General features: G+C 49.6%; 5 protein-coding genes across 5 annotated transcripts; 4 read left to right on the forward strand and 1 right to left on the reverse strand.

Annotated features, from left to right (window-relative positions):
- The first annotated feature begins 244 nt into the window (after positions 1 to 244).
- AADACL4 (arylacetamide deacetylase like 4) lies at positions 245 to 10,512 on the forward strand. The gene is made up of 4 exons (XM_026519806.4): positions 245 to 536; positions 2,740 to 2,956; positions 6,157 to 6,220; positions 9,439 to 10,512. The coding sequence occupies exons 1-4, from the start codon at positions 378 to 380 to the stop codon at positions 10,211 to 10,213; spliced, it is 1,215 nt and encodes a 404-aa protein (XP_026375591.2). The 5' UTR covers positions 245 to 377; the 3' UTR covers positions 10,214 to 10,512.
- A 10,821-nt stretch (positions 10,513 to 21,333) lies between these two features.
- On the forward strand, positions 21,334 to 28,800 carry AADACL3 (arylacetamide deacetylase like 3). The gene is made up of 4 exons (XM_026520180.3): positions 21,334 to 21,480; positions 24,399 to 24,615; positions 26,118 to 26,181; positions 28,026 to 28,800. Exons 1-4 carry the CDS (start codon positions 21,472 to 21,474, stop codon positions 28,798 to 28,800), a joined length of 1,065 nt encoding a protein of 354 aa, XP_026375965.3. The 5' UTR covers positions 21,334 to 21,471.
- A 12,913-nt stretch (positions 28,801 to 41,713) lies between these two features.
- On the forward strand, positions 41,714 to 51,287 carry CFAP107 (cilia and flagella associated protein 107). The gene is made up of 3 exons (XM_057305412.1): positions 41,714 to 41,836; positions 46,349 to 46,462; positions 48,387 to 51,287. The coding sequence occupies exons 1-3, from the start codon at positions 41,723 to 41,725 to the stop codon at positions 48,666 to 48,668; spliced, it is 510 nt and encodes a 169-aa protein (XP_057161395.1). The 5' UTR covers positions 41,714 to 41,722; the 3' UTR covers positions 48,669 to 51,287.
- A 1,257-nt stretch (positions 51,288 to 52,544) lies between these two features.
- LOC125283086 (putative PRAME family member 26) lies at positions 52,545 to 59,746 on the forward strand. Its single transcript, XM_048222061.1, has 5 exons — positions 52,545 to 52,569; positions 54,755 to 54,891; positions 56,565 to 56,588; positions 58,120 to 58,235; positions 59,224 to 59,746. Exons 1-5 carry the CDS (start codon positions 52,545 to 52,547, stop codon positions 59,744 to 59,746), a joined length of 825 nt encoding a protein of 274 aa, XP_048078018.1.
- Positions 59,747 to 91,968: 32,222 nt separating this feature from the next.
- Positions 91,969 to 123,680, reverse strand: LRRC38 (leucine rich repeat containing 38). Its single transcript, XM_026519804.4, has 2 exons — positions 123,032 to 123,680; positions 91,969 to 94,124 (listed from the first exon to the last, which is right to left on the reverse strand). The coding sequence occupies exons 1-2, from the start codon at positions 123,678 to 123,680 to the stop codon at positions 93,871 to 93,873; spliced, it is 903 nt and encodes a 300-aa protein (XP_026375589.2). The 3' UTR covers positions 91,969 to 93,870.
- Between the last annotated feature and the right edge of the window lie 18,090 nt (positions 123,681 to 141,770).

Raw genomic sequence — 141,770 nt, forward strand, 5'->3', positions numbered from 1 at the left:
TGGCTGTGTGCCTCCTATTCCACAATTGAAAAATCAGGTCACAAAGGTCTGAGGCCTCTCCCTTGGGTGCCCAGGTGCCAGGTGCTGTCTGAGCCTGCAGCTGTGCCAAGGCTTTAGGAGACCCATCTACCAAGACACCTCCTGATGGGCAGGACTGGCTTTCTTGGTGCCTGCATTCTTCAGAGGAGTGAGTAGTCCTTCCAGCTGCCATTGGCTCTGCTGGATTTATGTATGAGAAGCCAGGTCAGGGCACTGAGTCATGGCTAAGCCCCAACACAGTGGGAACCAGGAGACAGCTGGAATAAGCAGTCCAGGGTCTCCCAACACAAGTTCCTGAGCTGATTCCTCAGAGCAGCAGCTCCTCAAAACGCCGGAACATGCTCATCCTGGGGCTGGTGCTACTGTCCAGCTTCTCTGTGGGAGTCTTCGTCTGGGCTGTGCTTCAGCACTTCCTCACCGCCGATGTCCCCTCCGCTTTGCAACATCCCACCAAGTTCCGGTTTCTGCACTGCATTTTCCTGTACGTGCTCACTTTGGTGAGTTTGCTCTCAGCCTCTGTCACGGGCTGGGGTCCCTTCCTCTCTCCCTGTACCTTACCCCTCCTTTCCTCACCAGACTCCCCCGAGGCAGCCTTTGCTGCACTGTCTTTTGCGTCTGTGGTTCCACTTCCCTCCCTCTTCCCTTCCCTTCCTCACTCCCACCCCCACTTTTCCTCCTTCAAACATCAAATACTTTTGAATGCCAATCACTGGGCTGCTTTCTGAGGATTCTAAAAGGATTTCAGACCCGGTCCCTTCCTTCAATGGGCTTTCAGCCTGACAGGGAATGAACTGGCTTCACCCACAGCATCTTTGACCCTTGGCGCACTTACTTGCCTGTAGGTCTTCTCCCCTGCATAGACTGTAGGCACCTTGAAGGCAGGGACTGCCTTATCCACCTTCGCAAGCCCGGCCCCAAGCACAGACCTGCCACCCAGAAGGTGCTTTCTATTTGCTGATCAAGACATAAGGGAACTCACCCAGCCTGTCGGAGTGGCCGTGCTGGCCTGGCTCTGAGTAGGGACCGGCATTGTGGAGAGGCCAGCATATGCCCAGACCTGCAGCAGATTGGGAAACAAAGGTTTGGCATGTGGCAGGAGGCAGGCAACTGGATTTAATCCCAATATCTTAAGGCGGGGTGATAGCAGCCAAACAGTTCACGCCACTTACCTGGGGGGGGGGAGGGGCAACCGTGGAAAAAGGAGGATAGAGACCTCAGCAAGAAGCCCAGGCTGCAGCCAGCCTGCCAGTGTGTGCATCCCAGCTCTGGCCATGCGATCTCGGGCCATGTACTGAACCTCTCTCTGTGTCTGTTTCCTTACCTGTGAAAGGGAAACAATAGTGTCCATCTCATCAGGTTGGTGAAAGAATGAGATGACGTGATTAGGGCTCAATAGGTTTGGTAAAGAAGTAAAATACGTTTCTGTGCTGCTGGAATGTTCCACTGTGGATACGGATGACTCTCAGAGATAGAACAAGTCTAGTTTATAATTACAGAAATGCTGCTAGCTCAAGGAGACAGGCCGAGGGTGCAAAACTCTCATGTCTCTTATTTATCAGGGCCATGCTCCTCACCGGAGGTCAGCCTGCCTCAAACCAGCGGCCGCTTTCTCATGGGACTAAGGCTAGTCTGAGACCCAGAAAAGGCCAGACCTTTCTAACCTTCAGTGTTTTCTCCTCGAGAGTAGCTCACAGGCCCAAGTGCCTGCTGATGACCGCTGCGCTGGGGCGCTCGCAGGAGGCTCGGAGCCGGACCTTACAAGTAACACAGCCAGCTATTTTCCCAGCAAGATGGGCTTATTCAGGAAGAGCAGAGGAATTGCAATTGGGGACAGCAAGTTATGGCAAACCACAGACAAGTCCAGCGATCAGAGGAGGGAAACCCTTCTTTATCGAGAAGTGGGGGGAGTGGGAGGGCTGCTTTGAATTAAAGTCCATTGGAGGAAAGCTGGAGGCCAGAGTTGGAATCGCTTCTCATTGGCTGAGTTGTGGTATCTTCTTATTGGCTGAGCTTGTTGCTAGGCCAGGAGAAGTTCTTCCTGCCTCCTGTCAGGCTTCTTCTTGGGAAGTTGAGCTACGTCTTCCCATTGGTCTGCAATTGAGAAAGAGCTGTACCTCCCGAGGGCTCCCCCTGCTGGCGTCCCACTCCATCTTCCCAGAGGTTTCCCTGTCCAGTTTCACAGATACGGAGACACTTGGGAGGTCCCATCCTGGTCCCTTCAGCACTGGCTGGGTGCCCCCAGGACACACTGCCCATCCCGGGGTGCTGCTGATGAAGATGATGATGTCCAAGTGGTTACGGTTCACTCGGTTCTGGAAGACAAACAGATACAGGAGGGATAAGAAATTTGAAGAGGAGGAGGAAAAACCTAAAAAGATTTTATGACCCAGAAATCAGGTGCCTTCTTTTGGTGTCAGACAACCCTTGGTCTGAACCCCAAGTTTCCCATTTGTTAGCTTTGTGGCCTCCATTGTCTTTGAGCCTCCATTTTTTTCCTGTGATAAATGAGGATAGCAAGAGATACTTTTTATAGGGTTGATGAGAAGATTAAATGGGAAATGCAGCCCTGGGTCCACATGAACAAGGCAGATGAAAGACTGCAAAAACATCCTAGCAATTATCGGTGACAGGTGTCATCTACAGTCCAGATGGGTCCTGACCTCTCCTAATGTTTCCCTTTCTTTCTCTTACCTCCAACAGGCAGAAATATTTGAGAAGCTGGGAATTTGCTCCATGCTCAGATTCCTCCAGTTATTGGAAGGCAGTGTGAGAATAAAGAAGGATGCTAGACTGATGGTAACGGACCTGTATTTTGGGACCATACCTGTGAGGCTGTTCCAGCCCAAAGCAGCATCCTCTGGCCCCCGGCGAGGCATCCTCTTCTTCCCCGGAGGAAGCGGGTTTGTGGGGAGCCTGGGTAAGGACTTCATCTACGTGCACAAATTTGCCCACCCTTCCATGAGAACCTTTTTGTAGTGACTCAAAGGAATCAATGGTTGGAGATTTTTATAGGGAGCCCAGACGAAAGGCTTTGGGCTCATGTCAGCAGATGGTGTGCAAATCTACATAGGAGATGGTAATTTTCTGTACTGTAATAGTCTTGGTCAAGGTGAGGCTAGTGCTGTGTCTCAATAGGGCTTTCATGGATGGTCCTGGAGGGTTGATTCCTCTCTTCCCTCACCACTCACAGGCAGCACTGGCTGGTCCTAGCTGCTCCCCACCCACACTACCTCCCAAACCCATGCATTTCTCCCGGGCTTTGAACCCCACCATGATCCAAGACCCCATCTTCTCTTGCCTACCCCCTTGACACTTCTGCTTCTCCTGTCGCCCCTCATTCCATTCTCCACCCGGCAGCCAGAAAGACCTTTAAAAAAATACAAGCCAGAGCTTGTCGGTCCTGTGCTAAACCTTTCTTGTGGCTCTCCAGTGCCCTTCGATGGAACCAAGCCATTGAACCCTGATAGCTTGGAAGCCCCTGCCCACCTTTCCGACCTGGTTCCCTGGGTCTCCCTCCTCCCAAAGCAGTTCCCTGCGCTGCAGCCACACCACGCACATGACTGCGTTCCAGACACTCCCGGCTCCTCCCCACTCTGAATCCTCTGCACTTGCTGTCCGGGGCACCTCAAAAGCTGTCTCGCCCCTCCTGACTTTGCATCGCTGGTGGGCCCTTGTTTGTTCTTCTAGTCTGACCTCCAATGCCCCTCCCCGGAGAGGCCTCCCTGAACATCTTACCTAAGGAACCGTCCCTTAGAGTTCTATGCCCCTGTCTCCATCCCTGACCTCATCCCTTTACATTTTCTTCATGGCACTTGTCACCATCTGAATTTGCCTTGTTCCTTCGTGTGTTTTCTTATGGTCTGTCTTCCCCAACTAAAAATGGAAACTCCACGAGGGCCAGGAAGACTTGTGTTTTATTTTCTGCCTCATCCCCAGTGCCTTGCCTGTGCTTTTCCATTTTCGAATGACTCTATGAGTGCATGAATCCGGATGGGTGGATAATTGGCTGAAAGGATGTGTTCAGGAATGAACACACAAGTGGATGGACAGATGGTTGGACGCGTTGCCCGCCCGGCCCTGGAATTGGGGTGTACCGCCACCTGGTGGTGGAAATAACCACAGCCTCATTTGCTGCCACAATGCTCTCCTTTTTCAGAAGTTAGCAATGGTGATCTCCCACCTGAGGGCCCCAAGATCGTTCTTCCCTTTCAGAGGCCCCCAGGAGGAGCACCCCGTTAGTTGGCTAGGACTGTTAGCCTTCCTCTTTGGGCCATGGTATTATTTACAAAAGTAAAGCCAGGACTCATTCAGCAAATATTCCCTGAGTGTCTACCTTGTGCCAGACCTTCTTCCAGGTACAGAGCACTGAGCGGAGAACAAGGAGGGTCTTCATGGAGCCTACTCAAATGAGGAGGAGGCTGGGCAGTGAAAGAGCAAACAAACAAGTAGGGTAATTTCACAGAGTGAGAGCCTGAGGGGGTGGAATAGGTAGAGAAGGATTCAGATGCATCCTTAGTTTTTCAAGAACAAGCCTCTCCAAAAAGGTGGAATTTGAGCCCAGGCCCAACCAACGGATGAGGAGGAACCAGTCCTATAGAGGCTGGGAAACAGCATTCGAAGCCTCTGGGGGTGGGGGAGGCAAAGGGGGTGCCGGGGGCTCCATCTTGAAAGGGGCACCAAGAAACATAGTCTAATATTTTTATGCATTATTTTTGAAAACTCGATAATAATGCAAAAAAAATCTATGATGGACAAAATATCAAGGTTTATCTAATGGCAGGATCGACAGGGCGGGGGAATTGGACAAAGGCAAAGTAGGCTCTTGTCTACTTGAGATTTTCATACGAGGGTGTTCATCAACTTGTGGTATTTACTTGGGGATTCCTTCAAGTAGTATTTATCTTGGTTGCTGAGTGTCCGGGGCCCATGGCAAGTGCCTCCCTTGCCTCCGCGGGGTCCCAGCCCTGTTAAGTCTAAGCCGAAGGGAGCGCAAACGTGGAGCTCGGGAACAGGAGCTTGAAGGAAAGAATGAATGTCCCGGGGGGGGGGGGGCAGAGCAGGGAAGCAGGGAGATGGCGTGCGAAGGGCCAGCAGCGGCTTCCACCCTCTCTGTGCTTTGAACCCCCCTCCCCGGGGATGCTTTAGAGTCGTCCCCACACCCAGGTCCTGCCCAGGCCGCTGTCTGGTTCAGGGGTGGGGCCGAGGCATCAGCATTTTTAAAAAGCTCCCAGACGATGCTGATTGGCAAGCAGGGCTGAGGCTGCCGTAGGAGCTGCCCACTCCCCACTCCGTTTGGACCCCTCCTCCATCACCTCCCTCAATGAAGTCAATGAAGCCTGCACCCCCCCCGCCACCCGTCACTTCTCCAGGTCATATCAGTCATTCCCAACCTCCCCGGATGCTGGCATTGTCTGGCGTGACCTGGGAAGTCCTGCTGCCCGTGCCCCCCCCCCCCAGAGACACTGGTTCAGTTGGTTTGGGGGCTCCTTCTGGGCATCGGGACTTGCAAAAACTCCCTGGTACTTCCACGCACAGCCAGGGTTGACAACCACTGAATTACAGATTTGTTTGGTACAAATGCTGTGTCTGGCACTGTGCCAGGATGGCCAAATACTGTTGAGAAGGGTCTTGTCCTCTGACAACCTCAGAGGTACCACTCAGCTAATAGAAATGGCCCATCCAACCCTTGCTTATTTCTTAATAATATATGTCTGTATGCATGCGTATGTAATTACCATTAATATTCTAGGGCAGGCATGCCTCCCTTCCCCGGTCTTGGTTTTGTAGGTTTCCAATCACCAAGCCTTTCTTGGTCCTCAGCCTCCCCCCTCACTTTTGTAAAAAGGAACGTTGTTGCTGGTGAGCCCCGAGATGCAGCCAAGCCCCGACGGCATTTTGGTTGCGCCCAGGCAGAGCCGGCCAGAGTCACTGCGGAGGAGGCAAGAACAGGAACAGGAGACTGTCACACCCAAAGCTGGTGCTGCTGGCGGTCTGGCCCTGGAGGCCAGGGGAGGAGGGCAGGCAGCAGGGCTGGGCCCTGGGGGGGGGGGGGAGTGCGGCGACATCCCTAGAGACCACTCAGGGTGACTGCTGCTGTGACCGGCTCTACTCTTGCAGACTCCTACCACAACCTGTGCAGTTTTTTGGTCCTGGAGACGGACTCCGTGCTGCTGTCGGTGGGGTGAGTTGCTGGAGAAAGTCAGTGGGTGTTGCATAGGTGGGGGAAGGCAGGAATGAGCACATGGCTGGTTTGGAGAAGAGAGAGAGAGGCCCTGAGCCCCAGGAGGCACTCTTGCACATGCACATAAGGACCCGGGCACTGCACTGTTCAAAAGGACAAAAACCCAGAAACGACCCAAAGGCCCATCAGCGCGGAGTGCGTGAATAAACTGTGGCAAGAAACAAGTGTGGGTGAGGATGTGGAGAAAAAAGAATGCTTCCGCGCTGTTGGTGGGAATGCATATTTGTGGAAGACAGCGGGGAAGTTCCTCCAAAAATTAAAAATAGATCTAACCCATGGTCTAGTAATCGTGTTCCTGGGTCTTTACCCAAGAAACAGGGAAACTCTCATTTGAAAGGATACATGTGCCCTGTGTTCATTGCAGTGTGAGTTACAAGAGCCAAATTATGGAAGCAGCCCAAGTGTCCATCAATAGAGGAGTGGATGAAGATGTGGTAGATATACAACGGAATATTATTCAGCCATAAAAAGGAATGAAATCTTTTTTTTATTTTCTATTTTTTTAACTAGTGATTCATCACTTACATATAATACCCAGTGCTCTTCACAAGAAGTGCCCTCCTTAACGCCCGTCCCCCACCTAGCCCGTCCCCCACCCACCTCCCTCCAGCAACCCTGTTTCTTCTCTATCACTGAGTCTCTTACGGTTTGCCTACCTCTCTCTAAAAAGAATGAAATCTTGCCGTTTGCAACAACATGGATGGAGCTAGAGAGTAATGCTAAACGATATAAGCCAGTCAGAGAAAGATAAATACCATATGATTTCAATCATACATGGAATTTCAGAAGCAAAACAAATGAACAAAGGAAAAAAAGACAGACCAAAAAACAGACTCTTTTTTCCTTTTTAAAAAAAGTTATTATTTATTTATTTATTATGTTTTAAAAAGATTTTATTTATTTGACAGAGAGAGACAGCGAGAGAGGGAACACAAGCAGGGGGAGTGGGAGAGGAAGAAGCAGGCTTCCCGCTGAGCAGGGAGCCCAATGCGGAACTTGATCCCAGGACCCTGGGATCATGACCTGAGCCGAAGGCAGACGCTTAACGGCTAAGCCACCCAGGTGCCCCTAAAAAAGTTATTATTTAAATTCCAATTAGTTAACATATGGCATAATATTAGTTTCAGGTGTACAATATAGTGATTCAACACTTCCATACATCACCCAGTGCTCATCACGACCTTAGTCCCCATCCCCTATTTCCCCCATACCCCCACCCACCTCCCCTCTGGTGACCATCAGCTTGTTCTCTGTAATGAAGAGTCTGTTTCTTGGTTTGCCTCTCTCTTTTCTTCCCCTCTGCTCCTTTGTTTGGTTTCTTGAATTCTACGTAGGGGTGCCTCTGTGTGACTTACAGCAACTCACCAAGCCTCTCTGGTCTTCTTGATGAGATCGAGGAAGGCAGCATCTTTCTGGTACTCGACATACTTCCTGACTGGCTCAGCATTGTGTCTGAAATCCCACTGAGAGAGTTTCTGTCAGACTCTCCATCTGAGAAGGCCTTCGTGGTAATGAGAATACTCCTTGAACACGTAAAAGTGTTAACGAACACCTGCATGAATACCTTGCAGGAAATTGCTTACGATATTGTTATTCTGGAGAGTTGAAAAGACCCAGGGGGTGCCGGAGTGGCTCAATGTTAAGTGCCCGACTCTTGATTTTGGCTCAGGTCATGATCTTAGGGTTGTGAGATCGAACCCCATGTCAGGCTCCATGCTGAGTGTGGAACCTGCTTAAGATTCTCTCTCCTTCTTCATCTACCTCTCCCATCATTGCTCTCATGCTCTCTCTTTCTCTCTCTCAAAAAAAAAAAAGGGAAGGAAGGAAGGAAAGAAGGAAGAAAAGAAGAAAGAAAGAAAGAAAGAAAGAAAGAAAGAAAGAGGAAAGAAAGAAAGAAAGAAAGAAAGAAAGAAAGAAAGAAAGAAAAAAAGAAAGAAAGACAGACAAGACATAGGGTGTGGACCAGACTGAGCACATGAGCAACTTACAGGTATAAAACACAGTCGTGTTAACTGTAATCACCATGTTGTAGGTTATTTTTTTAAAGATTTTATTTATTTATTTGACAGAGAGAGCAAGAGACCACAAGCAGGGGGCACAGTAGAGGCAGAGGGAGAAGCAGGCTGTCTGCTGAGCAGGGAGCCCGATGCGGGACTCGATCCCAGGACCCTGGGATCATGACCTGAGCAAAGGCAGATGCTTCACCGACTGAGCCCCCCAGGCGCCCCGCCAGGTCGTAGGTTAGATCCTCAGGACTTGTTATTCTTATAACTGGAAGTTTGTACTTTTGATCAACATCTCCCTCCCCTCCCCCTGCCCCAGCCCCTGTTAACCACCATTCTGAGTTGTGTCTTTTGAGAGTCCACAGATAAGTGAGATCATACGGTATTTGTCTTTCTCTGCTGGACTCACTTCACTTAATGTAATGTCCTCAAGGTCCATCCATGTTGCCCCAAATGGCAGGATTTCCTCCCTTCTCGTGGCTGAATAATATTTTACTATAATTTACACATCTAGAAGTTCATTTTCAAGTCCTTTCTTTTTGTCCTTGAATTCCCATGAAGAGGCACACTTTGGGGGCTTACTCAGAGCAGCCCTCAGTGTCTGTTCCCTGCCTGCCTACCTTTCCTACACCTTCACCCTCATGGCTCCTCCCAACCTGCTCCCTCCTTCCTCAAACCCCCAAGAGAAGGCAGCTCCTTAAGTCACTGGGTAAGAACAAACCTTGGCCATTAGACTTTTGATAAAAAAAAAAAATTCTTCCTGAAAGAAACTTCTCCTTTATTTGGAGAAGCCCTTTCTCTCCAGACAGCCAGCGGGACAGACAGTAACTTCCTTCGCCTTTCCTGGCATTCCTGGTTGTCCTGTTTCTACTTCAAACAGCTTTCGAGTTGCATAATCTTGGTGTAGGGTCTGCATTTCTGGGCAGCAGACAGAGCCTAGGGCCGGAGTCAGGAATCCCTGCCTGGAAGACCAAGGAGAGGCTCTTCACGTCCTCATCTGCAAAAAAAAAGGGGGGGATAAAAATCCTTACCTCACAGGACCATTCTGGGGACTTAGTCAGAGACAGGATTGCAAGGAGGAGTCGAGGACACAGTTAAATCGTTCCCAAACAGCTGGCCACACTGCTATGCTTTTGTTCCCTGCTTGCTCCTCAGGTACCGCAAGCTTCCCGATCACCATTATCCCAGCATTTTCCAAGACTGCCTGAACGCCTCCATTCACTTCCTGAAGTCCCTGAAAACCTTCGGGGTGGACCCCGCCCGGGTTGTGATCTGTGGAGACAGCATTGGGGGAGGGTATGTGGCCTGTGTCACCCAGGCCCTGGTGGGCAGATCAGATCTTCCCCAGATCAGGGCCCAGGTCCTGATTTACGCAGTGACTCAGCTCATCAATTTCCAGTTACCTTCCTACTGGCAGAACCGAAACGTCCCGTTCCTCTCCCAGGAGTTCATGATGATGTGTATGTTCAAATATATGGTTATCGACGTTCACTGGTGGGATGCCATCTTGAACGGGGCTTTCATACCCCCGGAAGTCTGGAAGAAGTACCGGAAGTGGCTTAGCCCTGACAACATACCCAGGAGATTCAGGAAAGCAGGCTACCAACCTCTGTTTCCCGGCCCTTTTAATGAGGCCGCCTACCTGGAAAACAAACACCTTTTGGATGTAGCCAATGCCCCTCTGCTAAGGGATGATGAGACCATCGCGCAGCTTCCTGCAGCCTTCCTGGTGAGCTGTGAGCACGACATCCTCCGCGATGACACCTTGCTCTATATGAAGCGCTTGGAGGACCAGGGGGTCCCTGTGACGTGGTATCACGTGGAAGATGGCTTTCATGGGTCCTTGATGTTTTTTGATAAGAAGCTTTTCTTTTTCCCATGCTCCCTGAAAATTATAAACTCCGTCATCAGTTATATAAAGAGCATATAGTAACCCTGGGGTGCTGCGTCCTTTGGTGAATTCTATTTTGCTGATTAAGAAGACGCTAAGTCAATGCTCGGCCCATGCGAGAAGGATAAGGGAGCTTAGAACAGTCTTGCTTAGTATCTAAAAAAATCCAAAATATGGGGCACCTGGGTGGCGCAGTCATTCAGCGTCTGCCTTTGGCTCAGGGCGTGAGCCTGGCGTTATGGGATCGAGCCCCACGTCGGGCTCCTCCGCTGGGAGCCTGCTTCTTCCTCTCCCACTCCCCCTGCTTGTGTTCCCTCTCTCGCTGGCTGTCTCTCTCTCTGTCAAATAAATAAATAAAATCTTAAAAAAAAAAAAAAAAAAAAGAAAATCCAAAATGTCTCTCTTTCTTTCTGGCACCAACAACGGTTAACCCTGGATCTAGCAACACTTGCCAACTTTCTCATTCAGGTGAAACAGATCTCAAAGGGAGGGGGGAAAATCTTTAAAAATTTCTCACAGCCTTAACACACAATGTCTGAACAGAGTAAATGCCAACAATTGGTCATACTGTCCCCGGTGAATCTATACTCAGGAGGCGAAGCACGGCTTGGAGCCATATTGCCTGTTGGAGGAGGGGCTCCTACTTGTCCTTGGGGTCAGAGGTCACCAGCCAAATTCCCACAGACTGGTTCCAGATCAGTCTCCAGCTGGAGAAATGCTGTTGCAGTAGAACTCTTGCCTCAAGTCAGCTACCCATCGGCTGGACGAAAGGCAGATTTTAGGGGAGGTGATTGGAAAAGGAGATGGGGAAGAGGGAAGAGGGAGGCCATGTGGGAGAGTGTGGGCTCTGGGGGGCTGGGTGGATGTTGTTTGGGCTCAAGTCTTTAATCTGAATTCCAAAATCAGATCCCGGCCTACCAAGAGGCAGGCTCTCAGGGCCAAGGCTGTCTTGGGAGCCTCTGGATGCCATCTGGCATATGCAAACTGCATTCTTGAAGCCGGACACCTTACTATACACTCTTTCTTTGGTGAGCTTATGTATCATTCCCACTTTTACAAAGAACCTTGCCCTAGAGGTGCTGGCCAGCTTGGTTGGTAGAGTGTGTGACTCTTGATCTCCAGGTTGTGAGTTCGAGCCCCATGTTGGGTATAGAGATTATTTTTTAAAAATAAAATATTAAAAAAAAAGAACGTTGTCCTTGCTTAGCCCATACCACTTTCTCTGCTCACAGGGAAAGGGAAGAGAGTCTTGATACCGCATGCCAGCACTGTCCGCATAAGTTTTTACATGGGCCCATGTTTGCTAGATACATCAGTAATAACACTGAGCCTCACCACTGTCTATACCCACCCAAGTGCTGGAGTTGGAGGTTTTCCCTTTTCTTCCACCATAACCTCTTTTGGTACCAAGGACCTCACCTATGATCAATGGAGGAGGGAGTCTTACAGGTGTCTTGGATCATAGAGGAAGGGAGGGAAAACTGAATGTGAAGAAATCAGAGAGGGAGACAAACCATGAGAAACTCTTGACTCTGGGAAACAAGCTGAGGGTTGCTGGAGGGGAGGGAGGTAGGTGGGGGGACGGAATAACTGGGTGATGGGCATTAAGGAGGGCACGTGATGTAATGAGTACTGGATGTTATACGCAAATGATGAATCATTGAGCATTATATCAGAAACTAATGATGTACTGTATGTTGGCTAGTTGACTTAAAAAAAAAAAGGAAATATACAGCCTGGGGCCCCTTGCAGACCTACTGAATCAGAATCTGCATGTTTAACCAGATTCCCAGGTGATTCATGTGCCCATGACAGTTTGAGCCAAATCACCCTGGGGGAAAGAGAAAGACACTGAAGCCAGCCAGACCTGGGTGAATTCTGACCCTGCAGATTCACGGTCCAACTTTGAGCAAGTTTTTTATCTGCTACCAGCTTTGGTTTTCTTATCTCTAAAAGGGGAAAATAACACTTTTCTCAGATCAGTCTTTTTTATTGTGGTAAAAGACACACAACATGAAACGTCACCGTTTTAAATTGTGCAATTCAGCAGCATTCAGTGTATTTGCAACATTGGGTAACGATCACTACTGTTTAGTTCCAGAACATTTTCATCACCACCCAAAGGATACCCTGTACCTTAAGGCACATTTCCATTCTGTTCCCCCTCCAGTCATTGGTAACTGCTAATTTTCTTTCTGTCTCTAGGAACTTGCCCTCTCTGGTTATTTCATACGAATGGAAGCATCCAATACATAGCCTTGTATTCTGGCTTTTTTCAACTTGGTCTTTTTGAAAAAAAAAATGTTACTGAAAGAGAATAAATCTAGAAAAAAGTGCACAAATTATAAATATACAGCTCGATGAGTTTTCACACCAACTACATTCAGGTAACCATTACCCAGACCAAAAAACAGCATTTCGGTGTCCCAGAAGCCTCTCCCCTGCCCTTGTCCTGTCACCATGACATAGACTGGATTCATTTTTCCTGCTTTTGAACTTCATAAAATGGAATCGTAACTGTTCTCTCTCATGTCTGGCTCCTGTTGCTCAGCACTGGTGGGATTCATCTACGTTGTTGCACGTCCTCGTAGCTTGTTCACCGTATTTGCGCTCTAGTTCCCCATCGTGTGAACAGATGGTCATGTATTCATCCCTCCTCTTGATGGGATGGATCGTTTCCAGTTTTCATCTATCATGAATGGTGCCGCCATAACCATTTCTGTCCATGTCTTTTAGCACACATGTTCAACTTCTGTTGGCTCCATTCCTCGGAGTAGAACCGCTGGCTCAGAGGGTACGCATGTGCTCAGAATTAGTGGACGCTTCCCAACAGTCTTTCAGAGCAGTTGTGCCGAGTTATCAGTGGTGTATAATACGGATGCTCCGTATTGCCACCCACACTTCTTGATATCCAGTTGTACTTGAGCACATTAGAAGCGGACCATTGAAGAGCTCTCATCTGTTCTGGATTTATACGGCTATTCTGCGATATGAAATAGCACAGACAGCCCAGTAATCGTGTTTCCCAATATGACTTTGCTTTATTGCCTTTTAAACCCAGAATCGACTATTAGGATCTGAACCTGTCAAGCTACTAACCAGCTTGTGGCTACATGGGGAGGGGAGTGTATCTACCTGGTATCTAGTGGGAAAACCTCCTTCCTCTGAGCACATGAAATCAAATAGTCCCTCATCTTTGGGAAACACCAAAAGTTTATTTTGCAGTTCAAGTATTTTCAACAGAACTATCTATTGTACCTTCAAACAGAGGCTCATTGGCTAGCAGTCAAGGAGTCATGAGCTTGACTGGGGAAAGAAATATTGTTATTTTCATGAACCTCTCATTGAAATTTAGTTTTCTTTTTTTTTTGTTGTTTTGTTTTGTTTTTTGTTTTTTTCTGGCAGAAATGTGGACCACAAGCCACAGTAATATTGCTTGTACAGGGGTCTTAATCACCAATAGAAATCACAAATATTTTCATGTATTTCCATTGTGGCAAATACTACAAAACATCTTGTATGTTCATCGTTATTTTGAAATGTGGCATTCCTAGATCTGCCACTAGATCGTGCTATTTACTGTTTTTTTTTAAGCACTTATATTTCTATATCAGAAATTGAAAAACCATCTCAACAACTCCATTTTACTATAATTAATTTTCTTGGTAAAACTTGGTCTGTTTTGCAGTTAATTAAAAACATTGTTTTTACCCCAAAAAAAGTACTAAAAATATTCTGAAAAGAGGTCTGCAGCACAAAAAGATGAAGAATCCCCGCTTTCAACTGACAATCAGCCACCAGCCATGAGTGATCAGGAAGGAGAGGAACATTCCAAAGGGTTCTAAGTGTGTCTGCAGGGTCACTTCGCCGGTCTGCCATTCTGTCTAACATTGAGCCCATCGTGACCTTAAAACGGATTATTAACAAAGCTATTGTGAAGATTCGGCCAGGATTACTTACTTCAGAGTCTGGAAAGTTGACTCAGCCTTTAGCAGCTCAAAGCTTGTTCACCTGTCCTTGAGGCAGGAGGGGCTCCTGAAACAGACGAGGCCCGTTCTTTTCCCAGGGGGCTTCCTCAGCCAGGAAGGCTCTCCCCAGATCGCTGCTTGGGGAGCGCGCACCCTGAACACTTATGAAGGAATGAATGCACTTCCTGACGCTGCAAACAAGAATTACACATAGAGACGCATTTCTCCAAGTCCGGCGCCATGTTGGTGCCACGTGGAGCGGAAGTCGGCGCTGCGGGCGTCGGGTCCGAGTTCAAGTTCACGTGCAGTCCGCTGTCTGGGGCGGGGGCCCTTCCACCTGGCTCCCTGCACCAACGTGCCTGAGTGGGGCCCCTTAGATCTGCCTGCATCGGAGAAAGAGACCCCAAGGGTCAGGCGGCCTGATACGGCTTTTGCAGCCTCCGTGTGCAGCCGGCCCTCCTGCCCCTGCAGACCCTCAGGTCGGCCTCCCCCCAACGGTGTCCTTCAAAACCCTTGGCCAGGGACTCAGTTCGGCTCCAGGGACTTCCACCTGAGAGTTTCAGCCCAGGAATGTGATTTCAGGAAACAACGTTCAGCTCATTTCCCCTTCAAATGTGCACCACCTCCCCGTCCCCCCAGCCCCTCCACCCTCACTGCTTTCCCCTCTACCCTTTGCAGCTCACATGGGTTTTCCTAAGGGATTAGTAGCCCTTCCACGACGTGAGAGGTGGGGAAACTGACAAAGCCATCCTCGGTGTCCATTTTTGGAGCAAGTTCTGAAGGCAGAAACTGTACTAAGCAAGATGATTCTTGTCATTTTTTCAGACCTTCCCCTTTTATTCACTTGGAAGCTGGAAAACAAAGCTAGAGATTCCCGACGGGTCTTTTCACAGAGGATTTGTGACCCCGTACAGCGAGAGCATGTGCAGTGAAGGCAAAGTGAAATGGACGCAGCAGCGGGCACGGGTCGGAAGTTGGAAGAAGAGGAGAAAAACATGTCCCCTAGAAGGGCCAACAACGTGTCACACTCGAGGCAGGTAATTGTTTTTTATTAAGATATAATGGACATACATGGGGCGCCTGGGTGGCACAGCGGTTAAGCGTCTGCCTTCGGCTCAGGGCGTGATCCTGGCGTTATGGGATCGAGCCCCACATCAGGCTCCTCCGCTGGGAGCCTGCTTCTTCCTCTCCCACTCCCCCTGCTTGTGTTCCCTCTCTCGCTGGCTGTCTCTCTGTCAAATAAATAAATAAAAAATCTTTAAAAAAAAAGATATAATGGACATACAAACATTGCATTAGATTTAGGTGTACGACATAATGATTTGGCGTACGTATGCATAGATACCGCAAAATGATCACCCCAAAAAGTTTAGTCAATACCCGTCACCACACATAGTTCTATTTCCTTTTCTTGTGACGAGAATCTAGCAACTAGTCTCTTAGCAACTTTCAATGTGCGGTGTTGTTCACCAGAGTCCTCGTGGCATGTGACATCCCTCAGAGTTCATCCCTTACTTATCTTGTAACTGGAAGTTTGGGTCCCTTTTGACGCCTTCACCCATTTTGCCTGCCCCGCATTCCCCACTTCTGGCAAACACCAAGCAAATAATTCTTAGAGAAATTCTTGAGTAAGGAGAGAAGTCTACTAAGTCTTTTTAGATGGTGTCCTGAAAAGAAGAGTTTTAAGTGGGAGTTCTATCGGTGACAGTAACTGGTAGACCAAAAAGTTTTTGCAGACACATTGATTGCATTTGCAAAAGCAAATCTCACATGCTTATTTCTCAAAGCCAAGGGGGGCTTGTAGGGGTCTGCTGCCCCTTCAGGACTCCCCCCAGAGACGCTAATATCCGAATCCCCAGCACCTGCAAGTATATTACCTTCTGTGGCAAAAGGGACTTGGCTCGTGTGATTAAGGATTTTGAGGTGGGGAGATTATCCTGGATTATCCAAGTGGGCCCAATGTCATCCTAAGGGTCCATTTAAGAGGGAAACAGGAGAGGTCAGCATCAGCAAAGGAGGTGGGATGACAGAAGCAGAGGTCAGAGTGATGCCAGGAAGGGACCCTGGGCCAAGGAGCATAAGCACCTCTAGAAGCTGGGAAAGGGAAGGAGACGGGTAGGAGCCTCTAAGAGGAACTCAGCCTTGCCGACACCTTGACTTTAGACCTTCTGCCTCCAGAACCGTATGAGAATAAATTGGTATTGTTTTAAGCCCTAAATTGGTAATAATTTGTTACAGCAGCAGTGGGACACAAATACATTGTTCCTCCCTTCCTTCCTCCACCTGCTCTGCGCCCTGGGAAGCATAGAGCCCGCCAATAGTATCCTTTGCCCTTGGCTTTCTCAAAGGGTCTGGGCAGGGGAGCACCTCCACATGAGAGCCTAGGGAGGAAGAAGAGTGACAGAGGAGTCAGCTCTGTCCCTGTGGGATTGCCACGTGTAAGCTGTGAGCCTCAGCTCAGCTGACAGGGAGCCCTCTCCAGGCAGCCTTGTTCCGAGGGGAGGGAGAACGGAGCCTGATGTTACCAGCTGTGCTATCCTATGGGGGTCTTTGCAAGTTATCCTAATATGAGGGTCTAGTCCATTCAGGCTGCTGTAACAATATTATCACAGACTGGGGGACGTATAGACAAGAGAAATTTATCTCTCACGGTTCTGAAGGCTGGGAAGTCCAGATCAAGGTGCCGGCAGATTCTGTGTGAGAACGCACTTCCCAGTTCCTAGACGGCTGTCTTTTCTCTGTGTCCTTATATGGCAGCAGGGGCAAGGGAACTCTCTGAGGTCTCTTGTAAGGGCACTAATTCCATTCATGTGGACCACACCCTCATGACCTAATCACCTCCCAAAGGACCTCCCTCCAAATACCATCACACTGGGGATTGGATTCAACATATGAATTCCAGGTGGACACAAACCTTCAGTCTATAACATGCATATGCCATCTGTTTTCTGCTGGGACCCTGACTGATAATTACCTTTCTTTCTGATAAAGCCGATTCTCAGAGCATGTGGCTTAAGTATGTGGGCAAGTGTGCTGCGTGATATTAGGAACCCGGTCCCAGGCAGCACTAAACATACACACGTGTGTCTCTGGCGATCCCTGGCTAGAGACCAGAATGCCCCCTCCCAGCAGGCAGATGTCATAGCAAGCTGAGCATGTCTAAGTCCTTCTCTTAGGATCTCCATTCACAAAAGCCACTTTCCTCCCCTTGGAGGAGTGAGTGTAGAAGTAGAGGGAACACCGAGTATTATTCTTCTAGAGATCGCTTTACCCAGGGGAAAGGTGCACCCAAATACTTTCTAGCTTCTGTCTTTGGGCAAGTAGGATTCAAGGCAGGAAACATCAAGTCGTAAAAGAATACCATTCAATGTCGATAAAGGTGCTGTTATGGGTTGAATTATGTCCCTCTAAATTCATTTGCTGTGAGTTTTTAATTTTTTAGAACATTTAAAATTTTTAGGTAATCCTTACACCCAACATGGGGCTCAAACTCACAACCCTGAGATTAAGAGTCCCATGCTCTGCTGCTGAGCCAGCTGTGTGCCCCCTAAATTCCTATGCTGAACCTCACCCCCAGGACCTCAGAATGTGACCTTATTTAGAAATAAGGCCTTTGCAGAGATCATTGAAATGAGGTCATCAGAGTGGACCCCGATCCAAGACACCTAGAGTCCTTACCAAAAAGGAAAGCTCAGGCCACAGAGACATGAGTGGAGGGAAGACGATGTGGAGACAGCCATCCACAGGCCAAGGAGAGGGGCCCGGAACAGACCCTTCCCGCACAGCCCACAGAACAAACCAGCTCTGCAGATGCCTTGGACTTCCAGCCCCCAGAACTGGGAGACTATAAACTTCAGTTGGCTAAGCCCCCCAGCCTGGGGTCCTTGGTTAGGGCAGTCCCAGCAAACGGATACAGGCGACTTGCAACGTAAAGGGATAGTGCTGTGCCAAATAGCATCACAGCAAAACATACAAAGGAAAAGACTGCTGGCAGTTCCCTAATGTGTGCACAGGAGCACCGACACGGCAAGGGGACGTAACAGGGATACCTGACCTTGGGCTGGGACTCCTCGGCAGTCCGTGGTCGGTCTTCAAGGGGGTCTGAACATCACCATCACACTAGTGTTTATTCCATGGGCCAGATGCTGGCACTCGGCACCCTCCTTGCCGTTCTAATCTCTCTCCTGTGTCCGGGGCCAGATACAGGACAGTGGCATTTCCTAGGCTCTCTTGCCCACGGTGCTCCCGTTGGCCCAGGAGAATGGGTTCTGTGAGCTTTGGAAGGCAGCTAGGAGAGAAATCATTCTTCTCGGGCGGCCGCTGAACATGGGCTCATGAACCCCAGCAGACGGAAGGCTCCACGTTTTGCCCACGCTTCCAGGTGTCCTCTGGAGGGACAGTGGACGTTCCAGTTCCAGAGATCAGCCAGCAGCAGTGGTTTCCTGTGACACTGGCAGGTCCCTTTTCCCTGCAAGCCTGCCCTCCCTCGCTCTGGCTCCCTCCACCCTGCCAACAGTTTTCAAATTCCCTGTAGTAAATCTCCTCTTGCTTGGGGGACAAAAGGCTGCAAGGCCGAAAGATCCCGTGAATTCACCAAACTCCATTTCGTTTTCATCCTCTGCAGGTGGAAGGTTTGTTTGCCTTCCCCAGGGTCCCGTGCATTTAGGCGGAGCCATGTGAATGAGTTCTGGCCAATGGGGTGTATTTCCCGGGCTGGCCCAGGGGTTCCTCCACAAGCATAATGTTCGTCAGGCTCCTGGCAAGGGTCAGAGAATCGTGGAGGTCCTAGGGGCTGGCAGAGCAGCAGATGGAAAGAAACACGGATCCCATAATCACCAAGTGGAGTGGGTGTTCGCCACACATGCAGATGTCTGTGTTGGGAGGGGGAAATATGTCTTTCTTCCCGCAAAATCTGAGATACAGGGGTCATTTGTTAGAGCAGCTGGCATTACTTATCCTAATCTATCCAGGAAATAAAAAATGGTTCAGTGTTTATACGTACGCATTCCCTCATTCTCCCCGTGATTTTGCACGATTTCCAGGTGAAGTGTTTGTAAACCTCAATGGTAACAGACTCCAATCCCTCTCCTCGTAATCGGTCGATCTGTGTTTTCATTTTTTGGGTGAAATTCAGATATTTATATTTTGACAAAGAAATTCTTTATTTTCATTTTTTTAAAAAAAGATTTTATTTATTTATTTGACAGAGACAGCCAGCGAGAGAGGGAACACAAGCAGGGGGAGTGGGAGAGGAAGAAGCAGGCTCCTAGCGGAGGAGCCTGATGTGGGACTCCATCCCAGAACGCTGGGATCATGCCCTGAGCCCAAGGCAGACGCTTCACGACTGCGCCACCCAGGAGCCCCAAAATTCTTTATTTTCAAAATCATTGTTGTCTGGTTTCACGAACCGTAGAAAGCATTTTTTGAAGCATGACGTGAGAATGGATGAGAGATCTCACTGCATAAAAATGAGAAACATCAATGCAGAAAAGCAGCATTAACAAAGTTAAAAGGCAAATAGGAAAAAAATCCTTAAAATATTTTCAAAAATGTTTTATTGAAGTATAATTGACATACAGTGTCCTGTTAGCTCCAGGGGCATAACTCAGTGACTCAGCAATTCTACACATGACTCAGTGCTCGCCACGGTAAGTGTTGCCCCTATCTGTCCCAATGTGATCACTGCAAGTACCTTTTAAGTCAACGCAACAAGACAGACAAAAATAGCAAAATAGATAAAGGGTATCAACACACAAAATAAATGCGCGTGAGTCCGTAAAGGAAAAAACCCAAATAGCCACTGAAATATGAAACAATGTTCTACTTCATTGGGTTCAAAGAGATGCACCCTGAAACTACACGGAGAAGCGGTTATTGTCATCCCAATCTTACGGTCTTGGAAGCCGAGGCTCAGCGAGTGTAAGTTACTCGTTCGCGATGAGAATGCTGGCTTGGGCAGAGCCCGGCTCCAAATGCAAGTCTTACTAACGCAGGGTGTCCATCGTGGGCCCTCCTGACCTGCTGGACCAGATACCTTCTCATGTGGGGGCTGTGTGTGCGTTGCCGGGCTTTGAGCAACATCGCTGACCTACTCAGGAGATACCAGTCCCAGCCCCCACCCCCCGGGTTGTGACAACCACAGATGTCTCTGGACATTGCCAGATGTCTCCCGGAGGGTAGAATCGCCCTGTTGAGAACCACTGCTCTGGCACCACCGTGGGGGAAGGGGGAGAGAGGGCAGGCATGAACATTCTTACCATGGACGTGAGACTTTGTCATTAGGGATGATGTTGAACACTGACATCAGTCGCTGACCTAACCTGAAAAGGCAGGTAAGTTCCCTGTTTCCTGCTTTACGATGAGAAGGACGAAGCTTGTTTATTCGTTCCTTCATTCAGCAGCCATTTGCTGAGCACCTACGAAGTACCAGACCCTGATCTAGCCTCTGAGGATAAAGCAAGGAGCAAAACAAAAATTCCTGTGCTTACAGAGGTGACATGTCACAGACTATAAAGGAGTAAGTGAAGTGTGTGGTATTTTGGGTGATAATAAAGACCAGGAAGACAAAGTAAGTAAGTGGGGGTGGGGGGAAGGGCATAGGGATGCTGGTGGGGCTTATACTTTAAAATAAGGTGGCCAAGCACAGCCTCACTCAGAAGGTGACATTTGAACAGAGACCTGCAGTAGGGGAGGGGTTGAGCTCAGCCACTGTCTGGGGAAACAGGGTTGCACAGAGACTTGCAAGTGCAAATGCCCTGGGGCCTCCTTGGCAGACTAAGGAATAACAAGTGTGGCCAGAGTGGAATTGGGGGGGTGGTGGTGTCCCCAAGCACCGTTGGAGGGAATGGTGTTTCTGATGCCCATGGTGACATCTCCAGGGCTATTTCTAGTAGCAGTGCCCTAAAATATAAGCTGGAACTTCAGAGCCCTCACTTCTAGCTGACTCAGGCTGCGTGAGCCTCTTTCTCCACTGCATGGGCGCTGTCCTCAAACTGCCACCTCACCTGAGTCTGTGACTCACCTGGCGTGGCCAATGCTGTGGAGATGGGGAGGTGGGGAGGGCAGGGTGTGATGTATAAGTGGAGGAGTGTGGTTGGCTCCAAACCTTGTCCTAGTGGCCTGCACTGAGCACAGCCTCCTCTCAGTCTCTTCTCTGTTGAACACAGCACCATGGTAGCCCCGCTCCTTCTTCTCCTCCAGGCAGCCTGCGTGTTCTCTGTGGGGGTTGGGCTGTGGGTCATTGGCAGCCACTTCTTCACTGTGGACATCCCTGCGGCCATCGGCCACCCAGTGAAACTGCGGGTCCTGCATTGCCTTTTCCAGCTGTTGATGACTTGGGTGAGTTGGTGTGTTTTATTTGTCCCCTCCTCCTGAGGAAGAAGGAGGGAGTTGGGAAAACACACATCAGAAGACTCTAGTTGCATTTGTGCTACCGTCATGGCCGTAGAGGCTGACAGTATATTATTCTCAAATTGGAGTGATCCCTGTTGGGTAACGTATTAGCCAAGAGGTTTGCAACCTCTTCATGGTGCTGCTCACGCTGAGCTGGGCTCGGAGCCACGAGATGAAAAAACAATTTACTTCCTCCAAAAAAGCCCTGCACTAGTCCCCCTCCCCTGCCTCCAGACTGACTTACTTCCCAGCACACGGAGTGATGCTGTGAGGTGGGGAATGAGTTTTTCTGAATCTGGAGCGCCCATTACTACCTGCCAGCTAGCTAGAACCAGCCAGCAATGAAGAGACACATGGCCGATTAGTAAATTAGTACTGATGAGCAAAACTACAGAATGTGACTTTAGAGAGAGAGATGTGTTTTTTGTTACTTTGGAGAGATGGACAACTATGTAGTATCGTCAGATTCTGCTCATTGTTCCTGGTGTGCGAATTTAATAAAACTGATATAAATGGATCATGGGGAGACTTGTGTCCAAGTTGCCCATGGGGATTGGTGGTGCTTTTCCAGAGGGCTGATAAATGGAACACAGAGAAGGAGTGTTAAGTCTCTTACATAACGGAAAGTGATCACAAACACCTGTTCTCATGAGGGATCCATCCTGGAGAAGAACCCACAGGCTGAAGGTTTCCTACCTTCAGGGCCAGCTTTTGCAAAACCCGATGATACGTCCTGTGCTTTTCCTGTGGTTTGCCCTTGACTCTCATAGTTGGGTAGTCCGGGTTCCCAAATATGGTGACTCCGTTTCCTCATCTGCACAAGAGGGGGAAATAACAGTCTAGACTTCGTAGCATGGGCTCTAAGGAGGTAAGCCATCCCGAGCACAGCTTGCAATGCTTGGGGCAGAAGAAACCCTCAATAAGTATTCGTCTTACTGCTATTTGTGATTTGGTTTTTTCTACGAAGATGGGTCATGTGACTACTATATGTTACCCACCAGTCCCAGCTCTGGGATCAATGATGGACGAGAGAAAGGACGTCCCAGAGAGAGTCTGCCTTCTGGATGGTCATGCTGTCCCGGCAGTATGGGGAGACAGAAACAAGCCAACCCACTGGAAGTAAATTGATTTACACAGCGGCAGGTGCTATGAAGAAAGTAGAACAGGGCAGGAGGGTATGGTGGGGCTTCTGAATCTGGGGTTCCCTGAATCCACAACAGCAACAGAAGGCAAGGAGTCCCTGAATATGGGGGGAGGTAGAAATCACTCCATTTTCGCTTGTGTCCAAAGGAAAAGTGGTATTCCCTTCCATTAGGGACAGAAGTGACAAACCACAGTCGTGACAGCAGGACCTGAGACTTTGTCACCAAGACTATTATCAGAGCAGATGACATTTCTCGCAGATGTTGTGAGAAACTGTGTGTGTGCCTCGTTTCTCTGAAGTTGTAATAGTGTTAAATAGGCCACTAGGTCTTGCTATTCTGTGTGCTAATAAGGAAGCACGAGCATTACTTTTATTTTATGTGTTGGAAACATTCAGCCTCAAGGTCCATAGGCATCACTGAAAGCCTAAATGGCCTTGGCGTAGAGCCACTAGGAAGAGGGTGCCCGGGGAGAGCCTGCTTTGTTTACTTTAATTGCTTATTATGCAGACTTCCAGACATAGGAGACAGAATACCATAAAGACGCCCTGTGTTCCCACCCCCCAGCACTGAGTGCTGACTCCTGGCCAATCTTATTTCCCCTGTGATCCCGCTTTCCCCCCTTCTCATTTCCTAGGAAGCAGATCTTGGGTACCATATTTTATCCAAAAAGTTTCAGTAGGTATCTCTAAAAGACAAGAACCCCTCACCTTTTATTTATTTTTATTTTTATTTATTTTTTTACTTTGTATCTTTTTAAAAATTTAAGTTCAATTAATGAACATATAGTGTATTATTGATTTTAGAGGTAGAAGTCCATGATTCATCAGTCTTATACCCAGCGCTCATTACATCACATGCCTTCCTTAACGTCCATCCCTCAGTTACCCCATCCCCCCACCGCCCTCCCCTCCAGCAACCCTCAGTTCATTCCCTATGATTAAGAGTCTCTTATGGTTTGTCTCCCTCTCTGATTACATCTTGTTTTATTTTCCTCTCTCTTCCCCTATGATCCTCTGTTTTGTTTCTCAAATTCCACATATGAGTGAAATCATAGATAATTGTCTTTCTCTTTTGGAGTTATTTCACTTAGCATAATACCCTCTAGTTCCATCCACATGGTTGTAAATGGCAAGATTTCATTTTTGATGGTTGAGTAATATTCCATTGTATATATAGACCACATCTTCTTTATCCATTCATCTGTTGATGGACATCTGGGCTCTTTCCATAGTTTGGCTCTTGTGGACACTGCTGCTATAAATTTTGGGGTGCAGGTGCCTCTTCGGATCACTACATTTGCATCTTTACCCCCCACCTTTTAAAAAACATAACCACAATGCAGTTATCAGGTCCTAATAGCAGCTAATGCTTGGAATGGCCACGTTGGCTAGGCTGGTCCAGGAGGGCATCTTTGGGAAGAGGGGTCATGTCCAGGCCACAGTGGGGGGTGTTCTGGGTTAGAGGAACCCTTGCGGGGTGGCCAGAAGCCTGGTTTATGGGGCTGGGGGCCAGGTGTCTGAGGAGAGAAGAGGAGAGGGGCAGTGTGGGCCGGGGTGGGGTGCATCTACCGCAGGGGTCATGGGGGAACACAGGGTGGAGCAGGGCCGTGGTCCAGTCTGCCCGCCAGCCACTCCCCTGGGGGGCATGGGCGGTGGCGGGACTCCAGTGTGGCTCACACTGAAAACCTTCCCGCCTCATTTCCTCTTCTCTCATCAACAGGGCATGATTTTTGAGAAACTGGGAATCTGCTCGATGCCCCAGTTTGTCCGTTTCATGCATGATCTGGTGCCACTCAAGGAGGACCCGGATGTTGTGGTCACAGATCTCCGCTACGGGACTATCCCTGTGAAGCTGTACCAGCCCAAGGTGTCCTCCTGCACCCCCAGGCTCGGCATTGTGTTCTACCACGGTGGCGGCATGCTCTTAGGGAGCCTGAGTAAGAGTCCTTCCCTCAGACCCCCGCCTGTCGTGGGACAGCGTCCGAGCAGAGCTGGGTGGGCGCCTGCCTTCCAGCGAGAGGTGACCCTCCCATCACCTTCCTGGATCAGTCTATACGCCGCTACAGGCCAGGGCACGATCAGAGGGTTAGCAGGTCCCAGAGCAGGCTGGTGGCAAAGATATGGAATGTTTGGACCTCTATCTGGAAGTGAGGTGACCTATATACGGAAAAAAAAAAAAATATATATATATATATATATATATATATATATATATGTATATATATTCATATATATATTTACCTATGTGTGCTATCGATGTATATATATGGATATACAAGGAATTCACACCACATAAAATTAATCACTCTTTTTTAAGATCTTATTTATTTATCTGGCAGAGAGAGAGACAGAGAGCACAAGCAGGGGGAGAGGCAGAAGCAGAGGGAGAAGCAGACTCCTCGCTGAGCAGGGAGGCCATCGCGGGGCTCGATCCCAGGACCCCAAGATCATGACCTGAGCAGAAGGCAGACGCCCAACCGACTGAGGCACCCAGGAGCCCCAAATTAACCACCTTAAACTGTACAATTCTGTGGCATTTACTAACTCCCCGTGTTCAACAACTACCACCTCCGTTTAGTTGGAAATCAGGATTTTTTTAAAAGTTAAAAAAACAAAAACAAAACCAGAAACACACCCTTTTGTTTCATGCCAGATATTGCCTGAGACAAATTCCGGTACAGACAGGAGAACCGAAAATTTGAGGAGAGTTAATGAGAGAAAAATCTCAAAATTGAGACGATTTTATTATCTTACCTCCCCCACACTGGTGCCTCATGAATTTGAGGGGAAAAACACTTTTATTTGGTTTCAGCCCTGCCTTCTGAGCTGTGGAATGCCAGAGGCCCACGGCAGTAGCCTCGGGAAAATAAGGGATTTCGTGCAGCCGTGGTTTTGGCTCGGTCGGCATAATGAATGGCATTAACAGTCAATGGATATTATATAATATTATTAATATTTACACGGCAGGCACTGTAGCGACCCTTTACGTGTGTGATCTCATTAACCCCCATACATTCCTGTTGTTCTCATCGTGCCCATTTTACAGGTGCGGCAGTCAAGCCTCAGGGAGGGGAAGACATTTGCCCTGGGCTACCTCAGCTGGAGCGAAAAGGAGGCAAAGTCAGGATGTGAACTCTGGTCTGAATCCAGAGCTCACACCCCAAACCACTGTGCCCTATGGCCAAACAGCATCTCAGATATTTTGAATTAATTGCAGAGTCCATGGGGGGAGGGGACTCTTAGACGAAGATGTTCAGACACGACCTCCAAGGAGAAATTCTAGAAAGTGTTGCACAGCCGGAAGAAAGTCTGCAAAACGTCATTAGGATCAAGCCCAGTTCTCTGTCCATGGTGGTTGACAGAGAGAAAGGGCAGCCCATGGCTGTCAAAGGAAGCCACTAACCATCCTAGTGAGTGTTAAAACCCTTTTATTTTCTAGGAACCCACAACGCCATATGCTGTCATCTGTCCAAGAAGAGTGACTCGGTGGTTCTAGCAGTTGGGTGAGTACAAGAAAGAGGAGGTGGTGCTGGGTAATGGGGTGGGAGGCAGCACTGGGGGCAGGAGGGGAGATGAAGGGCCACCAGGACACGGGGACACTGGGGCAGGGGATGGGCTCTGAGCAGCTGTGAGGGGAGGAAAGGAGAGATAGAGAGAGAGGCAGAGAACGACACTCCTTCCCGTGGGTGGCCCTCGGGCCCCCTGTCATCTGGAAGCTGTGTGGGGAGAGGTCTCTGTTAGGGAGAGCAGGTTCAGAGCTTTATGCACCTGAGCCCTGCTGGGTGGAACATACTTCACTGAGCAGAATAGCCCTCATGTGCCAGATACTCAGCACCTCCTTCCATGAAATGCCACGGTGCCCTGCGTGGTAAACTGGACAAGCTCGAACATTGCCACAGCATTCCCAAGCACTTCCGAGAGGGGGGTCCACTCTGGTGAGATCTGCCCCAGGAAGCGAGAAGAATAAAAAGCCACTCTCTTCTAACTGATCTTCAGAGTCGCCCTCCCAGTTTGGAACCTCAAGGAGGGGTTAGAGGACGTGGGGCAGGAGAGACCTGGCGTGGCCCCTCCCTGAGCCTCCACATCAGGCGAACTGAATACACATGACCAACTGTCCCTGTGGTGGTGTGGCCTCATCCTCCCGCCCCTGCCATCTGACACTGCGTCCCACAGGAGCAGGGTGCTTCCTCCTGATTAATCTTTCCTGCAGCTTTGTTTCAATGCCCGTGTCAGAGATATACCAATTGCCGGGGTCTTAGCGGGAATGCCATTTCCCAGCTTCCTTGTGGCACAACTGGTTGAGTAAGAGTGAAAAATACAAAAATTGGTCCTGGATGAGGGAGAGGGACCCAGAGAAACCAACCACTCACTTTATAATTCTCAGCTCCAAAACCATTTCTGCAGTAGGGAAATCTTAATCCAAGCATTAACCACGAATACTCCCCTCAGCTCTGGTCGTACTGAACCAAGATGTTGTCGGTATAATATACCAGCAAATCTCTGCAAGAAAATTATTTTATGAATCCAAGGTAGACAAGGTTTTAGAGTTGAAACATTGCTGTCCCAGCATGAACTCAGGGTAGCTTAAAAATAGGAGACAGCAGAATGGAAATGGTTGGCAAAAGTTTGTTGATTCCATATATGCATTTAATTTGAAATGGTAACATTTCTCACAACACCCAGATTTTTGGAATCTCTTGAAAAATGGGGAGGTCTAGCATGCCGGGCTGGTATGCCTGCGTGGCAGGAACCTAAGCATGGAGCTCAGGCCCTCGCCTGCTCGCCTGGCTCACCGGCAGGGCAGTGATGGTCCAGAGTGGACATGGCTGTACTGGAGGAGCCCCGCATGTTCACTGCTGTCCCCGGGCCATATTTACATCTATAAGATCCTCGCACAAAACCTGGGAGCGTGGCAGGATTCAGTAGAATTGAAACCCAGGCAAATCTGGAGTTGCTCATCAAGGAATCATAAGAAGAGGGGACAAGTGTGAGTCAAGGACGCAGCAGCAGGGGTTTCAGAAAGATGGGGTTTGTGTTGGTAATTGCTAAATTGTTGAGGACTAGGTGAATGATGGGGCTCTTGTGGTCATAGCCTGTCCCCCGAAGGGGCATTGACACAGAGGGAATAGCAGCCACCACTCACTGAACCTACACGCCAGGCATGGTGGGCTTCGCGTCTACACTTCCCTTAAGCCTCATACCTTAACTTCACCTGCTCAGGCTTCAGAAAGAGAAGTTAATGGAAGAAATTTGGCCTAAAGGGTGCTAGACACAGGTATTTTTGGCTTTGCTAGTGTGAACACCCAGTGTTGCTGGGTGTGAACTGTGTTCCTTGATTCCTCTTTAGATACCGCAAGTTGCCCCAGCATAAATTCCCGGTGGCGCTAAGGGACTGCATTGCAGCCACCATCCACTTCCTGAAGTCGCTGAATAAGTACGGGGTGGATCCAGATCGGGTCGTGGTCTGTGGAGACAGTGTGGGAGGGGGAGTGGCAGCGGTCATTTGTCAGAGATATTTGAGCTGTCCAGATCTCCCCAAGATCCGTGCTCAGATCCTGATCTATGCCAGTCTCCAAGGTGTGGATTTTCAGCTCCCCTCCTATCAGCAGAACAAGAATGTCCCACTGGCCAGTCGAGACTTCATCTTCCACTGTTGGAGTACTGTCCTGGACATCAATCCCTCCTGGAAAAGCACCATCATGAAAGGCGCCCATTTGCCTGCTGAATTCTGGGAAAAGTATAGAAAGTGGTTGGGTGCAGAAAACATCCCAGAGAGGTTTAAGAAGAGACCCTACGAGCCGAAGAACTCTGAGCCCCTGAATGAGTCTGCCTATCTGGAGACAAGCCTTGCTCTGGATTCAATAAACTCACCCCTGATTGCAGAAGATGAAGTCGTGTCTCAGCTCCCCGAAACTTTCATTGTGAGCTGTGAGTATGACCTTCTCCGGGACGATTCACTGTTGTACAAGAAGCGGTTGGAGGACCTGGGAGTCCCGGTGACTTGGCACCACATGGAGGATGGTTTCCATGGGGTGCTTAGCACCTTAGATATGGGCTGTTTGCACTTTCCCTGCTCCATGAGGATTCTGGATGCCATGGTTCATTTTCTAAAGGGGTTGTGACCATCTTTCCTTCCTGGTAGAGCTACGAGAGTATGCACGGCACCGCCATCTGGTTCCCCAATCGGGCTCTCTCTTGTGATGTAGGTGATGCTGAGTGGGGCTAGGGAGGGTGTTGAGGTTGCCTTGTCCTTCTTGCTTCAGGTTCTAGAACTGCAGAATGAATGTTTATGATGTCTGAAGGGAGAGCAGTACGAGAGATAGGTTTGGGGGGAGGGTGGCGCTGTGCTCATATTCACCACTGGGGAAATTTGAGCTGACGATCTGCAGTGGTCATCTGAGAGTGAATGGTCATGCAGGTGCTGCCTCTGGCTTCCCGGAGGGAGAGTTCAGGCTGGTCTAGGCTGTGGGTAGCAGGAGTGTCCACTTGGCTGACCTTGGAATGAAACAGGGACACATCACGTGTAATCCCATGGGCTTTCTTCAATCTAGCTTGGAGAACGGGGCTCTGATGTTCTAGACTGCTGGGTGGAGGTGGAGAAACTGCTGTCATTCTCCTCCTCTGGGTACACAGTGACATTTTCCCTGCTGTTCCTCTGCCTCTGAACTCAGAGTTTCAACTTTCTAGGCTGGAAGAGTTAGAACAGAATGGCTAAGTTTTCTGTAGTGGCTGGCCCCTAGTGGCGATGAAGACACCTGATGGGGGGAATTCGGGAGCTTTTGGAGTCAAAGGGGCCGAAAGGACTGAAGATGTGTTAGCAAAACCTTTTTCTGTTTTAAGACACAGAACCAGCTCAGATTGGCCTAAATCAGAGAAAGAATGTATTGGTAGCTATGAATTCCAAGGATAAATCAGGTATCGTTTGATCCAGGAGCTCAAACAATGCCACTAGCTGCATTCTCTTCTTTCCTCCATTCTGTGATCTGCTGCACAGACTGCCCCTTCATCTCTGCATATGGTGGCCCTGAGCAGCTCCACACTCACATTCTCAAGAGTCATGTGCCTCATTCTCAGCCAGCCCAGCAGAAACCACATTGTAACTCAATGGGTCCATTGGGTTTCTGAGTAGTATGTCCATATGCCACAACCTAGGGGATGTAATGTTTTGACCAACCATTTCCCATGCCAGCCTTGGAGTGGAGGATGGAGTCAGTTCCACCAGGTGCTTGGACTGAGCATGAGAGAGGGAGGGAGTACTTTCCTCACATCAAAGCTTACTTTTCTGCAGTAGACATTGATGCTTACTCTGCCAGGTGGACATCAATGCTTATGCTACTACAGAAGCTAAATGAACCCTGAATCAGAGTACTTGGAAGTGGCAAGAGATGTTAAGGACCACTAGGCAAGTTGACCACCTGTCCCTGAGGAATAAACATTCCCATGAAAGGGCAGGCCCAGGTTCCCAGGCTGGCCCTACCTGGTCTTCAGGAGGCTCTGCTCCTGGTTGGCTAACGGCTTTTATAGGCCAAGATCCAAGTCTACTGCACAGAGGCCCCCAGGCATGTCCTTAACTTGCTTTCAGTTGAATGTTCGTGCTGAAACATGGGGCAGAAAGGAATCCCATTTGGTGGCTTCTGGATCCATTCACAGCAGAAGACCAGCAGGTGTCTTTGTTGGAGAGATAGGAACCACTCACTGGAAGCACCTCAGCTGTTGGACAATCCTGGGATCTGAGGAGCATGGTCTCTTCTAGAATAGGCCTCTGAGTTGAGTCTAGAGTAGGCTCCTGTCCTGGAGTATGGTCTTCATTGTTTCACCCTGTCTCTGGACATAGGTAGAAGGACTGGGCTGACCTTGTGGGAACTTGGGTGGTTAGCTTTTCTACTGTGGGGTGGCGAGAAGTGTGGGAGCCACCGGAAGACCACGCCCAGAGGAGAGGAGTTGGTTGCATTTTCGGGGCTGGAAGAGCCTCTGGATTTAAATTTCCATCTCCCTGTGATAAGAAAACAGCTCTTTTTTTTTTTTAAGATTTTATTTATTTATTTGACAGAGAGACAGCCAGCCAGAGAGGGAACACAAGCGGGGGAGTGGGAGAGGAAGAAGGCAGGCTCCCAGCGGAGGATCCTGATGTGGGGCTCGATCCCTTAACGCCGGGATCACGCCCTGAGCCAAAGGCAGACGCTTAACGACTGTGCTACCCAGGCGCCCCAGAAAACAGCTCTTTTGAGTTGCTGCCAGGCATTTTACAGCATGACAACCCTGCTCACACCCTCAGTCTGGACAGGTAGTTAAGAACCTCAAGCTTAGGATTCTTGCCATAAGTTCCCACTTTACTTTTCTCAGGGCACCCTATAAATAACCATTTGGGGGTCAAGCCCACAAGAAGTGAGTGACCTCTGCCCCAACCACCTTATCGGTAGCAGGTACTTGCTACCCTGCTCTCTCTCCTGCTCGTTTGAGACCTGAGACAGAGGACTGCCCTTCCCTCAGCTTATTGCACCCCACCAACCCCATTTCTGGGATCTGTAAGCAATAAATCTTGTGAGTTTATTACCTTTGTGTGAGCGTATTGAAATTGCACCTTCAATCAAAATGACCCCGGGTTTCCACTTCTCCAGGGTGGGAGCTGGGATGCTGATGGAGCCACTTGCCAATCCCACGTGGGTGCCTCGTGTCTCCTCATTCAGCAGGTCATGATCTGAATATTTTTAATTTAATACACCAGCTATGCGCCCCCCAACACACTCATGTTTGTTCCTCACATGAATTCTACAAAGTAGGTATTCTTAAACCCATTTTACAGATGAGGAAACAGAGGCCTAGAGTCATTAATAACAATGCTCACTTCCTATCTCTTTCCAGTTAGGATCAAGGCCATGTGGTTGGCCAGGTGCTACGCAATGAACCCCTGCTCCATCTGACAACACCCCCTTTCTGCCATATCCCATGGCCCTTTAGCTCTTTTCTTTCCATCATTCAGAATTAAAATAAAATACATGATTGAGCCACATGACCTTATTTGAGTCATTTGCTGTCCACCTAGGTGTCAGCTACTGTTTGATCTGAGTCAGGTTGATGGAGTAAGTACATTTTTGCCATCTGGTTTCCTTTGTTTTTTTGACCGTAGCTTTCTCAAAGTCTGAATGACTTTAGAATTGGTCATTGTAGCTGAGGTGTCCAGCTAATACCAGCTCAGGGATGATGGACACCTGCAAAGCATTAAGCCCTGACATTGTGCAAGTGTTTTCTCAGTAAATTCCCAGGACTTCCCTGAAGAGATCTGCTAGTTAGGCCAGGGCAAATGCCATCTGATAAAGGACAACATGTTGCATCCCAAATTGCTCTCACTGGTCAGTAGGCAATGGAGGACAAGGTCCTAAGGCAAAGATGGAAAAATGGGCAAAATTAGTCTTTATTGGGGCGCCTGGGTAGCGCAGTCATTAGGTGTCTGCCTTCGGCTCAGGGCGTGATCCTGGCGTTCCGGGATCGAGTCCCACATCGGGCTCCTCGGCTGGGAGCCTGCTTCTTCCTCTCCCTCTCCCCTGCTGTGTTCTCTCTGTCACATAAATAAATTAAAAAAAAATCTTTAAAAAAAATTAGTCTTTATTGCTCTTCCCTCCACTTCCCTTTCAGTGTCTTCCTCAGGGTACCCCTCACCCCCACCCAGGACCTCCCTGCCTTTCTGATCCCAAGCCTTGCCTCCTCTCTGCCTGCATTCTCTGCTCCAGAGTGACTGCTGACTCTCTGTTATCCCTCAGCTACTATAGGCCAGTCTAGGTTAGGTTCTGCCGCAATGACAAGTGACCCCACAGTCTCAGTGGCTTAGGGCAGCAAAGGTCTATTTCTTACTCACACTACACATTACATGGCCTTCACAGCTCAGCTGGAGCTCTGCTTCACATTTCTCTACTCCAGCATCCCCAGGCTGATGGAGCAGCCTCTCTGTGAAATGTTCTCCAGTCTCATGGCAGAGGAGAAAAGAACATGGAAAATCACACGCTGGCTCCCCAAGCTTCCGTTCACCTTTCATTGACCAGAGCAAGTCATGCAGCCACGCCTGACACTGATGCGACAGCATCATCCTCCCCAGAGAGGGGCAGCAGATCGTTTTTGGACAATATGACAGCTTACTACGCTCTCAATCATATTTCCATTCTACCTTTTAAAAAATTAATTTTAAATTATGAAAGTGATACGCAAGGATGTGATCTTTTAATTTTTTTAGTTTTTTTAAAGATTTATTTTTTTTATTTTAGAGAGAGAGAGAAAGCATGTGAGTGGGAGGAGGGGCAGAGGGAGAGGAAGAGAAAGAATCCCAAGCAGAGTCTGCACTGAGCACAGAGCCAGACATTGGGGCTCAACCTCACAGCCCCAAGATCATGACCTGAGCTGAAACCAAGAATCGGATGCTTAACCAACTGAACCACCCTGGAGCCCCAATATTATCTTTTAAAATAAAACCTCCAAATACTGGAAATAAGGCTAACGTCCTTTTTGACCACCCTTCTTTCACTCTATCTGCTTATATCTGGATGTATCCACTGTTGCCTCGTTGGCAGGGGGTGGTCTTCTAATCCTTTAAAGCCTGTTTCTATGCTTTTACATAGGCAGATATGTACCCATGGAAAATACAAAGCATTATTTTGCGGGATGACTTTGCCATGTATTGGTACATAAAAGATATTATTCTGTACATGTTGTGACACTTGAGTGTTTTCAATCAATGATATACCTTGGAAATCTAGCCTAGTAAACAACTTAGATTTACCTTACTCTTTTTAGCTACTGCATAGTGTTCCCTGGTGTGGCTATATTATAGGTCTTAGCCATTCCCAAGCAGTGGACACACTTGATCTCTTTCTAGTTTTTCACAAACAAATCCGTAGGGAATGTGTCGGCACATGCCGCCTCCTGCACATGTGATTCTGTGATGGATTCAAGAAGAACTGTTAACTGGGGATATTTTAAATGTCGGTGGATGCTACCAAGGTGCCTGTCCCTCTTTCCCAGCAGATCTCAACTGGGAGGGAAATCATTGGATCATAACCATCCATCCCAAAGGCAAAAAGAAAATGGATTGGCTTGACAATCAGTAGGGCGGGACCAAGTTGGCGTGGCATGCCTGTATTTTAGAAGGGAAGTTCCTTCACTCAAATGAACCTCTCCAAGAATCAGTTAAGGAATCGGGGAAGGATGCAACGTTATTGATTTTTTGCCTCCCACGTCTTTGCATCCCATAGAAGAAAGCAAAGGATACCAGAGCCAGCAGATTGTCTCCTTGTGCCCACGGTTGCCATGGCTTGCTCTTTTCCCTCCCTAGAGTATCTCTGCCCCAACATAGTAGCTGGTTGTCTTGCAAATTACTGCACAAAGTTGAATCAGATAAGGAAGTGCTGGAGATTCAATTTCAAAGCACTTCTAGTCATAGGAAAAAGCCTTCCTATTTCCCAATTTGTCAAATATGCTCCTCTACTGTAGGGAAAGGAATGGATTTTGTCACTAAAATAAACTTGATTTAGGCACAAAAGGAAGAAGGGATTGAATATTTATCTACCCCTTATATGTGACCAGCATCTTGTGAAGTGTTTTATAGGTGACGTTTCATTAAATTCTCATCATCTCATGGTATTTACTCCCGATTTTTAGATTAGGAAACCAAGGTCGACTTGGGCAATCTTGAAGTTCAAGCCAAGCATGTCAGAGTTCCAAGTCTACCACCCACCACTATTCTGTTACCTGCAAAATACCCCGAAGCAGATTGGTCATCTTTAAGAAGCGTTTCTAGGCCATCCTGGACCAGGAGGGCAGAAGTTAATGCATGATCTATCTTTTAGGTCTTGTCTTAAGTGCTGCTTTCTCTGGAAAGCCAAGCAGGGTTAGGTCCTTCTGTGAGCTTGCAGAGCATGCTGTAGTTCCTCGAACATAGTGCTGAGCCCATGATGTTGGGATCATACAATGACCAAAAATGTCTGCCCCTAAACTGGATGAAAGTGATCCCTAATTTCTAATGTCCACCGGTGATTGGAGAAACAAATGACAATCATCCCTGCAAGAGGATAATGTCATCCTAGACCTACGTTATTTTTGCAAATAATTTTTCAGGTACCAGGTACATGAGAAAAAAAGAGCTAGCAAAAAGAAGCCACAGAAACAACAGCTAAAAAGAAAAAAAAAAAAAAAAGAGGGCACCTGGCTGGCTCAGTTGGAAGCGGATGTGAATTGTGAGTTTGAGCCCCACGTTGGGTGTAGAGATTAAATAAAACTTAAAAAAAAGGAGTCACACACCGTAGAATAGTTCTGCTTACTATGTCAAAGGAGATAAAATCGGTATCAACATATTTATACATATAACCTATATAAACAGAATGGGTAAATCTGTATGTAGTCTATGAGTATAATCTACACATTTAAAATATAATATATAAGTATAATCTATAAATCTATAGATCTGAAACTTTGGAAGGCAAAAAGTGGTAATTTAAAAATTCATAGGGTAGAAGGGTGCCTGGGTGGTTCAGTCAGTTGAAAAAGAATTGATAAGCATCTGGTAAGACCAATAAGGAAAAGGGGGAGCACAAACAGTAAATACCAGGAATAAAAAGGGACTTCAGTACAGATTCTAGAGATATTAAAAAGATGATGAGAGGAAATTATGAGCCACATATGCTAAAAAAAATTGAGAATTTAGATGCAGTGTGTAAATTCCAAGACAAACGCAATTTGCCAAACCCAAAAGAGAAAATCTGATTTGTTTTATAATAAAAGATACTGAATCTAACTGAAGCTTTCCAACAAAACAAACAAACCAACACAAAATGTAAATCTCCTGACCCAGATGCCTTGATTTTCTTAATATTAAGGGGAAAATGACATTAATTCTACATAAACTGGCATAGAGAACATAAAAAGCAGGTATACTCTTTCTGTGAGGCTTACTTAGTAATCAAATTCCACAAGGAGAGTGGAAGTGAACATTATAGGCTGTGAAAATCTTACAGATAAAAATATTTCTAAAAAATATTTAGCCAACTTAATCCATCAGTATCTATAAAGGATAGTATATCATGACCAAGTTGAGTTTATACTAGAATGTAAGATGGGTTTCACATTGGAGAATTTGTTAATATCACAAACTTAATGTAATTTATCACATTAACACATTCAATGAGAGAAACTGTGTGATTATCTTAATAGATGCAAAAATTTAAACATTTATTTATGAAAAAATTGTCAGCTCTTTGGAATAGAAGAAAATTTCTTTAACCCAATAAATGGCATCAACAAAAATACCTATAGCAAACACCTTGCTTAATGGTGAAACCCAGAATTTTCCCCTTGGTATCAGGAACAAGAAAAGAGTTGTTCCCTATCATTTTTATTTGACGTGTACTAGTGGTCCTAGCCAATGTAAGAAGACAAGAATAAACCAATAAGAATTGAAAGGGAGGAAACTAAATAGTTATTATTATTTGCAGATACTATGATCCTACATGTAAATGCTCAAAGAATCTACAACAAAATTATTAGAATGAGTCAAAAAGTTGATGTACACAAAGTTAACATTTATAGAAAAAATCAGTTGCGTGCCTTTCTCTTTCCACCATCTTGGAGCCTGTGGAGGCCTGCTGGGAACAGGACTCCTAAAACGACAAATATGTCTGGAAGGCTGTGGTCCAAGGCCATTTTTGCTGGCTATAAGCAGGGTCTCTGGAACCAGAGGGAGCACACAGCTCTTCTTTTTTTTTTTTTTAAAGATTTTATTTATTTATTTGACAGAGATAGAGACAGCCAGCGAGAGAGGGAACACAAGCAGGGGGAGTGGGAGAGGAAGAAGCAGGCTCATAGCAGAGGAGCCTGATGTGGGACTCGATCCCGTAATGCCGGGATCACGCCCTGAGCCGAAGGCAGACGCTTAACCGCTGTGCCACCCAGGCGCCCCACACAGCTCTTCTTAAAATCAAAGGTGTTTATGCTTGAGATGAAACTGAATTCTATCTAGGCAAGAGATGTGCTTATGTATACAAAGCAAAGAACAACACAGTGACTCCTGGTGGCAAACCAAAGAAAACTAGAGTTATCTGGGGAAGAGGAACTCATGCTCACGGAAACAGTGGCATGATTCGTGCCAAATTCCGAAGCAACCTTCCAGCTAAAGCCATTGGCCACAGAATCTGTGTGATGCTGTACCCCTCAAGGATTTAAATTTAATGGAAAGTAAATAAATAAAGGGGTAGATTTAAAAAAAAAAGAAAAGAAAAAAGAAAAAATCAGTTGCATTTTAATATGTAGGCAAGAATCAGAAAATGAAATATAAATAACCATTTAAGTGGCATAAAATATAAAACACATAGGAACAGACAATATTGCGAGGGAAAGGACGACTCATAGAATAAGAGAAAATATTTGTAAATCATATATCTGATAAGGAATTAACATCAGGAATATAGAATGAATCCCTACAACTCAACCACACACACACACACACAAAACCGAAGAAAACCACCACCACCACCACCAACAAAAGACCCAAACAAAGAAGCAAACAAAAAACACTTCAAAACAAACAACCCAACTAAAAAAAATGGGCAATGTTTTCTTAAAGATGATACACAAATGGCCAATAAACACATGGACAGATGCTCCACATTATTAGTCATTAGTGAAATGCAAATCAAAGCCACAATGAGGTATCGCCTCACATTCATTAGGATGGATTGTTAATAAAAATGAAATGTAACAAGTGTTGGCGAGGATGTGGAGAACTGGGAACGCCTGCTCATTGCTGATGGGAATATAAACTGGTGTGAACCCTGGGGAAAAAGAGTTTTGTGTTGCCAATTTTCTCCCTAGATATTCCAAAGATTGGAAAGGGAAAAACTCAGATACCTGTACACCCATGATCATAGCCACACTGTTCACAATAGCCAAAAGGTGGAAACCATCCGAATGTCCATCAACAGATGAATGGATACACAAAGTGTGGTCTATATATATAACAGAATATTATTCAGCCATTATTCATCCAAAAAAAGAAATTCAGAATGAAATTCTGACACGTGCTATACCATGGATGAACCTTGAAAACATTAGGCTAAGTGAAATAAGCAAGACCGAACCAAACCAAATAAAAACCCTGTATGCTTTCTTTTATATGGGGTACCTGGAACAGGAAAATTCATAGAGATGGAAAGTAGAACAGGGATTGTCGGGGCCTCTGGGGAAAGTAGAAATGGGGAGCTATTGCTTAATGGGTAGAGAGTTTCTGTTTAGGATGATGAAAAAGTTCTAGACGTGTGGAGTGATGGAAACAAACATACATGCTGATGGGGGGGGAATATAAACTGACATATTGGAGAACAGGTGGGCGCTGTCTAGCAAAGTTGAAGACACACATACCCTATGACCCAGCAATTCCACTGTTATAGGTCTATATCTCAGAGCAGAGGTTCCCAAAGCAAGATCCCCGGAGATCCTCAAGCTTCCTTCAGGGGACCTGCAAGGGCAAAACTATTTTCTTAATAATGCTAAGATGTTGTTTGCCCCTTTTCACTGTGTCGACATTGGTACTGAGAGTGCAGGGGCAGTGGCAGTAAAGCAGTTGGTGCCCATGCCTGATCCAGGCAGGGTTGCCAGTGGTGTTAACAGTCATGTCTCCACCACCACACACTAGCAGTAAAGTAATAATAATGATGATGGTGATGATGATGATGCTGGTTTCACTTAAGGTTGTCCTTGATGAAGAAGAAATAAAAATGATTAATTTTATTAATCTTGACCTTTGAGCGGATACACTTCCAACATGCCGTGTGATGGAACGGAAGGTGGGTGTGAAGAAAACTCTGCTGTCGCAAACCCAAGAATGATATTCTCTTGAAAAACAGCACTGAAGTTATAAGCAGAATTAGGTGGGCTTTTTTTTTTAATTAAATACCATTTTTACTCGAAGACATGTTGGGGAGACAAATCATGATTATTCACATTGGAACATCTGGCAGATATTTTCTTAAAAATGAATGAAGTAGGTCTGACGCTTCAGAGAAAATTGGACATTAGTTGCTGCCGATGACAGAGTTTTTGAGCTTTCAAACTAAAACTAGAATTTTGGAAACCTTGTATCCATCGCTGTGAGCTGGTCAACTTCCTAACACTTGAATGCTTTTCTGATGAGATCACTAGTGGTATTAGCAGGTGCAATTTTAAAAATATCATAAAATACACCAACATTTGGAAGATTTGTAAGGCTCAGTATACCAATGTATTCCAGTGACCACCATGATGTTACAAAACCACAAGTAACTGAAAGATCTGCTCAAAGCACAAGGTCAACCTGTGGATTTTAATGTAACAGAGCTCAAGGAGGTGACTGAATAGTTTCAGATTCCACATTGTAACTAACCTTTAAGAAACTACCACTCATTGAGTTTTGCTGTAGCTTCGAAGAATATCCACAATTAGCTTCAAAGACTATTAAAATATTTCTCTCCCTTCCAACTACTTATCTCTATGAGGTTAGATTTTTTCCTTTACACAAAACAATCTATCACAACAGATGGAATTTTTTTGAAATCAATCAATAATAATCAATATACTTATATTCCTCTATTGGGTTTGCCCCTTCTATGGTATAAATATCGCCACCATGAATGATTTTGAGCTACCGATGTGATTTCACAGAATGTAGTGCTGGGAAGAGATGGGCACCGTGGGCTCTCACGAGCAGCTATGACCCGGCTCCAGACCACCAATACAACCCACATTTTAAAAAGGTCTTTGGGTCCTCCATAATTTTTGAGAAACTAGAAATGTGAGAACCACTGCCCTAGAGAAATGGCTGTATCTGGGCCCCAGGAGACATGCAGAAAAAGGTCATAGCAACCACAACTACATGCAACATGAGTGAATCTTTTTTTTTAAGATTATTTATTTATTTGTTTGTTTATTTATTTATTTTTGCTAGAGAGAGAGAGCATGCGCCTGAGCAGGGGTGGGGGGAGGAGCAGAGGGAAATGCAAACTCCTGGCTCAGCAGGGAGCCTGATGTGGGACTTGATCCCAGGACTCTGGGATCATTGCCTGAGCAGAAGGCAGACACTTGCTTAACCGACTGAGCCACCCAGGTAACCATGAGTGAATCTTAAAAATATTAACTATAGGGGTTCTTGGGTGGCTCAGTCAGTTAAGCATCTGCCTTCGGCTCAGGTCATGATCCCAGGGTCCTGGGATCGAGCCCCACGTCGGGCTCCCTGCTCGCTGGGGAGTCTGCTTCTCCCTTTCCCTCTGCCTCCTTCCCCCTGCTTGTGCTCTGTCTCTCTCTCTCTCTCAAGTAAATAAATAAAATCATAAAAAAATATTAACTATGTTGAGGAAAAGAAACCAGACTCAAATGAATACATGTTATACAGTTTCATTTATACCAACGCCAGAAACACGTATAAGGCTAAGCATTCATGTATAGGAATGCATCCTTTGGTGCTCAGCATATTAAAAAAAAAAAAGCAAGGAAGCTACAGCTACAAAAGTCAGGTGAGAAAGGCAGGAGGCATGTGTGACACTGGGGTGCTGGCAGTGTTCTGCTTCTTCACCTCTGTGCTGCTTTGTGGGGGTTTGCTCTACTGTAATTCATTGATCTGTACATTTATTTTTAATGTACTTGTTCATATTGTGTTACATTTTATAATTAAAAGTTTTGAAAAATGCAATTATACAGAACACATGACTCCCCTGTACTTGGATCGGAAGGACATTCCCCTCTTCCTGGCTCTAGCCTGCCCAGACTGTCGTCCCTGCCAAATAGAGGTCTGCCATGCTCTGTGGTGTGTCTTCATATCTTTCCCCCGCCACATGGTTAGTTTCAAGAGGGAACAAATAGTTTCTTGGAGTTCCTCTACTTTTGTTTAAAGGCTGTTGGAAAATACATCTCTGAATTGCCTACTTGAAATTGGATATCTTCATTTGTGGCAAGCGAGACTACAGGGTTCTGCTTCTTTAATTCAATCGTATTATAGGCACCTTTCTCTGTTAGCATTTTTTAATAGCTACAGAGTATTTCATTATATGGATGTACCACAATTTATTGAACCGGCCCTCCCTTGATAGAGAGGTGGTTCCTAATTTTTTTTTTCTTAGTCAATAAGCAAAATAATGGCTTTTTCCCATTGGACCTCAGTGGGGTCCCTCTGTGGGGATGGGACCTTGGTCTAGTCACTGATGCATTATACCCACAGCTCAGTGCCCAAGATGTAGCATGTGCTCAATAAAAATGATTGTGGGGCGAATGAAGACTAACTGAATGAACCACATGGTATCAGTTTGAGCCCAAAGATAGGATTCCTTAGGCAAAGGGGCAGACAAGCACTGAGTGGAGCCCAGGGGTCTAGGCCTGAATCAGAGTGGATTCAAATCCCGGCTGTCTCACATGTGTGACTTGAAACAGCTACTTAATCTCTCTTTGCTTCACTGTTCTCATCTATAAAATGGGTATATTACCCATTTTATAGATGGCATCTGCTTCATAGGGCTGCTGTGAGAATTAAATGAGTGACAACATGCAAATGTCTCCGCATGGGCTTAACACATCAGCACTAGAGAAAGAGAATTAGTAATAGAATGTGATCATCCCAAGTCACCCTTGTAAAAGTACCCCAAGGACGATGTCTCTCACAGGGCAACAACACGAAAACAAGGTTTTTCTGGCCCTGCATTTGTGGTGGTTATTGTTGGTTCAAAATTTGCTTCTATGGGGTCAGTTTTTCTCCTGAAGAATCAGCTTCCCCCTTAAGGAGAGTATTTATACACACAGGCTATCACCATGGAGACAGTCAACAGTAGGGAATCCAAGATCACATCACCTCTCCCTGGAGGCTGAAAGTAGACTCTCGGGAACATTTATTTTGTGAAATTGGCAGAGTGTCATTAACTATAAACCACTCAAAAGGGTGGCTAGGAAGATGAAAAAGACACCCTAAACTCAGCAATTGTGTAACATCTCCCCACTCCCGAAACCTGAAACTGTGTCAACTCAAAAGACTCAGGGCAAACACTTACCATGCAGTTTTTGACTGCAGTAAGTCCACAGTCCTTCTCTACCCCAAGCTGGAAGGTTGAGACCAAGTATTCAACCCGAGTGCTCACTGGAAACTGGGTGGAAGAGAGGAGGAAGGTAAGGAATGGGAGAACGTAGACAGAGGGCTTGGGGGATGGCCTGGCAGGCAGAAGTAGGAATGAGGTCATTACTATTTCCAAATTAAGGGTCATAGATGGTTACATCTTAACAATGTGGTGTTAGGGTCTCTGTGCTCTTCATAGGGGAGTTACATTCAAGCAATCATCAAAGTCCCCATTATATCTCGAAAATGCCATAGCAGAAGCGTCAATATAGTTCTGCCTTACAACATTATTTTCGGTGGCCTGTTTCTAGGCATCTGGTGTTCCCTGTCCCTAATTCCTCTGCACCTTGATTTGAAGAACATCTACTATCCTGGGCCTGGCCCTTCCCAGAGTGGGATGCCTTCCAAGGCAGGCTTGCCACTCCCTGCATGGACGTCCAGGGATGAGCTGCTGCTCTCTGACACCCATTCCACAACCTTGCCCTGCCTGCGCATTTCAGTTTTTACTTTCAAAACAGAACAAATGGGCTCTTGGTTTCCCCATGTATTTTAAAGGCCAACACAAAAATACTTTGCCTGAATTGGCCTACTTGAAATTGGGTATCTTTACTTGTGGTGGCAATCAAGATTGAGCCACTTAAATTTCTGCAGAGACATGTAGATATCCTCATGCCTTCTTGGGAAATGGCCAAGGAAAAGAGGATGATATCAATTGGCAGCTTTGGTGTAAGGATGGGGAAGGGTGGTGGTGACTTCTGAGAACTGGAAAAGGCTGTTTTCAGGGAGAACATTTGCATTCACCACCCCTCTGGCTAGATGTGGCCTGTGGCCATTGTTAGTTCTCGTTGCACTTGACCTTATTTGGGGAGCAGGTGTGTGTAAGAGAGGGTCCAAGGGCTAGGAGAACTGGCTAAGCAAGTCCTCCAGGCTCCTGTGGGAGAGATAGTACCTAAGGATACTATGGGCTGGTCCTATGCCTAGAAGAGATTGCATAAAGAGAGCAGAGTTGGAGTGACATGAAAAACATGGCAGACTAAGAAGCTCCAGCTCCTTACTCTCCCACAGAAACATTAAAGAAACAACTATGGTCTAGCTAAAATAACTATAAAAGGGTTCTGAAAAGCAGTCAAAGGTCCACAGCAACCAAACAAATGTCCAATTTAGAAAAACTCACATTCAAAATGGTAGGAAATTCCATGGTATTTTTACTTGCTCTTTTCTCATTTTCTCCTCAGAACAGCATGGTGTAGTATAAGAGAAACTCAGCTCCCAGTTCCTTCCCTTGAACCCAGAGAGAGTGGAGCAACATTTTAATCTGTCTGGAGGCCGCTTGAGGGATTGCTCCCCCTACTTTGCTTAACTCAGAGCTCAGATAGGGAAACATGTCATAGTTCATGTTTCAGGCTAAGAAAAGCTGTTGAAAGCAGGGGTGGTTACAGCTGCTAGGAGACTATAGACCTGTGAAAGTCTGAGGCTGGAGATTACAGGTGGAGGAATGCAACAGAACGTAAAAGACCTTGAGAAGAAGCAGGGGAGACACTCTTTGGGAAATTAAGGCATTTTAAAGTAGCTGTGTATATAGACTAAATAAAAAAGCACACCACACATGCACACACACACACACACACACACACACACACACAGGTTCAGGCAAGATGCATGCTCAGAAAACTCCTGAGAACTTAAGACTTCATTCACCCTGGAATGTGCCCTGTTAGTTAGTGGAGATCTTCCCTTAAATGGACTGGACAAAAACCTTAAAACAATCACTTTGAATATGCATAAAGAGCTAAAAGAAAACATGAACAAAGAACTGAAGGAAATCAGGAAAATAATATATGAACAAAATGAGAATATTAATAAAAAATAGAAATTATAAAATGAAATCAAACAGAAATTATGGAGCTGAAAAATACAATAACTACATTGAAAAAAATTCACTAGAGGTATTTGACAGTGGACTTGAACAGGCAGAAGAAAGAATCAGAGAACTTGAAGAGAGGTCATTTGAAATTCTTGAGTCTGAGGAGACAAAAAAAGGAATAAAGAATTGCAAACAGAATCTAAGGACTTATGGGTCACCATCATGCAGGACAGTACACACATTTTGGGAGAAAAAAGAGACAGGGGCAGAAAAAATATTTGAAGAAATAAAGGCTGAAAACTTCCTAAATTTGAAGACAAGACACGTGTCTATAAATCCAAGAATCTCAGAGAACTCTAATAGGAAACATCCAAAGAGACCCACACAAAGACATATTATACTCAACCTGTTGAAAGTCAAAGACAAAAGAACTTGAAAGCAGCAAAATAAAATGACACATCACGTACAAACCAGCCTTATAAGATTATCAGTAGATTTCTCAGCAGAAACCTGACAGGCCTAAAGGGGTGGGGTGAGTGCTAAAAAGAAACCAACCACAACACCTGTCTACTAAGAATTCTATAGCTAGCAAAACCATCCTTCAAAAATGAAGGAGAAACTAAAGCACCCCCAGATAAACCAAAGCTGAAGGAATTCATAACCACTAGGCCTGCCCTACAAGAAATGGAGCAATGTTAGACAGTAACTCAAAGCCATATGAAATAAAGACTTCTGGTTAAGGTAAACACATAGACAAATATAAAAAAACCACTGTTATTGTAATTTTGGTTTGTAACTCCACTATTTTTATAGGATTTTAAAAAACAAATGCATAAAAATAATTATAAATCTATGTTAATGGGTACAAAATATATCCAGATGCAGTTTATGACATCAGTAACATAAAATAGGAGATGACAGGACTGTAAAGAGGCAGAATTTTTATATTTGATGTCCTATGTTCATGGATTGGAAGACACAATATCATTAAGATGTCGATACTACCCAAAACTGGCTACAGAATCAATGCAATCCTTATGATTTTTTTTTTTTGCTGAAATTAAGAAATCCGCCCTAAAATTCATTTGGGCTTTCATCAAAATTGAAGACTTTTATGCATCAAAGAACACTATCAATAGAGTGAAAAGATAACTTACGGAATGGGATAAAATGTTTCCAAATCTTATATATGATAAAGGATTAATATCCAAGATACATAAAGAACTCCTACAACTCGACAATAAAAAAACCCAACGATTAAAAATGGGGGAAAAACTTGAACAGATATGCCTCCAAGTTATGCAAATGGCCAATGAGCACATGAAAAGATGCCCAATATCACTAGTCATTAGGGAAAAGCAAATCAAAACCACAAATCAAAACCACTTCACACCCATTAAAATGGCTATGATAAAAAAAAAAAAAGAAAGAAAGAGAAAGAAAGTAGCAGGTGTTGGCGAGGAGGAGGAGAAATTGGTATGCTTGTGTCTGATTAGTGGGAATGTAAAATGGTGCAGCTGCTGTGGGAGACGGTATGGCAGTTGCTAAAAATATTAAACATAGAATGACCATATGACCCAACAGTTCCGTTTCTGGGTTTCTACCCAAAAGAGCTGAAAGCAGGATTTTGTTTTTTGTTTTTTTTTTAAGATTTTATTTATTTATTCGACAGAGAGAGACAGCCAGCGAGAGAGGGAACACAGCAGGGGGAGTGGGAGAGGAAGAAGCAGACTCACAGTGGAGGAGCCTGACATGGGGCTCGATCCCATAACGCCGGGATCACGCCCTGAGCCGAAGGCAGACGCTTAACCGCTGTGCCACCCAGGCGCCCCTGAAAGCAGGATTTTGAAGAGCGATATTCATACATCCATGTTCATAGCAGCATTATTCACAGTAACAAAAAGGTCGAGTGGATAAGCAAAATGTAGCCTCGCCTACAATGAAATATTACTCAGCCTTTAAAAGGAAGAAAATTCTTCCACATGCTGCAATGTAGATAAACCTTGAAGACACCATGCTAAGGGAAATAAGCCAGGCACGGAAAGACAAAGGCTGTCTGCATCCACGTGTATGAAGTACCTAGAGCAGTCAGATTCATAGAGACAGAAAACAGAATGGTGGGTGCCAGGGGAAGAGGGAGGGAGCTGTTTAATGGGCTCAGAGTTTTAGTTTGAGAAGGTGAAGAAGTCCTGGAGACAGGCGATGATGGCTGCACAACCATGTAAGTGTACTTAATGCTACTGAACTGTATACGTAAAAATGGTTAAAGTGGTGAATTTTGTTATGTATATTTTACCGCAGTAAATTTTTTAATAAATGAACCAGGAAACAAGCATAATGGAGGGGGAAGAGTGGAACTGGGAAGAGGTGAGGAAAACAAAGGAGAAAAAGAGGAAGGAGGCAAGCAGGAAGGGGGAACAGGGAGAGAGAAGACAAAGGGAACAGGTGCAGACCAGGAGAAGTGGTTGCGTGACACAAGTCACAGCTTTCCTGCGGCGTGCGGTGCCAAGGGCCTGAGCACGTTCATTTCTAAGCTCTGGAAGGGAGGCAGCAAAATGAAGCCTGTCTTGCGCAGGATGCACTGGGCTGTATGTTTACCCTTTCTCTGCCCAGCTTTCCCGAGCCCAGGAGGGGACGGGATGTTGCAGAGATGTGAGAAGGTGCATCCCAGAAGTTGTCCTGAATATTTCATCTTTTTCAGTTCACCAAAGCCACTGAGAAAACACCTCAGTGCATTTACAGAGAAGAGTATGTCCCCTTTCCAGGCCACAGACCAGACCAGATCTCCAGGTGGTACGGCAAGAGGAGAATTGAGGTAAGAGGGAGTGGGGGGATTCTCTTCCTTCTTCTCCCTCTGCCCCTCCCCCTGCTCTCTCTCTCTCTCAAATAATAAATAAATCTTTATATAATCTGGTTAAAATTAAGAAGCCCCCCGCCAACATATACACAGAATAGAACCAAGCAATCAGAGAGCCATTTCCAAGGACTCTGTTCAGGTCTGCTGCTTGTGCGCCGGGGACCCTGGACATCGCCCTGCTCCCCCACAGCTGCTTCCGCCACGGGCTCTTCCTCCGAGGACAGCCAGCTCCCATCCCCACTTCACACTTCCTCCTTCTTAGGCAAATGCGCACCTGCTCCTTCAATCCACTCTGGATCGATGGGGTTAGCATCCCCAGGGAGGACCCCCTTCCTGTGCTTTTGCCCTAGGCAGGTATATTAATCACATTTTTTATGTTCTATATTTCAGATGGTTTGACATCTTAGGGGCCGTGCTAATCCTGGACAGACGGCCCTCCCAGGGCTGGCTAGTTCCCACAACAGTAAACAGCTTGCTGGAAGCATGCCTTTGGGATACAAACCAGCTAACCCAGAACCCATACCCCCACCACCTCTTTTCTACAAGGCTCACATGCCAAGCCAATATCCCTTTGCCCTAAATCACTCCAGGGCCGGGCACCGATAACCAGAGGCACGTCGTTAGCCCAGAGCCTGCTGAAATCATTCAGACTCTGCAATCCTAAACTTCTCAAACTTGCCTACCCTGCCTCACCTGTTCCTTCCCTTGGAAAACACACGGAGGCCCCGGGCCATGCTCTCTCCTGCGCCTTCTACGACCCTGGTGCTTCCCTATGTGGCCCTGTGTGGTGCCCTCTCCTCTCGGGAATTGAAAGTAATAAACTTCCCAAATCGTTTTTTTCCCCCAAGGCAGTTGTCTCTCTGTCACCTGACCATGCCTGATCAAAACAAAAATCCCAGGCACATCATCAAGACAGCAGGGCCATGCCCCAAACCGAGAAGAAAATCCTTTTCTCTTTCCCCTGTTGTGATGCCTCCTTGGCACTTCCCTTGGTTCATGGGAACCCCTCCAACTTGCTTTCCCTGGCCCTGGACGTGTGCTCCGGGCACCTGGTGATGTGGATCTTGGGAACCCCTGCCTCATGTCTGTGCCTGTCCCCCTCGTCTCCCTTTGGCATTGTAATCTGACTTATTTATGGAACCACCGCTTGAAATATTATGTGTAGCCGGCGCTTCCAGACCAGAGCAGACACAGACCTCCCTGTCTGCTCCAGACAAGAGGACGGGCATGGAAATCCACATTATCCTCCCCTGTAAATCAGCCCAGTCCTCCAAGATTCCCTTCCAGGGCCAGGAGGATTTTCTTTGGAAGGGCACTGATGCAGGCAAACGTCCCAGAGTAAGGAGGACATGGCTTTCTTCTCCTTGTAAATAACTCCCACCAAAGAAATCACTCCCCGAGTTTCCAGCTGAGGGAGCCATAAATCCTTTGCAGGAGAAGGCGATTTATGGAGCGTTCTCTGACTCTTCCCATAGTAACTGATTGAAATACAAGGTGCATATGTCAGGCTCGTAGTCAACGTCTTCCACTTGCCATGGAAATAGGCCCTGGGATGGAGGAGCCTAGAGACGCAGCAGAGGGTGTAATTTCAGATCACAAGGGCAGCAGTGGCTCTGACTCTTCCTAGCAGCTGGGTGTCCTGCCTTTCATTTCAATGCGTCCCCATAGCCCATGCTTGGGATGAACTGACTTGGCATGCGTCGGGGGCTGGGGCATGTGTGTGAAGGTGAGCTGTGTCTCCCCGGCAGTGGCCCCGAGGGCTCAGGCAGCAACAGTCACATCAGCATCACACACGTCCATGGTGGCAGCTTCGGCCTCCGGCCGCGGCCGTGTGGATGCCTTGCTCTGATCGGTAACACGCTCGCTGTGTCTGTCCCTCCAGGGGCTCCCGTACAAACACCTGATCACGCACCATCAGGAGCCCTCCCACCGCCATCTGATCAGCACCTACGATGACCATTACAACCGGCACAATTACAACCCAGGCCTGCCCCCACGTCGCGCCTGGAGTGGACACAAGCTGCTGTGGCTCCCAGAGAAATCGGACTTCCCCCTTCTTGGTATTCGTCTAATTTGGGATTTTGCCCTGTGCTGGGCTGGGAGGGGTCCACGGCTGCCTAGGGCTGTGGATGCTGAGAGACTCACACAGAGAGCATTAGAATGACATGCGAAGGGGAGAATCCTATGGACCCACAGGGCCGCTTCTTGCCACGGAGGTGACATTGGCTGTGTGATGAAGCCCTCACCTGGGCACCGAGGCCGGGTGGGTTTACCGGGAGCACAGGTGGCAGGAACAGCATCATTGCACTCAAATCCGTCACCTTTGCATAAACAGTGATGACCAGTTCCCTGGGGCCCTGCCCTGACGGAGCACCTGGGGACACAGGAGTCACCAACGGGGAGGAATTCCTGCCCTTGGGTAGTTGTCATTCCAGTGGGTCTCAGATAAGACACTGTTGATGGATAACTTAAGATCTGGCAAGTAACATCATTCTGGACCAGGATGTGCGCCGTGAAGCAAAGACACTGGTAAGGCACGCAAAGTGAGGCACGTACTTGTGAATCTCCTTTGGGTGGAATGATGAGAGATGGTCGCTCTGGAAGAGAGAGTTGAGTTGAGAAGGAGGGAGCCATATAGGAATGGCGGGGGGAGAGAATTCCAGGGGAAGAAATAGCAAGCAAAGATGTTACGCAGCAGGAGTGCAAGAAGACCACATCCGGGCTCATAGGCCAGCACCAGCCGTGCGGATTTTGTCCTTCCAGAAGCAACAGGACTTTGAAGGGATTTTTATAAGAGAGTGCCTTGATCTGATTTACATTTCAAGCTACCCTCATTCTTTGCATCCAACTTTTTGGACTCCCTACCCTTCGATGCAAAGGGACCTGGATTCAATGGTGAGCTGCTTGTCACTGCATTACTTTTGCAAGGGTTTCTCCTCCCGAGAAGTCTCACAAGCCAGCACTGCTCCCTTCCCTGCTAGGGGAGGACAGTCCCCCAGGAGCCGGCAGGGCCACCCTCCACCAATTATGGGGCTGATTTTTCTGAGGCCTATGTACCAGCGCCTGGTTCCTCCTGAGTATGCTGGGAGCACACTCCACGCTGAGCCAACACTCCTGCAAGCCCTTCTTCCCTCCGGAGCCCTGCCAGGCTTGGTCCCTGATACTGCAGCCCCGGAAAACCTCCAGGGCCCCACGCCACACATTCCCCTGGCTGGTCCATGCCCTGTTCACCCAGACTCTGGCTTCTCTTGCAGCTCCCCCTACGAACTACGGACTCTACGAACAGCTGCAGCGGAGTTGGCTTGCGCCCAAGGCTGCCCCGAGGGAGAGCATTTACACCTCGTCCTACCCCAGACCACCACCTTACGCTTTGTCCCGGCGGGAACATGCCATCCCCGTCCCTCCCCCTCGCCTGCACCCTGTCCCGCGCTTCTGAGAACTGCCATGTGAGAGCAACGCAGGCAGAACCAACCGGACACCCACTGTGCTGTTCGTACTTGCCAGGCAGCAGGCGGCTGCAGACACACCCCGAGTTTTAAATCCGGCCCCGCCGAGGGGCCCTTAGAATCATGATCTGTGTTTGATGGTTCCTACCCTTCCTCCAAACCCTCAGCTTCCTTCCTTTTCCATCCCACAATTAAAGCTCTTTGACAGAATGGAGTGTCATGGATGTGCAGAATTCTGCAGAGTGGCACATGAGGGGAAACTGAGGCCCAGAGAGGTAACATGACTCCTGCAAGTTCTCACAGTGTCGTCCCTACCCTCCAGGAGTGTCTGGTCCATACAGAAGGGTATCTGACCACGAGATCCGCTGCAGAACTCCACGGAATGGTAGAATGTGGTTTTGGGAGGGCACCCCGCAGGAGCTGACCATTGTAGAAGGGTCTGGCATGCCGTTGCCTCCCCAGGGGTGCACCGAACCCAGGGCTCAGAGGAAGCAAGACACACAGCATCTCCCTTCCACCTCTAAGCTCTCCAATCCTTTTCCGGGTTTGAGGATGGGGGATTTTTCAGCGAGTGTTTCGGAGTGAGGATGGACCCGCGGGTAGAAGATCTGGGGCGCTGCCCTTGCCCAGGATGGAGTCCCCTGAGGCGCATTCTGTCACCTGACGTGGAGTCTAGCCTCCAGATGAAAACGGCCAGCCTGCATCTGCCCCGACTGTCAGGACGGTCTCCGAACGGCCTTCTCTGCCTCCTGCCTCCACCTGCTTACCTGTGTTCGCTACCGTAGGCGCCACACTCGGTATACAGTTGGTGCTGAATAATCCTTGGCTGGACGTACAAATGAACCATTGTCTCTTTTGATGCTCTTCTCTGGACCCACATGGTACCCCATTCACCACGACCCAGTCCTGTTCCACACTCTGAGCCCCTGTCTAGCTGCTTCCCCACACCCCTGCCCCAAGGTGGACCTCCGTCCAGACCCCAGCCCATCTTGATGCCCAAAGACCCCTTAGTCTTCCCAGAACTCAGCCACTCCCACTTCTGAATCGGAGAAAAGTGAGCCCCCCCTAGAATCCTTCTGGCAACAGCAGAGAGGAGGTCACTTCTCTGCTCCTCCCTCCTTTAGAACCCGGCCGTCCATCTGTGGCAGGGCATCAACACAATTCTGAGGCTCTGCCAGCCCCCCATCTCACATCTACCACTACAAGTGGTTGTTTTTTCTGCTTTGGAGAAAAAGAAATGAATAGAAGTATTTTTCCATGAATCTTTTCCTTATGTTTTTGGCACCTGCTTCACATTCTAGCAAATAATCAAGACCAAAAAAAAAAAAAAAAAAAAGGCAAGAAAAAAACGGAGTTAATATTTATTCTGGGTTGAACAAGCAGTTCCACAAAAGCCAGGATCTGGGCCTCAATGAGATTATTTCATTGATTTATCGCTACCACCATTCATGGTAGGTGCCCCAAGGTATGGATTAAAAACGTCATTTCTGTTTACAGAAATGGGAACAAAGAACAGAGACAATAGAGATTGGCTGGCCTGAGACTGCACGGGGATTGAATTCTGGAGCTTGGATTTGAACCTAGGTGGGCTTGTCACAGAGCATGCGTGCTTAGCCCTTGTGCAAAACCATCTCTTCAAAGAAATGAAAGCCTTGAGACCAGCTGGACGTGTCGGTCTGCTGTGTGATTGGCTCAGGGACACATGTGTGTGGTTGGCTGATTCTGGTCCAGAAAACATGTGACTCAAAGTAGAGGAAGCTGGGCTTGGGCCATCCCTTTCAAGGACACCTGCTGGCTCCAGGCCTCCTCTAGGTTGACCTCAGCACACTCTAGAGCCATCGCTCACTCCTCCAAGAGTCCGTTCACTGGCCCTGTTTTCCCTACCAGACTCAGAGTTCCCTGAAGTCAGAGCTGGGCACACACGAAGCGCTGAGTCACGTTTGCTGACAGAGTGGTGGGCAGGATGAGGAATGAGAATAAAGGAGGCTTGTCCAGGAGAAGAGCTCCAAGTGGTTGCCGGGGGCTGGCACCACGCTGGCCTTCCTCACACCTCCAGCAGCTGCTCAGCTGTCCCATAAACATTCTTTGAGCCATTGTTGAACTGGGCATTGACATCACAGAGCCTTCCATCAGGCAGAGGAGAGGGATCTTCAACAAATACAGGACAGGACAGAGTGATGTTGGGGACAGGTTTACGGAATTCAGGACCTTGGTGGCCAGTGTGCCATGAGGGAGATCATTGGGGGTGTACTGAAGGGAAGGGGTCTCGAGAGCAAGAATGGGGGCGTGGAGACATGATCGAGCAGGGAAGCTTTCCCCAAAGAAGGGTTATTTAGGCTGAGGCCAGAACACTGGTGGGAGGGGAGTGGGGGACTAGCCAGGTGCGGGAGCAGGTGGGGAGGGCAGAGGGGGTGGCTGAGGTCACAGGAACAACATGCGTGAGGCTCCACGTTGGGAAGGAGCTTAGCAGGTTTGTTCGAAGCCCGAAAGTTGATGTATGGGTTTCCTACTGCGGCTATAACAAATACCACAAACTTAGTGGCCTAAAGCAACACAGTTTATTCTCCTACGGTTCAGGAAGTACGACATCCACAATGGGTTCTTCTGGAGGGTCTAGGGGTGAGTGGCTTCCTTGCCTTTTCCTGCTTCGAGGGGACATCTGCACTCCTTGACTCATGGCCCCCCTCTCTCTTTCCAGAGCCCCAGGCAATGTAGCATCTTCTCTCTCTGCCTCCCTCCTGGGAGGACCCCTGTCATCACAGGGGGCCCTGGGTAATCCAGGATAATCCCTCTGTCTCAAATCCTTAGTCACATCTGCAAAGTTCTTTTGGAATATAAACAAACATATTCAGAGGTTTGGGGGATGAGGATGTGGACATTGGCTCAGGGTGGGGATGCTTTTCACAGTGGAACCTGGCACTTTAGGAGCCAAGCCCTAGCCGGTGCTGTCCCACTGGCTGGAACGAGCCTGCCCCCTGCTGGCCAATTCGACTCCTTTTTTATAGACTGCTGTGGTTTCAGGTTCAGGGTTTCTCCAGCATTAGCCATTCTGACATGTGTGGGGTGATGTTTCATTTCAGTATTGATTTGCATCTCCCTGATGACGAGCGGTGTTGACCATCTTCTCACCTGCCTGTTGGCCACCTGCATGTCTTCTTTGGAGAAGTGTCTGTTCATGTCTTCTGACCATTTTTAAATTAGATTATTTGGTTTTTGGGTGTTGAGTTGTGTAAGTTCTTTATATATTTTGGATACTAAACCTTTATCAGATATGTCATTTGAAAACATCTTCTTCCATTCAGTAGGCTGTCTTTCAGTTTTATCCATTGTTTCCTTTGTTGTGCAGAAGCTTTTTATTTTGATGAAGTCCCAAGAGTTTTATTTTTGCTTTTGTTTCCCTTGCCTCATGAAATATATCTAGAAAAATGTTGCTATGGCCGATGTCAGAGAAATTACTGACTGTGCTACCTTCTAGGATTTTTATGGTTTCAGGTCTCACATTTAGGTCTTTGAAATGAAACTCCATCTGGAGTTTATTTTTGGAGTATGGTGAAAGAAAGTGGTCCAGTTTCATTCTTTTGCAGGTAGCCATCTGGTTTTCCCAATACCGTTTGTTGAAGAGACTGTCTTTTTCCCATTAGGTATTCTTTCCTGCTTTATCAAAGATTAATTGTGGGTTGATTTCTGGATGTTCTATTCTGTTCCATTGATCTATGTGTCTATTTTTGTGCCATTACTATACCGCTTTGATTACTGTTTTGTAATGTAACTTGAAGTCCAGAATTCTGATGCCTCCAGCTCTGTTTTTCTTTTTCAAGATTGCTTTGGCTATTCAGGGTCTTTTATGTTTCCATACAAATTCTGGGATTGTTTGTTCTAACTCTATGAAAAATGCTGTTGGCATTTTGATAGGGATTGCATTGAATGTGTAGATTGTTTTGGGTAGTATGGACATTTTAACAATGTTTATTCTTCCAGTCCATGAAAATGGAATGTCTTTCTATTTGTGTCGTCTTCAATTTTTTTTAATCAGTGTTCTATAGTTTTCAGAGTACAGGTCTTTCACCTTCTTGTCTCTGAGGTCTCTGGAGAGACTGCAGGGGAACTGTGGTTACGTCGTTGCTCTTCCAGACCTGAAACCAACCTTGGTTAGGGGCCTTGGCTTGGAAACGTTCTGGGGCTGGAATCCCCCTTGCCCCTCCAACCCTCCACCACCAGGTATAAAGTACAAAATTAATCCGGGAGGCGTTTGCAAATAGCTGTTGAATGAGTATATACATGGTTTTATATGAATAGAATTCTATTGCATAGGCTATTCTGTACTTGATTTTATTTTTCATCCAATGATGTAATCGTCTGCAATCTAACATGGCCCAGCAGACTTACTTTTTATTATATATCTGCTCCCTTCCCATTCCTTTCAACCTCAGAAAGTCAGGACCAAGCTCTAGAGGGTCTCTTGACCCCTCACACCTCACATTTGCTCAAAGCAAGTCCTGCTGATTCCACCTCCAAGGCGTCCACAAAGCCATCCCCACTGCCACTCAAGGGCAAACCAGGATCCCCCACTGGGAGCTTGGAGAGTCTCCTGGCTGGTGTCTCTGCTTCACGGTTAACTGCGTGGTGGAACATAATCCAGCAGCGGTGGGGGGATGGGGCCGGGGAGGACTGGAAAGCATACATCAGGTCATGTCACCACCCTACTTACAAACTTCCAGTGATCTCCTAGCCAGCCTCTCCCCTCATGGCTGTGTTCCATCTGCCTAGCTGCTCTCCCTGTGCTTCCCCCTGTGCTTCCCCCTAGTTCAAGGTGAGACCAGTACGCCCTGCACCGGACCCTCCACTGCAGCTAACTGTGGGCCCACGGTGCCCCCTGGTGGCCAGAGACCCAAGATCGTCTGGATAGAGAGACAGGCGAGGAAGTACGTGAGCAAGGACCAGGCACTTTAGATTTGGAAAAAATTTTGGAAGAGCAAAAGCTTAGAAGACCCAGAGTGTTAGTGGGAGACAAGGGAGTCTAACAGTCCTGGCTGGGGTGGTGCCTTCTCACTGGGTTTTGGAGAGGGGGCTGGAACGGGAGGGCAGGTGACATCAGGATCGGCCGAAACCTTGCCTCTGCGACCTCTCATCAGACCAGCGTCCACGTCTGTGCAGGAGGGGGCACTGCGCTGTATCTGGGTCAGTTATCAAGGAACTTCCTGGGAACGTGGGCTCTGAGTCACCTTCTTCCCTCCAGAATGTCTCTCCCACCGGCAGAGACCCGGCGCAAGGTCTCTGTGGCAATGCCAGTTATGGGGACGATACCTGTACTCCCCGCTCGGAAGGTCAGGGGACAGCCTTTACTTTTCAAGACCCCTGTGACTTTCGCTGACTTGATTTGCTGGTGGTGCCTCTTCTGAGCAGAGGCCACGATAAGGAACAAAACCACTGCACAGATGACAAGTCCAGGCACCAGCGGGCTGGGTGTGTGGGTCCCGGGCAGGAGCCAGGACATGGAACCCAGCTCCTCGGGTCCCACTGCAGTGAGGCCCCTGAGGGACCTCCCCCTACCGCCCAGACCCCAAGTCCCCTGCCTGCTTGCCCCCGCACCCCGTATTTCCCCACACTCCATTTGTCTGTAGGGCACACTGTGTGTTGCTGACCTCACGATTCATATGACAATTATTCTGAGAAATTATGCCCAGAACTCGACAGGAAAGAGAAGTAAAGGGATCACATTTTACCATGGAAGAGACGGAAGCAAGTATTTGCACCTGGGAACGGTGTAGCTGATTAAACCAAGACAGCGGAGGGAGAAGGTGCAGCTAGAGTGTGGCCTGGCGCCGGGGCTGACCCCCGCCAGTCCGATCAGACCAGCTATGTTTGGATGGCGCGCACACTAACAGTAGAAGGAGAAAAGAACCATCATGAAACTCCTCACCACTAGCGAAAAAGCATTGCTTTCCTAGGTCAGCAGTTCTCAAAGTTTGAGTGTCAAGACTCCTTTTTTTTTTTTTTTTAAGATTTTATTTATTCATTTGACAGAGAGAGAGACAGCCAGTGAGAGAGGGAACACAAGCAGGGAGAGTGGGAGAGGAAGAAGCAGGCTTCCAGCAGAGGAGCCTGACGTGGGGCTCGATCCCATAACGTCAGGATCACGCCCTGAGCCGAAGGCAGACGCTTAACGACTGAGCCACCCAGGCGCCCCATCCACCCAGGTGCCCCGTGAGTGTCAAGACTCCTTTAGATCCTTAAAATGTATCACAGATCCCAAAGAGCTTTTGTTTTGGGGGGGTTGTGTCTATTAATATTTGCCATATTAATTAAAATGGAAAAATTTTAAGAACATGTATATTAATGCAATTACATAGCATGGTACCCAACCTATGACCTATGAAAATATAAACGCTGTATTTTTATCAAAAGCAGTTATGTTTTCCAAAATTAAAATAATTTAGATGAAGTGTGGCATTAAAAAAAAATAACAGCTTTATTGGGATATAATTTACATACCACACCATTCATCCATTTAGAGGATGGAAGTCCTCTTGGACTACGGTGTCCACGTGTGTCTACCTCTGAGGCTGTCTGGTGACTGAACTGGTCTGTGCTCTGACCGGTTTGCTCCCCTACAGCTGGATCTCCACACGTCCTTCCCGGTGAGCGAGATGGTTTTAATCAGATCATGGAAATCTTTCCATGGATTCTGTCTTTGTTCCAAGTCCCAGGTGATCTGCCGGTGCCCCTACCCAGGCTCCCCTCCCTCCTGGGCCGCTGTCGGTCTCAGGCTCCCGTTCCCATCTCCCAGAGATGCATAACAGAGCAAAGTGTCTAAGGAAAGGGATGAAGATGTCCCAGGAGCAGTGACATGGCAAGAAACTTCACATTATCGGAACTCTTGGGGATACTTCGTGACATTGGCAGCACAAAAGATTAAACGTGGGAGGCCGAGCCGAAGTTAGGAGTATAACAAACAATTCACCAAAGCTTAGAGAAGACCCTTGCTCCCTGTCCCCAGTGAAGCCATGAGAAGGTGATCACTGTTCAAACTACTCTTGATAAATTTTTTTACAAGGACAAAAAGCACTTTAATTCTCAGTGTTTTAAATGACATGGTACTAAATAAATATTAGTTTTACTGGTTTTTTTTTTCTCTATACATTTATAACCACAGTAAGAGAGTTCTTAAAAATTTTTGAAGGCCACGGGATAATCATAATTTTTCCCATTGATTATTAGGATTGCTTTGTACTTTCGGCTTGCACGCACTTTTGCCATCCCGCACTGCTGTGACCGGGGTGTGGGTCTAACTGCGTTTAATCTACTGTTCAGTTGATGAGTTTTTTGTATGCCTTGATGGAAAGTAAGGTCTGCACATAGGAGATAACGCTGAGAGCTGGACCGGGTCACACTTGTTGGCTGTCTCCCCGTCACCCAGAATAGCTGCTGGCACACCCGGACATCCAGGGAAGACTTTTCTTTTTTTAATTGAGGAACAATTGACCAATAAAACTGTATGTAATTAAAATACACAGTGTGACGATACACAGGTCTACATGTGCCCTGATGACCAAGACCGGGTCATGAACACATCTGTGCCCTCACACAGTTAACTCTGCGTGTGTGAGAAATGCTTAAGACCCACTCCCAGCAGAGCGCCTGGGGGTCTCAGTCAGTGAAGCGTCTGCCTTGGCTCAGCTCATGATCCCAGGGTCCTGGGATCGAGCCCTGCGTCGGGCTCCCTGCTCAGCAGGAAGTCTGCTTCTCCCTCTCCCTTTGCCTGCCACTCCCCCTGCTTGTGCTCTCTCTCTTTCTGTCAAATAAGTAAATAGAATTTTAAAAAAAAGACCTACTCCCAGGAACTTCCAAATATACAACACCGTCTTCTTAACTGCGGTCACCAGGCTGCACATTCGCTCCTCAAAGAGATATGAGCACCCATGTTCACTGCAGCGTTAGTCACAAGAGCCAAGATATGGAAGCAGCCTAAATGTCCTTCGATGGGGGAAAGGGTAAAGAAAAAAAAAAAAACAGGATGTATGTCCAAAATGGAATATCATGCAGCTGTAACAGAGAAGGAAATCCTGCCCCGTGTGTCAGCGTGGATGAATCTAGAGGGCATTATGCTAAGCGAATTACGGCCAGACAGAAAGCCTCCTGCTCTCCCACCCCCACGTGACCCCCTCCAAGGAGGAGAAGCAGCAAGTCGCCCGATTCACCTCTCAGGTCCTCCGGCTGCACTGCCTATGGAAGCTCTCTATGGAACCTCCCTCCTTCCTCGAGGGCCGCCTGGACCAGACGCTCAGGTGAGGGCTGGCAAGCCCGGGTGGTGTCACAGTGAATGCGACACGGGGGTGTCAGGTGCACTGTCTCATTTGCTGCTCTATCTTGAGTGTGGCATCGCACAACCACCCACATAAAGGTTCGGGGCTATGGCAAGAGACACCTCGCCAGGAAGCTACGCACTGGGAGGGGGGCTCAGATACAGTGAGGGTGGGTTTGCGAATTCTCAAGATAAGATGACTTAGGGAAACAGGAAAGGGGAGAGGGCATCGAGGAGGGGGAGCCACAGCAGACCTGAGCATCTCCACAGGGGAGCTGTGTGCTCAGCAGCTTCGTGAACACGCAGGAGTCTGTCTCGACTCCCCCATCTGTGAAAGGTTTCACGCTCCAGGTCCGGGAATGAATATGGGGGATGCAGGATTCTGGAGGCAAGAGAGTGGCAGCAGAAAGGATCATGAAAAGTGGTAGAAGGTGTCCTGATGATGCGGGGGTGTAAGGGATCCCCGCACACTGGCACCCCTGGTTGAGGCTGGGGGACCTTGCCCAGGTTTGGTCCTTCTCTGCCTCCCACTAGCCTCGCCTGGCTCAGAGATACGGGGGCCTGAGGCCCGAGCAATGGCCTGAAGGAAGCCTGAGTTGAGAGCATGTATGGCCTTGTATCCCAATATTAAGATTCAGGGATGCCCACCGTTGATTGAGACCCCGTGTCAGACTGAGCCTCTTCTAGCCCATTCCGTTACCTTCATTCATTTCCATAAGTACGTCGGAGTCTGTTGTCCTCTGCTTGACAGATGAGGAAAGGGGGCTTTAAAGATTTTGTGAACCTGACTTAGTCCCGTAAGTGAAGGTGGGAGGCCCCAGCCCAAAATGAGGCTGGGGTCCTGGGTACTGACCTTCATCAGATGGTCACAATGACGTTGGCCTTGGACAAGTCAGCTGTCTCCCCTTTGAGGCCACCTGGACCCCCACCCCCCACCCCCCGTTCCCCAGGCCTGTTTGGTTTCTCCCCAGGTGCCTGAAGACCCCTTTGGAGACCCTCTCCTTAACCAACTGTCAGCTCACAGAGTCGGACTTGGCGCCCCTCCCCCAGTGCCCGAATATCAGCCAGCTGAAGGGTCTGGATCTGAGCGGCAGCAGCCTGACCGGTTTCAGCCTCAAGCCTCTCCAAGTGGCAGCCAGGCTCCAGGACCTGGGCTTAGATCTGTGTGGACTCACGGAAGCCCACCTCGGGGCCATCCTGCCAGCCCCGAGCCTCTGTCACCAGCTCCAGACCTTCAGAGTCAGTGGGAATGTCCTCTCCGCGGCCATGGATGGGAGGCCACTGTACCACACCGCCCAGCGGCACCACCTGCACCCAGAGCTCTATCCTGCCCCTCTGGAGAGTTTTGGCGCTCAGGGAGCTCCCCACCTGGGGATGTTTGCCCAGGTTCAAGCTGAGCCGACAGAGATCCTGAGGGACTTGGGGTTGCCCTGGACCATCTGGCTTAGCACCAGCCCCTGTCCTCGCTATGGCGCGAGATATTCTATGATTTAGAGCCCATCATATATCCCTGTTCTACGCCTGCCTGATTGGGCGCATGCGTCTATCCACAACTGTCTTCTGGGCATTTGGAAACTGAAGTCTAGGACCTAGGTGCATTGCATGAAAAGGGAACACGGACCCCCGGTTTCAGATATCTGTTCAGTGTGGATGGGAGAGGGAAGGTGACCCAGCGGGAGGGCAGGATTGCGGACACAGAAGCCTTGACTCGGGGAGTCGCTGGGACCTTCACGGATATGTGTCCTACAGTCAGAAATGTGAATCTGAATTTCTGGAGGGAGATTTGAGCTTGAGACTCACATGTGGGAGTTATCCCTGTGTGGACCCTTGTAAAAAGAGGGTAGGAAATAAAGAACCTCAGTGTAAACTCTCCGGTGCCTTCCATGATCAATTAACTGGTTTCTCCAAGTCACACTTCAGGAAGCTCCAGCTGCTGATGGAGAAGAGCCGTACTGAGTTGTCCATGATCAGAAACTCTGTAACCGCTGTGGTGGGATTTGGCCCCAGGAACTCACAGCATGTTTATGATTTCCTCCAGTTCTTTATTCTTTCCGGGGTCTCTCTTGACTCCTTGTTTCAGGGGCTGTTGGGTGGGTCAATACAACAATTGGAACATGTTAAGTGGCCAATGAGCCATTGGAGACCCTCACTGCTGAGCCAGATGCTGTGACCCTGGACGTGAACCCTCCCCACCGTTCTCCAGGTGGACCCCGAGGCCTCAGTTCCCGGCCTTTGTGGTGAGAAAGGGCTTCACTGCACAAAGCAGGGCCAATTCTGGAAGGGACTGTTCACACTGCAGATTAACTGGAGCTTCTGGGCCTCACCAACCCATGCCCTTCACAGGTGGGTGGTCGTCCTTGAACTCAACGAGGTGGCCAGTAAAGACATTCAAGTTCCTTTTAGCAAAAGTACTAAAATCCTACAGGCATGGAAACTTAGTATTTCTACACCACATTAAAACAAATAATACCCCAGGGCTAGGCCATGTCAATGAGAAGCGGACTTTATTCTCCTAACACCTCTCTTCCCCCACCAGGAAAGACTAGAGCAACATGTTTTGAAGTCAGTATATTAGGATATGTAACAAAATACCTCTAGGCAGTGACTGACTCCCTTGCCTGTGGTAAGACAATGTCTTGGCCAGGTTTTCTTGACCAACCAATAGACTGTATACAGATGTGTTAGAATTGGCTCACATGGTCACCGCAGAAGTCCACTCTCTGTCATCTGTGAGCTGGAGAACCAGCAAAGCCAGTGGTATGACTCAGTCCAAGACTGAAGGCCTGAAAACCAGGGGAGCAGATGAGGTAACTTCTAGTCTGAGGCCAAAGCCCTGAGAAATGGGGGACCCCTGCTGTAAGCCCCAGAGTCCAAAGTCTTAGAAGCCAGGAACTCCAGGTGTTCATGGGCAAGGAGAGAGAGAATTTGCCCTTCCTTCCCCTTTTTGTTCCATTCTGGTCCCCAAGAGGTTGAATGATGCCCAGAATCTCTAACCTCAGTGTACTGATTTCAAACGCTAATCTCTTCCAGAAACACCCTTACAGACATACCCAGGATTAATGTTTGACCAGCTATCTGGGCATCCCTTAGACATGGTGACACCAAAAAATCATCACAGTGACTCAAACAAAAGCACCCAAAGGAAGGCTCCCCCGCTGAGGATTCAGGGGCTGGTGGTGTTGATGGGAGGTCCTTAGGCAAGAGCCTCAGTTTCCCTATAAAAGGAGTTTTCCCTGTATAATGATGCACACACACCCACCTTATCCAGTTCTTGTAGGATCCAATGAGATGATGTACATAGAGGGCTTGGCATACAGTAAGAGCTTAATAAATGAGTCTTTCTCTTCCTTTCTCTTCCTCAATCTTCCTTTCTAGTCCTGACAGCAGGAGGAGAGCAGGACACAGGGCATGCCATAGGATTCAGCTTTTACATGTGGCTACTAATGAATCGTAATTCACGCAGGCAACTTTAGCAGCAAGCACCAGGCATATGAAAGACTGTATTTATCTCTAGCGATGCTCAGATAGACGGTTCCAGTCCTTGGGACTTGTGTGCCACCTGCTGGTAGATCCAGGTGATACAAGCTGGACCATATTGTTCACTCTTCTAAGAAATCTGTCATGAACTGCTATTTGAGTATAAATATCTGTGTTGTGATATATAAATGTTAAAGATATAAATTGCCTTTAAAGGTTGTAAAAAGAAATTTGGTGTTTTTAAAGAATGCATGCAGATATTTAAAAGAATTTTAACTTCGTTTGGTGTCTGTAAACAAATGAGACTTTAAAACTTGAGTTTAAAAATCTATGAACAAGAATTGTTTCCTCTGTTAAAAAATTAAAATCATAAAATTTTAGAGCTGGAAGGTTACAGTTAAATTTTTAAAAGGAGACTTTAACTTTTAGAGCAGTTTTAGGTTCATAGTAAAATAGAGAATAGTTTCCATCTAACTCCTACCCTCCCTCGCCCCCCACAATATGCAGCCTCCCCACCAGAGTGGTACACATATCTTGGTTGCTTCCAGACTTTGGCAGTTATGACTAAAGCTGTTCTAAGCATCTGAGTGTAGGTTTAGGTGTGGACATAAGTTTTCAGCTCATTTGGATAGACAGATGGCAAGGAGCAAGATTGCTGGATCAAATCATAAGGATATGTATTACATTATGTTTTTTCCCCTTGACAACCTCACCTGTTAGAGATTGCCCCATAAAGGGTAGGGACTGTGTCTCTATCACCCTGTGGTCCCACAGCAGAGCACAGAGCCTCACATGTGGTTGTAAATGCTTATAACTGCATGGTGCATGGAAGTCTTTATCATCAGTTTATAGCTAAATGTTTTTTTCCACTAAAACGCAAATTTGGGGAAAGCCAACATTAGCTGGGTACCAATGAAATAACTAAGTTGGATATGCAAGGAATAGCAGGTGGGATTCTGTGGTCACTATGTTTGTACAGGTAAATGGTACATGTTTTCCCTATTTTTTATGGTTTTGCTCAAGTAATACAGACTACATTCTCAATGTAAAACATTATGTGAATACAGATAGAACAGACATCTCCCTGAACTTTCTCTTCATCCCAGGCCCCTCTCCAGAGAGTACATTTCCTTGGTTACTAATGATGCTGTCCACCTTTTCGTGTGCTTACCTGGCATTCGTGTATCTTCTTTTGTGAAGTGTCTGTTCAAATGTTTTGCCCAATTCTTTCAGTCTTATTATTATTGAGTTATAAGAATTTTTAAATATATTCTCAACACAAGTCCTTGTTAGATGTATATAGCGAATATTTTCTTCCAGTCTGTACCTTGTCTTTATTTTTTCAGTGGAATCTTCAGAAGATCATACATTTTTAACTTTAATGAAGTCAAATATATCAATTTTCTCTTTTATCACTTGTGCTTTTGTGCCCTATTTGAAAAATCTTCATTCGCTCCAAGGTTGCAAAGATTTTATGCTAAGTTTTCTTCTAGAATTTTATAGTTTTAGCTTTTGCATGTAGATCTATGATCCATTTCAGGTGAATTTTTATGTATGATGTGGGGTAAGCTTTGATATCTATTTTGTCCCCATGTGGATATCCAGTTGTTCTCAGACTACTTGTTGAAAAGGCTTTTCTGTCCCCATTGAGTCACCTTGGCACCTTACCAAACTGATCATATATATGGGGTCTACTTACGGATTCTCTGTGGTGTTCAATTAATCTGCATGCTGGTATGATTACTGTAGCTTTATGGAAGTCTCGAAATCAGGTAGACTGAGTCTTCCAAAATGTTCTTTTTATAAAATTACTTTGACTATACAATGTCATTTGCATGTCTATATACATTTAAAATAAGCTTCTCAACTTCTACCAAAAAGCCTAATGGAATATTTATTAAGATCCCACTGAATTTAGAGATTTGGGGAGAATTGACATCTCAACGGTATTGAGTCTTTTAATGCATGAATATTGTGTAGTCTCTCCATTTATCTACGTATTCTTTCATTTCTTTCAGCACTATATAATAGTTTTCAGTGCACAGGTCTCAAGTATATTTTATTTTATTTTTTTAAAGATTTTATTTATTTATTTGACAGAGATAGAAACAGCCAGCGAGAGAGGGAACACAAGCAGGGGGAGTGGGAGAGGAAGAAGCAGGCTCATAGCAGAGGAGCCTGATGTGGGGCTCGATCCCAGATCGCCGGGATCACGCCCTGAGCCGAAGGCAGACGCTTAACCGCTGTGCCACCCAGGCGCCCCCCAGTTCTGGAAGTTTTAATAACAGCACTTCCATTCACCCCCCCCCAAGTGTACTGGATTGGGCAATCAATTGTAGGATCACTCTGTAACACTATACCCTATATCATTTATGTGAGTTAAAAAATATATACACACAAAATGACACAACATGTTTTATAAGGACACATGCAAATTCAAGGTTAGGTCAAATAGTAGAGTGCTTATCTATGGTGGGTAAGGGGGTGGAAATGGGCAACAGGAATAAAGGGGAATAGGTGTAGATGTATAACTATACCCCTTTGAGAGAGGGGGAACATCTCAGTTACGGCAATGAGCTATGAATGAAGACTCTAGAATAGATCAGTTCTGCTCTTGAGTTGGGAAGAAAGATGGAGGAGGGAAGATGCAAATAAAAGAGAAAGAAGAGAGAAAAGAAAAGAAGTAAAATACAAAGTTAGTAACTCTGTCCTGTCAAACAGGAGAAACTAATGCCAACTATCCCTCTCCCATTTTACTTTATATTACATTATTGAGTTGGATTTTAATTACCCCATGTTTTGTACCCCCAATTTGTCATTATTTCTGTTTTACACAGTTAAGTTGGTTTAGGATAACAGTGTGTTTTCTGATGTCTTTATTTACCATCTCTTTTTGAATCTCAGACCTTTTAAAAAACATGATTTACTTTTTCATTCAACAGAGCTGGGAAACTCTCTCAATCCTTATCTTAAAAGGCTTCTGTTCCACCACCTTCCTGAAAAGGTTTCCTGAATTTAGAATTCTAAGATGACAATTATTTTCTTAGTGATTTTAAGATCCTATTCTTATTTGAAGGACTTTTAGTTTCCACTGGTGGGGCTGAGAAGCCAGTTGTAAAGGGAATTGTCATTCCCACGTAGTTATTGTTTTTTCTCTTGGGCACTCTTGAGATAAGCTTTTTGTCTTTGGTGTTCTGGATTTCATATATCTAGGTATGGATTTCCTTTCCGTGATTCTGCTTGGGATTTATTGTGGCACCTGGGTAGCTCAGTCGGTTAAACATCTGACTCTTGATTTCAGCTCAGGTCATGATCTTGGGGTCTTGAGATCAAGCCCTGCATCAGGCTCCGAGCTGAGCATGGAGGCTGCTTGAGATTCTCTCTCTCTCCCTCTCTGCCCCTCCCTGCTTGTGCTCTCTCTTTGTCTCTCTCTGTCTCTCAAAAAAAAAAATTAAAACAAAAATAAATATTCTGCCTGCAATTTGCTTGCCTTCCTGAATCTGAGGTTTGGTGTCTTTCACCAATTCTGAGAACATTATAGTTTTTATCTCTTGGATAAAGAGCTTCAAAGAGTTCTATTTGCTTCTATTTTTTTTAACATTTGTCTTTTTCCTTCTTTTACTAGCATCTTTTCTAAAGTGTTTGGTTCCTTTATGTTTTTGTTCATTTCTAACATCTTATGTTAGAGCCGTTTCCGGACTCTTCTATTACCTGAAGCTTCCAGGATTCTAATCCTCCTGATTATTGTGATTTGCTGACCCTAGCTCCCGGTGGGATATTCTAGAATGAGTGTTCTAATTTTGGTTTGTGGCCTCATCTTCATCAGGGCTTCATTTGTGGGAATGTCTTCTAGCCTGTGTTATTCGATCATCCCCCAAGGTCAGTTTGCTGCTTTGCTTTCTCCAGGTGTCCCAGTGATATCAACGGCATGGGGCAAGTTGTAATTTTGTTATTTCTCATCTTGGAGTTTCCTAGACCACACAGGGAATTTAAAATAGGCCCCAAACCTACCCAAGGAACAGGCTGGAGGACTGAATTTATGAGGGGAGGAAATTATTTTTTTCCTATCCAGAACCATCCCTGCACTGGCAGGTGGACTTTTAGAATCCATCCTTGCACTGAAGGTAAATCTTGATGGCCCAACTTTATGTAGTGGTATGAATTCCAGTTCCCTGTGCTTTGCAGACTAATTTCCTACCTGTCCCCCATGTGGGTCTTAAAACCCAGGCTGCTAGGTTACCGGGCTGCTAAAGACCCCTGCACCACATCCTCCCTTGCCTCTGGCAGCCCTTACGTTGGCTCAATTCTTACCACCCTAGTTTCAAGCTCTGTGTTGTTCCAACAAATAAATGCTTCCTTTCCCCACCCCAGCCCATCAGCTCAGCTAGGCATTACAAACACTGTACATTATAGTTTTCCAGGATTCCTAAATTTATTGTTAGGTATTTGTGTAAGAATTGGAAGTCTGAGAGGTCCTGATTTTGGTGCATTAATCTTGGACCTGCTCATTCTGTGGAACTGGCATGTTAGTTCAAATGTGTTTATTGGTGATTCTCTTGGGTTTTCTGTATAGACAATCACACCATCTACATTATTAATTTCAAATATTTATACCCTATTATTCTTTTTCCTTTTCTTATGAAATTGGCTTAGAACCCCTAGGGCAGTATTGAATAATAGCAAAGTTAGCAGACATATGATAGCACGCAGCCTATAATGCCGCTGTTGATTCACAAGTATTTATGATATTTGCTGTAGGTTTCTGGAACATGCCCTTTATTAACAAAACTTCTCTGAAGTTGTAATATTTAATATTTACTAAATACCTCTAGTGAGGTTAAGTGATTTCCGTAAAGCTATCATAAACCAGAATTTTTACTTTAGTTATAACATGTGTAATGTAGAAATGTAAGCAATGACACTATGGATATTCCCACAGACATATCAGGGACTGGATATATTCTGAGGTCTTAGACCACTGTTGAAGCTACTTCCCCAAAGGGTGCAAGCCCTGTCAGGATTGGCCTTTTTCACCTCTCAGGTCTCTTGATTGCCCTTACCACTGTCCTCTGGGGATGGCCAATCCCGACCCACTCAGTGTCGTATTAACAGATGGCCATTGCTGGTAGAAGAGCTTCTTTATGAGAAAGTTCATTCATTCCCCACATGAACAGCATTGGACTTGGTTTTTGCAACCCTCCCACCCCATGTGATGAGAAAATGCCCTAACTGTTCATTGTCAGGTCCTGTGCTTTCAAATGCAAAAGGATTTCTGCAAAGATAATGGAGATGAATTTTATCTGAGTTGCTCAGCGTGACTCTTTCTTGGGTACCAGTAAATCTGTAAGGGTTCAGAACAGATGTGCCACTTGGGCAAGTAGATTATTTTGAGCTGAAATCAATCAAGCTTCTAGGGAAGCTCAAAAGATTTAGGAAGAAACTTTGATCTTCCCCCTAACTGCCTAAAAGAATTTAGGTAGAGCAACTGATCCAGGAAGAGAGCTGTCACCTTTGATAATACGTTGTAATATGAACTAAGGATAGTAAACAGGGAGGCATTTAGCAAAGTCTGATTGTTAAAATTCCTCTGTGTCCATTGTTTCTGTGCAGACTAGCAAACATGTGTTTACCAAACATTTATTTTTTTATCTTCCTGTGAATCATTTCCTTCCCTTCAAAGTACCAGACTCCTACTACCTTCTCCTTAATTTAAGATGGCATATATTCTTCATTTTCTCTTTCTGTCTTTGAACCTCTTGTGTATGTTGGTTCTGTATATTCAAAATTAAATTTGATTTTCTTCAGTTAACCTGTCTCATGTCAATTTAATTCTTAGGCCAGCCAGAAGAATCTTGAAGGATAGAGGAAAATTTTTCCACCCCAACATAGCCAAATGTTTTAGGTCGGGTTCCCTAGAAGTAGAGCCTGATACAAGGGTGCAGGTGCACAGGATTGACTGAGGGGAGGGCTCTCAGGAGAAGAGTGTGAAGGACGGTGGTGGGGGGCAAGGGCAGAGGAAGGAGCCAAGTAAGGACTTGGTCCCAGCTGGAGCTAGCTTCCACCTGACCACATGAGGGCTCTGGAATGTAGAATGTGCCACAGCATGAGTCCTACCTGGGGGTGGAGGGGTGGAGGGGTGGAGGGGGGCTGCCTTTTGTTCTCCTTTGTCAGTGAGTTATGGCTGTGGGGTGCCTGGGTCAGGGCTGACAAGGGGACTCCACTTCTGCTGGAGGTGGTTCTCTAGAAGAAGCAGGAGCTGAGAGCTGTTAGCAATCAACGCTCACAGCATTTGGAGATGGGTGTGCCCAGTACAGGAGTCTGGACGGGACACTGACGGTTCACTACACCTAGTCAAACCTAGCTAAGGAGACAGTGGTATGGGCACCGCTGAGTGACCAGGAGGTGGACACCAGGCTTGCTGGACAAAGGATGATGGCAGTGGTGCCAATAGTCAACATTGCTCCAGGAATTTGGAACCTGGGCACTCAGCCCATTGGAGAGAGCTGCAAAGTGCAAAAAGGAGACAGAATTTCAAGAAGACACTCTAAGAAAAATGAGCAATGTGCTGGAGTTAATCGCTGCTCACTCAAATCGCTCTTTAAACAAATACATATTCATGAGCGGGCATTCGGAGAGGTTGTCTGAAAGTTAACTTGCTGTCAAAATGTGGCATTTTTCTTCCACTTAACACTGTGGCCTGCCTTCGTGACTCCACATCTCCACACGATCCAAAAGCTCCAGGATGAGAAATATTCTATTAACTTTCCATCATGGGCTGGGCCTGGCGCCAGCTTCCTATTTGACAGTGAAATCTGTTAGAGCAGATCTGTGACCCATTTTGATGTGGTTACAGACGGAGGGCTCAACCTCCTTGAAAATTCAAATCCCTCTTTGGTCCCTGGAGGGAGAAAGTTAGTGCAGCGACTCCAGCTCACTTTCGTGATGGCTCCTACCCGCCGTATTTCTCTGAAAAGCCTTCAGCCTCCGAAGACCCTTATTCCTCAGGAAGAAGAAATGACAACAAGAGGATAGGAAGTTTTGAAGATTTACTACCTTTCTCCCTTTGTTCTTTCTTTAAGTGAGGCAGACGTGCATTATTTTTAATTATTTGGTTAGCACCGAACGTAGCCTACATATTCACCTTGTCTGGTTTGAATCCTTGATTTGTGTGTGTGTGTGTGTGTGTGTGTGTGTGTGATTGTCCCTGTTTAGCACCAAGAATCAAGTCCAAGATGCTGCATGAGACAAAGAAGTGACGGAGAAGGTGTTAGGGGGTTTTATCTGCCAGGTATGTGTAAGGAAGTAAAAGGGAAAAGTTAGCTTTGAGGAATCAAATGCCACATTCAAGGTCAGAGAGAAAAATAAAAACTGTAAACACACTTTAGTTTGATGCTCTTATAGCCAATCTTTAAAAAAAAAAAAAAAACCAAAACCTTCCTTTAGCCCAATTCAGATACTGCTGGAGGTTCATGACTATATTCTGGCATAATCAAGAAACATTACGGATGAGTAGTTAATAGTAGTGGGGTTTTTTTGTTTTTTGTTTTTTTCCTCTAGAGGAGCTCAAAATGGATTTTCCACGTTGTTATTCACTGGGACTGTCTTGAACAGGATCTGGTCAGTGTGATAAGTAAGGTAATTAAGTCAGCAGCTTGTCCCTCCACCCCCCAAATCCTCTGTACGTGGATTTGGCCAAACCCTTCCAGTTAGTTTCTCAACAATTCTTTCTGCTATCAAATCATTCCTTCCTCATCCGGAGCAGTTTCTGCCTCCTGAAGAAATCGCCTGCAGCCCGCTGGCTCGCCTGAATGCAGCTCCTGTCCACCCAGGTGCTGCCTTCTCACCGACTGGGAGGCATGGCAGTGAGAGATAAATCAAAGAGCTGTCACCTTCCATAGCAGCACATTGCAGGGGATGTTAACTAGCCTCCAAACATGACAGAGGTGACCCTTCCCTCTCAGGGTAAAACCTCCCACAGCCAGAGGCTGCGATGGGAGTTGGTACGTGAGCCTTACGTGGCTGCATGATCTTGGCTCTGGGCGGTGGAAGGAGACAGGCCAGGGCCTCTCCTCTCCTACCCTAACCCCTCTGCTAGAACAGCTCTTTCTCATCCTCCAGGTCTCAGCTGCCCTGCCACCTCCTCAGAGAAGCCCTCCCTGACCACCTCTGCTCTTCCCCATCACTCTTGATGCTGGTTTCCCCTACAGAAGAAGCATAGCATGATCTATAATGATGTTCTGCATTCTTGTTCCTTCTAGATGACCAGCTCCAGGAGGACATAAGACCCCACTGTCTCATTTATCAGAGTTGACCCCACAGCGACCCCATGTCTCTCCATGTAGGAGCTCAGTACATATTGTTGATACTGTTGCTGAGTCGAGAGGGGTAATGGCTGGTCTTCCCTCTTCCTCCTGCCTCCACACTCACGCCCAAGTGAGAAGAGGCAGGAGGTAGGCGTGTGCAGGTCCAAATGTCAGTGTGTTGCCAATAATGCCAGGACCAGAGACAGTGGCTTATCCAGTCTCGGTGTCTGCCCTGCTTGAGATGGTCACGGGGCTGGGCTGTAGGCTTTGAGGATGGGGTGGAGGTGAAGGAGGAAAGGAAGGAGATGAGCGGGGGTGGAGGGGTGGGAGAAAGGGGAGGGCCAGTGTCCTCTAGGAAACCTGAGGAGTGGGCAGCTGGTGACCCCCTCACCCCAGGCTCTGGGAACCAGGGTGGGGGGCTGTTCTGGACACATTATGGTTCATTGATTTCAGGTCAGCAATTCTCTGAGATCTCCCTGGGGCTGGAATCTTTGGTCAGCCTTACTCTCGTCACGCCATGGGTTCCAGGAGTGGCCTAGGCTGACCAAATCATTCATTCATTCATTCATTCATTCATTTCCCTTGGCTTCATGGGGTGAAGGCAGTATGAATTTCAGTTTTTGGCTCTCTTACAGGGACCCTACTGGAGAGGGTGAGCGGCCCTCTCAGGTTACCCTCAGGGGCAGGAAAACGAGCCCATTTTGAGCTTGCCCCCCAAACCCACCTGCTCCCACTGTAGGGACACACATGGAATATACACAGGGCATCGCCACATTTGTCCAGTGAATATCTGCTGGCAGCTGGGTCCCTGGTTAGGCACTGTGGGATTTCAGAGAGGTATGAGGTCTAAGACCGGCCTTAGGAGCTTCATTCATTCATTCATTCATTCATTCCACAAACTAAGCATCTACCATTTGCCCAGCACTGGGCGGGAGCCCAGGGCTACGAGGTGGTCAAGACAAATGTGCCTGTACTCACAGCTTATAGTCTAATGAGGGAGACAGCCTGACAGGTAGATAACATTCAAAGCAGTTCAAGCTGTGAGAAAGAGCTCAGGGGAGGGGAGATGAGGAATGAAGGCAGAGGACATGCAGGGCAGGTCGAGGGGTGCAATTCTTTCCCTCTAGAGGCCAGGGAAGACCTCTCTGAGGAGGAGAGATTACTTGTATCTAGAGGCAGGACAGGCTACCATATCTGGTTGTGCAGATTGTGCACTGCATAACTCTGGGGGATGACATTCACCATTGTATGCAGCATGCCCTGTGGAGGGGAATCCAGAAAGCTCCATGGAGGAAGTGGCATTTGAGATGCAGGATCCCGGCAGGTGAAAGAGGTTGGTGGATGGCATTCCAGTAGAAGGAATCATGTGAAGGGATCCACAAGGGGAGAATACTGGGTGGTTTCGGGCATGGGAGGGCTCTGATGTGGCAGGAGCGTAGTAAGGGGAGTGGCAATAATATGGGACACGGCTCACGAAAGGGCTTGTGGGAAGATCACAGGAGGCCTTGAACGCCAGGTTGCAACTGTGCTTTACTCTCTACACCATGATCTAATCCGTGGCCTGTGGATATGGCCTGTGGACTAAGGGTGGTTTTCACCTTTCTAAAAAGCTGTAAAAATGAAACAAATTGAAATGAAAAGGGTACAACGAGTGCAGTGAGTGGCCTGCAAAGCGGAAAATATTCACTGTCAGACCCTTAACCGAAAGAGTCTTGGGAAGTTCCTGGGTGCCCTTGACCGAGAGTGACCTGGGACAGGAAATGGGTAGCTTGGACACGGGAGGAGAGAGAGGCCAGGAGGCCAGGTGAGAGGCTGCTCCGTCAGCCAGGTGCTCGGAAGAGAAGCTCACGCGGGGGAGATGGATGAACCCCCGCCCCCAGCACCTGGCGATGTCGCCTCCTCCACGGCCAATACTGTTGACTTTCCGAGTATTAGGGGTTGAAGGATGACACATCCTCCCCGGAGATGGGGGATGTCCCATGCATCACCTGTATCAAGAGTTCTCATCAGGTTCTATTTGAAGATTTTTTTTTAATGATTTTTTTTTTTTTTGCTAAAAATAGATGCAGTTGCAAATCATTGGTAGAGAGGACACGGTCTTCTATTCATCCCAGGAAACCCGAGGAACTGTTTCTGACAAAGAACTCACTGGTACAGAGGAATTATGTCCTCCTGCCCATCCCCTCCAGAGCTATTGGCTTCTGGATGGTTCTGGGTGTGGATGGTGGGGTGGGGTGGTATAATGGGAAAAATACGGCCACTGACTGGTGTCTCATTGGGCACGTGGCTTCCCAGTCAACATCTCCAAGGGAAAAACAGGGGTAACGGGACCTGTGTGGCATGGCAGCTTAGAAACCGTGTAGAAAGTACCCAGCTCAAAAGCTAATTATTCATCCTCACCGTATCACCCCAGGATGTATCTGTGTATTCGACTTGCAGAATCCCAGGCTTGGAAGGGACCTGAGTGACGTGAATTCCCAGTCTGTTACACACCCTGGATCACCCACGGCCAACCCCCACAGGAAATGCGGTGTGCAAGGCCGCGCATTGCACGTGGGAGGCAAAATCCCAATGGTTAGAGACACTTACGATCATTTAGAGACACCATTTTCCGCTGCTGGCTCTATGCTGCCCACGCGATTCTAACTTTGCTTCGATTTCAATATTTGAATACGAGTCTTCTTTGCCACACGAAACAACATAAGCTCCTTCTGCATTCGCTGTCTGCTGTGTTCCGTTTCTCCGAAGGCAGATACTGGGGCCGCTTGTGAAGGGACCCGCGGGCCGGCTCCCGGGGCAGGGGTGGGGAGGTGCCAGCTGCCAGCTTTGTGTGAAGGTGAAGGATTGCGGGCTTCCGAGAGGCGGACGGAGGAAGGGCAGATGGCAGCAATCAGTTCTCGGTGGTATAGAACTGTCCGCGTGCCAAGGAGCCCGCCCCACCCCGACTGTCCGCTCTGCGGCCGCCCCGCACACTTCTCCCTGCTCCAGGCCTCCCAGCAGGGGCTGGGCCCAGAGAGGGTGGGAGAGGGAGCTCTGGGCTCCTCTGCTCAGCAGAGCTGGACGCTTGACCTCTCTGAGCGTCACTCTCCACCTTGCAATCTTCATCCTGGTTCTCGAATTTACTCCAAATCTCTCTTATTCAGCCTGACGGAAGCAAGAGGGAGAACTCGGGTTGGACGGAAGTGAGTTCAAGTCTGCCTTCTGGCTGTGCAACTTGGGGGGAGCCACTCAACCTCTCTGAGCTGGTTTTCTCATCTGTCAAATAAGCTTAATGGTCCCTAAGGATACAATAAGACTGTGTGTGTGTGTAGTCAATTCTTGTTATTGCTGGTACTTACATTCCAGAAAGCCCATGAAATGCTGAACAGGTCAATACTGAATCATCTCCTCTAGGGAAAATGTATGGTTAGGTTTCTTGAGACTTCCGGTCACAACATTTTTGTCAGCTTATCAGTACATAGCCTTGTTTTATGTGTGTTTCTGTCTCCAGACACCTTATCTGATAAATACTGTAGATTCGTAACGCCGGCCTCATGGCCTACCACGCTGTAACTCAGGCCAGAACGAAGCTTATCCAACACACATATCTTCTCCGAGGTGGGGGGAGGCAGGGACCTTTCCACTTGCCTCTCATACCTACTCTCCCTTTCTTCCCTAGTGAATAAAATAACAATTTAGCTGGTCACATGACCCCCTCCCCTTTCGTTTTCCAACCTCCCTTAAAACAGTCATGGCCTGCCTGGTGACCGAGTTCCAACCAGGAAGAAATAAGCAGAAATGTTGGTGGAACTTCTGGGGGGTTCCCTTAGGAGGCAGTGGCACGTCCTTCCTCTCTGTTCCTCCTTCTTGTTGGCTAGGATGCTGAAGTGATGGCAGGAGCTCAAGCAGACATCTTGGACCATGAGGTGGAATCCAGGTGCTGCTGATGACAGAGCCACAGTGAGAAGGACCTTGGATTCCTGGAATTGTGGAATGGCCAGACAATCCTCGACTGACTGGCTACCCAATCGGAGAGAGAAATAAGGCACTCTCTTGTTCAAGCTACTATTACCTGTTTTTGTTGTTGTTGTTTGCTTGTTTGTTGTCATGTATAGCCAAACCTCATCCCAAACCTAATCCTAAGTGACACAGGAAGGTTCCCATCCTGCTTCACCATTGACCAGCTCTGTAACTTCACTGTGGTCACTTTACCTCTTTGGGCCTCAGTATATCCACAAAGTGGCAGAGGAAGAAATTAGGAGAAATTAAGTAACTTTCTTGTTCTAAAATTCTCTGATTCTAATCAGTCTGAAATACATGCCTTCACAGGCTAATTTTCCTAAGGTAGGTGGAAGCCGAGATGTGGTTGTCATGGAGACATCCCAGCGATGCTGCCCAGTGCCAATCAGCAATGGAGAAGATGCTGGACGCATGTTTGATGAACAGAGGACCAGAGAAACCTGTACCAGGAGGGTGGGCCAGCTTGTGGTTGGGAAGTCCCTGGTAAGTTTTCCATTCAATCCAAAGGTTGGCAGCCTTATAATGACCCAAGGAAGCCACTGTTCTTGCCCAGCCTCAGGAACCATGGGACCAAAACAGTAGGTGGTGGAAAGCAGGGGTTTAAGTGAATAAACCAGAGGTGGCCCCAACTGGACCAGGCAGAGATGTCCAGGAGCCTACAGTCTGGGGCACCTGGAGAAATAGCCCCTGAGCATAGCCCAGCCAATGCCCTCACTCCCAGCAGCAAAGGGGTCCTCCCCAGCAGGGGGAACTATGGGACACCCCCTAAAGATGAAATTTCAGACCAAGGCAAGAGCTTTTTTGCTCAGGTGGGTCTAGACCTAGGAGCTGCCTTACCCAGAGAGAGATGTCCTCTCTGTTTTAAAAGCTTCAGCTCCGGGGCACCTGGGTGGCTCAGTCAGTTTAGCATCCGACTCTTGATTTTGGCTCAGGTCATGATCTCGGGGTCATGGGATTTGGCTTCATGCTCAACTCCCCGTCATCCCCTCCATTCCCCCACCTGCTCGCTCACACCCACTCTCTCTCTCCCTTACTCTCTTAAAAAAAATTCAGCTCTAGCTTTTAATTTTTAAAATTTTAAAAAATTTTTATTTATTTGAGAGAGAGAGAGAGAAAATGAATGGGGGGGGGTGCAGAGGGAGAAGCAGACTCCCTGCTGAGCAGGGAGCCCAACGCAGGGCTCCATCCTGGACCCCAAGGTCATGACCTGAGCCGAAGGCAGACGTCTAACCGACTGAGCCACCCAGGTGCCCCTCAGCTCTAACTTTTTAAAGACAATGTTTATTCAAGACTTGGCAAACACTTTCGGAGAGGTAAGCTGCCTGCTGTCTGTTTCTACGAGGACTGTGGATCCATCAGAAACAGGATTTGAGGTTAGCTCTGTCAAGGAGATACAAAAGCATTCCTGTTTTTGTTTGTTTCTCTCTCTCCTTTTCTTTCTTTCTTTCTTTCTTTCTTTCTTTCTTTCTTTCTTTCTTTCTTTCTTTCTTTCTTTCTTTCTTCTTCTTCCTTTCTTTCCCCCAATATATTTCACTTCTTTTCTAGGGCAGGGGCTCTACCCTTCTGCCTCTCTGATTACCCACTGCACTATTTATATTCCTCCCCCAGAATCCTAGCAGAAAGGAGGGCAAGCTGGTAACAAACTGACCTGAGAGTTCAATTGATCCTCTCTGTGTCTGCAAGACTAGAGTGGAATTCTCTTTCTGGAGCTCTTGGGCGCTCAGGGTCATGAGCACGCTGGCTGGTCCATGAGCAAGGTCTGCTGTCTACGAGGTCACTCAGTGTCACAGAGGGTCCCTAGAATCCTAGACTCTCAAAGGTCTCTCTTTCTATAAGTTAAGAACTAAGGGAGGCAGATTTTTCAGACTTAAGAGACAGTTGACACCCTTGGAAAAACCCCAGGCATCTAGGACACAGGCAGGAAGGTACTAGAAGAGATGTGCTGTGTCCTAAATCCCAGGAGAGAAAATGTGAAGTTAGCCAGATAGTAGCTCCCAGGGAATCTGGTGTCAGTTTACCCATGGAAGAAACTGAGGCCCAGAGACAGTGAGTGTCCTGCTTAAGATCAAAGGGCAGTCAGGACAACTCAATAACCAGAAGGCATGACCTCTGGTATATGCAACAACATGGATCAGTCTCCAAATGGTCGTGCAGAGCGAAGCGGAAGCCCAACCAAAAAGAATTCCTAGTGTCCGGTTCTGTAGGTGAGCTCTCTTGCTCAACCGCAGACCCCGAGAGTTAAAACCAGAAACAGACAAGACCACTTTACTCCTGCTCTAAGTCAGACCCATTGTTCTGATTCCTTATCACACCTTGTTGAGACACTGACGATATTTCGCGATGACCGGAATATTCCAATCGCCAGCCCAGAACAGCCCTGATAGCAACAGGATGCCTAGAAGACCACACCCCGCACGCCCCCTTCCCTGCCCGTGATCATGTGCTGAATACATACCAGCTCCCACCTGTGATCACACACTCTCCACTTGCTCTCTCGCATGTACCCCGCGGAACCTCTCCCTAGAAAATTCTTAAATGTCCATCCTGTGGGCGGAGAGGTGGGTTGATAAGGCTCAAGCCTGCCACTGTCCCCAGCTCCTGGCCCCTGAAATAAATTTCTCCCTTCCTCTTTTCCAAACCCTCGTCTCTTGAGTTACTGGCTCCTCTTGCGATGAGTTGATCCGAGTTTCTTCAGCAACAGTGTTGGCAAAGCCAGCCGGGAGCTTTGCTCTCGATTTGTCCAGACCCTTCGGGAATCCCCAGGATGGAGCTGTCGGCTGTAACATTGAGCCAGGGCTTACCTGTTCGTGTCCTGAGCTGGCGGCTGTGCTAGATGGATTGGTAACAGTTCCATTTATTAAAACTTCAGAAAATGCCAATTCATCGCTAGTGACAACGCAGATCATGGTTGCCTGGGGATGGGGTGGGGAGGTGTGAGGGATGAAGGCCGTGTTCATCATCTTGATTGTGGTGATGATTGCATGGGCTTGGACAGACAGATAAAAAGCTATCCAATTATATTCTTTAAGTGTGTCTTTTATTACACGTCCATCATACTTCAATAGAGTTGTTGACAAAAAACTCTTCCATGCTCTACGCCCCCCCCCCCCCCCATATTCAGATAGCAGATCTAAGACTTGACTCCAATCTCTTGATACTGACGGCTTTCTGGCCAAGATGTCTTTCTCTTTCTCAGTCACAATATATTCCTGCGCTATGAAGAAGAGCAGTCACCACAAACCTTAACGGCCTAAAATAACATCAAACAGCACCCATGTATCCCCTGTGGGTTTCTGTGGGTCAGGAGTCCACACGTGGTTTAGCCGGGTCCTCTGCTCAGGGCTTCATGGGGTCTCATGTGAGGCTCGGGGTCCGACTCCGAGCTCCTGGGGCAGAATTCATGTCCGCGCTTCCTCCAGCCAGCAGGAGAGTCTCTCCCTTCAAGATCCTCATTTAAATGCCCCCCAGGACAGTCTCCCTTGTGATTAACCCAAAGTCAACAGCTGTAAAATTCCGTCATCTTTAGTTTTCAGATGTACCCTAATCACACCAGTGAAATTCCATCCATTTTTCAGTCTTGCCTGGACTCAAAGGGAGGGGTTGTACGGGGTCTGCACTCCAGGGCGCAGGAATCCTGGGGGCCATCTGAGAACCCTGCCTGCCTGCTCTATCTCTGCCCAGCAATGCACAAGTAAACCAGTACAGAAGACGTACAGACATGCTTCGGAGGGAAGGGCAAAGCAGCTTGGAGCCACGGTCCGGTGACACCCTCAACCCCATCCCCACACACCGCTTGCTTTTTACTTCCCACTTGGTTCAGCATTCTAATGGGCTATTGCATTAAAGAACACCCCCATCCTTTGGGGGCCCCAGTCCCCTCAGCTGGCTTGGAGTAGCCCTTGGAACTCCCACCTAGACAGGAGATAAGGAGACCCGGGAAGCAGGTCAAAGCTGGAACAGCACTGGAGAATAAGATCATATTTCTGGGAAACAGTGACTATAAATGTCAAAGGAAGCCAGGGGTGTGGCTGGGGCTTAAAATAAGGAGCCTTGAGTTTGGAGCCAGGGAAATAAGATCGCGGAGCTTATTTGGGGTCAAAGAGGTAGAGTTTACAATGGGCAGGGGGTTCTATGCCCTGTCCTATTTTCAATGTTGAAATTCACAGAACATAAAATTAATCACTGAAAGTGTATAACCCAGTGGCATTTAGGGGCATCTGGGTGGCTCAGTTGGTTAAGCGTCCAACTCTTCGGTTTGGCTGGAGATTCTCCCTCTCCCTTTCCCTCTGCCCCTCTGCACCCCTCCTCTCTCCCTCTCTGAAAAAAAAAAAAGGGTACAGTCCTATAATCCAGTGGCATTCAGTACGTTCACAGTGTGGCAAAACCATCATCTCTATCAAGTCCCCAAACATTTTCATCACCCCATACGCATTCTCGGGGTGATGCTCTGTGCTGGGAGAGGGTGGGAAATCAGACCAGTTTAAGGGATGTGAGCCCATGCTCCAGCAATGGGGAAGGCGTGCCCATCTCACACCCTCTAAGTAGATGCCACATCCGGGGTTGAAAATGACAATTTCCACTACGTTTTTGAGTTACTGATTTTAAAAAAGAAATCTGCCAGCCAAGGCCTGTGGACTTGTGAAACCCCTCCTGGGAGGACCGTATTTACATGACTATATTTATTTGGATTTAGAGACTCTGGTTATGAGGAAAGAAAAGGGAAGGACTTACGAGTCACATTCCTTGTTCAGTCTTTCATCCCAAGACGGTTTGAAGAAGCATCTCTGTCACTCATGAGGATTCAGTAAAATTGAGAATATGCCTAGGAAAAGGCCAAGATTTCCTTCCGAAAGCCTCGGCCAGAGCTTTGCGTATGCCTGTCTCGGTTCGGTTCATCTGAGAAAATCCTCCCCTTACACAAGAGAAAATCCCTGGGCTGGCCCCATATATCAGAGCGCTTGGAAGGTGCTGGTTGGAAAGTCAGATCCTGGGTTACAAAGTTGGTGCAGTTCACAGTGGGGAATGGTCAACCCGCCATCGTCCAGACGGGCACTGACCACGAGTGCCCATCAGCATTTGCCCCTGGAACAAGCCACCCGCTCCCTTAGCACCCCCATTGCCAAGGGCAGGCTGCTCCCCTAAACTCTGCGTGCCCTGGACAGGGAAGGACTTCACAATACTACTGTGACATCCAGGGAACTCCCACTAATTGGCTACTCAATGATTTCTGCCTAATTGACGGGCAGCCTGGGACCTCGTCCTCCTCCAATGACCTCCCCTACCCCCGACCCACCCCATTATTCTCGGACGGCTTGCTGTAAGCTGGAGAGACATCAGAAAGCCGAGAGGTTCAGCAAATGTCAGGATCCTTTCTGCTTTGTGGAATGTTACCTGGTGCCATCCTGCCCTTGCTCAAGAACCTTCAGTGGCTCCCGAGGGCACAACATGGTGGGCCGAAAACTTGAAAACTCATCTGTCTGGCTGTCAAGGACTCTATTGGGAGGTAAAGTGACTGCTTCTAATGGGCCATCTTTTGAGGGTTGCTGAATATGCCCACCTCTGGGGTTCCACCCACTTCCCAGTGAGAAGGACGCCTGGGACCGCACCACTCACTAGGGGCTACGAAAGTGCTGTGCCCTGATTCGGTTTGGTTATAAGCCCCTCTCCCAGTGGCAGTGGCTTGCCTCGCATCACCCCCCACCCCGACACACATTCTTGTTACTTTCTGCTTGTTTCCCCAGCCCCTCAGTGCATCCTGGGTCCCAGCATCTCCCTAAGATCTTACAGGAGTTTGTGCTCACAGTGCTGAGGACAGAGGGACTCAGAGGTGACTGCCTCTATTTAAAGATAGTGGTGGGGAGGGGACGCAGTTCCGAAGGGGAGGGCGGCAAAGCAAAATGAATGTGTCTGCACAGATAGAATTAGAAGTAATTTTCCTTCCCCTCGCTGAAAATTAGAGTAACAGTAATGATAACAGTAAATTTTAAAAATACAAGCGAGTATATTTGTACTCTCTACGCAAATATAATTGGAAAATAAAACGTCAACAGATTTTTTAAAGCAGAAGGGCTTGTGGGGAGTCCAATCCGTATGGTCTCCTTCCCACAGTTTGATGTGTGGCCTTGACATTTCAAGGTTCATGAGCACAGATTTTGAGCCAGGAAGTGGGGAGGGGGGTGATTTTGCCCACCAGGACACCGTTGGTAGTCTGGAGATAGTTTTGGTGGTCCCAATCGGGAGGGGGATACCGGCATCCCCTACAGGCAGGGCCCAGGGATGTTGCTCAGGATGGTTCCTCCCCCTCCAACACACACACAAAGAATAAATGGGCCCCGATGTCAATGATGCAGAGGCTGAGAAGCCTACCCTCAAACCATGATTTCCATCCTCATCTGATCAACAGACCCTCCCGAGGCATTTTTAAATAAGAAGCATCCCAACCTGGGCAAGACGAATCTGAGTTTCCAGGAATGGGGCCTGACCAAGGATTTCCTAGCTTCCGGAAGTGATAGAGTCCACACTCATGCTTCTCCTTGTTGGACTTGGGATACACCAAGCGGAAGGGCCTTTTCCCTGGCCAGTGGTGGAGTCAGGGCCGATTTCCTGCTTCTTGGTATAGGCTATTCTGACCACCCACAAAAGTCGGGGGGAAGGTCATGCCCTTCCTCCCGCCACTATCAGAAAACCCACATGCACGTCAGGACAGAGCCTGCTGGGGCACCACTTGGCAGAGAGGTCCGTCTCAAGTTGCGTCCCCTAGAAGCAGAGCCTGAGACTGGAATCTGTGGGCACGTGACTTACCAAGTGAGAGCCCTCTGAAGATTCCAGTAAGGGGTGAGGGAAGCAGAAGAATCCAGGGGAAGGAATAGCATGAGACTGGTTTCAGGAGTCCAGCTTTAGCCGGTCCTACAGGGAGCCCCAGAGCATGACTGGTCCCCGGGGCCTGTCCCATCCTGAGACAAAGGAGAGGGGCTCTTGTGTCCCTGATACCCACCCCCCATCAGTCGCTGGCCATTGGCCTGGGGGGCTGTGGGAAGGGGACAGTGGTGTGTTGTTGCCTGCTCCTATCGGCTGGTGAGACCAACTCTATGCGTCTCTTCCCAACTCCATGTTCAGTAAGGTCGCGTTGGTGGCTTGAAATCAGCCAAGGGGGTGATATTTACACCCTGGAAATTGACTTTCCTCTCTGAGCCATTGTCCCAGCACCCCACTGAGGGGAGGGCTGTTGTCATCCTAGGGGGTGGCTTCAACCACCCAAGGCAAACACCAGAAAAGGCCCCCGAAGGCGCTGTTAGGCGAAGCCCCTGGGGGGTGGGGGGATGGGCGAAGCCTAACCAGACACTGCCTCCCAGCTGCTCGGCCTCCAGTGCCTCCAGCACAGCACACACCCTGTCCTGGCCGTTTCAGTGAAGGCCGATCTCCGTTTGCCAAGTGACTCTGCTGCCCTTTGGGGAGGCAAGTGTACACCTTTCTAAAACAGGGATTGTGAATTAGAGCGAACACTGGCCCCAACTCCTGCAGTTGGAGTGACATTCTAGCAAGAGGCTACGCCATCTGCTGAGAGCAGAGAGCCCTGCAGGGTCTGGACAGCCTCCTGCGGCACCAGCCTGCTCCTTGTCCCAAGCCCTGCCCTCCTGGAAACAATCCACCATCACCCCAGTTGGGTCAGAGCAGGTAATCTGAGAGCTTCTCTTCCTTACCCCAGGGCGCAGACCTCCCTCTTCGGTTCAGAGACAGGTTGTGAAGGCGAGGACAGGAAATGCTGTGGCTGGAGGCTTCTTTAGCTGAGTCTCCTCGAGGTGTTTCATGGGAAAGAACCCGGGACTGCTCTCAGCAACCTGCCCTGGTGAAGGGGATTCTCCATGGTGATGCAGGAAAGAGCAGGGTAAAGAGCAGAAAAGGGGACGCCTGGGTGGCTCAGTCGGGTAAGCGTCTGCCTTCAGCTCAGGTCATGATCCCAGGTCCTGGGATCAAGCCCCAAGGAGGGCTCCTGGCTCAGTAGTGAGTCTGCTTGAGGATTCTCTCTCTCCCTCTGCCCCTCCCCCTGCTTGTGTTCTCTCTCTCTCAAATGAATAAATAAAACCTTTTAAAAAATAAAATTAGGAGCACTGGGGTGGCTCAGTCAGGTAAGCGCCTGGCTTTGGCTCAGGTCATGGTCTTGGGGTCCTGGGATCGAGCTCTGTGTCGGGCTCCTGGTTCAGTGTGGAGTCCACTCGAGGATTCTCTCTCTCTCTCTCTCTCTCCCTCTGCCCCTCCCCCTGCTTGTGTTCTCTCTCTCTCAAATAAGTAAAAAAAAAAAAAACTTTAAAAAACTAAAATTAAATTTTTAAAAAAGCAGAAAAGTCAGAGCCCCTGGTTTGAGGTGTTCTCATCAGCCCTCTGGCGCCATTCTGCACGCAAAGCCAGAAGCGGGGGGTGGGGGGTGTGTGGGATGACAGGGAGAGAAGCCATGTGCCACCTCACACCCACAGGGACAGCTACCCTCAGACAGGAAATAACAAGGGTTGTCGAGGTTGCAGAGAAATTGGAACACGCGTAAGTTGCTGGCGGGATGGAAAATGGTGCGATTTTTTTGGAAAACAGGCAGTTCCTCAAAAAGTTAAACAGAGTCACCATATGATCCTGCCATTGCACCCCCATGTATACACCCCAAAGAATCGAAAACATTTGTTCATAAAAAAGCCCACGTGCGTGCGTGAGTGCTCACGACAGCATTATTCACCGTAACTAAAGAGCGAGCGGAAGCCGTGCAAACGTCTGTGGACTGATGAGCGGGTGAACAAAGGGCAGACTAGCCAAGCCGTGGAGTATTATGCGGCCGTGAAAAGGGAGCGCTGACCCTGACCCACGCTCCCACAGCGACGACCCTTGAGAACGTGAGGCTGAGTGGCAGAAGCCAGACACCAAAGGCAGCATTTGTATGATTCCATTACATGAAATGTCCAGAATGGGCAAATGCATGGACACAGGAAGTAGATTAGTGGTTGCAGGGGGGAGGGAAGGGGCATGGGGAGTGCCCGGGGATAGGTATGCGGCTTCTCTCTCTGTGCGATGGAATGTTCTGGAATCAGACAATAGTGACGATTGTACAATCTTGTGAGTGCGCTCACACCACTGGCTGTCCCCTTCAAAGGGCGACTGGAAGTTGTGTCCTATCTTGAGTTTTGCTTTTAATGAGAAAGAAGGAAGCCATGGGGCAGCGGCCACAGGAAGGGCTGGGCAGAGCTGAGTGGGAGAGGGAAGGAGGCAGGGTGGGAGAACAGCAGGGGAGGGGCAGACTTGCCAGAGTTGCCTGGGCATTTGAAGGGGAGAATGAAGGAGGGAGAGAAGGGGCAGGGGTGGGGGTGGGGCAGAAAAACCACAAAGGGTGTCAGTGCATATGCGATCAGGCCAGCTGGGTTTGCGAGCTCAGCAGGTACAGAAGTTAGGAGTCTGTCCTCCTACTGGGACTGGGAGACAGGGGCCCCACCTTCCTCCTGATTGCATTTCAGAACAATGGCTCTCAGGCCCTGGAGAAAAACTCCTGAGTTATGGGACATAGGGGTACATCTCAAAGGGACAGAGGAAGCATTCTTAATTGAAAGCCCTGTTTAGTAAATGCTCTATGAAAGGGAAGTCAGGGCCCATTGTCAGGTGTTGGCTAGAACAAACAGTAAATTCTCCTGGTAGCGATAAGCTTTCTCAGGCAGGCACTTCAAAGGGGCTGGGGAGGTCTTAGGGACACAGCCTCAGGCTGCTAGAAGCATCCTGGAGGTTGCTCATCTCGGAGAGCAGGCATTTGGGCACAGTCCTTGGTTCTCACTGGGGACCATTCTCCTGGCCCCTCACCCTGAGCTGGCCCCTGCTCTGGGCTCCCCAGGGAGCTGCACTTCCCCACAGGGTAACTCCTTACCTTTGTTGTGATCATTGTTTTTCTCATTTTCTCTGATAGTAAAGTGCTTGACGTCAGATGCTGTGTCTGTCCTGTTTGCCACTATAGGACAGTGCGTGGGCCAGGGGACATACTCAAATACTGAACACAGGCACGCATGCATGAACGAATGAATGAGCAAGTCCCAAGTGAGAAGCAGCTAGGACAAGGAGGATTTATGCAGGATGGGGAAAAATGAGGAGAAAGTGCAGACCCACACAACCTTCCTAGAAGTGGTTTGAGGGGTGTCTACGCCCCGCTTGGGCTTCTGTGCTGTGGGCTGGGGGGGGGGCGGGAACTCCAGGAGAGGGAGTCAGAGTGGGGACCAGAAATCATCCAGGCACTTAATCCCACGCTGCGCCCATGAGGAGAGCCCTCCCCCTCTCTCTCTCCTGCTCTCACACTAGTTTCTCCCAACAAGCAATCAGGTACTTAAGAAGATTCCAGATTAGCAAGAGAATAAGCACTTAGAGAGAGCTCATCAAAGGGACAGACTGACCTCCACTGAGAGCAAATCTTTGGAAAATCGAATAACCTGACTGGTGCACAGTCTCCTCCCTCTAGAGGCAGGTGGTGGACAAGGACAGGTGAAGAACATCGCCCTCTCGCCGTCGCTGGGTTTTAAGCCCTTCTTGCAGGGAAAGCCTGTCCAAGTAATTAACGGAAGTAATTAGGGGTCAGATGGTCACGGATGGAGATCACTCGGTATCCAGCCGCTGATGCCAAGGCTGGCAGGGCCAAGGAGAGGAGAGCAAGGGGGAGGGGGACTCAGAGAGGAGGGGAGGGAAGAAGAGGCGGCCACCACTGCCTAACAGGACATGGCAATCTGACGACCTGATCAGGGCTTGTTTTCCTGGGGCTCTCAGACAGAAGGCGAGGTGCAAAGAATGGGGGTTGCATCCATAATCAGCAGTCCGCCCTGGGGCAGAGGGAAAGACTCCTGAGCTACAAGGTGGGCAACTGCTAAGCAAGGAAACATGACAAGTGGTCCCTGACATGACTGCAGCCCTGGGTTTGGAACTCTGCCCCCTGCAAGGTGAAGAGGCATGTTCCTTTAACACACTCAGTGTGGCTTGTAAATCCTCTCTTGGTCATATCCCTCACACATTGTGTGTGGCTTTCAAGTCCTTGGAAAGAGCAGAAAATTTGCTATCCACCCATCCATCCACCCACCCACCCATCTATCCATCCATCCATCCATCCATCCATCCATCTATCCACCCACCCATCTATCCATTCACCCTTCTATCCATTCCCCAGCCATCCAACCACTCACCTACTCTCTCATCTGTCCACCTGCCTATCCTTCCATTTACCCACCCATTCACCCAGCCAGCCACCTATCCATCCACCCATCTAACCGTTCACTCATCCATCCATCCACCCACCCATCCATCCATTCATCCATCCATCCACCCACCCATCCATCCATTCATCCATCCATCCATCCATCCATCCATCCATCCATCCATCCATCCAACCACTCACCTCCTCACTCATCCATCCACCTGCCTATCCGTCCACCAACCCATCCATCTATCCATCATCCATCTCCCCATCCACCCACTTATCCATCCACTTCACAAATATTTATCAGGCTCCTGCCAAGCCCACGGCCAGTCCAGGCTCTGGACATACACAAGACAAGCATGGACCTTGTTCTTGCAGTTCACAATCAAGGGAGGAGGAAACAGACAGAGCAAACAGACAGGCAAACACAACCCAAGAAGCCCACACAGTGGGGAGTGCTCTGAAGTGAATGAAACAGAGTGATGTGTGTTAGAGGTGGCCAGGGGATGGTTCTTTAGCTGGGATGGGCGGGGCAGGCCTCCCCAGGAAGGTGACCTTTGGGCCGAGACCAGAATGACAAGAAGGAGCAAAGATCTGGAGGAAGAGCATCCCAAGTGGAGAGGACAGCTGGTTGCCAGGGCTGTCAGGCTGGAACAAGCAAGGCTTGCATGCCAAGGGGCTGCCGGGATGAGCGGAGGGGAGAGGGGCTGGAGCAGGCTGGCAAAGGCCAGGACCACCCACGGCAGCATCACACAGACCAAGGACCAGCCGCGTGAGCAGAGGCCCGGATTAGTTGCCTTCCAAATACTCAGGCGGAAGGTGAACACAGTCCACATACCAGAGTATTTTATTACTCTATTTCAATGCTCCAGTGATACTACCCCAAATATTCTGTTAGAACCATCTCAGCGGCCATGGGTCAAGTGCAGTAGGCTGGCTTGGACCCGGCCTGGACTCTGCTCTGCCTCCTCACTCCCTCGCACCTCCTTCCTTAAGGGAGGCCACCTCCCTTAAACGGGGGAGAGTGTGTGTTCCTTGTTCTGGTGACATTTGGGGGCTCCTAGCTGCTAGGCCTGCTCAGGATTGGTGTTCAGTGATGGGGACCAGCTGGGGCTGACCTCATGGAGCTTACAGTCTCACGGGCATCTGTGGGAGCAGGGGACTCCATGGCGCGGGGGAAGATGTCCATGGTGCCAGCATGGAACCCTGTGGTGGGAGCGTCTTGCCCTGCATTTCTTGCCTTCCTGGGCAGCTTGCAAGAGTGTGGAGGGCCCATGGCTTTCCCCACCTCAGCAGATCCCTGCAGCCTCCCCCATCAGTCAGGAAGGAACATAGATGCTGAATGTCGCTGATGTCTGTGTCCCTTCTTGTCCCACGAGAGCCTCACCAGGTTCGGAAGGTGCCTCGTTGCCACGGCTATGGGTGATGGTGTCCCTGCCTTGGGGAATCTGTTTGCACACATTGATAAACCTGACTGGAGGGAGGCCTGATGAAAGGGAGGTTTTGGTGTTCAAGGAAGAAGCCCAAGAGATGGGGAAATTGGGAGGATCTTAGGGGATCTGCTTCTAAGCCCCACCTAGGGACTAGTCTGACCCCGTGGAGGGGGCATTGTCCCCATGTCTATAGAAACACACTGTGGCTCTGTGGGCTGAGTGAGGGCTCAGGGATGGTGGTGTGGGGATAAGCACCCGGCCAAGGCACCGATCGTGGGGGAGGGGTCCCCCAAGGAGCCCCAGCAGGGCAGGTGGTGGCCACACTGCCCGGGACGAGGGTGAACCCTCAGCAGACAGGAAGGAGGCTCCATGGACGCCAATTCAGGGTGGGTTTTAAGCCTAAGAGAGACTCTCCATCCTCAGAAATAGTGTCTGTGGGTTGGGGAGTGGGCAAGGGGACCCTTTCACTGACTTGTGGTCAGGCAGGTGGGATCCACCAGGACAACACAATTTGAATGAATCTTTATGGGGCCTCATCTGTATTGTTGGCGAGTGGACCCTGGGGGCACACAGGTTACACCTGTAAACGTGGCTTCTGACATGTACACAGACTCCTGGGGCTGGGGGCTGCTTACAAAAGGGTGAAAAGGACACCTGAGCTCCTTCATTATGCGCCAGAGGTTTTCAGACTGCTGCCCCTTGGCTCCTGTTATCTGATGCTGGGATTCGGCCTCTGATTCGGCAGTTCTCTTGAGACGGCCCCCTCTTCTGTGCACCTGTGACTGCTCAAGGAGGCACCGCTGGGTTTCTGAGGGGGGAGGGAAGGGACCATGTTCGCAGGACCATTATTTCATTGTTTCTCATCAACTCTGCCAAGAAGTATTACTCTATTCACAGTGGGGGGCTTGTGGCTCGAGAGGGTCCACAGCGTGGCCAAGGGCACTTGGCTCTAAGGGCAGAGTGGCCAGACAGCCCATTGGAGAGCTAACCCTCCACCACCAAGGGCTCGTTTGGAGGCTGGGGGACACATAGTTGCTTCACTCTGATTATTCAGTTCGAGGCTTGGATGGGGACAGTGGTATTGTACCGAGTGACACACCTTGAATGATTCTTCAACCAGCTCAGATACCGATGAAACTCCAGACAGCAAATGAGTTCTTGATGAATGGTCCTGAACATGGGTATGAGGTTTTACCAAAAAGCACGTTGTATTTTTCCCAAGGCCAAAATATAATAACGTGCACCGTGGAAAGGTGTGTTTTCTAAAAAAGGATTCCATTTGCAAATAACAGAAGAGTGTTCTTGTTCATTTTTTAAAAAATCGTTTCCCAGAAAAAAACAATGTAAAGTTTGGATGTGTTTATAGCCTGGAGTCTTAAAGAACAATGTTACCTTGTTGGTTGCAGGAAATGAAACCCACAGGGGTCCGCTTTGGGGTGGTTTTACCGTATGGGATTCAGCAGACCACTTTTACAAATAATAAATTACTTAACCCTCAAGGCTACTGAGGGCCACTAAAAGGGAGTTTACGGCCAAGGCCCAGAGCTGGGGGCTGACTCACCGGGTGGAGGCGGGATGTGTGTAAAGGAGGCTTAGAGACTTGACGTGCTCCATGGTCCAGTTAAATTTAATAGCTTAGAAAAAACACCCACCCAGCCGCTGTTGGAATCTAGAATTCGTGCCTGGAACTTTGGCCCTCTGAGCCTGTAGGGGGACATTGCAGGGGGGAGGGGGAGGGAGAGGAGGGGGGAAAGAGGGAGGCTGAAGCATGGATGTTCCATGCAAAGCCTTCTCTGTGGCTGGTAAAAGCAATCGGTGTGCTTGCACTTTTCAGGCTTTCTGTACGAAGGCCCGTGGGGTGAGCCCCGCGGAGCAGAAGCAGTTCGGGCCCTAGGGCCAGAGCCATAGCCTGTGGCTGCCCTTTGACCCCTGGTATGGTACCCAGGCCCCCCTGTAACAATCCATGAGGCCAGGACAAGGGTTAAAAATACACTTCACATACCCACATCGAAACCATCATAAGTCATCAATGAAAATATAGCGCTAAAGAAAATACTCCACCCAGCAACCTTGACAGAAACACCTTCTTAATGAATGGAAGACTAGCTTCAAATGATTCTTACATTCCTAGAAATCTGCACCAGAATGTGGCGCATGGGGAGAGCTGAGCATCTAAGACCTCCCCCCTTCTCTTCCCTGCTCTGGCTCCATGCTGTGCCTCCAGGGGTCTTATGCACACTTGCGTGGTCTTTCCAGCACATCCAGCCTCTAATCACATCCCCCAACCTCTACTGCCTGGCCACTCAGTCCGTCCTGGAGGAGGGATGGTGGGTGCACATCATTTGATGTCATTTGTGCAGTGAATTTTGGGGTCCTAAGTACCAGAGAATGTTCTAGAAGAGGGCACCAGTTCTGAGTGGGTATGCCCTGGGCTCCATAGATTCTTCATCCCAGGGGGAAGAGCACAGCTAGAGGAAGGCTGGGATAGGGCCCTCTAAAGTCCTGGACCCAGACCACAGGTCCCTTGCCTGGGTTCATGGGCTGTACTGGTGGTACCCACTGTCAGCCTAAGAAAATGAATTCATTTGTGATGCTGCCAGAATCCTCTGGTCATCAGACATTACGGAGAGCCACACAAGGAGACAAGACAATTTGGTGGCTTTGACTCTCCCAAAGAGGTCTGATACACTGGATTGAAGACTCCAAATAAATTCATTCACCCAGCTGCTTTTCCTGGAGCCCAGGACACAGCTCCAAGAAAAGTGCCACCCCATGCTGTCCCTGCCAAGCCAGCTGCCGCTGGCCTGAGCGGGGAATGCAGTTGGGTGGAGAGAGAGTATGCAGTGGTCAGAGAGCCCGTGGCCAAATCCCACTCCCTTCCTGGCCGTGTCCAGCCAAGCAAGTTACTCCCAGGACAGAACCATGTGGAGGTGATGGGTCTATAAAGGGGAGGTGATCATGGTACCTCGTGTGTGATGGTTTGGCTTCATGGATCAAGTCGGCTGGACTACAGTGGCCAGACATGTGGTCAACCATTATGCTGGATGTTTCTACAAGGGTGGTTTTAGATGAGATTATTTAAATCGGTGGACTCTGGGTAGAGCAGATTGCCCAGTCATAATGCGGCCTCACGGAATCGGCTGAAGGCTCTCACAGAACAAAAGACCGACCTCCCCCAGCAAGAGAGAATTGTGCAGGGGACACAGCCTCTGGACTTGAACTGCAAGACCGGCTCTTCCCTGGGTCTCCGGCCTGCCTGCCTGCCCTGAAAATTTTGGACTGGCGAGCCTCCACGGTCACACGAACCAGTTCCTTAGAATAAATCTCTTTCTCTATGACATCCTGTTGGTTCTGTCTCTCGGGGGAACCCGGGCAAATACACGGCCTTATAGCCCTTGTGAGCCGCATCGTGGGTGTGGCCCAGCGTCCAGCACAGGCGTCCTCGATGCACAAGAACTAGCATCATAAGCAGGAGCACGGGCTTCAAAGCCCAAATGTGGATGGGCTCCAGCTCTGCCAAGTGCCGTCACCCACCCACCTTCTCTGGGCCTCAGTTTCCTTATCTATAAAGCTGGGATAATAGCGGCTCTCACCCGGACTGATGAGGGTGCTTAAAAAGAGCTCATGTTGATAGAGTTTCTGGTATGGTGCGTGGAAGTCATTGGTTTGCTTTTCTGCCCACTATGCATGTCAGCTGTGCCACTATGGTGTGCCAGGCACGGCTCTAGACCTGGGGACACAGATGGCCCGCGGCCCGGCGCTTGGGGAGCTCATGGGGCAGGCTGGCCAGGTAGACCGTAAACAGGTACGTGCTGTGCAGAAAACAGTCCGGGGAGCCGTGATGAGGACACTCTTGGGGAGGTGACATTGGAGACTCAGTGACACTTGTGGAGATCTGAGAGGGGTGTTTCTGGTGCAGAGGAGGCCCTTGGGCCATATGTAAGATCGTCATTGTGGTTAGTCATGACTTGAGACCCTACAGCAAGTCAGGGATCCCTAAACCCCTGCCAACACCCCACTTCTAGGAAGGCATTTCCCCAGCTGAGCCGGGGCTCCTGGCCATCCTTCTTGGGCTTGGATGTCCCTTCTGTGCCCGACATCCTGAGTGTTTCACAGGGTTAATACCTAGGCAGTGACGGTTTCAACTGGCAATGACTTAAACCTCTTCTTCCCCTGGAGTCATGTTCCTTCCAGAACTCTGGGGTGCAGCCGGCAGACATGGGGGTTGATTGGCACCCATGGAGCCCCCATCTCTGGCTCAGGGTTGCCCTCCCCCACTCCCTCGTTCACTCAGTAAATGACCCCCGTGCTGTGCAGGGCTCGCGCCTTGGGTTTCTAAGGAAACGGCTGAGTTCACTCACTATAAGGAATAAAATAGACTCATTAGGTGGGAATTCACCCCCGGAACCTATTAGAACAAAGCTATGGTACGAATTCCACAGCTTAGGGCACCATTTCCCTAGGATCCTGGGAGAAACAAGTTGGAACTTTGGTGGGGGCTCAGTGGGAGGCAGGGCCTTTAGGGGGTCCCTCGTAGGGTGCTCCTGGGGGGTGGGGATCAGACATGGTGACAACGGGCAGCGATTCTGACCCCACACAAGTCTCAGTGAGTCTGTGGCCAGGCTGGGGAGGTGCGGATGTGAGATTGTTCTGTGTCTCAAACTCTCCGCCTCTGAGCCCTTGACGCACACCCCCCACTGCGGTCTTTTCCGCAGTCCCTCTGGTTGCTCACGGTCAGCACGGTTCCCCTCTCCTGACTGGAAACCTTCTCCAGGAGCCTTCCTTCACAGTAATGGAACATGGTGGCTGGAGCCTCAGGCCTGGCATTCACACAGTTCATGATGCCCACTTTAGGCGGCCCATGCTCTTTTCTCAGGGGAATCGGTACCTGCCCTGACGGGGAGGCCCCAAAGGTGGCTCCCTCCGGTGCTGAGGGGCCACAGAGTGTGGCAAAGCCCTGCCCACCCCCCCACCTACCCAGCGACTCTGTGACAAGACAGCTCCCTGAGCTAGGGGTCCCCTCCCCTGGAGCCGACCATGATGGGGGCCAGAAGGGGTGAAGGCAGAAGAAGGGTAGAGAAAGACAGTAGAAGGAGAGGAAAAGAGGGAGGGAGAGAAGGAGGCAGGATTTGGCTTGAAGCCACCCGCTGAGGCCTTTCCCGATATGATGGTTAATTTTATGCATCAACTTGCCAGGGTCCAGGGTGCCCAAATAAGTGGTTAAATGTTATTTCCGGGTGTGACCGTAAGGGTGTCTCTGGATGAGAACAGATGATAATCTGTGCCCTGAGTGAAGCAGAGTGTCGTCCCCGGGGTGGGTGGGCAGCATCCAATCTGTCGGGGGTCTGAATACAGTAAGAAGGTGACGGAAGGGAGAATTACTCCCCCACCTTTCTCTGTCCGGCTGCCTGAGCTGAGTCTTCTCCTGCCCTCCGTCAGGAACTTAGACTAGCGGCTGTCTTGGTTCTCAGCCTTAGGACTCAGAGTAGAGCCACACCCCTGGCTGTCCTCGGGTCTCCAGCTGGCCAACTTGCACACAGTGGGACTTGCCAACTTCCGTACTCATGTGAGGCAATCCCTTATAATCTAGATGGATGGATGGATGGACGGACGTAACAGATACGTAGAATGCATGTCTCCTGTGCGTTGTTTCTCTGGAGAGCCCTGACCCATACACACAACTATCCTTTCTCGAGTAGCTTCTCCCCGTTACTCGTTCGCAGGATCTAATCATTTACGTCTTTCACGGTGCTTATCACTACCTGCAACTACAGTTCTGTCTCCTTGTGTGTTTGGTGTTCCCCCCATAAGAACTGAGGCCAAGCGAGCCAGGGCCCTGTTTTCTTACTCAACGCACCCCTGCCCTGCCCGGCCCAGTGCCTGGCCCTTCACCAGTCCTCAGTCTGTATTTGTGACGGCAGTGATGGCAGGGAGCAATGGAAGAAGGACACAGAAGGAATATATTGTGAGAAACAATGGAGAGGCATTTCCCAGAAACACCCCAGGGGCTTCTCTTGCGCCCCGTCTACGTCTCGGTCCCCAGCAGGGTCTGATGCTGTGAACACTGTCACCTGGTATCAACTTGCCGGGCGTGTGACATGGTTTCGTGTTATCTCTGCCAGAAAGTGCAGTCTTGCACATCCAGGAAAGTGGGGCCTGTCACAACCTGTGCTCCCAAGAAATGTCACACACACACCCGAAGGCCACTGAGGGAAGGAGGGTTCTCAGAGGCATGTCCCAGGTTTGGGTTTTTTTTGTTTTGTTTTGTTTTTAACATTTTGTTGGTCCAATGCAACCTGCTTTTTTGAATCCTGGCCTCGAGGACAGTTTGTTGCAAGTTCTGGAGATAAGTCCGGCTGGGTGCCAGCACAGAGACCGGCCAGGCATTAGCTGGCTGAGGAGGGACTCGAAGTCGGGGGACCAGGGAGGGGGCTGGGGAAGAGGGACAACTGGCTGTATTTCAGGGGGCAGAGTGACGGGGCACATGGACCCACCGCCCTTCTACGAGCTGCTTCCTCTGAGGCTGAGGATGAGGGTGTGAGTTCTGCCAGGAAAGTCTTCCTCACCTACTCATCAAAATACAGCAACAAACACCTTTCGGCCGGCCGGAGCTTTTCCCTCGGTGCCGCTTCCGCCAACCTCCCGAGGCTGCTGAAGCCCATTACAGCAGGAGAAGCCCGCTCCAGGGACAGGACCCTGCATGGGGGTCCCCATCTGAGCTGCCGCATCCAGGAAGGAGGAGGCCGCTCCTCCGTCCCCCAGTCCAGGCCAGAGAACAGGTGCACAAACCAGCTGGGCGGTGGGAGCTACAAGTGTCCGCACCCCCTGGCTTGGGGTTCAGCCATCAGCGGGGAAGCCTGACGGGGTGTCTCCTCCCCCATTCTCGCACCTCAGACAGGGAGGCAGGGCCCCCGGCCCCCCAGAATCCCTCCTGGGCTCCTCCGGCCCCCGCAGGTTCTAAACTCTGAGATGGGAAGACCCAGTGGGTGCCCAGGGGCGTGGCCCACGACGCGCGCCAGGTGCAGGTCCCAGCTGGCGCCCAGGGGGCCTGGCCAGGGGCGGGCCAGGTGCACAGCGGCCCCGGGGACGGGTGCTGTTCTGGGAGCTGCAGGTTGACTCCTTCCCGCTTCCCGCTTCCCCTCTTCCCTCTCCGCGTGGAGGGGAGCCCGGCCTGGGCTCTGGCAAGCCAGGAAGGGAGGGGGCGGCTCAGTCGTCCTCATCCTCGTCCTCGTCTTCCGTGTCCTTGTTGGGCGCGCACCTCTGGAAGCACTGCACCACGGTGGCCAGGAAGAAGCTGGAGATGATGGCAGCGATGGACACAGCCACGCCCGAGAAGATGATGATGAACAGGTCCGTGAGCGACAGGCTGAACCTGCACTCGCTGAAGCTGGCCTCGGACAGCTCGCGCAGGAATACCCTCCTGTTGCCCAGGGGCAGGGAGCACTGGATCTCCTCGCGGCCTGTGGAGAAGGCAGGCGGGGTGAGAGAGAGAGGTCTGCAGGACGCAGGACAGCGCGACAGCGCGGGTGCCTGCAAAGTGCGGAGCAGGAGCAGTGCCCAGAGCGAAAGGGCGGGGGGGGGGGAGCTGATTATAATGGAATTTACGCTTTTGTAAAAGCCCCAGAGCAATCCGCACAGGGAAATCAGAGTGCCTTGGTCTCCCTTGCCTGCTCCAGGTGTGGAACTCTGCGTTCTGAACCACTCTGGTGGTGATGCAAGAAGAGATTCAGGGCCAGGGCCTCTGCAGACCTTGATCCAGACCTGGGTACCACCCGGGATTGGGGGAGGGTGGGCCGAGGGCGGCTGAGGCAAGGGGGCGGGGGCAGTGCCCACGGATGCCATACGCTTCAGCTTGGAGTGCCACCTCCTGAGCTAGATGCCTTCCTCCTTGTCCTTGTCCTTAGGGCAAAAGTGAACAGAGGGTTAGCACGGCCCTGGAGTAAGTCCACTACTCTGGAGGGGGTTTCCCTCAATGGGAGTGGGGGAAATAGGCCCTATGTGAAGGTGGCCTTCGAACAGCAGTTACCGAAGCTTCTGTGACGCTTCCGTGAGCTTCAGAATCACCTGAAGAGAGTTTGAAAGTGCAGGCTCCCCGGGGAGTTGGCGAGCTTCTGGGACACTCACTCCGACCGTGCCCAGAGGAGCCCTGGTGAGCTCTGTTTTATATACTGAGGGTCCCTTTGAGATCTCACTTGAAGAGTGGCTGATTTAAAAAGAAGTTTCACCCCCTCCTGTCCAGAAAATCTGAGTCTGTGGTTTTCCAGACACTCATTTATTCATTCAACACACATTTACAGAGGTTTTATCCTGTGCCAAGGGACTGGTGACAAACAAGGCAAGAAAGGCCCCTAATGTCAGAGAGTGTAAATTCTAGAAGACAGACACGCGTTCGTGCCTCAAACACATGTGTATCGAGCATCCACTACCTGCTAGGCCCTGGGGATACAGCGGTGAGCACAACAAAGTTCTTGCTCCAGTGCAGCTTAGGTGTAGACAATTACTGAGTAGATCAAGAAAAATACTTAAATGTTGGGGCGCTTGAGTGGCTCAGCTGGTTAAGCATCTGACTCTTGATTTCAGCTCAGATCATGGTCTCAGGGTCGTGAGATCGAGCCCCTCGTCGGGCTCCACACTCGGTGGGGAGTCTGCTTCTCTCCCTCCCTCTCTGCCCTTCCCCCATCACACATGTGCTCTCGCTTTCTCTCAAATTAATAAATCTTTAAAAAAGAGATATACATACGTGCGAAGATGACACCCTAGGGTAAAATGAGGAGTGTCTGGGAAAGAGGGCTGTTTTTAGATGGGGTGTTCAGGAGCTGATGTTTCAGCAAAGATCTAAAGAACAAGACAGAATCAGTCACGGAAGAACAGTCGAGGCAGGGGAGACAGGAAGTTGGCAAAGAGCTCAGTGTTCAGAGAACATCATGTAGCCAGGGGAGCTGAGGGGGCAAAGGGGCATTTAGTATGAGCTGAGGTGGGAGACGGGCACACGGGTTGAGATGAACCCCCAGACTCGCCAGGGTCTCCAGATGAATATCAAGAACAGAGGCCCCAGCTCTACCACCAACCCTGTTACGGACTGAATCGTGTCCCCCTCCTCCCACGTTTATATGCTGAAGACCTAACCCCCAGTGTGACAATAATTAGAGATAACAATAGGGGGATAATTAAGTTCAATGAGGTCAGAAGGGTGTCACACCCTTCTGGGCCCTAATCTCACAGGACTGGTGTCTTCCTAAGATGAGGAAGAAACAACCCAGAGCTCTTTCTCTCTCTCTCTGCATGTGCACAGAGGTAAGGCCATGTGAGGACTCCAGGAGAAGGTGGCCATCTACAAGCCAGGAAGAGGGAACCCACCAGAAACGGACCCTGCTGGCACCTTGATCTGGGACTTCCAGCCTTCGGAACTGTGAGAAAATCAATGTCTGTTATCGGAGTCCCTAGCCTGTGGTATTTTGTCGTGGTGGCCCAAGGAAATGAATACAAAACCTCACTGGACATGAACAAAAGACAGACTTGTGTGAGCAGTCAGCCACCAAAGGCTGTTTGTTACGAAGTGTAATCCACGCACTCTGACCGATACACAGTATGAACTGTATACACATACTTCAGATGTAAGAAAATGTGTAATCTTAAAATGCATAAAGAAATCAGATCTTCTGTTCTGATCTGGAAGAGGAGAGAAAAATAAAGCGGTAGAAACTAGCACGCCTATTGCCCTCAGTATGGGCAAACTATTCCAAGTGCTACAAACATGCCAACTCTTAATTCTCGCCACAGCTTTATGAGGTAGGCAGTATTAGCGTGCCCATTTTATGGATGAGAACGCCGAACCCTAGCGGGTTTACATAGCTCGCCTTCAGTTCCACAGGTTCCCAGAAATGTGAGGACACCATTTTGACATGAAGCTCAGCTGCCTACAATCTGCTTACCTTTGGCTTCCTTGGAACTTTCAGGAAAACCTGCAATTGCTCTCTTTTTCAGGGCTTCCAGGTTTCAAAGAGCTGGCCCTCAATCCATCTCCAGAATTATCTGAGGGTCTTTATTTGTGTACCTTTCCTTCTCCAGCTCAGACACAGAGGCTTCCGCCTTCCTTCTGTCCTGGCCCATCTTTTACGTAGCGTACAGCCGACCCACTGATGCTCTCCTCCCCGTGGGAGCCATTGCCACGGCAACCAGACTTACAGTCCCTCCTCTCCCTGATCCTGTGCCCACCCGAATACCCAGGGAATGAGCTGGACAAGAGCTCTGCATGCTTCTCCAGTTTATGCTGGACTCGTTTTTGACTTTCTTTCTCTTAAAGAACCCCAACTTCCGTTGACTACTAAGGAGCATTTTCAATGCATCTAAACAGGGGTGCCTGGGTGGCTCAGTCATTAAGCATCTGCCTTCGGCCCAGGGCCTGATCCCAGGGTCCTGGGATTGAGCCCCGCATCAGGCTCCCTGCTCCGCTGGGAGCCCGCTTCTTCCTCTCCCTCTGCCCCTTGCTTGTGTTCCCTCTCTCGCTGGCTGTTTCTCTCTCTGTCGAATAAATAAAATCTTTAAAAAAAATGCATCTCAACAGAATTAGGAGAACTTGAAGACAGAGTTACATTGGCGTTCCCTTGGGCTTCCCTTGTTTTCTTCAATGGAAAGTGGACAAATCATTTGACCTCCCTTCTCTGAACAGCGGCAGATGTTACGAACATAAACAAGAAGGACTCCAGTGAAGTCCAGGCTGTTTCTAATTCCAAGATAATATTTGCAATCTTCAAACCTGTACCAAGTCACTACTATTGCCTAGGGAAACTTTCTAGCAGTTGTCTTCAATAAGCTGTATTCACTGGCAAACAACCACAACGCCAACAGCGCAAGCCCACAGAGCCTGCCCTTTAAACCCAGCCTTTGCCTGCCAAGACTCCTTGAGTCAATTCCGATTTCCATGATGGTCTCTGCGCCTGGAGATTAGGCTTGGCATTTTTACAAAGTGACACCTTTAGAGAATGTCATCTCACATTTCTCTGTCGCTAGAAGGAACAGGCTTGTTTGCAAAACATCACACACAAGTCCACCAGGAGTGGGAGACTCTGGAACCACGCTGGATGGAACTAGCACGATGAGATACCCTGTCTCGCCAGGGTCTCCAGATGAATATCAAGAACAGAGGCCCCACCTCTACCACCAACCATGTTACAGACTGAATCGTGTCCCCCTCCTCCCAGAGCGGGGGATAAGAAGAGTCAGACAGAGTGTCAGCCGGGCAGACAAGGCTCAGCAGAGGGGACAGGGATCGCCGGAGGGCTCTGGAGACGCGTCCCAGGCTGGCTGCAGAACTCCGGAGTCAGGGTGATCTGGCTTTGGGTATCTCGTCTCTGCTGCACGATCTTACTCTAGACCTGAGTTTGTCACGCTTGGCACTACTGATGTTTTGTGTCAGTTGAGTGTTGTGGGAGGGCAGTCCTGTGTGGGGCAGGGTGTTTACCAGCATTCCTGCTCCCAGTAGTACGATCACGAATGTCTCCCAACAGTGCCACGTGGCCCCTGCAAGAGGAGAATAAAGTCCTTCTGGTTGAGAACTGCAGGGGGAAGTGCCCGGCAAAGTGAGTTACCCTCCAGGGCGGGGCTACTGTCTGTGACTGAGCTTAGCTATTAAGTGGCTTTCTTTGATTCGTGCATTAAACACAACAGGTGAGGTGTTATGCTAGAGGCTGTGAAGGACACAAAAAAGGAAACAGAGGCAGGAAGGAGGACGGGAAGGAAGGAAGAAGAGAAAGACACAGTTCTGGCCTCAGGACCTTCCGTCTAACAGGAGGGGTACCAGCGCAGGGCCAGTGGAAAGGTGGGGGGTCAAGGGCACATGAGGGGAGGGGGGGTCCCCAGGAGTCCCTCCTTGATTTGGAATGTTCCCCTTCCTTTCCTGACCCCCATCTCTTCAGCTGTCGGAGCTAAGAACAGTAAACAAAAGCCAATACTGATACAGCATTTTGAGTCCGCTGGGCGCTGCTCTTCGGGCTTTATGCACGTGAAGTTACTTGATCCTCACGCCAACCCCATGAGGAGCCTGCTATAACTCTCCCCATTTTACGGATGATCCAACTGCGGCACAGAGATATCAAGTGACTTGCCCAAGGCCACACAGCCGGGGAACGACAGAACTGAGAGTGATCCCAGCCAGCCTGGCTCAAGTCCACACTCCGACCACCACCCTGGCCCACCTGCTCTCCCAGGGCTGCCCAGCCTCACCCAGGACCTCACAAGGAGTTCCTTTCAGGCAGACTGTCTTTTAAAGAGATGCTCTAGAACTCTCCAGCAACCTCCTGTGCCCAGCCCTGACCCAGACGGACCAGAAAGGTCTTCCTTGTCAGGAGCAGGACTCCGAATGTAGACATGGAGGGACACCCACGTGTGAGTCTTGGTAACCACCCCCCCCCACCCCGGTGATGGTGTTGTGAGCATGACCTAAGGGGACATCTGTAAACTCTCACCATGGCCCCTGGCCACCTTCGTGCTTGAAAACACAGCGTTCGTTTTATTCAGGTTTTCAAGGTTTCAAAATGTGCCCACACCTGACTCCAGATATCTGAGGAGCCTGCCTGCATCAGTCAGGGTTCTCCAGAGACACAACCAATAGAGTGTGTGTGTGTGTGTGTGTGTGTGTGTGTGTATGTGTGTAAAGAGCTGTATCATAAGGAATCGGCTCACATGATGACGGAGGGTGACAAGTCCCCAGGTCTGCAGCCAGTAAGCTGGTGACCCCGAGAGCTGATGGGGTACTTCCAGGCTGAATATTGGCAGCCTCAACACCCAGGAAGAGCCAATGTTTCCGTTCAAGTCCAAAGGCAAGAACTGATGTTCCAGCTCGAGGCCGTCAGGCAGGAGGAGCTCCCCCTTACTCACAGGAGGGTCAGTTTTGATTTGTTCTAATCAACTGATTAGATGAGGCCCACCAACATTGGGGAGGGCACTCGGCTTCACCCAGTCTACGGATTCAAATGCTTATCTCATCCAAAGACACCCTCATAGGCGCACTTGGATAACGTCTGCCTCAACACCCAGGCTGTCGAAAATCTGCCGTCCCAGGGCTCTCCATGCCTTTCCGCAGCAGCAAGAGGGACTTTTTTTTTTGTTTTTTTAAATAAAGATTTTATTTATTTGACAGAGAGACAGCCAGCGAGAGAGGGAACACAAGCAGGGGGAGTGGGAGAGGAAGAAGCAGGCTCATAGCGGAGGAGCCTGATGTGGGGCTCGATCCCATAACGCCGGGATCATGCCCTGAGCCGAAGGCAGACCTTAACGACTGCGCCACCCAGGCGCCCCGAGAGACGTTTTTTAATGGTATGGGTCTGAGGTGAAATTCAAAAGAAATTGTCTTTTTTCCTCTACTTGCTCAGAATACCCGAGGGGAGGCAGAAAGAGCTCGGAGCAAGAGCAGGACTTAGCAGTGAGGAAAATGGACTATTTACGTGTCGAGAATCGAGAATCATTCTCTGACTTCGGAGGGAGTGGTGGCTTCTTCTCCTCCTGCTTCTCCTCCCTCTGCCCTCCAATCGCCTCCTCCTCTCCCTCTCTCCTTCTCTTTCTTCCTCCGTGTCTTTTTTTTTTTTAATTGATTTATTTATTTTAGAGAAAGAAAGAAAAAGAAAGAAAGAAAGCATGCAGGGGAGGGGGCTGCAGGAGAGCGAGAGAGAGAATACTCAAGCAGACTCCCCAGTGAGCGAGGAGCCTGATGCAGGGCTCGATCTCTTGACCCCGAGATCATGACCGGAGCTAAAATTGGGAGTCAGACGCTCAACCGACTGAGCCACCCAGGCGGCCCTCCTCCGTGTACTTTTTATTGTGGCAAAACATACAGGACATAAAACTTACTGTTTGAACTGTTTCTAAGTGTGCAATTTGGTGGCATGAAGTATAGTTAACAATGTTGTACAATCATCACCACTACCATTTCCAGAACGTTCTCATCCCTTAAACTCTGTACCCTTTCCTCCGTTCCCAGCCCCTGCTAACTGCTGTCCTACTTTCTGTCTCTATGAACTTGCCTACTCGGAGGGGCTTAACCATACAATCTGTGTCGTTTTATGGCTGGCTTATTTCACCAAGCAGAATGTGTTTAAGGTCCCTCCATGGCTGTAGCACGTATCAAAATTTCCCTCTTTTTTAAGCTGAATGATATTCCATTGCGTGGATACGCCACATTTTATTTCTCCTTTTGTCTGTTGATGGAACACTGGGTTGTTTTCACCTTGTGGCTATTGTAAATACTTCTGCTGTAAACATTGGCATGGAAGTATCTGTTGAAATCTGGCAGTTCTTGGGGAAATGTACCCAGAAGTGGAAATGCTCGGTCATATGGTGATTCTATGTTTAACTTTTTGAGGGACCTCCATACTGTGTTCCACAGTGGCGGCACCCCATTTTATGTTCCTGCCAGCAAAGCACAAGGGTTCCAACCTCTCCACATCTTTGCCCACACTTATTATGTCACATTAAGAAAATAAAAAGAAGGCCCATCCTAAGGGGTGTAAAGTAGTATCTCATTTGTTGTGGGTTTTGTGATTTTGACTTGCATTTCTCACATGACTAGGGCTTGGGCATCTTTTCATGTGCTCGTTGGCCCGCTCCTTCTTTTTAAATAAAGGCTCTCATCTCCTAAAACACCGGCATGTGACATGTCATCAGGGGTTAGCAGCCACATTGCAAAGGGTTAGTCCCTAGCGATTCAACACCGGGTGGAGAGCAGGCCTGGAAAAGCCCAGAGGAGATAGACTGGGCGGACTTCCGAAAAGAAAGAATATGCCTATCTATCTCCCAATTCAGTGTAATTCACCTACAACGTCCTGAGCCCTCACCCATCCCCTAAAGCAGGAAGGGTGGGCGTGCCGTGTGGGGACCAGGTCCCGAGCACCTGCTGTGCTCTGATGCAGAGAGCCCCTCAGCACACATCACTTACCACTTGCTGCATCTGGGAGGCGAGCGGCACTAGGCTCAACTCAAGGCTGAGGAAACGGGCCTCAGAAATCTTTGACAATTCGCATATTATTAAACGGTAAAGCCGGAATTCAAGCCACACTCAACTTGGTCTGTTTTACCCCGAAGCCCATGTTTCTTCCGTCTGCCCATGTTGTCTGTCGCACCAAAGAAAGTGACATCCCTGGCCCCAGGACATTTCTAACCCAGCAGAGGAACCCAAACTAAAGTCTATGAAGCCACCGGAAAGGAAGGTAATATCCAGCTGGGGATCTGTAGGGCTTCACAAATTGAGAGAATGACGAGACAGGGTGTCTAGAAGCTCTAGTACGTTCTCATCAGTATTTATGGAGTGAATGAGTAGCTTTGAGTTTGAAGGATTATTCGGGTGGAGTGAGAAAGGCCTTGCAGGCAAGAGGCACAGGTGGAATCCGAAAGCGTGGGTGGGCGTTAGACGTTCCTCCAGGACTAGGATAGCGCCCCCCAGCTACAGCATCTTCCCAAAGGACCGTCCCTGGTGGATTTCCGGTGGGCTGTGTGTCGAGTCACCAGAGAGTCACGGCCAGGAACTATGGATTTGGATTAAGACATTAAAAAAAATGGGGGGTTTTTTTGGTCAATGTGATGGTGGTAGTCTTTAAAGAATCTAAAAAATCCCATTTAAATCAGGAGAGGAAGCAGCATTGTCACATGGACACAAGTGTCAGACTGCTGTAATGAGACAGGACACATGTCGTGAGCCTCTTCAGTCCCCGTCCCCCGCCTGGCTCCTGTGCAAGCACCTGAGGGGGCGGCTTCTGCCCGTCCCGTGTCCCGGGCAGCCGGGAGTGAAGGGCATGGCCAGAGGCGGAGGCCAAGGCCCTCTGCTCATGACGAAGATCTCTTGAGAGCCTACAGTCCACAGCTGTGGTCCTCAGGCTTTTGGATGTTATATGCCGGTAAAAAAAAGAGAGAGAGAAAGAAGGAAAGAAAGAAAGAAAGAAAGAAAGAAAGAAAGAAAGAAAGAAAGAAAGAAAGAAAGAAAGAAAGAAAGAAAAAGAAAAGAAAGAAAGAGAAGGAAGGAAGGAAGGAAGGAAGGAAGGAAGGAAGGAAGGGGGAAAGGAAGGAGGAAGGAAGGAGGAAGGAAGGAGGAAGGAAGAAAGAAAAGAAACAGAGAGACGGACAGAGGACCACAGCTTATAATTTTGCCCGTAAGGACATTCAAAGCATCATCACCCCCATCACTATCATCACCATCATATTGTAAGAGGAGCTTTTGTACGCCATTAAAGTTAAGAAGGGCAGAATAAGATGGAAAGGGGTAAATACGTTGAGCCTTAAGAACCACTCAGCACGCCGCCCTCACAGCCCTCCCTTTGCGAAGGGCCTGTGGGTGCCTGGACAGATGACCCCAGATCCGGGGCCGCTTGGGGGGCACCGTCTACATTCCGTACTTCCCGTTTCACCTGGAACGAGCGCCCGGGGGTCGAGGGTCGCTTCCTTACTCCTCAAGAGCTGAGGTCTGGGAAGGACAGCTCCAGGGCCACACCCCCCTTCTCCGCTCCTCCCATGTTTTCGGAAGTCAAGTCATACGCACCACGGCCAGGCCCATTGGTTTCCGCGCTGTCTCAGGCTGCTTTTGTGCTGCAATGGCAGATTTGAGTAGTTTACAAGGCCTGAAAGATTTGCCATCTGGCCCTTTCGAGGAGGTTTGCCAACTCTTGTTCAAAACTCAAGAGGGGAGCCTGGGTGGCACAGCGGTTAAGCGCCTGCCTTCGGCTCAGGGCGTGATCCCGGCGTTATGGGATCGAGCCCCACATCAGGTTTCTCTGCTGGGAGCCTGCTCTTCCTCTCCCACTCCCCCTGCTTGTGTTCCCTCTCTCGCTGGCTGTCTCTCTCTGTCAAATAAATAAATAAAATCTAAAAAAAAAAAAAAACTCAAGAAACACCTCCTACGGGGAGCCTGCCCTGAATGCTGCCTATGTTCCGCCTTCCCCTGAGTCAGGCTTCTCCTTCCTGAACCCCTATACATCATAATCCACAACCCCCATACTCCACAGGGTGGGGGGCTGTGCCTACCATGTCTGCACCCATAGCTCCCACCTTGGAGCCTGGCACACACTACGGGAATATCACAAAAACCGAGACAATCCAGAACAAGTCAGAAAAGTCTAGGTGGGAAGGGTCCCAGCCTGTGATGCCCAGCCAGGGTCCTGACGGTGGGCTGCGGGTCTGTCAGAAACTTGACCGTGACGAGGCCTCAGGGGCTGTGAGTCAAACATGCAGTTTGTGTGGTGGACAACATCTTTCAAAGCTATATTCTGGAAACATTAACCTAAAAGGTTCTTAGTGGCAAAAATGTCAGAGGCTACCAATTTTTACGACTTTTCGCCCTTCTTCAATGAAGTGCATCCAAGATGCGAGCTCCTCCTACTTATTACAGATGCGGGGTTCGGCAGAGGACACGATTCCCGCCGAGAATGTAGAACTGAATGAACGAGAGACATGGAATCCCGAGGAAGGAGAGCAGAAAATCAGCTTCATTACCGCGGGAGACTCGGCGCGGCCCTCCTGCTTCTGCTCTGCACGCCGCCCCAGTCCTCCCTTCGGCAGCCACAGTGGGTCTTTTACAGAAAAACTTGCATCCCATCATTCTTCGGCTCAACACTCCTCCCTCCCAAGCCTCTTTATCTTTCTCAAAGTGAAACCCACGATCCTTCCTGCCATCCCCCCGAACCTCTCACTCCACCTTGCTTGCCATTCCTCCAACACCCCAAGCACAGGCCTACCTCAGGGCCTTTGCACCTGCTCCCTCTACCTGGCTCACTCCTTCACGTTCTTAGGGCCCCTGCTCAGATGTCACCTGTCGGAGATGCTCTCCTCACCCCCACCATCATTCTCCATCCCCCCGCCTGGCTTTATTTTTCTCGAGAGCACTCAGCACTACCTGACATATTACCTATATATGTATTTATTTTCTGCTTCCCTGCCCCTCCCCCACTCCAGTGTCGACTCTGTGAGGTCAGGCTTCTGGTTTTGTTCCCGGCTGTATTCCCAGTGCCTAGAACTTTCAAAATATATTTTTGAATGAAAGATAGGATGGGAGAATGACTTAGCATTGCAGCCACAAAGAGCTTCCTAAACCATCTCCCCTGACAGATAGGCCATCCCTCCTAATGCCCGATGGTGCTGGACAAAAGTCCTTTTCCCCAAATTCATCAGCAGATAACTCTCCACTCCCTGCTGGGAGAGAGAAGCTCTATGTGTTTCTCCCGTGCTTTTCCCTCTTGAGGGGTGGAAATTCTCAGATGGCATGGGAACAAAGAGCCCCCCACAAATAGTGGGGGCACATCAGCTAACCCCCCCTGGAGTCTTACCACACGCAGGTGACCTTCTAAGCACTCTACAACTGTCTACGCTGCTTTAATCCACAAAGCAAACTCTGGGGCAAGTACTATGGGGACTCCGGTTCGCAGGTAAGGAAACCAAACTGCTGTGTTATTTGCCTAAGGTTATCCAGCAAAGAAATGGTAGAGCCAGGATTCGGCGTCAGGCAGTCTGACTCCAGACCCTTGCGGTTAGCCATTACCCTCCCTTATTGCCTTAAAAATGCTTGCACAAATTACCGCAGGGGATACAAAGCCCCAGCGGGTCGTATCATTACGCCAAGGCCGCACAGTAAACGTGCAAACCCAATTTGGAACCCGTGCTACCTCCAGTGACGGTCCCCGCCCACGGGACTTGGGGGAAAGAACACCCAAGTTCACGCTCAAGGGTCTGGGTGTTGTATTCCTTTCCTGGGGCTGCCCTAACTCATTACCGCACACTGGGTGGCTTCAAGCAAGTTTATTCCCTCACAGTTCTGGAGGCCAGAACCTGGAACTGAAGTACGGGGAGGGCCGGGCTCCCTCCGAAGGCTCGAGGGGGGAATACGTCCTGGCCTCCTCCGGCTCTCGTGGCTCCAAAGGTTCTCTGGTTTATGGCAGTGTCACCCCACCCTCTGCCTCTGACAAATCTCCCTCTTATAAAAACACATCTGCCATTGGATTTAGGCCCATCCGAAATCCAGGATGAGCTCATCTTGAGATCCTTAGTTACATCGGCAAAGACTCTTTTTGCAAATAAGGTCCTGCTCACAGGTTGCAGGCTCTGGGACTTGGCCATATCTCTTGGGGGGACACAAGTCAACCCACTCCGAGTGTCTTACGGGTGACAGTCAGCTGCTGCCCCTTGGCCTCTCGTCCTCCCTGACTCCTAACTTGGAGGCTGCCCCCAGATTGCATTTTGGGCCATCGGCTTCCATTTCTTGGGTACCTCTTGAAAATGCATGGCCCTCCCCTGGCCAGGGGGTCAGCATGTGACCGACACTGGGTCACAGTCTCTCTGTCCTGGTAAACGGAACCTTGAGTGGCTTGACCACGACGGTGGCCACAGCCCATTCAGTCCTCCTTCCTCCTGCAGGATGGCTCGACCCCCCACCCGCTGCTGCTCTGTCCCCTTGACTGATGACTTCTCCCCAGCAGCTGACACCTGAGCTGCAGAGGGTGAAGAGCTGCCACTCTCCTGAAATAGATGGTGACACAGCGGATGGTAGATTGAGATTAATCTCTTGCCCCTTGCCAACAAACAGGCCTGCAGCCAGAGGATCTCCGGGGCCCTCCCCTCTGAGCCAGTCTCTGCCACCCGCCCCCCATCCCCGGCCCCGGCACCAGGACCTGCCTAATCCATATCAACGACAGGCTCTTCTAAGCACTTTTGTCATTAAAAATATATTTCTGTTTTCCCAACTCCACTTAGGCAAAGCCCAAGTATACACTGAAAGAACAGAAATAATAAGAAGGAGGATAAAAGGACCTATAAATACATACTTAACACACTGGCTTACACCTTTCTAGATTTCTTCTGCATGTCTGTGTACAGAAATGGACCAAGTAGAAATTCAGTCTGCCACTCTGTTGGGTAAGCATACCGGGAACATCCTTCCATCCGACCAGCGTCATCGCCAAATGTCCCTTGTTTACCGATTGATTTATTTTTAAGCAGGCTACACACCCAGCGCAGAGCCCGAGGCGGAACTCGAACTCACGACCCTGAGATCGAGACCTGAGCTGAGATCAAGAGTCAGACGCTTAGCCGACTGAGCCACCCAGGTGCCCCCCACCAAACATCATTTGTAATGGTTGCAGGCCCTGTATTGTGTAGATGAGCCATGAGTTACTTCTGCAATCCCAGGGTGCTTCCAGTCTTTTCCTTATTAGAAGCAAGGCCACTATGGGCATCTATATACACATTCTTAATGATCCCCCCACGATGCATTCCCACAAGTTGAAGACTGTGCCTGCACTTGTGCCAGCAATGGATTTTGTCACTCTTTCATCTTTGCCGAGCTCATTAGCCATAAAAGAGTGTAATTGCTGATTTAATTTGCATTTCTCTGGTTATGAATAGAGCTAAATGGTGTATCATGGGCTCATGGACCATTCGGAGTGGTTCTTCCGTGAACTGCCTGCCCAGGACCTGTACTAAATGCTTCAGACGTCTTATCAAGGGGTGAGAAGGCCCCGGTGTCAAGGAGGGTTGGGGAGAGAGTGTGGCCAATCCTCTCCACCCAAACCACGGCTAGAGCTACAGCTCCCAGGGAAGAGGCCTCCCCTACCTCCCATGCCCCGGAGGAAGGGCCAGCACGAAGGTCTTCCGGGGGCCCCCGGGCATCCGTCCCACTGCTCTTGACCAGAGCTCACCCTCCTAGCACTCTCCTCTCCCGCTCTCTGGAGCCGGAGGGCTCAGTGTGGCTGCTGAAACCCTGCCAGGGGCCGCCTGCCAGCCTCCCAGAACTCCAGACCTGGAGGACAGAAGCAGCGTGGTGTTCTTCCAGATGTGCGGCCAGACTTCCAGCTGCGGCTTCCTGACTTCGCAGCAGCGTAGAAGGTTAGATCCAAAGGCATGTGTGTGTGCCGCCCTGCCCCACGTCTCCCCCTTATTGGACCTGAAGGTGCGGGTCCCATGGCCCCTTGCTGCAGCCTCTCGGTGTCGCAGAGGAAGACTTCTCGGGGACGCATCCCTGCATGGAGTGCAGGGGGCGGCGAGGTGCTGGGAACGCCAGCTCTAATTTCCGATAGTGCTGGCCTTTGTTCTCCACCATATCTTTCATTAAATATGGGCTGCGGCATCAGGGGAAATTCCCAATTGTCCTCCCTGTCTCAGCCGCAGACACTTTGTCTGATTAAATAATCAGCTGATTTCCACCAGAGGACGAGGCACCTGCAGCATCAGCTCAAGGGCTCCGGCCTTGTGCTGGCTCCACAGAGCACATTCTGTAGAATGGGCAGCACAGTGCAGTCGGTCTCACTGTGTCCGCTATCCTACACTCTGGCCTGACTTGCAGCCCTGGACCTCAGGACACCCACATCAGTCACTGCACAAGGATAGAACATCGACAGACTCACAGTGCAGCTTTCCCAGCCTGCCTTCCTCCTGGCAAGAAATGAGCAGAGATGATCGCTGAGCGTTGAAAATCTGGGAAGGTGTGCACACATTTCTGTTACCATCACCAGCATCACCCTCACTGCCATCATCTTGACCATCACCACCACCTGTCCCGGGTACACCATCACCACCATGATGTCCACCACCTGTCCTAGTTCCATCATCTCCACCATGATGTCCACCACCTGTCCCATGTGCACCATCACCACCACAATGTCCACTACCCATCCCGTGTGCAGCATCTCCACCATGATGTCCCTCACCTGCCCTGTGTACACATCTCCACCATGATGTCCCTCACCTGTCCCATGTACACATCTCCACCATGATGTCCCTCACCTGTCCCATGTACACCATCTCCACCATGATGTCCCTCACCTGTCCCATGTGCACCGTCTCCACCATGATGTCCCCCACCTGTCCTGTCTGCACCATCTCCTCCAGGAAGCCACCTCCACCATTTCTACCACCACCATCACTGCCACCTCAGTCATCAACACCAGGTATTTGCTAGTGGTAAGGAGACGCATCTGTGTCTAGTTACTATCGAAGATCTAGTTAAAGAGAACATTCTGGCAAGTGTCTCTGTGTAAGGAAGTCTAAGACTGGCCCCGTGAGTCTGGTACCTCCTGGACTCATGGTGCTCAACGCTCCATGCTCCATGGAGTACTCAGAGACCCCTACCGTGGCTCTCTCCCTGGACCTGTCCTCAGGAGTTCTCATTGCCTCAAGTAAATCTCCAACAGTGGACCCCCTGGCCAGGTGGAAAATGTGATGTGTTGAGTGTGCTGGGGGTGAGGAGGGGTGTGCATGGGAAGTGAGCCCCTTCTGACCACACTGTTGAGATGACATTCGATAAGGAAGTAGTATTTACTGAAGCTCCTACGATTGACCAGGGACTATGATGAGGACTTTACCATTATCAACTCGCTTGATCCTCCTTAACAGAGCTTTAAAGATTTTATCATTTATTTATTTATTTATTTATTTATTTATTTATTTATTTATTTAATCTGGGTGGGGGGAGCAGAAGGAGAGGGGACAGAATCTCAAGCAGACTCTCTACTGAGCCAGGAGCCCACTGTGGGGCTTGATCTCACACCCCTGAGATCGTGACCTGAGCCGAAATCAAGAGTTGGACGTTGAACCAACCAGAGCCACCCAGGCGTACCAGAATGTCCTTCTTTTTAAAGCTGACTCACATTCCACTGTCTGGATAGACCATGTTTTGCTTCTCTATTCATCAGTGGACCCTTGGGTTGCTTTGGGCTGTTGTGAATAATACTGCCACGGATATGGGTGTGAGGCGTTTTTTAGACGCAGAGACCGGGGCTCAGAGAAGCTGCATGACTTGCCCAACGTCAGCCAGCTCGTCTGTGAGGCTGTGGCTGCAAAGACAGACCTGGCTGTCACCGAAGCCCATCCTCCCTCCAGACACCGTGGCACCCTCAGTACGGCGTGGGCTCGCAGCGTGGTCATTTGTGGAACTTCGCCGGGCCGCTTTCCAGGGAACAACTTCATCCCAGTTGTGAGACGGGCCCTCGTGTCCCCCTGTGTCTGCTCAGTGGTGCCACCGTCCCTCTCTCCTCTGGACCCCGTCCGTCTTTCCCCTCAGCATGTGAGGCCTGCCTCTCTCGGAGTCCCTGGTGGCTGCCCCGATCTTCAACGCTTCTGACAGTCACCCAGGACAGCTGCCCGTGAGCGCTGGCGGTCCCTCTCAGTGCCTAACGTTCTCTCTACGCCTCAAACGTCTCTGAAACCAACACAGCAAATGTCAATTTCCTGGGAAGTCAGGAATCAGGTTGGGTTTCTGTTACATTTATGATGCTTTCGGCAGCGGGGGGGAGGGGATATGAGTAGACCTGGGGTCCCAGAAGCAGACCCTTCCCCAGGCAGTTTTCAGTAGATCCCAGCGCTGTGGCAGCCGCTGTCACTGGGGCCAGAGTTGTGGGCTGTTTGGACGTGACCACAGGGTCAGGGGTTGGAGGGAGGGCAGGGGCCGTCATTAGAAGCCATCTGTGCAGGCAGAGAGGCCCTTACCTTTATCGGAGCCTCTACTTTCACAGGTGGGGAAACGGGGGGAGCCGGGAAAGGCCAAAGAAACGAAAACACCTCGATTTCGGCCTGCAAGACCCGTTTTGGACTTCTGACCTACAGAACTAGAAGATCATAGATCTGCGTGATCTTCAGGCCCTAATTTTGTGGTAATTCTGTTAGAGGAAACTAACACAGCCCCCAGGATCACACAGGAGTCAGAGGCAGAGCCCTGCCTGGGAGCAGACCCTTGGTCCCAAGCACCCGCAGCACGACACTGAGACATATCGGAGGCTCAGCGTGAGCTTCTGGAACTGGGTCCTTGGGAAGGTGACATGGGTGTTGATTTAGTAATAATAATAATAACAGCTGGTGTTTACTATGGGCTGTCTGCGTGCCAGGCGCTGTGCTGAGCTACGAATATTCTTGTCTCTATTTTACATGTGACAACTGAAGCCCAGAGAGGTTAAGTGATCTGCTCAGGCTCACACAGCTAGTAAATAGAAGAGTGGGATTCAAATGGTGGGGGCTCTAAATGCAAAGCCTGAGTGCTCAGCCACTGTGCCACATCTCCATCTGGTGACTGATGAACAGTATGAGGGCACACCTGCAGCCCGGAACTTGGGGGGGGGGCGGGCGCTGGGCTAGACCTTTGTCTGCTTTTCACTAGTTTGCTGTGTGACTTTGGACAAGTCACTCGATCTCTCTGAGCCATGGTTTCCTACCTGAAAATGAAGAGGGATAAACTAGATCACCCTAGAAGCTAAGCTTGAGTTTTCTGGAGTGTTCCCTCCAAGAAAGCAGAGTTTGGGTCCAGATCACGGCCACGTCCTTCACACTTCAGCTAACCTTGCTTTCACACATGTTTAGTCTGCTCTGGTTTCTGCGAAGACATTCAGGGCATCTTTGGATTCAGGCCAGGTTCCGAATCTGGAAAGCTCACTAAGTTTGGCTCTGAGCCCAAAGCAGAGGCTCTGGACCCGCGAGGGTGGGCTTGCCACTAAGGCGCCCTGGTTTCTGATGTGAGATTTGTGAAGCTGCACAGGGGCTCGTGACTAAGATCTTAGAACCAGTCTCTCGGGGTCACACCTTCCCTCTGGCTGGTGACCCCGACCAAGTTGCATTAGCCTCTCTGTGCCTTGGCTTTCTCACCCGTCCAATGGGGTGATGCTGGCTGGAAACGTCCTCCTTGGACGATACTAACAGGCCTGGAGCTATGCCGTCCCCTGCGGTAGCCCCTGGCCCGGTGCTGACAAGTTCATATGTGTCCAGTCTGGACTGAGTTGTGCTGTAAGTGTCAAACGCACCCCAGACGTTGAAGACTTGGTATGCAAACAGGATGGGAAGAGAGCTCATGAATGACAAGTACAACATTCTGGATCTGCTGGATTCAATAAGATATTAAAATTCATTTCACCTGTTGATTTGCAGCTCGCTTTGTCTTTCCACTGGGTGGGGCTGCCCTGGGGGGCTTAGCTCAGGGCCTGGAACACAGCCAGACCCTCAGTGAACGAGCCTGCTCGAGGCAGGGAGCAGGGACAATCCCCGATCAAATAAGTAAGAGCCTGATTTGTACCTCTGTGCTCATCCCTCCTTAATCGGACGCAGTGGAGCAATTTGCTTTGACATCATAAAATCTGACGGCTGGACCATTTTGGAGGCTACCGAACCCCAGCTCCTGGGGGTTTGCGGGCCATCCTTGGCGTTCCTTGGCCTGTGAACGCATCACCTTGACCTCTGCCTTCTCCCAGTCGGCCTGTGTCCCAACTGCCCTGTTTTATAAGGACATCCGTCATGGTTTAGGGCCTGCCCTCGTGCCCGTATTCTACTAATCACAGCTGCCGTGATCTCTGTATTAATCATGTTTTTGACTTTCTGTGTTTTATTTAGCTTTGACATCTTGGGGCCTTGCCACCTGAGGAGGGACTGCCCCTCCCAGGGTCTGCCGCTTCCTAGACACAGTAATCAGCCAGCTTGAAAGTGCACCTTTGCCAGGCCATCTGACCGGTCCCAGTCCACCCCCACCCCCACCTTTTTTTGTCAGACTTGCAGTCTGGAACGCTCTCTCCTGCCCTGAATGGCGCCAGGGACCGGACACTAGGGGACACCGCCTCCCCCCCCACAGCTTGCCCAAATTATTCAAACTAGCCAACCCCAAGCCTGCCCTGCCTGTCTACCCTGCCCCTGCCTCCTGCAAAAACCACAATAAAGATTCTTGCCTGCACTTTGCCATCAGTCCCTCTGCCCCTGACCATCCCCGGCGCCTCCCTGCATGGCCCTGCATGGTGTCCACGCTTCCTGTTTCTAGAGATCTGTGAGTGGTTTTTCTTTTTCTTTTTTTTAAGATTTTATTTACTTGTTTGTCAGACAGAGAGAGAGAGCACACACAACAGGGGGAGTGGCAGGCAGAGGGAGAAGCAGGCTCCCCGCTGAATAAGGAGCTCGATACAGGACTCGATCCCAGGACCCTGGGACCATGACTTGAGTTGAAGGCAGACACTTAACTAATTGAGCCACTCAGACATCCCAAGATCTGTGAGTGTTAAACTTCTCCCTTCGTACAGTCATTTCTGTGTCTGATGTCTTCATGCCTGATTAAAAGAAATCCTGGCCACATTTAAAACACCCCTCTCTCCAAATAAGGTCAGAATCTGAAGTACTGGGGGTTGGGACCTCCACATATGATTCTGGGGAGACATAATTTAACCCATAGCATCCCCCTCCCATCATTTTTTGCTCAAGAATCTGCAAGAGCTCCTCAAGTCAGGGTCCCCACAGGTGACCTTGGCTCCCCCAAGCCCACCCAAACCCGGTTATTTGAAGGGAGTCTAACAAAGGGGCTATTTACAAAGGTGTGGACCAGTCTTTAGAAGTCGACAAGGGTCAGTGCAGTCCCCGGAGCTCTGCAGTGGGGAGGGGCGGCCTTCCCTGAGGGTATAAGGGGAGGGGGCAGGTATCCAACCTGGAGAAGAAGAAAGACAGAGCTGCGGCTAACAGGTGGGTGTGTGCACCTGATTGTCACAGGTTGTCTTAAAATGAAGGTAAGGTCGGGGAGGGGAACGTCATACTTAGCCACTGTACCAACACTGAAAAGCACATGGAAGAAAAGAAAGAAGTGGAGAACTATGCCATTCTGGAAAAGGCCAACCCTAGAGACAGCAAAATGGTTAGTGTTTCCCGAGAGGGGTTCTGGAAGGAGGAGAGAGGAATAAACAGGTGGGGCACAAGACATTTTTAGGACAGTAAAGTTACCTGCGTGATACCATGATGGTGGGTACACCACCATCCATCTGTCCAAACCCATCTGCACATCACAAAGAGGGGGCCTGGCGTACACTGCGGGCTTTAGTCAGTAATACCGTAATCCTACGAGCCTTGGTTCTGCGATTGTAACGCACGGCCGCACTAATGCAAGGTGTCCGTAAGAGGGGAACTGAGGGGGAGGGGGTATATGGGACACTCTCTGTACTGTCTCCTTAATTTTCCAGAAACCTAAAACTGCTTTAAAATATAGTCTATTATTTTTTTAAATAAAATACCCCGTTTAGCCAAGGAAAATCATCAGTGGCACCTGGCTGCCCACCCTTTCCAGCCCTTTTTCTATGGGACTCGGTTCTTTCTCCTGGCCTCCCGGGGGGGGGGGCTCCCCACAAGCTTCCCCAGCCTCCCCGCCCCTGCACTGGCTGGGAGCCTCCTTCCTCTCCTCACCACCTCCTCCCTGTGCTCGCTGCTCCTGTCCCCACCAATGAACATTAAGGCCGAGGTTGTCCCATCATATAGCAGTTCCTGTGACCCGGAATGTCCACCCTTTCTCCCGTGTCCCATCGAGGGGGTACAGAGAGTGTTGGCTGCCCATCGCTGCTCTGTGGTTCTTGTCACGTGACTGTCCAGGGGTCTGAAGACCTATAAACCACTGCTTTGTAATTTTATGGGTTGACGATGGTCCTTTTCTTGCAAGTGCTCCCTATTTGCCTCCAAAGTTCCTTTATGTCAGTATTTCCCTGATCACCAGGGGGTGACAGGCCAAGAAACCAAAGCCCAGAAAAGTCAGTGAGCTGCCCAAGTCAAAGAGGTGGCAGCAGTCAGGATATCCTGACCCGAAGCAACCAGCCCTCAACGTGACCACGGGCAGCTTCCATTTCTGATGCAGATAATCACGTACAATGGTTATGTTTAAAACAGATATCATCCCATTGGTGTCTTGTGAAAAAGCAAGGCTCTTCTAATAACTGTGCGGGGGGTCTTTTCTTGACATGAAGAGGCAGAAGAAGGGAACATACTCTTGCATTCCCTTATTTGAAAGACAGCTGCTGGGGGTAGGACCTGTGCCAAGGGGTCCCACCCCAGAGGCTCTTGCTAGGAGCTGGGGGCTTCGGACTCTCGCATCCCATGACCTGGAGGAGGATGGCTCAGGAGGGTGCAGAATCAGCCAAAATCAGAGCTAGAAGGAGCTTTCATCACCATTTAGCCCAGGGGCCAAAAATTGGAAGCCGGAAGGAGGAACACAGTCGCCGATACACTTTAGGGAGCTTGGCCAGTGCGGTGCTCTAAGCTGTTTTTCATGTGTGTGTGCTCTTGGTTCTGCTCCCGTCCCCGCTTCTTCAACGACTCCCACCTATTGCCCCAAGGGGCATCTGAGGTGATCTAGGGCAACTGAAGGAGGGACGAGACTCGTAGGTCGCACTGCTAGCTATGGACGGAGCTGGGACCAGGACCCCGATTCCTGCCTCTTTGGTTTGGGTTCACATCTGAGAATCTTCCCTTTAATCCCAAGAGGCCTGCGTTCCCTCGAGGTCCTGACCCGTGCCCTTGGCACTTATCCCATAACTAGCCCAGAGGATGGGGGAGATGGGGCACCAGGGGCTCCTTGATCAGCAGCCTCCTTGATCAGCCAGGCTCCTCTCTTGAGTGGAGCAGCGTGCTTTGCCACGTGGGTGAGAACGTAGAGAAAGTCCATCAGCATGTGGAGAGGAGAATAAAGAAGCATGAGAGGCAGAGAGGAGAGCACAAGAGAGCCTCCGTGCTCCCTGGGGCCTCCCAGGAGGCCTCAGCCGCAGTACTCCCTGGGGCCCAAGGGTTCAGGACCTAGGCTTCCTGGAGACACCCCATGTCCTTACCAGAAACCCTCCTGTTGGCTTACACCAGATGAAGTTGGTTTCTGGTTCTGCGGGGTGAACTGAGATCTGCGGCCTTGGTGACCCGAACTCTGTCCACCAGCCACTCACCGTGCACCTTGCAGGAAGAGAATTCGAGCGCACCAGCCACCCCAGGACTCCCAGATGCCACCCCTTCATCTTGCCAGCAGAAAGGCAGGCACAGCTGACTCCCTAACTCCACAGTGGAGAGCCTGAGGCTCAGGGGGCTGTGGGGGGATCACACAGATCTGGAAGAGGAACCCAGAGAAACTTCCTGCCAGGCCTCCGCCTCTGCTGAAAGATGTTCTGGGTATCTTTCACTGACTACAGCTGGAGAGGGGTATGTGCTGAGGACAAAAGCCGAGACTAATGATCTTGGCCTGTGCCCCAGTGGCCTCTGGGACGGAGGCCTTGGCGGTGTGCATTCGTCAGCTCACACGTGCTCACAGCCCCCCCCCCCCAGCCACTTCCACAGGGGGCGTGGCCCCAGGTGCTGGGGACACGGCAGAGAGCAGGCTGATCTCGGAAGCTTGTGTTTCTGCAGGGACACAGATATCTTGTGGACAAGGAAATGGGCCCTCAGTGAGTGCTATGACATAAACTCCACCCAGAGGAGTTGGGGGTGGTGTGGGACTGCCCAGGCAGGGTGGTCAGGGAAGGGCTCTCGGAGGTGGGGACGTCTGACTGGGGGCCTGATGGTGACAAAGACACAGCCACTTAAGGAGGAAATGTCCTAGCAGGAGAGGGAGCCATAAATTCAGAGGTCCTGGCTGGACACTGGCACTTGGCATGTTCCAGGGACAGATGGGGTCTGTGTGGCTGGAGGGGGCGTGGTGGACAGGGATGGACGAGGAGGTAGGGGACAGCTTGTGGGACATGAGAGGGAGCTGGCTTCTTCTAAATGCAGTGGAAGATCAGAAGATTTCCAAACATGCCTTATACTGTACCAGCCTCTGGGGACTGAAGGATAAAAAAGACATACTCTGTGTCCTTCGAACAGGCCAGACTGACCCGGGAACCGGCCGTGTCATGCCGTGGTCATAGAGATAGTACACGGTCCAATGAGGTCACAAAGGAAAGGCTCCCCACCCGGCCTCGGGGGCCCAGAGTGTTGGAGGCTGGAAGGCTAAGTAGGAACCAGAGAGGTAAAGAAGTAAAGGTGGGGATGGGGAGGGAGGGCGGGAGGGAAGACTCCGGGCACCTGTAACAGCTGGGGCAGAGCCTGAGGGCAGGAGCCCAGGACCGCAGTCCTGCACCCGGGACAGACATGTATCCCGCAAATGTGCCCAATCCAGGTACTCACAACCACCCACGGACGTACGCAGGGCTCCTCTGGTGCCGTCATCAACCCTGCCAGCCCAGAGGTGACAAGGCCTGCCCAGCCCTTTCTTCCAAAGCACACGGAATATCGCACGATTCTGGGAGAGCGGAATCGGGGACGGCGACTGGCGGCAAGGCCTCCCGCTCCAGGTCTGCGAGTCAGCTGGCGACCAGCCAGCTTCAGCTAACAGTGACATGGGCCTCTCCAAAACAGACCCCGGGCTGTGTCCCCCGGGGCTGCCCTAGACAGGCAGCAAGGTACGTCCACTGGCCCACGTCGCCCAGCAATGAGGCTGCCCTTTGAGTGAACTGGCAGAATGGCACAACCAATGTGACATTTTCAAAGAGATCAGTGTTTGGGACAGAGTCGCAGGCCTCGGCCGGGCCCCCCTGGGAGCCGACAAGACGGGGCGAGGTTGCCTTAGGTTACGTTTGCGGCTCACTCGCCCCTGGAATTCCAGACCCTGGGGCCACAAAAGCCGACGCCCGGCCCGGACACCACTGATGCTGGGAAAGGTGACGCCCGGCAACTCCACTCTAACTAAGAGATGAGTTAAACACGCACTAGCTTGTGCACAGGGGACAGGTTCAGACCTGTCAAAGGCAGGAGGGAGGACACTTGCAAGAGGGGTTGAGACCGCAGTCCACCTCTGTCAGGAACGTGATCTTCTCAGGCTCAGAAACACACCCACAACATCCACCGGCCGGTCAGATCAAAGCAATGAGATGCATTGTTTTGCCTCCCAAACAGAAAACATGTTTCCAAACAATAACACACCGCCCTGGGAAAGAGCTGGCCAGACAGGTCTTCCCCGTTTGCCAATAGCGCCAGCTGCCCGGGGTGCAATTAGGCAAACACGTTTCCAGACGTTTAAAATAACCACTGACTCTCACCCCGCACGTCTACTTCAAAGAATTCACTCGGAAGAAATAAAATACCAAGAGGCACCCCCAGCTTTATGTGTATGGGACGTCTGGTTCAGCATTGTTTATGTGCAAAAAATAAAGGGCAACAACCCGCATTTCTAACAACAGGAGGTGGGTACAACGAATAGATCCATAAAATGAGGTATTACGTGGCCGTGAAAGGTTACATTTTCAAAGAACTGTAATAGCAAGAAATTCTCACAGCTCAGAAAGAGGAAAAAGAAAACAAAACAGCAGTAAGAAGGTCTACAGTACCACAGCGATTTGTTTAAAAATGTGTATACACATGAGAATAAAACCGAATAAAATACAGCAAAACCTTAATAGTGGTGGGATTGTGGGTGGTTTCTGTTTCCTTCACGATACTTCTCTACATTTCCCACATATACAAGGAGCCTGTTATTTTCTAATGGGGAAATAAAACTGCTTTGGTTTCTAAAGATAAAGAAATAGAGTCACCTTGGAGTCACCTGGGAGAAAGGACCCGTGTTATCTCCAGCAAGAACCAGCTTTTGTCCCTTTGGCCGAAATACTGTTTATGTTGTCGTTATGACAAGACGTCCCCACTCATCTGACTAAGCCAGACCCTCATCGTGTCTGGCATGAGAAAAGGAAGTGAGGCTACTGGCAAGTGGGGGGCAGCTCCCCCAGCGAGTGGTTAGTCGGGCCTGGAAGGAGGGGCATGGAACTCATCCAGGACCTTGCTGCCAGGACACCCCTTCCTAGAGAGGGGGCTCGGGAACCCGCAGGGGCTGAGCCCCCAAATGCTTGGATGCTCCAGGCATTCTGGCGGACCTTCTCTAAGAGGCTGTCCTCTAAGGAGCCAGGGTAAAAGACCCAAAGCATGACCTGTGGCCCCTGGTCGTCCCCCGCACCCCCCGCCAGCCCTTCCATCACCATAGCTACATGTGTCGCGGTCTTGGGATGCAAGATGAGCTCAGATCTCTTCGCTGGTACTGTGGGCTGTGCCCTGCAGGCCACGTGGGTCGTGGTTAGAGAGGGAGGGGAAAGAAGGTGCCTGGACAATTGGGCCTCCCACTCTGGCACCTGCATATGCCTCTCCTGTGACGCACTCTCGGGTGTGGTGTGGTCTTGTCACCTGGGCCGTCTGCTCATTCCGTGCACCTCCAAAGCCTAGCACAGACGCAGCCCTCTGCCTGCCGCTATGGTTTCTCAAACCCAGGAGCCTTTCCTTCTTGTAGCTCCTGGAGAGACGCTGAGGGCAGGGGAGGTGTCCCGTGAGCCCAGAGTCCCGAGTGGTCTGGGTGCCCTGCCCCCACTCTGCTGCGCAGAGACACGGCCCCCGAGATTCCAGCAGAGGGGTCCCTAGAGGGACCTGGCCTCCCCGGGGCCTCAACTTTCCAATCCTTAATATGAGGACAATATTCCCTTCCCTTGAAACCATAACATTTTTAGAGTTAGAAGGACCCTTAAAATCCTCAGCTACTGAACCAAGACAAGACCTTGGGTTTCTAGAGATGTACCAAAAGGCCCTCCCACCTCCAGGCAGTTCTCAGTCTTCAGTGTGTACTGCAAGCCCCTGGGCCGGGGGGCGGGGGGGGGGGGGGGCTTGGGGGGGTGTTAAAAATGCAGACCCTGGGCCTTACCACCCAGGCACCCATTCACTGGGCCTAGGGGCATAAGAATCTGCATTTCAACCAAGCTCCCTGTGTGTCTTGGTTCCCTCTTCACCCCCCTGGGCTGCTATAAGGAGACCAGGTGCTAGGCCAGAAGGGAAAAGCTTTAAAGCTCAGGGGTGTTACCCTGCTGCTCCCCCTACCCTCTCCCTCTCTACCCACGTCTCACCTGAGTGATTTCCAAGGACCCTCGCTTCCAAATCTGGAGTCCTTTCTACTTAAAGAGGGATGGTCACTGTCCCAAACTGCTTGGGATCCACTATCTCACTGGGCAGCCACCAGCCCAGGTGCAGGATCTGGGGTCCGCCGGCTGCGACCCAGGGCAATCAGACTGGGAGGAGGCAGTGTTGGGGAGAGCCTCACCCTCCCTCCTGATCTGTGCCCATCAAAAAGAATTAGGTGAAGGGTCAGACACCCGTGAGTGCAAACTCATCTCAGCCACTGGCTACATGTCTACATGACCTTGTGCAAACCACTTCACTTCTTTGCACCTTGTTGGATAAGCGGTGGGTTAAGTTAAAGGGGATGGCACCTGTAAACTACAAAGTGACACACACCACAAGGTCCGGAAACCAGGTAAAATACAGGATGACACATTTATGTTGAATTTCAGAAAACAGCAACTAATATTGTGTGTAAGTATATCCCAAATATTGCATGGGACGTACTTATACTAAAATAGGATTCATTGTTTATCTGAAATTCAGAGTTAACTAGGCATCCTGGGGGGTTTCCTTGTTTGTTTTCTTATTTTAGGTTTGTCTGCTTTGTTTTGTTGCTAAGTTGGCTGCTGGGCATTCCAGCAAGCATCCCCTCGCCCTCTTCCTTCAGCCCCAGCACTAGACGGGCAGATCCTCCTGAGTCCCCAGACCCAGCCCTGCCTAACCCCCAAAGGAGCCTGGGTGGAGGGGATCTGTGACCTCCAAGGCGTGTCTTCCTCCCCACCGTGGTGTGCTCGGTGATGGAGTGCTCCCATCAGCACGGTGACTGCACAGGAGGCTCGCCTGGCAGATGAGGGCATTTTTGTAACTGTCAGAGCCATTCAAGGTCACTTGCTCTGCTCCGTTCTGCTTCTCTGGGGGAGGAGGGGACCGGGAAGCGAGGACAAGGCAATGAGGACAGGATCCTTTTGCTCCTGCATTTGAATCCCCTCTCCTGGGAGAGGCAGGGCACTTGCCTAGAAAACCCTGGAGCCTGGGTCCCATGGAACCCGATTTTCCTTGGCAGGAAGTGGGCGGCCACATCATGAGGGAAGGGGGATGGGGCTGGAAGCCTTGAGGTCCCGTGTGGCGCCCAGCTGTTGTTAACCCTCTGTGCCATCACCTCTCTGGGCCTTCCAATTAAAACAGGATAGTAACAACAACACTAACACTTAGATAGTGCTGCTGGGTGTCAGACACTGTTAGTCTAAGAGCTTCATAAATAATACCTTTTTAATCCTCCCCATAACCCTAGGAGGTGGACGCTAGCATCACCTCCATTTCACTGATGAGGAAACGAGGGTGCCGAAGGGTCACACAGCTAGCAAGAGGTCGAGGCAGGATTTGAACTGAGCCTGGGCCCACAGCCACTTTGCCCAGCGCCTCTGTGAAGGTAGAAGGAGCACAAGGCAGGGGGAGGCGGGAAGGGACGACAGGCATCTAGGAGGCCCCTAGGCTGTGCTAAGCATCACTGTCCTCCCAACAGAGCTGATCCCATCAAACCTCACCGCAAACAAGGTGTGGGATGCTGTTACAGCGTCCCGAAGTCAGAGACAGGGAAACTGAGGAAATCAGAACTCAGCTCTCTCACATCGAGGCCTGTGCTCGTCCCCTCGCCACCCACCCTGCTCTGGTTCACGGTTCTCCCGACACGGCTCTGTCCACACGCGTGGCAGCCTGCCATGAGACCACGGCGGCTCTTGGCCCATCCCTTCCCCCACCCTCCGTGAGGTGCCGGGAGCTCTCATGCTCCCTTCTTGCTGCCTCCATCTCTCCCCCTGAACCAGACCAACCCTCAACCAGGGCCTAGACACTGTTCCTTGCTCTGAGCCTGTCCATCCTTTCCCCCGGCCACACATCCCCACCCGGTGTCCCTTCCCTCCCCTATATTGCAGGCGGTAAGAGGAATAGCGTCTCACAGTCTCAGTGCTGTCTGTGTTCATCCACCTTAGCTGGCTTTGATCCTGGCAGCCACCCGGTCAGAGGGACCACCTGGCATTACCCGGGTCCTAATTTCACACAGAAGGAAGATGGGGCTCAAAAAACTTAAGGGACCTGGCCAGACTCACCCAGTCTTTCCGCCAGGACTCAAACTTCTGTCCTCGGATGCTACAACCAGGGCTGTGTAGGGACCTCAGAGGTCAACCAAAGCACTTGAGAGATAAGGAGTCTGAAACCCAGATAGGACACGTGGCCCGTTCAAGGTCACTGCCATCCGTCCGTGGCAGAACTGAGACTGAAATCTACAGCTTCCAACCCTATAATACCTTGCTTGAGTGTGATAACACATGGAACTAGTTATACTAACTCAACTAACAACGGAGGTTAATGATGCCAACTCCACCAAAAAGCAAAGGCAGGAGCGATCCGAACCGAGGCCCACCCCCATTCCACAATGAGGTTTCTATCTGGACATTCCTGTCGCCAAGACAGTCTTCTGGCGGGGTGGGTCAGGAGAGTCAGGCAGGTGAAGGAAGGCAGGTCGGATCTGTTTAGGACTTGCTCCCCGTGGTAGAGCCAGCCTGGGCTGAAACTGCCAGTTCAGGGGCCTGTGTCTGCTGGGGAGTGATGGCCCCGATGCTTGGGGTTCCTGCTTAGTAAAGTATGGAGAGGAGAAGGGATCACAAGAATTCAGGGCATAGATGAGCAACATTCTCAAAATGTCAGGAAGTGGGGAAAAGATATATTACTTTTTACATGTGCCCTACAGCTCTGGATTCTATTCTGTCAAACCCTCGGGGGCGAGGTGGGAGGCAGAGCCTGGCTGTGCAAGGTCACTGCTGGGACTGAGGCTCACATGCCTACCAGTGGAAGACTCAGTGTACCCACGGAGGGTACGGACATTCTGCCTGCTCCCCATCCTGGGGCTCTCATCTCTGTGGATGCTGGGGTCCCCTCTTCTCAGCTCTGCCTCTGCTTCCCTCTGCTGGCCTTTGCACGGCCCCTTAATGTCTGTGCCCTCTGTGTTTCCATCTGACAAAGGGATCTGTACGTCCATCCATGTCACCACTGGAAAAGTACACCAGGAAAGCAAAGGGTGCACCAGGCTGCTAAGGTTTTTGTGCTCATCTTTTCACATCTGGGCTGAAAAACCACAGAACTGCACATCTTTACTGCATCACTGGCTTTTAGCAGCTGCCAACATTCCTCACCAGAAATACTTCTTGTCCCTCTTGGACAGAAGAGCAAACCTGGGGGCTGAGAAACAGACCTGCTCAGGCTCTGGAAGCTGCTGGAGAGCCCCTAGAATTAGCTGGATCTTTCGATGTTCAGCGCATTGACAGCACTCAGCTCCTTCCCACACTCGAGGGTGGGAGGGGCCCATAAATAACCTGCACCCACCAGTCCTATGACCCAAAGCCAGGTGACTTGATCTCAGACATGGGTATCAGAGAAATGGGAGGTCCCTAACTTGGGAAAGTGAGTTGTTGGAGAAACAGGTGGAAAACTTGGCATCAGGGCCCAGAGAATTCCAGATGTGACTCTCCCCACCCACTTTCCTCAGCGGACTCCCAGGCAAAGTTCAGGCTGGGAATCTGCCAGGGTGATGCCTGGGCGACTCTCCTGGGGCACCCGAGCCCCGTCTTGCAGGCTGGACCCAAGCGCCCTCGCCCCCCCCCCCCCAACCCCGCATCCCGAAGCTCCCTGCTGCCTCCCTCTCACCCCCAGCCTGGTGTGCAGCCCAGCTTGACGGCAGGCTCACCTTTGGGCAGCTTGGACGCGTTCTCCTGGATCCAGGAGAAGAGGTGGGCAAAGTCGCAGTCGCAGAGCCAGGGGTTCCCGTCCAGGCGCAGGGTGCGCAGCGCGGGCAGCGCGGCCAGGGTGGCCACGTTGAGGCTGCGCAGGTTGTTGTCGTTGAGCTCCAGCACCTGCAGCGACTCCAGGGTCTCGAAGGCGTCCTCATGCACGCCCGCCAGGTTGTTGTTGGCCAGGCTCAGCTTGACCAGCCTCCCGGCCGAGCGGAAGGCGCCGGCGCCCAGCTGGGTCAGGTTGTTGTAGCTGAGGTCCAGGAAGGCCAGCTTGGCCGAGCCGCTGAACGTGCCCTCCTCCAGGGAGCGCAGCGAGTTATTCCTGAAGTCCAGATATACCAGGTCGCCGTAGAAAATGAAGAAGTCCTCGGGGATGTGCTGGATGCGGTTGCCGGCCACCAGCAGCTTGCGCACGTCCAGGGGGAAAGGGTCGGGCACGCTGGGCAGCCCGCGGTCGCGGCAGTCCACGGTGTGCGGGTCGGTGCAGGCGCAGCCTGCGGGGCACGCGCGCCCGGGCCGGAGCAGCAGCAGCAGGAGGAGGCTGCAGAGCCCGAGCGCGGCGGCGCCGCCGGCAGGGGTGCGGGAGACTGCGCGGGGGCGCATGGCCGGGGCGGGGGCACCCGCGCGAGCCGCGGCGACGCGGACTTGGCTCTCCGGGAGAGCCCTGGCGCGGGGCGGCGCGCGGGGTCCCGGCGGCCGCGGCGGGGAGGGCGTGCGCCCGGGCGCGCGGGGACGCACCGAGCGCGACGCGGACGGACTCGGGGAGTCCTGGGCGGCAGGAACCGAGAGGGGAGAGTGGGGGAGGGAGGGGCGAGGACTCGCGAAGGACTTACCCGGACAGGAAATTAACCCGCTGGAAAATCCCAGGGAGAGGCGGGGAGCGATAGAGGTGGCCGAGTGGCCGTCGCCAAAGAGGCCCCACCCGGGCAGCTTTTTTCTGAGACCGGGTAATAAGACCTGTCGCGCGGACTTGGCCAGGAGCGCTCGACGACTAAGTTCGGCTACCTAGCGCCCCCCACCCCGGCGATTTCCAGACGGCGTGTTGGGGGCAGGTGCCCCGCACCCCGGCGCCCGCCCGATGCCAAAGGGCGCTCCCCGTGCACCAGCCCCATTGCCAAAGGGAACGCGACCTGGGTCCCTCTGGCTCTGCGCCCGAGGCAATCCCGGCGGGCTCTAGGGGGCCACTCTAGGAGCTGCTGACCTAGGGTTGGGCGGGGCTTCTAAGTGGCTCGTTTTTTTTTTTTTTTCCTCTCCTCACTCCGCCCACCCGCACTTGACCCATCTCAGGGAGGCACCGGGGGTCAAGTGAGGCGGACAGCTGCCTGCCCCCCGCCCCCCCGCTGTGGCCTAAAGGAAGCCAAGGCCAGTCAGCACTTTCCATGCTGGCCCGGAGCGTGTCAGGAACCGGAATCCCCCCTGGCACGATTAGACTTGGCTGCTGGTCTACCACAGGCCCAAGGGAGAGGCACTGTCGCCTGGAGGCAGAGGCCTGGCTCCCCAGTGGTGTGGCCTCAGTTCCAGTGCCTCCACCTCTCTGGACCCCCTGTGTCCCATCTGTAGAATGTGAAAGGGTAATAAACATGATACTGGCAGATTTCCCTCCTTGGGGAAACTTCCCCTCAGCCAAACTCCCCCTCCCACCCAGCTTCTTTCAGAAATGGTTGAGAGGTCCCCACAGAGCCACCATGAGATTGTCCTGCTGCTGGGCTATTTCGGTCCAAATACTCTGGAATTGATAAGCTCCCAGTGAGCCAAAATAACCCAGGGAACAGCTGTTGGGCAACAGGCCACCAGAGACCCTGTCCCGGTCCCTGGCCCCTTTACAGACTGGTGGAGGCTTAGATTCTAAAGCCATAAGAGCTAAGCCCCAGCCTTTTTCCGAAGGTACATGCAGTCTTGATGCCTTCCGATGGATCAAAAACCTGAGCCTCTGGGACAGAGTCAACAGCTCAACGGATGACAAGTGTTTGCAGAAGAGCGGTGTGGGTGAAGGGGGGTTGGTTACAGAGTTCCAGGCAACAGCTCTTGGGGTCCTGCAGCTCTTTCCCTGCTTATGCTCCAAGCCACGATGCCAGACCTCCGGAATCCTCCGTCCGTGTCCCTACTTTCCCAGGCTCCCCCACTTGCCTTTATCATCCCCAGGTGCAGGGGTTCAGCCCCCGCTCTGGCATCATCCCCTTGAAGAAGCACATGTAGGGCCGGGAGGGGGGGAGCGGGAATAATCTAAATCCTCCTAGAGTGGGTGAGAGTACCCCAGGCTGCATAAATGATGTATTACTGCAGCGTCAAAGCACAAGCAGGTGGCAGAATAAACAGGTCCCCCTATTGCAACTCTCCAGGAACGCCCTGAACCCATCTGTGACATCCTCCACCTTTCCAGTCTCAGGCTGGGTTCTTGCTGCTCACTCCAGTATGCAGGAGAGCCCGTTTATCACTGGTTTGCGCCCTCAGCATCATTGCTTCGGGACATCTGTGTTTGGTTAGGCTCCCATCTCATATGCGCGTACCCATGCGCCTGTGTGTCTCAGTGTGCACCAGCCCTTCCTGCCAAGGAGTCTGGTTGGCTGTGGCCCTGGCCTGGGAGTCAGGCTCCTGGACCTGGTCCTGGCGCCACCGCTAGTCACAGAAACTTTCACAGGCCACCTGATCTCTCTGGGAAAGCACTTCTTAGCCTGGGGTCCTTGGGCCCCTTGGTGATGAACTCTTTTCAGAATTCAACAAAATCTGGTGAAAACCCAACCTTTACCTGCGAGGAGGCCACCCAGAGTAAATGTGGTGGACTTGATGGTAGCCCTAGTTCTTCTGAGCTGAGCAGAAGCTTGCACTCACGGATGACTTTGAGTAATGAAAACAGAGATGCATTTCTACGTAATAAATGCGGAGTCTTTGGGAAGGGCTATCAAAATGGGGGTGCTTGGTGGTAAAATAATGAAAGGGGTTCCTGCTAATGAAAATGTGGAGAAATACCATTCCTGGCCTGGATTTTTCTCATCTTGCAACTTGGGAGAAAATACCGGCTCTCTCCTCTTCCACAGACTATGTAAGGCCCATGTGGAGAAATACTGGTAGGAAACATGATCTTAAGAGTATTTAGAGAAACACTGCATATAAAAGTGGCCGTAAGTCTTGCTACTGTAGGAACTCCTTGTTTCTTGCTTTCAGTGTCCCCCAAAGTCCCTTGAATCTAAATCTCAGCATTTTTCATTAATATCAGCAGGAGAAGACTCGGTTGGGGTTCATGGGGAGCAGGGAGGGGCCCCCGATGTTCCAGGACTCCTATCCCTTGGGAAAATGAAAACTTCGCCACCTCTGATTTTCCCCAGGCAAGGAAAACATAGCTCTGACCTCAGCAAGGTCACACCATGAGTCAGTGATAGCTGCTGGAAATAGAACTCAGGCATCCTGACTCCCCAGCTGCTCCACTCACCCTGCTCTCCCCCACACCCCCCCCCCAGGAAGGGGGTCTCTTACAGCAGGATGGGAAAATGTTGCAGGTGACAGGGACAGACCTTCAGAGACTGTTTGTCAGCACCTTCTTTGTGATTCCCATTCAAGAGGCTCAGAACCTGGTGTGGCAAATACCCAGGGTATTCTGATGTTTTCAAAACCCAGTGTCACACCTTCCCCAACTCGCCAAGCAGAGCTCCGCACGCCTCCTGTGCTCCCAGGCTAAAGCTCTGTAGCCCTTCCTGTCTTGTTTCATCAGTGGCCTATATCCCTGAGAAGTTGGATCTTGGGAAGCTATGTGGACAGTGGCCCCCAGGAAATCCCCTATGTGGGGCCTGCTCCCTAAACACAGAAGCAATCCTTAGTCATGAGGTTTTTCTCCCTTTGGTTAGCAGACTGACCTCTAAATTAGCCCAAATCCTAGGTCCTACATTGTAAACAAGATGATGCCGGTATGGTATGTGCAGAAGTCCGCATTGGGGAGCAGATGCTCGGTTTGAGTGATGAGCGTGGCTGGTGTTTGGTGATGTCATTTGGGTTACTGGTGTGTATTGCCTCTGATGAGCCCCTGGCTGACCTGGGCAGGAGGCAGGAGGACACCCCAAGGGCCCCAGGAAAGGAGACACATTCTGGCCCTTTGCCTGGGACAGCCGGACTCCATGGAACCAGCTCTCTGCTCCATGGACACTGCTGTGACTGTGTCCCCCCAATTAACGGGCCAACTCCAAGCTCCTCTGTGTTCTCACCCATGGCCCTTTCTCACGACCACCACCACCACCAGGGGGCATTATCTGCTGCCCGCACTGGTGAGAGCCAAACCCAACTCCATCTCTCCTAACCACTAGGTCTAGGGGTGACAAGAGCTCTGTCTGGCAAGCCTGGACCCACTTAGAAGAAAAGCTCCTGCCCCTAGTTTCATCCTTGGAACCAGAATTCGAATCTTCAACCAGCCTAAATGAGAGGCAGTGAGGTGGCGGTGGTTAGGAATGTGGGTTTGGAGTCAGACAGACCCGGATCAAATCCTGGCTTTCCTGTTCATGGGCTCTGTCACCTTGGGTAGGTTGCTTAACTTCTTGAAGCCTCAGTTTTCCCATCTGTGAAATGGAATAATCCTAGTGCCCTGGGTTATGAGGATTAAATGAGGAATCTATCAAGTGCTTAGCAGCGAGACTATCACAGCAAATGGCAGCCACATAATTATCTACTTCTCTATCTTTCACCCAGGGAGGTGGTATTCTTCAGGTAAAGTATTTAAGTGCTTGTTTATCTGTAACTTATTTGTTCGGAATGCCCTTAAATTCTGGAGTCAGTTTTCAGAAGTCTCCCTTCCCTGAACCATATTCCCCACTCCAGCTGAGAGACGGACAGACACGTAGACGCGCACACACGCATGCACACACGGGTGCACAACTTCACTCTCTCCAGCTCGGGCTGATTTTGAGCACGGTTATAGGTGAGTGGTTCCCCAACCACATCCCCAGTTCACTGGCTTGCTTGGCCTGAGCGTGGGCAGACTAAGAAGACTGAGGACGTGGGGTCAGTCCCTCAGCCCAGCACAAGGGAACATCTGTTCTCTCCTCTCGGCCAGCGCTCCTAATGCAGGCTAGCCATCCAGCAACTGTGTGACCTTGGGAAGAGCCAGAGGACGATGGGGATAGTGCCACCCCGTCTTTCCCAGGAGGAGAAAAATGCAGAGCACATGTTCCCTGAGTCAAAGGCACCCTCATGCCATGATGTCACAGCTAACTCAGAGGAGTCATCCCCAGGTCCTCTTCACTTGTCCCCATCCCCTCCTATCCATTGGCAAGGCATCCTTGACTGTCCTTCTCTGCCTCTCCACTGTTACCTCCTTAGTCCAAACCAGCATCATCTTGTACAGATGTCCCCACCGGCCTTCCTGCTTTCGCTCTTGCCCAACGCCCGCCCACACTCCCAGTACTCAAGAAAGCTGAAGGGGGGGCGCCTGGGTGGCACAGCGGTTAAACATCTGCCTTCGGCTCAGGGCGTGATCCCAGCGTTATGGGATCGAGCCCCACATCAGGCTCCTCCCTGTGAGCCTGCTTCTTCCTCTCCCACTCCCCCTGCTTGTGTTCCCTCTCTCGCTGGCTGTCTCTATCTCTGTCAAATAAATAAATAAAATCTTTAAAAAAAAAAAAAAAGAAAGCTGAAGGGATCCTTTGAAGATACACCTCAGATCATCTCATCTTCCTGTTTAGACATCGCCAATGGCTTCCTGTGTGTGGTAAACAGACTTTTAAAATGACACTCCCTCCTGGTATTCCCCCCCCCCCGGTATTTTTTGACTTGGGGCAAGGCCTGTGACTTACATCTAATGAATAGAATATGGTGATAGATGCCATTTCTAAGATTCTGTTACAAAAGACGATGCCTTCTGTCTTGCTACCAGACTCTCTCTGCTCCCTCTTTGGCTTGAGTGCTCTGATGAAGCCAGCTGCTGCATGCAAGTGGCCCGCAGGGTAAGGAAGTGAGGACTGATGCCGATCATTAGCCTGGGAGGAACTGAATCTTACCAACAACCACCTGATCTTCAAGCCACCCCACGAACCCAACCAACAGCTTGAAGGCAGCCTGTGAAAGCCCTGAAGTAGAGGACACAGTGAAGGCATGCCCAGATTCCTGACCCACAGAAACTGTGAGATAAAAAATGTGTTCTGTTTTAAACCGCTCCATGTTGAGGTAATTTGTTACACAGCAATAGCTAGCTAGTACACAGAAGCGCTTGGAATAAAACCCGACCAGACCCTGTGCCGTCTGGCCCCACATGCCTCTCCCACCCCGTTTGGGACCACTCACCCCTTGGCTCACCACCCTCCAGCCACTCTGGTCCTTTGTACCTCTAATTTGTCATGTTCATTTCCACCCCTGGACTTTGCACATTCTGTGTGCTCTGGCTGAAACACTCCCTCAGTTCTTAGCATGGTTGGTGCAATGTGGTCGTCAGGTGTTCTTTTTATTTTTTTTTTAGAGAAAGAGAGAGAGAGAAAGAGAGAGCTCATGTGCATGCACCTGAGCAGGGGTTAGGCAGGGGCAGGGAGAGTGAGAGAGAGAATCTCAAGCAGGCTCCATGCCCAGCATGGAGCCAGACTCAGGGCTCGATCCCGTGACCCTAAGATCATGACCTGAACCAAAATCAAGTCGGACGCTTAACTGATTGAGCCACCCAGGCATCCCAGTCATCAGGTTTACTCAGCCCAACTGTCACTTACTTAGACTGGCCTTCACTGACCTCCCTCTCTCCCCAGTTACTCTCTATGCTACCATTTTGTTTTATTTTCTTCCAAGTGTTTATTACCCCTTGACGTTACCTAGCTTACTGGTTAGTCTACTTATTGACTCTAACTTCTGTCACTAAATGGAACTACTATGAGGGCCATAATGTTGATCCAGTTCCTAGAATCAGCCCCAGAACATAGGAGGCACTCAATAAATGTTAAATTAAGTTAATTGCAACCTGCAAGTGATGCTTCTCAACTAGCCTACCAGTTTCTCAATAGCTTCCAGTGGTGTCTCACCTGAAGATGTCCACCCAGCTCTTCTGGGGGAGCAAGGGCCTTCTGGGGGAGCAAGGGCCAAAGCTGGCCTCAGCTATGGTCTCGTGGAGGGAAAGACATCTGTGTGTGGAGCACAAAGTGCTGCAGCGACACCCCTAAAGTAGCCTGGGAGTTTGGGACTCCTCCAAACACATTACTAGTTCCTCTCCACTCCATCAAAAGCATGCAGCACCCCACAAATGGATTTATCCCATCTACCTTCAAGCCTTCACAATACCCTCTTTCTGCCTTGGCTCTCACCAGCTTCCAAGTTTGGCTCAAAGAAACTTGGCCTCCTCCAGGGAGTCCTTGCAGAATTGTCCTGGACAATTCCCTGGTCCCCTTATTCTCCACCCTGAAACAACAGGTGCCATGCTGGGTATGGGGATACAAAGATGGAGCAGGCACATCTCTATGCTTAAGGAGCCCATGGCTTAGGAAAGAGCCATGATAAGAAATAACCACAATTTGATTAGAGCTCATGACTTACATGTCGATCTATAAAACTCCAAGTCATACTGTTTATTAAGTGCACCAAATAGGGACAGTAAAGTTGGGTAGAGTCAGAGCTAAAAGCATTGGCCCCTGGGCCAGTCAGTCTGCATTCAAATCCTTGTTCATCATTTTTAGGCTGTGTCTCTTCTGCAAGTAATCTCAGTAAATGTCAGTTTCTTTGTCTGTAAAATGGGGACTCATAGCAGCCACCTCGTAGGGTTATTGGGAAGATTAAATGAGATAGTGTAGAAAGCAGCACGCGGCACACCATCTCAAAAGTAGCGGGGTTCTGACATTGTCATCCATTTGGACACTTCCTGCAACAAACATCTGTTGCCTGCCTAATACTCACAGGAAAGGCACCGACCTGGGTCCTAGAGAGACAAAGATGGAGTAGACAACGTCCATTCTCAGAAGACTCACAGACTCCTTGAAGAGATGGGACACAGCAGCAGCAGACAGCAAACAGTTCAAGCACTCACTGTCTATGGTAACCGCCAAGCAAATCTCATGGTTTCATAAATGTCACAGGCATTTGGAAGAGTCAGGGACGCCTGCGCTGGCGTGAGTGGGGAAGGGTACGTCTTGACACTGTTGGCCATGTTTTCCAAATCAGATCTTGGAGCACATGGCCGTGTGGCTTCATGCTTCTGTACCCTGGCACACAGCATTCCCTCTGCCGGCCCACCTGGCAGACTCCTGCTCACCCTTGAAGACACCATGCATTCTTCCAAGTGGCCTTGACCTTCCCAGGTGCTGCCAAATATTTCCTCCTCTGCATCTCTTTCTCTCCGGGCTTCTATTATTGTTCCTTGCGTGCAATGTGACATTTATTGATGACAGGCTTGTCTCCCCTGCTGGATGGTTAGTGAGCTCTGGTGTGAGAAGAAAAGCGGTCCTTGTGAGCAAGGACAGCAGAAAAAGATCATTGTGAGCAAAGATCGTGTCTGTTCCATCTTTAAATCTTGGAACCCAACATAGGGTAGGGCCCTGCCTTGGACACCAAACCCAGCTCAGTGTCTTTTCCAAATGAGTGAACGAGTGGACACATGAATGAATGGATGATTCTGCCATATGGACTGATAATTGGACAAAGTATTTGAAGTTTGAACTGCTTTGGAAAGCTTGAGAGATACGGGTCTCTGTAATGATGCTACCAAATTCTTTGTTCAAGCCCACAAATCCTGCAGCATGCTCGGTGGCCCCGTAGCTTCTGCTCCTTGCTCACACCGTCCCTCACGAGAATAAGCATAGTGATCCCAAGCACTCTCATTAACCATTTATAAGACTGCAAAGTCCCTTATACCCACGATCTCAGTTGGCCCTTAAAGCAATTGTCAGGTGCACAGGCCATGGGTCATTGTGTCCGGTTTACAGAAATCAAGACTCAGATGGTTCCTCTTTTCACAGCTGGTGAGCTCTTTCAAACCAGGAAAGGCTTCCTGTGCTCCTTTTGCGCCTCCCATGTCCTCGAGTGTGGTTCTGTAATAATGGGAGATGAGTCCGTGGTTGCCGAGTGGAGGCACTGATTGCATGCAGGCCCTCAGAGCCTGGTATTTCAAAGTTTATTTTGGACCAGCCACGCATCTCTGATTGCACAGCAGTATTTAAGCTGTCCTCACTAGCCTCCCTACCCTCCCCCCACCGTAGGGCACACAGCCTTGCGCGTGACTCACGTGCCCCCTCCACGTGCTTGCACACTCCCTCATCCCTCCTTCCAGGTGTGTCTTTCTGAGACAAATAGTATAAAGCCTCCAGAATTCTTTCTAGTAAATGCGGAGGTGCACAGGAGGCTATTTTTATGTGAAATTTGTATGTGATTTGCATAAATCTGCATGTATTTCCCAAAGCCATCACACTGAGCTCATGAAGCAAACCATTAATGGGTGAATCTGCTTCATTCATGCCAGCCAATGGCAGAAGTAGGTACATCTGCTGTTGTAACTGCCCTGGCTATTTTTTTCCCTGAAATGTCTTAATTTAACATGAAATCATTTTCAGGGGCCGCCTGGGTGGCTGAGTCAATTGGGCGCCTGCCTTTGGCTTGGGTTATGATCCCAGGGTCCTGGGATCAAGCCCCATGTCGGGCTCCCAGCTCGGCTGGGAGTCTGCTTCTCCCTCTCCCCCCAGTCGTGCTCTCTCTCTCTCGCTATCTCTCTCTCTCAAATAAATAAAATCTTAAAAAAAAGAAAAGAAAAGAAATCATTTTCAGTATGACTGAAGACCTCAAAGGGTGGAGAAAACATGACATTTATATAATGATAATAATTAATAATAATAGTCTAACACGGAAGATAAGAGGGACTGGGGAACGGGGTCTGTCCGGCGGCCAAGGAGGACGGGACAATGGATCTGGGTGGGCAACCAGCAGCCTTTGCCACAGCACGACATTCCCCAGGCAAATAACTCTATTGGATGATGTCACCCAGTGATAAGGGCAAATGAAGAAAGACGAAACAGGGGAAGGGGCTGGAGGGTGATGGGGACAGATTGTCAATAGTCATGAGCTCTTAATCACCGTGCTAAACTGACCCCCAACCACACCCATGTTCACAGCGATGGTGCTGCAGGCTTAGGAGAGCTCCCAAGCACTTCCTGAGCCAAATAAGGCCAAGTCATGTCCCGCTGAGTAGCCAGAGGCTCTGGCCAAGCCACAGGTTACTGGACTTGACCTTTAGGCAGTCTCTCGTGCCTTTTTTCCGAGGTATTTTTATTTCTTAGCCAGGTTATTCTCATTTCAAAAATTCCTTACGGGGGCGCCTGGGTGGCTCAGTCGTTAAGCGTCTGCCTTCGGCTCAGGGCGTGATCCCGGCGTTCTGGGATCGAGCCCCACATCAGGCTTCTCCACTAGGAGCCTGCTTCTTCCTCTCCCACTCCCCCTGCTTGTGTTCCCTCTCTCGCTGGCTGTCTCTATCTCTGTCAAATAAATAAATAAAATCTTTAAAAAAAACAAAAAACAAACAAAAAAAATTCCTTACAGTGTCTAGAGCAAGTGTAGTCGTTCTCCTTTGACAATGGGGGAACTTGAAGCTTGAGAGTGTTCAGTTCAGTTAAAAAATAAACTGTATCCAGCTCCAGTGTGCCAAGGAACTGGGAAAAGAAGGCAAATGGGATGTAGTCTCTCCCCAGATGCCATGACAGGTGGCTTGGTGTGGTATACAGACATGTAAGCAAATAATTTCTAAAACATACCACAATCAAAATGTGTACAAAATACAGTGGCACAGAAGAGGAAAGGAATGATAACTCTTTGCGGATGGGCGGGATCAGGCCAGGCATCACCAAAGACGTGATGGCTGACCAAGTTTTTGAAGGATGAGTAGGAGTTCTTCAAGCAGGTGGGGCATCTGTTCTAGGTAAGAAAAAGATGTTCCAGAGGGAACTGTGTATGTGAAGGCACAGAGATCTTACAAAATCTCTCAGAATGTGGCATCAATGCTTGAGAAGGGCTCACTAAACTTCTAAAGTCAACGCTGGGGGAAAGTAACCCAGGCCTCCTGATGCCTAGTCCATGCAAGTATTTGACTTTTAGCAGCTGTCCCCGTGGCGCAATGCCTGGGCGTTGAGTAAGTGTTTGGAAAGCTCTGATCAGGGGGCTATTAGTCCCATGCATTCATCCAATAATAGTGACAGCGCCTTCTAAAGGGACTTGAATGCTGGGGATACGATGACATCCCTGGGCTGGCCTGATCCCCATTGTGAGAGGGTGACTCGAGAGGGCCTGGTGGGTTACACCAGGGAGGCCACTGCAACATTTCGAGGTCAGGACGTCTGGACTTTGTTCTGAGCTCTTGCAAGGTTTTATGCCGACAAAAGACAGAACTGAGTGTGCCTTTCGGAGAGATGACTATGGGGATAGTATAGGGCTTGAATTGGAGGGAGGCAAGACTGGAGTCAGAAGAGAGAGTTCTAGAAGAATTGCAGAGCAATTCAAGGGGGAGACGACGTCACCAGCACTCCTAAGAATCTACCCAAGACAACGTAGGTCCACCCCAAACCATCTAGGCTAAAGTTCCCAGCAGCATTATTCCTAAGTGCCCCAAACTGAAAACAACCCAATGTCCACCAACTGATGACTGATCAACAAAGTTGGCATGTCCATACAACTAATCAGCAATGGAAAAGAGTACTATTTAGCAACGAAAAAAGAATGAACTACTGATCCATAGCAAATCCTGAACAGACGTCAGAAACATTGTGCTCAATGAAAGAAGCCAGACACGAAAGACCATGTATTGTGGGATTACATGACATGTCCAGAAAAAGCAAGTCTATAGAAACAGAAAACACGGAAAACAGTGGCAGTGGGGACTAACACACCGGCAGGAGGACACTTTTTGTGATGGAAATGTTGCACAAGTCTATAAATTCATTAGAAATTATTGAATTGTACACTCAGAATGAATGAATTTTGTGGTATGTGAATTATATTTGAATAACATTAATTAAAACAAAGGGTGGTGATGGGGTTTGGAACTGGGGTCGGGGCAGTGGGGGATGAGAGGCTGGAAATCTCTTAAGGGGCAGATGTGAGGGATGGGGTGGAGTGGAGGATGGGCCCACCACTGACCCACGGGCCCAAGGCACTGACCCGCCTTTGGAACCCCAAAGCCCACTGTCCTGCCTTTTCTTGTTCTCACTTCTTGGACCTCATCTTCAAATGGGAGCCTTGAACGAAATGGGCAAGAGTTAGTGCTGGGGGACATGATGCCGCCAAGAGGGCTGTGGGGAGACGGGGGTATGGTTCTAGGGACTTGGCCTTAACCTCACATGGGCTTTGGGCTGGTGGGCAGCTCCAGGCGGCCTAGAGACGCTGAGACCCTGTCATGTGGACCGTCCATGGTCCCCACTTCTTCCCAAGAGACTGCTGGAGCTGGGGAGAGTTGAGTCTGTACCCTGGGGCCATTTACTAGCTGCGAACTAGCTGAGACTGTGAGCCTTAGTTTTCTCTTCCCTGAAATGGGCCAACATCCCTCCTTCATGTGACTGTTGTAAGGATTAAGTCCTTAGGAGGTGCCCGATTTTGACTTCCCATCTTTCGGCTACTCTTAGCAACAGCCACCATTCCCCCCAGTCTTCAGGTGTCTCCAGAAACTTCAGAGGTGCCCGGTTTCCTAGGTCTGCTCGCAGCCATGGAAGCTCTAAGAGTGCCCAACACCCCTTCCATATTCCATGGCTCCCTTCCTCTAACGTTCTCTCCATGGCCACCCTCCATCCCAACCGATTAAATATACCAGTCCCTGCTTTTTGGGAGGACCCACTCATTTTTGAATCCTGCTGCCGGGTAAAATTGGATTAATAAGATTCCCTTAGCAGGAAATGCCTTGGCAATGAATAAGGTCCCTTTGGAGACGCTGACCAAACAGTGTCTCCCAGCACCACGCAGCCCCCTGCAGAACTAACCTGTGGGTCTGCAGGACAGCCACATTTAGTGGCCAGGACTTCACAGCTCTTCCTGCTTACCACAAAACAGAAGTCCATAAGCAGCTTAAAAGCACACGTTTATGTAAAGCAAATGGTCGAGTGCATAGGAGGGGATGGCAAATCCTGACAGTGGTGAGGAAAGGCATGAGTTTGGGAAGCAGCACCCTCGCGGACACAGTGGAGGATTTAAGCCAGTGGGGGTTGGAGACTGGGCAGCCTTGAGGCTGGTGGGCGGATTTGGGGCTGGGGGCTTCTGGGTGTCCCTCGAGGTCACTGCACTTCTGATGACTGCCTCCTTCACCTCTATCTATCGCTGACCCCCTCCCCCGCAGGAGGTAGGGATGACAAAGGAAGGGAAACATTCAAGGAGACACTGAGGTTACTTGTCAACAGCCAGTTGGTGGTATTTTCTCTCATGGGGCTGTTTGGGGCCCCAGAGACTTTGCGTTCCGTTCGGAGATAAAATGGCCACAGGCCTGCTCTGCCCCATGCCTCCCCTCTCGTGTAGGCAGGACCACCAGCCCCCAGGCCGTGGTCCAGGCTGGGAGGGCAGGCAGGGACTGTGAGCGCCCAACTAAGCTTGGAGACGGGGCAGGCATCTGCCCGCATTCGAGTCCCAGCTCCGTCACCTGCTAGTTACAAGAACTTAACTCAAGTTATTTAAACGGCCTGGGCTTCATTGTCCTCCTCCGTAAAATGGGAACCATAGTACCTCCCTCCAAGGGTTGTGTGGGGATGAGAAAAGATAATATGAGCTTGATAAGTATGAGTTCTAATATTATAATCATTCTTCTCCATTATCATTATTGTGTCCCTGGCTGCCTCCGCTGCTCCCACTTCCACTGACACGGAGGCCTGGCGCTCTCTCGCTGTGTTGCTTGAGTGCTTATCCCCTTCCTCAGCTGACCGCAGCCGTGGTCTGGGAGAGTGAGCCTCATCGTCCTGGGCAGTGGTAAGACATTTCTTCTAGCCGGTTTCCTGTCTTCGGTCTTTGCCACCCCCTAAATCTCACTCAGCATTCCAACCCCATGGTCTTCCAAAGAGAGATCTGATCTTTGCCTAAAGCCTTCTGATGACCAGAGATGTGCGCAAAGACGTTCATCATGTTATTTATAATGGCAAAAAAAAAAGTAAGAAAAGACTAAGACACAACCAGAAATAGTGTCTTAGTCCATTCAAACTGCTATAACAAAATGCTTATATCTTACAGACAACACAGGTTTGTTTCTCCCAGTTTGGGAGGCTGGAAGTCAGCGGTCAGCTCGTGTCTGGTGAGGCCTGCTTCCCAGTTCATAAATGGCCGTCTTCTTGCTGTGTCCTCCCACGGTGGAGGGGACAAGGGAGCTCCAAGGGGTCTCTTTGATAAAGGCACTGACCCCGCTGGTTCGTGAGGACTCCACTCTCATGACTTAATTCCCTCCCAGAGGCCCCTCCTCTTAGCCACCATCCCCTTGGGGGTTAGGATTCCAACAGATGAATCTGCTGGGGGGAGACACAGACTACTCAGACCATAGCGAGTATCCGGCAACGGAAGACTGGGTACGTAAATTGCACAATGTCCCCATAACGAACTGCTGCGTGGTGCTTAGACATCTTGTTCCAAAAGATGGTTCAGGGACAAGGAAAATATTACATGACAATGGGCTGCTTACAAAGCTCTGTGCAGTGCGGTCCCAGCTTCACTTTACAGATATGCACCCAGAGAAAAAGAAGAAAATATTCACGGAGCTTATCTCTAAGTGGAATTTAATAATCCAGAAAAAGACATTGAAATCAGAGTGGAAAACTTCCAGGGGCTTACCTGTGTCCTTCGAGTAAGTCCAGACACTTCCCAAGGCTTTTAGGGTCCAGATGTGACCTCAGCCCGAGTCTTTCCCCCTAATCTCCAGCAGCCCCTCTCTCCTGCTCCTAAAGGCGCTGGTCACCCGCCTTCTGGACCTTCATCCAGCAGGTACGTCCTCCTCTCCCTGCTCTGTGTCACCCGCATCCTGAGAGCCCCGCGCCCCCACTGCACTCCAGGACACAGTGACCCTTTCCCTCACCTGGTCTGTGAATGCAACTCAAGCTTCACTGAGTTACAAGTATTTGCTTGCATGTCTGTCTCCCACACGAAACCTGTAGGGAGAGAGACCCTGACTCTCTGTGATCATCGGCCCCTGGCACATTTTAGGTGTCCAGGAAAGGCCCATTGTTTTACTATGTAGGGCGCCCCAGTTATAAGCCAGGAGTACGCGTCAAGAGTCTCTGTGGTGTCAAATGCAGAGAGGTGCCATATTCTGTGACCCACAGCAATTAAAATACACCTTCAACCCCTGCTGGCCCTTCTCAAATACCGTGAAAGGGGCTGCAAGTAACAAGCCAGGGCAACTCTTGAAAAATCTGTCTCTGGTTCTCTTCTGGCCAATTCTCTCAAATCTGCACAGCTCTTCCAGAAAACCCCATGCTCCAAATCCCTCACCCTGAATGCTGTCGGAGGCCTCAGCCCACTTACCTCTTCTGTCCTTCCCTGTCCTGCTTCCAGCTTTTCTCCACTCCTTGTCCCCATTTGGTATTTCAAGAGCTGAGAAGAGACAGCCCGCTCCCAAAAAGGTGAAGAAGAGGGAGAAGGTGAGCAGGCAAAGACAGAATTGTTCTTCAGCTCAGAGGGCCGTGGAGGTGGGAAGGGACTCCGGTTCACTGGAGTGCGTATTGCAAGTGATGGGTCAGACACGGATTCAACACTGGTTCAGAAAGGGGCACACTCCTCTGCCTGTTTCCATCATAGGATGTCCACGTGCACTCACATGTAAGCCATCTTTTCCTAAGTCAGCTTTCTTAGTAACAAAGAGAACGTTCCATTCCTCTGTCTACCGACGGTTCTCTTATTCTCAATTGATTAGGAACTCAGGTCGGGGTGCAGGAAGGTATTTTTCCAGCCTCCACAAACCCCACCACCCCCCTGTTCATGCCTCCTCCTTTGTCTGTCTGTTCCCATCAAGCTTGACCAGCACACACTGCATTTCCTTACTTTCTTCTCTAAGCCATACAGGTGTCAGTTCAAACCACCACTCCCCAAAGCAACCCTCTTCCTCTCTGGGCATCACTAATAGTTAGCAAATCCCTGGTGCTAGCTCCTTCCTCCTTCTATCAGTTGGCTCTTGCTTGTTTTCCAGCCGACTTCAAATCTGACTTTTCCTGAAGTTGTATGAGGCTAGCCAGTGGTCTCTCCCGCTGAGCCCTGGTTTGCTCACCTCAAGCACGGTATTTCAGGAACACTGTCTTCTCAAGTTTGCTGCAAGGATCCGATGGGACGCTATCCATGAAGCTCCCGGTAAATTCTGCAACACTTGGCAAATGTGAGGTCCTCTTTCTCCCATGCCTCTGAAGCCCATGACACACCCATCCCTCACTCGAGTGTGAAAGAGCAGAAAGGTTAGACATGCCTGTTTTCCATGGAGAACGTTCCCTTTCTCAGATGTCATGATAAATCAGATGAGTCCCAAGTTCTCTGGGGTTTGGGGAGAGTGCGCTCTAAACCGGTGTTTTTGTGGAAATCCTACCAGATGACCTACCCAGAAGATAATGTGTGTTTCTTGGCCAGCCTGCAAGGAACTCATGGGTTATGCCATGTGCCAAGAGGTTTTATTCTGAATTTTCTGCAGGATATTCTAAACAAGTGTCATTTTGTTTATTCCTTCACGCATCCAACCTCCTGGTTCCCTGACTGGACTCTGAGGGACAAGAAGATCGGAAGCCTCTGCTGCAGCCTGGTCTCTGAGCGGGGAAAATGAATTCATTTCCACCGGCAGATGGAAATAAATCACACCAGTTCTGAGCAAGAAGTCGCTTGCTCGTTTATCCTACTTTCTCCGTGCAGTGCCCGTCCCCCTGACCTTCAATGCCGCCAAAATTCTGTTTCTGGGTCTTGATGATAATTTATGGCTCCTCTAGTGGGATGGTCACATTTGGGAGGAGTCTTTGAAGCAATTTATCCACTTAACTTGGGCCCCTTCACGCATAGAAACATGTTAGAGGGGCGCCTGGGTAGCGCAGTCGTTAAAGCGTCTGCCTTCGGCTCAGGGCGTGATCCCGGCGTTATGGGATCGAGCCCCACATCAGGCTCTTCTGCTGGGAGCCTGCTTCTTCCTCTCCCACTCCCCCTGCTGTGTTCCCTCTCTTGCTGGCTGTCTCTATCTCTGTCGAATAAATAAATAAAATCTTTAAAAAAAAAAAAAAAAGAAACATGTTAGAGCCAGGGATGGGCTGCTAAATGGTAATCATTTGGCTCTCCAGAAAAAACACGTGACTATTTAGGCACAAAAATAAGTAAAAATTTTGCCGACAGAAAGGATGGATAGCACACAGTTTACAAATAACAAATCCCACAATACTTCATTGTAAATTCCATACAGCCAACTGATTCTTACAAAACGTCTTCACTGATTTTCGTAGAACTCTTGATGTATAGCAAACCTCTGGTTGCAATTCAACCATGTTGGCAAAATTCCTGCTTGGTCTGACTCAGCAAAGAAGTTGCTTCTATTTCTGATGATGGACTGGACTTCCAACATAATGACTATTGATTGATCTCTTTATTTGCATTAGCGAGCAAAATGGGCTGGTGCGCACGTGGAGGTGTTGGGAGGGTCGTGCCCCAAAACAAAGCTTTGTTCTCATGTCAATGGTACTCTCTTTTCTCCCCAACCTTGTTGCAGGCTCATGCATTTCCCCCAGCCCTTCTTTGAAGTAGATAAGCTTATCAGAGCTTGGAAGAGACAGTGATTCGTGGCTTCTCCTGTGGCCAAGGGACTCGCTCTTCCTCTAGCACTTTACAAATGAGGTACATTTCAGTTTGCTGTTGAATGAGATAGAGCATGACCTCAGAAGTCATGAGGTGGTGGATAGAATAGTGAGTGAGCACAGGTAAGCCTAAAATCACTCAAGGAGAGGAATCGATTAAGCTAAATGAGCTAATTATGTGTGTAAAAAAACTATGCCAGCAAGAATATAGAATGGGGTAAAGACAGTCTCTTTAATAAATGGTGTTGGGAAAACTTGGACAGCTACATGCAAAAGAATGAACTGGACCTTTTACATTTTCATATACAAAAACAAACTCAAATGGATCAAAAACTTAAATGTAAAACCTGAAACTATAAAACTTTTGGGGAAAACATAGGCAGTAAGCTGTTAGACTGATGTATTTAAAAGAAAATACTGCAGTATTTTCTTGGATCTGACTCCTTAGGCAAGAACTACAAACGCACAAATAAACAATTGGGACTACATCAAAATAGAAAGCTTTTGCACTATGAAGGAAACCATCAACAGAATGAAAGGCACCTAATGAATGGGAGAAGACATTCATCAATGATATATCTAGTAAGGGGTTTACATCCAAAATATATAAAGATCGTATACAACTCAATACCAAAAAATAAAAATAAAAAAACATCCTATTAAGAAATGGGCAGAGGACCTGAATAGACATTTTTCCTCAGAAGACATGCAGATGGCCAACAGGCACATGAAAATATATTCAGCATCACTCACCATCAGGGAAATGCAAATTAAGACCACCATGAGATACCACGTCACACCTGTGAGAATGACTATCACCACAGTCAGGCAACACCAAGTGTTGGTGAGAAGGTGCAGAAAAGGGAACCCTTGTGCACTGTTGATGAAAATACACATTGGAGCAACCACTATGGAAAAGAGTACCAAGTCTTTGGAAATTTTAAAATAAAACTACCATATTCTCTAGCAATTCCACTTCTAGGTATTTATCCAAAGA

Source organism: Ursus arctos, unplaced genomic scaffold (assembly GCF_023065955.2).
Source record: "Ursus arctos isolate Adak ecotype North America unplaced genomic scaffold, UrsArc2.0 scaffold_32, whole genome shotgun sequence".
NCBI classification, from domain to species: domain Eukaryota; kingdom Metazoa; phylum Chordata; class Mammalia; order Carnivora; family Ursidae; genus Ursus; species Ursus arctos.

Excerpts from the sequence above, each read along its gene's own strand:
- AADACL4 (XM_026519806.4), top strand. The coding sequence starts at position 378 with ATGCTCATCCTGGGGCTGGTGCTACTGTCCAGCTTCTCTGTGGGAGTC. Across the intron at positions 537-2,739 it reads TCCTGTACGTGCTCACTTTG|GCAGAAATATTTGAGAAGCT; the intron begins GTGAGTTTGCTC and ends TACCTCCAACAG. Across the intron at positions 2,957-6,156 it reads CGGGTTTGTGGGGAGCCTGG|ACTCCTACCACAACCTGTGC; the intron begins GTAAGGACTTCA and ends CTACTCTTGCAG.
- AADACL3 (XM_026520180.3), top strand. Across the intron at positions 24,616-26,117 it reads CATGCTCTTAGGGAGCCTGA|GAACCCACAACGCCATATGC; the intron begins GTAAGAGTCCTT and ends TTTATTTTCTAG. Across the intron at positions 26,182-28,025 it reads TCGGTGGTTCTAGCAGTTGG|ATACCGCAAGTTGCCCCAGC; the intron begins GTGAGTACAAGA and ends ATTCCTCTTTAG.
- CFAP107 (XM_057305412.1), top strand. The coding sequence starts at position 41,723 with ATGCAGTTTTTGACTGCAGTAAGTCCACAGTCCTTCTCTACCCCAAGC. Across the intron at positions 41,837-46,348 it reads GGGTGGAAGAGAGGAGGAAG|TTCACCAAAGCCACTGAGAA; the intron begins GTAAGGAATGGG and ends CATCTTTTTCAG. Across the intron at positions 46,463-48,386 it reads ACGGCAAGAGGAGAATTGAG|GGGCTCCCGTACAAACACCT; the intron begins GTAAGAGGGAGT and ends CTGTCCCTCCAG.
- LOC125283086 (XM_048222061.1), top strand. The coding sequence starts at position 52,545 with ATGGGTTCTTCTGGAGGGTCTAGGG. Across the intron at positions 54,892-56,564 it reads AGTACGTGAGCAAGGACCAG|CTGGATCTCCACACGTCCTT; the intron begins GCACTTTAGATT and ends GCTCCCCTACAG. Across the intron at positions 56,589-58,119 it reads ATCTCCACACGTCCTTCCCG|GAGGAGAAGCAGCAAGTCGC; the intron begins GTGAGCGAGATG and ends ACCCCCTCCAAG.
- LRRC38 (XM_026519804.4), bottom strand. The coding sequence starts at position 123,680 with ATGCGCCCCCGCGCAGTCTCCCGCACCCCTGCCGGCGGCGCCGCCGCG. Across the intron at positions 94,125-123,031 it reads CGCGTCCAAGCTGCCCAAAG|GCCGCGAGGAGATCCAGTGC; the intron begins GTGAGCCTGCCG and ends CCTTCTCCACAG.